The following is a 112,545-nucleotide window of genomic DNA, read 5'->3' on the forward strand; positions in this document are numbered from 1 at the left end:
CTGTCCAATTTATTTTCTCTGAACTTCTATCTGCAGCCATGTGGCAGCTTTGACCCTGATTTACAAAACTTCTGCACCAAGTCAGTGTGGCAGTCCCCAGTCTCTAGCCAGAGCTACTCTAAAAGTTTGCTGGTATTTGTGCACATTTTTGGAAGAAAAAAAAATCCTTGGCATTGGCCTGTGTTTGCTGAATTTGCTGAAATTAAATTTTCTATCCTTTATGATACAGTCCATTAATCTACTACGTGGTATATTTCGATGCTGAAAGACTGTTTAGATTTCTTTTTTGTTTGTTTGTTTTCATCAAACTGCTAAGAAGAAGGGAACGCTTTCAAACAGTGCAGCATGAAATGGAATTGCTAGGTATGAGAATGACAATGAACATTCCCAGCACGTGTGCCACATCGCATTACCAGCCAAAGGGTCTCTCTTAGATTTATAATGCCATGGATTTTAAAGACATTCAATCCTTTAATATTTACATTACCTTATTTGATTAATAATTTTATGTGTAATTCTGCATAATAAAAAAGCAATAGAGTGTGTTTCTGAGCGTGAAATTCAATTGGAAATCATCCCTATTTCCTGAATTACACCTTACTTTCAAAGGGCCGGGATTTTTAGAGTTCCTGTTAGGTTTTCATTCTACTTTTTTGGGCTCTTTTGTAAACAGGTTCCAGCCATCCAAGGCCCACTCTGTGAGAACTACAGGGATAGAGACATTTGTGAGAAAATAGCAGAGGGTAAGCAGTGCAAGGTATGCAACCAGGCTGAAAGCACCACAGGGCTGCTGCTACCAAAAGACAGCCTGTACCAGCTGATCTAAAGCTGGCTACCAAATTTCTCAGATCACACCTTACTCAGTGAGCTTAGCATATGTCAGGCTTATGAAACACTTAATTTAACACACGATGTAGAAACATACTAATGAGATAAGGCCAATGAGCAATGTCTCTGCTGAGGGCATATCTTCCCTACAGACCTATTGCGGGGGCTCAGCAGCAGCACCCCTGCATGCCAGGCAGATTTATCCAAGTGAGAGGGGATAGGCTTCAAAACCTCATTCAAATACTCTATTCTCTGTGGGGTTTTGTATGAATAGTACTTTTGAGAGCACAATACAAATTACACTATAAATGACTATTTTATGATTCTGCCTCAAAGAACTATGAGCTAACTTATCTCTGTCAAGGAGTAAACAAGGACTGTAGGATGACATTGAAAAATTATCAGCACTCAAGTGGTTTCACCCACATCCTCACTGCAAAGCAAAAAGGTCACTAGAGCTCAGTGTGTGTCCTATTATAGTTGGGGACAATTTCTGCACTTGAAGAAAGTTTTGTTGTTTTAGAGTTCTGGTTTTGCTGACTATTATTGATTTTTTTGCAACTACAAGTTGAAAAAAAGTACTCTGATAAAGCTCATGTTCAGTAGATCATCAAGCATTTTTTAGCTCTGAAAGTTAGCAAAAAAAGAGGGGAAAAAGAGAAAATACATGGAGGGTGAGACAAGCTGACCTAAACATACAATTTAGACCCCAAAAACATGATTTTTAGAATAAAGAATATGCAATAACAAGGGGAGGGACTCTCTCTTTCTCTGTGTGTGTATTTAAACTAACCTGGAGAACAACGTTCACTATACATTCACAGTGCTAGTCTAGCACATGCAGCAGCACTTCTCTCTTGTCAAGCACTGCAGCTCTAACCAGCTCTGGGGACAACAGGAGCAGTCAGGATGGCTGCTAATTACTTATGAACAAACATCTGTCATGCCCTGGGCTGAGACACACCACCAACTCATCTACCAAAGGATTGATAGTCACCCGAAAATGTCACCCGGTTTTGAGAGTCATTTGAAAGACACTCCTGAATGTGCTCAGATTTTAAACCTAATAGTCCTCCAGGGCCTCCTCCGAGCCCTGCCATCGACAGCACGTAGCACATCCTACTGCCATGGAAACCATTTCTAGGTCACCTTTACATAACAGTGCAGAGAAAACATCTTATCACCAACTCCACCATTACAGCACACTCCTTTTCAATGAAGATTGCAGTAACCAGCTTAACTTTTGCTGTAATTACACCAATAAAAAGACATACTCTCTCCAGGATAAAGATGGGAAGATACATACCATGCAGGAGGTCTTGGCTCAGAGTCTGCTGGTACACTCCTAGTCTTTTAGGGAAGGAAGCAAAATGACTGCCTGATCCTATGCATCCATTTTGTAACTCAAGCTGTATGACAGCTTGTGTTAAACTAATGCTTTAGAGGAAATCATTAACGCTGAGAGAACCTACCAAGAAGGAAAACACAGCTGGAGCTGCTTTGATGTATCTAGCTGGAACTACATATAAATAAAACTGACAGAACCAATAATTTGAGTCACAAAATCAGATTTAAGGAGCCATTCAACTGAACAACAATCTACTGAGTAGAGACAGAAAAGAGACGGGAAGCATTTCAAATCCTGAAACACAGAAATATTTCAGGACATGAGAAATAAGAAATAATTACATATCAGATGCTTTTCTGTTCAGGGAATGCCAAAGGCTTACTGATGCAGGAGGAAGAGACTGAATTTTTACAGTGACTGTCAGTGAACACTCTAACCTGATTATTTTAAGTATAGAATCAGGATGTTCGGATCTGGGAAGGAAGTGCCTTTAGCAAGATGGAATTTGGAAATGGAACCTATTAAGAAAGATAAACAAAGTTTTCATATTACATTGACAAATGTAAACATTTTATTTCTATGGTGAATAATTTTAACAATGGGTTGCTCTCAAGAACTTACACTGCAGGATTTCTAGCTTATGTGCAGGGCACAGTCCTCCATCCCAACAGCTGCCAATCCTCATGAAAGACATTAATATAATAGCTATTGCTTGTTTTCTTTTTTTCCAACTTTTTTTTTTTTTGCTTGTTGTTGTTTTTTCCTAAGGAAGAAGCAGAAATGTTTAACTAGCAACCAGTTCATAAATTGAAGTTGTTGCAAGTCATGGTAGACTGACCTGAACTTATCCTATTATTTAATTGAACGTACAAGTCATCCCCAAACTCTTGAAAGTTGAAGCATGACAGAAATAGCAAGCAATTAAAAAATACAAGAAGAGAGGAAAAATAATATGGCTGAGACTCTGAAATAAAACATATTTGACAATGCTGAGACCACAGAAAAGAAAATTCTGCTGACAAGAATTGTACAAGAAAAAGCTCTCAAGAATATGTAGAAGGAAAGGGATAAATCCCTTGTTTCTCGTTTTATGTCCTATACAGACAAAGATGTCAGCAGATGTGGAACCATGTTGACAAGGTGGAACTGCAAAAAGCTGAAGGACAACTTCTCAAACAACTGCAAAGTCCCAGCTACCTCAATATTGCATAGAAATGCAGAACTAATTGTTATCTCTAATATTTTAGAAGGCTAGAATATGAACTTCATGATAGGTTAGGATAAAAACCTGTTTGCTCCTTTCCTGAGGAATGTTTCTGAATGCATGTTGGTAGAACTTGGATCAGTATTAGAAAAAGGCTGTGAAAAATCATTAAGGAGAATATATCTCGGTATAATTAAATACAAATTTAAATATAAATTACTGAACACTAAATCGTATGTGAAATAAGGAAAGAGCATGCATGTTTGTGCTATAAAACCATCCAGAGTCAAGAAATCAAATATTTGAACAATCCATTTAAATATAAATTATAAAATATTCTAAAGCCCATTGAGAGACTGACTTTTCATCAGAGTGGAACAAGTTGAAATGCGGGGTTCTGCCCCAGTGAAGTCCTACACACAAACTGCAACACTGCATCGAGATGCCACCCACCAGTCTGAACAACCAGGCTGAACAACCAGGCTGAACAACACAGCCAGTCTGAACAAGCCAGCAGTCAGGGCAGCCTTCTGGGAATGGTGGAACTGAACTTCAGGTCTGTGCTTTGAATCAAGAAGGACTTCAATCACAATCTCTTGTAACCGCTATGGAGGCCGAGAGCACCCTGGCAGGTGAGGGGGTCTAATTGATGTGCTACTCCCAGTGATACGGCAAGAGGTCACAGGCACTAACTGACGTACAGGAGATTCAATTTAAACATAAGACTTTTTGTTTGTTTTACTGTAAAGGTGGTCAAGCACTGGCCCACACTGCCAGAGAGTTTGTGAAGTCTCCTGCCTCAGAGCTACCCAAAGCCCAGCTGGTGACAGGAGCGATCTGCTCCAGCTGGCCCTGCTCTGAGCACAGCAGTTGCTCTGGGCAATCTCCAGAGGATTCCCAGCCCCGGATTCAACTATTTTGTCATTCTGAGAGTCTCTAGTACGTAGAGATGAAGGTCTCTACAGTTTGTGTATTTCATCAATAACATTGTGATTGTGGAGAATATTATAGAAAATATACAATAAGAGGGCAAAATGGCAGCAGAATAGCCACTGACTGTGCCAACGTGGGAAGTCTGTACCCCTCGCTTAACAGAAATCCCAGCCTTGACAAAATGCCTGTTCAAGTTCACTTACCTGCTACACTTCAATTGAATCTCATTTTGTGATGGCAAGAGCTAATGTTGTGAGGAAACCTAATCTGTTTTTGAATTTAGAGGCCTTTAAAACTTAAAGTTTAGCAATACCGAAACCTGGGTTTACTTTATTCTTTCTTTCATGCGGGAAAACAGCAACTCCAAGTTTATTCTGTTTGTAACTTTTAAGGAAAAGGGAACTTAGGGCTAAAAAGTAATAAGACTTTTAAAAGTGCTTTCAAAGCTTTTAAGACATTTGACATTGCCTTATAGGTAGAAACAGTAACAAAAATCAGCATATAGGCCCATATGCTGCCACTACTAAAAGTGGAAAGAACCTACTCCAGCAATTTGAATGTAATCTTTGGAAATTCCTTGTTACAGACTGCAGATTCAAGTCACTCCTGCACAGATGAATAAACTCTGTAAATAGTTTTAAGGCTGCACCTGAAGTTGCATGATAACATTATGAATACCTGGTCAGAAATTCTGCTGAAAATAAACTGCTGGAGATCTTGGGAGGATAGTGGAACTATAGCTTAGCCTTTGACTGGCTCATAAATTGTCAGACAAACAAACAGCAAATGCAAGTCACATTTTCCCTTTTTATTTTTCCACTATCTCTCCTTGTCCAGCCAATACCACATAAAAAATTTAAAACACAGCACAGCAGCTGTGGGCACAGGAATGCTGACGTCGTTTTATGGCCCTACTACAACTATGCTGCCGTGCAAGTGGGCTAAACAGACCCCCAGCAAGGTCTTTGGAAACATTTTAAATGGTAAGAAAAAATGAACCACAATAGAAAAGTCATTTAGATTCAAGTTTAATTTTCATAGTATTAAGTTATAATAATGGCTCAGACAACATCCCTAGCAATCAGTGTGCTGTGTTTACACACATCTCTGCCATAATTAAACACAAGGTAATTTTGCTATTCAAACAATTTGAGCATTTCATGCTCATATTTGCTCTGTTTAATCACCAATGACAATGTAATAATAAGTTCCTACTCAGTTACATCTAGAGCCACTTGCTGCAATACGCCCTTCCCCAGTTCCAGGTCCTCCAATATTCATTATTTCTTTTGACCTTAGATTTTGTCTTGGAAGAATAAATGATTCTTTATCAAGCAGAAGGCAGACAAGGGATATTTCCCAATAAACAACTTCTGTGTTGTGTGACCATGGACAGCTACCTGTGTCAGTGCTTTATATTCCCTGCTTGGTTCTTCTAATAACTCTCATTTATCTTAGTGCTCAAAAGTGCACATATTATATATTTTGAACCAATCCATTAAATTCCCACAGACTTCACAATAAGTCCATGGAAAATTGTCTCCTCGTGAGTGAAATCGCCATGTTTTATTGTGTTTTACCAGTCGATACTCACATATTTCTCTGAATGAAGCAAATATTGGATATGCAAGAATAAGAGAACATCACTTTTCATACCATGTGCCAAAACAGTGCTTGGTAAGCACGACAGTCAAAGATACTTGCGTTTGAAAAGTCAGTTCAAGAGAAAGTCATCAGGGACATGCCTTTCCTAGCAAGAATAACAGACCAGAAACTTTCCAGTGAAATACTTTGGTCAGGAAAAGTGCATGACCTTAAATGAATCCTATTCTGTTGATAGAAGTTGCGTCAAGGGCTCTGCAGCACAACCAGCAGTCAGGGGATACGGTGCTCACCCAGGAGGCAGAAGATGGAATGTAATTGAGTGGGGACTTAACTTTGGTCTCCCATATCAGCACAAATTCTCCAACCGTTGTGTTATTGACCTGCTGGGTTCTCTCAATCTCTCCTGTTGGAGCTGCCCCACTTTGCATAAATAATTGGATGTCATGCAGAGCAAGGAATTAAACCCAGTTCTCCCACATCCTAGATGAAAGCTCTGAAAAATGGGGTGTCCAGTTCAACTTTACGTGCACCCCTCAGGTTAATCCAGTTTAAACCTGCTTTCTGAGTAAGGGATAAGAGTCGTTAGAGCTGAATTAGCTAAATCTTAAACAAATCTGAAATAAGCAATTTATGTCCAGTCTTCCCTTCCTGTCCCCAGAACAAGAAAAACTATTCACACAGACTTTCACCGTCTGAAATAAGACCTTAGATAAGAACAATAGAGAGTGAGAGCACGGAAAAGACCTAATGTGAAGTGAGCTGTCCCTGTCACAAAACCCACGACCAGTCTCTGCAGTTTCTGTCAGCACTGGAACAGGAAGGCTGGGTATGGCATGGGACAGAGAAGTGCATTACCCTTCCATCTGACAGCATGGGGGGTTGCTCAGGGAGTGTGCATCACATTGTGTAGGACATAAAAAAGCTCTTTAAATCTCTAATACTTGCCAATGTCAAGCATGCATCCTGAAAAAAAAAGATTTATCTTCCATATATTTTCCTTTTTTTTTTTTTTTTTTTTTTCCACAGTGATTCTTGTTTCAAACATTTCAAATTACTTTTCCACTGCTTCAAATATTTTGAATACTTTTACCTATCACTTAATGCCAGTCTGGTTTTACGTTTCCCCTTACCTATGGCTTACCTGGTATGCTTCAGGGTTAAGCCACAGTAAACAGTCCTAAAAATAGCTAGCCACATACAAATGCAATTTAGATAGCAACTGGGTATTTTCCTTCCCATCAAGGACAAGCTACATATAGAAACACAATAAATACTACAATCTTCAAAAAGGCTATTGTTTTTAGTGTTTTCTTTTTACAAGTCATAATAACTTAAATGCAGTCTCCCTTTAAGAACATTCACTGTCACCTATTCAATAAATGTAAAACTTCAGTACTTAAGATCCAAGAAAGTTATACATTTTCTGATGTGCTTCGATACATAAAATTAATAGCAAAAATGCTCTAATATAAAATCAATCTACTGTGTTTTTTTCCCCCACAGGTTTAATTAATAAATAAATAAATAAATAAATAAATAAATAAAACAAAAAAAAACAGATCTTTTTCACCTCAAGCCTGCAAACAATAATGTCAAGAATTTAAAGAGCTGAAGTTGCTTGTGAGTTGCAACATTGGCATCAATGGATTAAGACTGTAAAAGGGATTGAGACCCTGTCACAAAATCTTGGCTGAAGATACCAGTAATGTATTCATGTTGGTTTGTTGTCAGAGGTATTGCCAAGGTCTAGGTGTGAGGGAAATTTTATTTAGTTTGCTTTGCAGACAGATCATCCTATTCCCACCCATATTCTAGGCACTTATTTTAACGTTCTGAGACAACCTACCTGGTGGGTGAAATGTCAAAAGGCAAAAGATTTAGGTCTATTTCAAAAGCCCAGTACAAAACATACTCCTACTCACAGAGCTGTGCTACCTAGCCTCAGTAGTTAATGCCAGGAACTTCACTGAATATTCTACCCCCATCTGACTCTCTTATCTGATTTTATTTTCCTATAACAGAGAGTGCCGTAAGCGCCTAATTTCACCAGTTCTCCGTGGCATTACAGCTATTGGGTCATTCAAATTGCAGCACTGGCAAAGCCAAACACCATTCCCTGTGAGGAAAGAAACTGCACACAGGCTTTAAAACATTACAGCAAAGGTCCTTTTTTTCTGCCTTCTGTCTTTGAAGTAAATCCTAAGCTTTGGGATCTTTATTATCACTGGTACCATTGTCAGCTGAGGGCTAGCACCCATATCTTCTACAGTTGCCTCATGGAGCAGAGCCAGTGCCTTGCTATCCATGGAGCTGTCTTTTGGCCTCTATCTTCCCCCGATTTTGCAAGGTAAACTGCCTCAGTTTAGGCAAGCTAAATTTGGCAAAAATCAGATGATTTCAATTATGGGAGTCAATCCTTGGCTTCTATTCAAAAAGTTCTCTAACACAAATACAGTTCACACTGCCGCAGTTACGTTAGTGAAAGCATGTTGGCTTTGCCCACTTAACTCTAATGTGAAAATAACAGCAGCTGTCTTTTTTGGCTTACAGTCTGGCCAAGCAGAAGTTTTTAAGGAAAGCTACCACATAAAAAGTACCAACTCTCAAGCTGTGATATATTAGGATTCGTGTACAGCAATATGTCGAGTGCATCTCTGTTGATTGTGAGTGAGATATGCTCTGAGAACACAATCCTAGCAACACCATTTTAGCAGGGCTGTAAACCTTGGTTGGTTTTTGGACAGCTATACAGACACACACACACACACACACTGCTTAAAAGAATGAAACCACAAAAGACAAAAGACCTGTTCTAGAAAAAGGAGGACGGAACCTGGTTATGAATCAATACAAACCATGGCTCCTCTCCCCAGCAGGAAAGCAGCTGCAGGATAAATCTGCATATTGCATATGTCTGCACTGAAAATAATGGAGTTGTAATGGCTGGAACAGATGGGAGGATGAAAGAGGAAAAAGTAAGCGGTGAAGAACATACATCTATCTCTAGTAGCAGCAAAGTGCTGAAACAAAGACCTGGAGTAGCCAGAAAGAAATGCTTGTAGAAGAAGAAAAATAAACTGCTTGAGAAATGTAAGCTATTCAACTCTCTTATTCTCCCCGAATAAGCACAGATAGCTTGCTCTGATCTGTAAATTGTAACTACCCCTGTGCGTGGATATTATTTGGAAATAAGATGCCTTTTTCTTCTTCAGCTTTACTGGATGGTTTTGGGTTCATAGAAAGGAAACAGACACTCACTGCAGTGTGTCCACACACAGAATCTGTCAGCTATTTCTCAGCAGGTTCACGAGCAAACAAGACCTGCATGACACATGTCCATCCTGTTTTTTTTAATGAGGAGAAAATTCTTTACTATCAAAATGTTTGCAATACACTCAAGGCTTTTAGTGGAGTTTGAGTGATTCTCTGCCTCTTGGCACGTGTTGAACTCCATGCTATCATGGCATGGCTGTCTTCTGGAGAAGAACGAGGCGGTAGCTATTCATCTGAGGGCCCCCTCTCACATTGCCAGAGCTGACCACGGAAACCTTCGCCACACCCAGAGCATGCCAGCAGTTCTACGCACTCATCTGATTTTCTGCAGTGGTTGTGCGATGACGTTGCTGTTATTTTTATACTGTGTGAAGTAGCACCCAGACTTTTCATTGTATGTTAAGCATCCTGCCCTTGGGGCTTTTCCGTGTAAACAACAAATGCTGTTAGCAGCTCTGTACTCATGAAAATTCACATCATGTTAGCACCCGCATGAGACCTTTAAAACCTCCCAAAGATGAGTCTCCAGAACATTTGTTCAAAGTCACAAGTATTTTCACCCTCTTCTACTTTAGCTACTTTACGTGCTGACTCTGACCAAAAAAGACAGGTACTGAATTTCAGTTTGCAGACTTCCCTAGAAATAATAGAAGCCCCGAAATCAGGTGACACCTGCACTGTTTGTTAGTTATATCCAATATCCTGGAGGCTGAGAAAATCTCAGTCTTCACTGAATTGAGAATTAGTGCCTGTGCTTCTTTCCTCAGATCTTCAATGTATGTCCGCTGGGAACTTTGCCCCAGGTCACATTGCTGACTGCTCTCTGCGTTCTTTTATCCGCACCATTAATCACAGTCAAAGCAAGAAGCTTCCTGAACAAGTATTTTCAAGCACAGGGTTTTGATGGCCTTACTTGACAAGTCAGGAAAAAAATGGAATTCTGGAACTCCGGAAATTAACACATTCACATTTTTCTCAAAGAGATTTTTTTTCATTGAAGATAATACGCCTATTTGCTGAACCACTTTCATGTATAGAAATGGTAAAGTCTTGGCCACTCAAGCCGTAGGTTCTAGCCCTAGCAGTTGGTTTATTTTTCTCTTCCAGAAAGCCCTCTTTCAGCCAGGTGTTGGCACACACCATTAAGCTCAAGAAAATGCCTAGGTTACAGAGCCCTCGCGGGCACTGCTTTCTACAGCCAAGCCTTGGGGTGTGAACTCACTAACCTGAGTACCAATGTCATTGGTTCCTTTTCCATCTACGTATCTAACATTTTTTTATCAAGCACCTGGCTGTGGCGGGGTGGAATTACTGCCTCCCACCTTTTCTTTGACACCAGATGGATGACTAATCTCAGGCAGTGCCTGCAAGCCCCACAGGTGAGGCTCTCTCCATTCTGTCTACCCAGTTAAGCCCTTCAGGCACAGCTTTATTCACAAAAGTGAAATACTCTTTTTCAACCTACTGGTGTTCAGAGCAAGATTAAGAAAGAGTTGATGGAATTTTTATACATTTTTCCCAACTGCTAGAACTGCAAACTGAGCAAGAGCTAAGATTTGTAATAGAGCTGTTGAACCATAGCAATCTAGCAATAGCAACTAAACTGGAGGTAGTACGTAGACATTTAACTTGCCATGCATTTTGGAAAAGGGTTCTCGTTACTGCACATTGTGTCTCATTGATAGGGATTTATCAGAAATGCCACTGAGTTCAGGGAGGAAGAAAAGGAAAAATAATTGGATTCACTAGGAAAAAGAAAGAAAAAAATGAAAGAAAAGGATTTTTTGTAGTCATAAAACCTGAACAACATTCTTTAGCTTGTGTTCTAAAGCTGCTGTGGCCAGGTGTGCAGAAAGCAGCCAGGCAAGGTAGGAGACAAATACTGATGTATTTCAGAGGTGTAATCAGGACGAGCTGTTGACCTGAGAGGAGAGCTTTTCTCTCATTCCAACTTCTGTTTCTTCCTGCTAGGGGCTGAGATCCTGCTGGATGTTCTGTGCCTGTCGGCAGGGAGAGAACGACACCATGAGTGTCATTGCAGGACAACATCAAACCACCAAGATTCATCAAAACTGATGTGAAAATTAATTATAAATAACCTCCAACTAGCTTCATTAAATGTAGGAAGTTTCACTACTGTACCATCACTGATGCTGTGAGCTAGAGGGAGCAAATGAGGGCACAGAAAGAATTAGATTATGTGGGAAGAGAGAGCATCTTTAAATGAATTTACAATCCTCCTCAGAGGAACATTGCTTATTTATCCCCCAGTATATGTGGCTGTATCATTAATTCTTCTGCCAGCTTGATAAAACAGACTTCCAAACTGCCAGTATATTAGAATTCAATGATAAGAAGTAATCGGATTAGCACAGCAGCATTTTCAGCTCTTGTGATTTTATCACAGGTCACACTATAGAAAAGATTTCCTTCCAAAACTAACACTTGGCATAAGGTAATAATAGGCAAATCTCTGATTTTATTACTAATAACTTCAGTGTCAGTGAGCAGAACTTGGGAAGTGTGACATCTAATGGCTCAAAAACAACAAACCCATAAAAAAAAAAAGTTTTAAATAAAGATTCAACATATAATATTGCTTTAAAATGTAAATATCATGCTTTGGGGATACAATGCAAGAACTGGAATCCCGGGATTGACAATAATGTCACCTTGCTTCCTGTTCCTGACAATCCACCTGCTTTGCAGTGGGAATTCAGCCCAAAGTCAGCAAACCCAATGTGACCTGTGGCGACTTTCTGTGGCTCTTGGTGTGATCCAAAGCCTGGGCAGAACTTTCAGCAGCTCACCATGGCACAGAGAACATAACCAGGCAAATGTGCAAATTTGAGCAACACAGTGTGTAAATACAACTTTAGTATGGAAGGAACAACGTGACTCTAGCTGCTCACACCTGGAAAAATAATTCATCATTGAAAATGTATCCAGAATTGACTAACTTATTTAAAAAAACAAACAAACAAACAAACAAAAACTATAAAATCATAGCTTTATAAAGGGCAATACAAAAACTAACCATCTAATCAATTAGGAACTGACTTAAACCTACAGTGAACTACCAGGGGAAAGTCATCACTTGAGCTTTTCCAATACAGCCTTTTGCATCAGACACTAATTAATTTCTAATTGATCTTTCCAAGAACAACTGTTCAGTGTGACCGTAAAGTTCAATGCCCTGCCTTCAACATTTCCAACTCTTCAGGCAGAAAATAGCAGGACCTGAGATACTGGGGCTGAAGACTGATTTTGTTTATTACCAAGCTCCTTAAACAAGGACAGCCCTGCAATGCTCAGTGTGCTGCTTGACCTCATACATCTTACAATCTTGCCATAGCCACTGTCCAATAACCTGGGAAAAACGCTTGATATCTTTAGCAGGCTTCACTGCATTTTTACCAGGGAACTGCCTGGCATTCAAGCAAAGCTCAGTTATGGATAGGCTTTGGCTGTCACGCTGGCCATGTTCATATCAGCAAACAGAAAAATCTAAAGAGCTAGATGAAACACTCTGCAAACTAAGGACACCACACCCAACCACACGTACCTGGAGCGGCGGTGTTATTCTGGGCTGGTCCCCAGTACTGAGCTTCCTGGAACAAATCAGATGTTTCCAGAGTTCATATTGCAATTTGGTTTCATCTAAAAGACATGCCTGGAAAAGGGGGAAGATGGTGAGATTTGCTCTGAAAGCCTAATCCTGATCCTAAATAAATCATTCCATAAATGCAGCCTTGTGTTTTAACAGTTTGACTGAAACACACTATTGCATTTTCAATAACAGTGTCTGTGGATAAAGAGCTAGAAAACTGATTATTTTTAATTGGAGCAAAATATTTAATTCAACAAAGGAAGCAAGGCAGAGAGGGACATTGCTGACTCCATTTTACCAAGCCCAGCACTTCCCATCAATGTGGCTACACTCAGTTAATGAAATACAGGAAAGAAACACTGAATGCACTGACTGCTGTGAGGATTACTGGGTTCCCTGGTGCATGTTCAGAGCTAATTAACTGAACTGGGAGTGCAGGGAACTGCCAAGGCACAATCCTGTTGCAGGAAATACTGCCCTGACAGTGTGTCTTTTAAAAATGATGCTCTTAGAGTCTCTCTAAAAGATTCCCCATGTACACTCTACCATTGTTGCAATTTAGCATAACTGATAGCAACATATTCTTGAGGACAGTTTGAACTCAAATCATCTATGAATATTTATTTTCTTTAACAGGCTCATGGCCCTAGGAGTTCCATAAAACATGAATACGTGATTAGCTACCTGATTTAGACACATTATGGAATTCACACATTTTGTATGCCTGTCTTGTATGTTATGGGAAAAAAAATAGTACTTTAAAAGAGTATTTCAGCCTATCTCATAATTATTTTGAATTGGTAAACTATACACAAAGGCTGATTCAGACAGTGTATGCTCCACATTTAACAAAGGAAATAACTTGAATGACACCTAGTGGAAAGATAAGCAATAGCTGAGGATCACACAGCAAGTTTGTACCGTGTTGCACAGTGAAAACAGCAGGGAGAGAGGCTCTTAATGAGAATGGGCAGGCAGAGGACAAAAATATTTGATAAAATCAGTGGAGTACAATTTAGGAGAATTTTCTAAAAGACAAGAGTTTAGCTGCCCATGTAATAATCTTCTGAGCAAATGGGATATTTGGTTTGACACAGGCAAAATTAAATCAGGTAAAACCACGGTAAGCATGCCATTGGAAACAATACAAGAAGCAGAATATGTACAGGATGAAACTTAGAGTCCTCCTGTGTATAAATACCAGAATGACTTCAACAGCTTAGTCCTCTAGGGTGCAGTAGATGGCAGGAGTACTTTGTCCAAGGGGCTAAAAGTACTCGAGAAGTGAGAGAAGCCACAGAATTTCTTTAATTTCGACAGATGATACTCATTGATGCATGATTGAATTTCGTGATTAATATCCTTTCTTTTGTTCTTTTTAATTATTTGCATAATTCCTGAATTTCCAGTGACTCTCATCAATTTATAAATATTTTGATTAGTGTTGTCAGCAGCCTATTTGAAAGTACAGAAGAACAGATTTAATCACTGTGATGGAACTCAGATGAGAAGCACTTTTGCTCTCTGACAGTGATGGGCAAGTTTTGTCAGCATTGGAAATGGGAGTAGGTCTTGAAAAGGATTTGAGAAGGATTTTTTTATTTCTATGTCAAGAACAGGTCATTCACTACAATGAATGACTATAATTCCTGAAAACCTTTTATAAAAGATAACAGCACATTCTGCCTGAATTTTCTCTTAGTAGATCGGGCGTTTGCTCTGCACATTTAGCTTTAACTTGCAGCTTGTATCTGTAACTGCAAGCAAGCCAGGAATCCCCCCTCTCCAACATTTTTCCTCCCTGTAGCAGCAGTCAGAAGCAGCAGTCACGTAACTGACGGGAAAGTCAAGGCCTCAAAAGAAAGCTACTCCAGAGCAATGTACTTTCAGGAAGCAAGGTAGTGAGGTTTGGTTTGGGAAACAAGAATGATCAGAAATACCTCACCGCTGAGCAGCCTGACAGCCTTTTTCATTCACAGAAAGTTCAAATACATTCACTCTGTGAAAAATATGTTTTCAGATTATAATATATCATAACAAGATTATAGCAGATTATAATTTTGTTTTCCTAATCAGCTCTTAATAAATCCTCTTAAAAGAAGAATTTGTCATTTGGCCTACAAGAAGCTATAGCCCTAAAATGATAAACGCTAATGCCTTGTATTTTGAGCTTTGCTTCTGCCAGACACTCACTGCACGCATTTACATCCCTTTCAGTGGAAGAAAGGCTCTCAGTCCTCATCAGAAGTAAGAGACTCAGCGTGACCAGCTACTTCTCCAACCATGTGTAATGCATCACCCAGAGGAACAGAGACCACCTTCGTAAAAACAGAACCTGCACAGGGGCTCCAAAGGATTCCAGTTATGTTGCATCTGTTTTGATGCTATCAGACACAGCATTTGATTCCACTGTATAGCAGCAGGTTTTGTATTCCGTGGCAGCATTCCTGGATATGTGTCATTGACAGTGTGATACAGGAAACAGGCAGGGATGAAGACAGGCATTTATGAAATCTATGGTCTAGTGGCATGCTTTAGTTTTTTAAAGCTCTCTGTTAAAAAAAGCTCTCTCTCTGTTAAAGAGAGAGAAAAAAAAAATCACAATCTCATGCATAGATCTTTCTGTGAAAGATAACCGTCCGAGCAATACATACATTCACACACAAGATTTACCTTTAAGTCAATAAGCAATTACCTCACTTCAAACACTTGGTCTTTCTCTTTCCTCTCTTTCCTCAACTTGAAACCAAATACCTCAAGAGCAAACCCTTTATTTCCCTTTTATTAGAACATTTTAATCTGACCTCTTGTTAACTGAATGTAAGCATTCACCACGGTAATCAACATTTGTCACCTGAAATCTCTAATCTCTGCTGAACATGTTTCAAAGTCATAAGAATAGACAAATGATAAACTGGATATTCCACGTACATCCCACCCACGCTTGCAGGAAACCATCCCTAAGACAGAAGGATCTTCCCATTATTAGCAGTCCACTCACAGGTCCAATTGTTGAGCATCCGACAGGCAGATGGACTGCTCATTTAATGAGAGAAAAATTACTTTCCTCATCTTATAGGGAAAAAAAATAAAATTCAAAAGGGGTTTTAAGTATTTTTGCCTTCACAGCAGTGCTTAAAATAACTTTTAAAGTGCTAAAGAGCAGAGATACACAGCAAATCATTTTCTTAAGGAAGCTCCTAACAAACTGCAGGCTACTGGTAAATGATTTGGACTTAAGGAAGAAAAACATTTTAATTATAAATAAGAATTAAACAATAGTAATTACTATCCAAATAATCTTAAATGTCAAACACTAGTCTGCCTTCAAGAACAGTGTGTTATAAGGAAACAGCAGTTCAGAAGCAGGGCTGTACAGTGCATCTGCAACATATGAAACTCACCTGGGTTTCATTTCAAAATGCAGAGCACAGCTCAAAGCCTGTCTCCAAAACAACATATTAAACAAGAGCTGTGCTGAATTAAACATCAGATCCACGGCACACTGGGTTTCCAAAAGTCAACTGCAATATTAATTCTAGTGTTCATGTTTGTAGCTAAAGCTAAGGAAAACTGTATTGCAATTCTCTACCAAATTTTCACATATGAAATAATAGAGGTCAAAACTAAATTATAGTTTTGTATCATCCTGAATTACTGGCTTTCACCCAAACGTACGCTGAGTGCCTTACGTTCTGAGATGTCATGCTGCTGATATTCTCCAGCAACAGAGAGCTAAGAAATTTGCAAGGTCTTAGTCCTTTCTTGAGCTAGACACATCTCTCCTAACTGGGGAGAAGGCATACAGGGAGCCAAGGAGCTCCCCATCCTCTAGGCTGTGCTCTGCTAACCATGACGGCAAGTCTGCCCCGTGCACCTTCCCTGACTATTGGGGAATTCATTTCCACACCCCAGACCAAGCTACAACATTGCAAAAATAATCTTCCACAAAGCACCAAAGGAACCAAAATAGGAATTGACCCATTGATCCATGCACATGGATCCTTCATCAGACACAAGTAGCTGTGACTAAAACACAACCAAGAACTCTATTTTATGGGCTATTTTTAGCTCCCTGGTACCTTTGTTAGGCTTGTGTGTTCCCGGAGTTGAATCTGAAGCTAACTCTTAAATCTGTATGGAGATTACTACAGCTGAGGAAGAAATTTGTCAGATTTCAGGTGAGTTATTTTAGGCTTTTAAATTGTCAGGTGTAATAGGAGAAGTATATTAGCAATAAAAACGACAGAAAAGCATTTCCTCTTGTCTGCAGAAAATATAAAAATGCCTCAGGCACTATATTCCCTGACACATGTCAACCACTTGACACATCTTCCACTGGGCACGGTTTCCTATTATGCATAAGAAAAAGATTGTTGTCTTTAAGCCGTTTCCTTACTGACTCCATAAAGTCAGCTCTGTTGCACCGTGTGCTCCAGCACTTCGTGCAGAGGGACGGGAGGCAAGAGGGGAAGAAGAAGGGTAAGTGGCAGTCAAGGGTCAGGCCTGACTCTCACCACCAATTCCATTCTGCCTTTTTGCCACAGCTGCTAATTTTATTTGATTTGAATTTCTTCCCGCCTGTCTGTTAAATCAGAAGTGGTCTTTTTATATATAGATATCGCTAATTTTTCAGTCAGTCCTACAGTCTATCCTTTTAAAAAAGTCTATCCTTTAAAAAGAACAGCCCTAATAGATCTCTTGGAAACTATTATACAAGTACCTAGGTTCAGACCAAAGATCTTCAGACCAACTACTTGCTAACAAAGACATGGGAGGTTGTTAAGATTAATATTTCAGCTACTTTGGGATGAAGTCTGTAATTTTATGTAGCATTATTCCCTTTTAAAATATAGAAATTTAGTGTTTAGAATACGAATCTTAAGATGTCCAACTTCAGGAAGCTAATTATATAATCATTGTAATCAAATTGAAGTAAATTAATTTAAAAGAAAATCAGTCCATTTTTCCCCACACAAATTTAATCTTAATTAAATGAAACTTCCTTGAGAAAAAATAGTCTCAGCTTACTTTTTTATAAGAAAACATTTAAAAAAAAAAATCTAAAATCTCTGTACACTTGAAAACAATCGTTTTATTTTATTTTATTTTATTTTATTTTCAAAATTCCATTCTAAATAAGTAAATTAAACTCTGGATTTACCTTATCACCTTATATATGAAAAAACTCTAATTTTGTTGTTGTTAATAGGCCTGTTATATCTGCCCACTATTTCTAAGGCTTTGTCCTGTCTAATTTTAAATCATATTCAATGTTCTTCTCACGTGTGCCTACAAAAAAATTATACAACTGCAACAACTGCATTCACCTTCTTCAGATAAAAGGAGGCTTCTTTACGGGTGTAGTGATATAAAAACTCAACACATTTTACAGTACCTGCTGAGTAGTACCCAGGACGATATAGCCAGGCACTTTTGCCTTAATATACTTATTCAAATGAATTGAAATAAGTTTTTTTTTGTTTTGTTTTGTTTTTTCATTATGTTATGTATTAAAATCAAAGAAAGATGGTTCCACAATCATGACTTACTCAGTCTGAACAAGGGAGTTTGTATTTAAAATTTCAGTGCAGTCCCAAGGCCTGGTATGCATTTTTAGGTGCAGAGACGTAGTAGGAAATATAGGAGGGGAATAGTTTTAGAGATTTTTAACTGCAAAATGGAAGGCACTACAGTGAAAGCCGAGTGAGAGCCACTCCGTATAACTGGGAATGACATAGCAAAAGGGATAATTACCTTCAATCCCAAAGCATAGTTATTTAATCCCTAAAAGACAAGCAGTAATGGATATGCAAAATTTCCAGTTCTCTATTCATCCAGATCTAACTTGTGCTTTCTCAGAAGTGCATGAGGGTACAAGGCAGGGGATTAAAAAAAAAAAAAAAGAAACAAAGAAACAAAAACCACAACTTTTTACAACATAACAATTCCTACATCCTGTTTAGAATCTTCATCTGCCCAGAAAGATTTTTAGAGGTTTACAATTATTCAGTCTTTTAAACTCAGTTTTGAAATCTCTGACACAGAATTTTAACATTAGACTCATGAAGATACAAAAACTGAATCAAAATCTTTGCCTAAAACTAACCTAGTCATCAGCATCACCTCCTGGTGCCAGTCTGTTCCAGAACGTTGAATAACAATAAATTTTGTACAGTGATGAAGGAAAAGCAATGAACTAGAGGCAAAAGCTGACCTCTGTGCTCTCTCCCAACTGTACTTACAGTACTGAAAATGAAATAGTTGTGTTCTAGTTCTGCACTTAGACACTAGCTAATTAAGGAATCATGCTTATCAGATTATTGTTTTTATTCTCTTGGTAGCTGAAGCATGAACAAGGCAGAATTCATCACTGCTGCAGGATTTGCCATATCTTTGCTGTTCTGCATGACCCAAACTGAAGCATGCCCTCCTTCCTGCAGCTGTAAGGCACTGGGAGAAAGGAAGGGTTTGCAGATAGACTGCAGTTCAAGGAAGCTGAAGGAAGTGCCTGCTTTGCCTGTTAACACCAAGAGGCTTTATCTGCAGAATAACAGCCTGAGCACGGTTCCTCCCGGGGCCTTGGACAGCTTGCTCAGTGTGGAGGAAGTAAAACTGTTTGACAATCCTTGGAACTGTGACTGTCATATCCTGTATCTAAAACTCTGGTTAGAAGATGTCTCTGAAGCCGCTCTTGCAAACATCAGATGTGCAACTCCTGCTCCGGTGAGGATGAAGCCCTTGAAGCAGCTGACTGGGAACGAGCTGGGGACCTGCAAGAGGTCTCTCCCAATCAAATGCCTTGAGTTCTTTTGGAAAGACTTAATTTTAATCGCTATAGCAATAGTTACATTTATTTTAGTAGCATGGGCTCTGAAATTCTCAAAAAAGGTGGTCTACCAAATAAACCTACGTCGGTACACCACCAGGGGCCTTCTGTTGTGGAAGCATGCCTCCAAAAACCACAAGCTACACTGAGCTCTTCACTACCACCAGCTTGAGCAGAAACATCAAAGCAGTCTACCACGGAAAACGTACAGGCACTGGTAACACAAGCTGTAGTGGTAAGCGTGCTACAGATAGATCCCAGGACACATGATCTTGTTCCTCTGATAGGCAAGTTTGGTTTAATTTCCTTTCAGAAATAAGTTTGGTGATTTAGTGGCCTTGGTTGGGTCACACCCGTGTGCAGACAAATTCAGCTCTCTCTTCCTGCAGTTTCCCAGCCGCAGAATCCCTGTGTGTAGGCCAGCCGCTGAGTGTACCCCCACTGAATGTGCCTACAGACAGACAGTAATGAGAAAGCAACCAATAAAAATAATTTTAAATATTGTTGAATTTCCTAGAGTGAAAATTTAAAAAGAAAAAAAGAATCTACATGAAATTAAAATAAAGAATGCGTTTTTGAACATTCACACTCCCTTCTGTCTGATTTCTCTCACAGCTCTACAGATTTCTGACTAAAATAGTAAGAAATTTTCAGAGCTTGTCTTCTGGTTTTACTGGATTTTACACTGGATTTTACGCGACAGCTTTAAAGAGGATCTATTTCTCTTGTCTCTTCTTGTGCCCCCAACCTCATACAAAAACAGTTGCAGTGACTCCAGCATACCACTTTCTCCTCGACGTGATTTTTTACAGGACTCCAGGAGCAACACTTGGTGCTGTACCCCCATCTGGCCTGCTCAAGCTGGGCTGGTGAGATGGGAGATCTCTAAGGCCTCACTGCTGCTGGCAGTTCAGTTCTAGACACACCTTGCTCCACATCTGAACAAGGTATTAGAGGTTATCTGCTGAAGACACTGAAGGCCACCTGGCTCTTTTCCTAGCACCTTGTTCCATATTAAAGCACACAACAGCCCTAGCAAAGCCGTGGCTTTGCAATTACGATGTGCTGTCACTTCTGCAGGGTGAAACTCATCCCTAGCCACAAACACACAAATTAAAGACTGGAAGTGCACAGGGACGTGTCCACGTCCCTCCGGCTCCTGCCAAAGCACTTTAGCAAGACGGCTTCACACCGTCAGTGCTGCCTGGACGTGACATTCCCAGACAGCTTCAGAAAAGACACGTTACTGCCTGCAAGATATCTTCACTGCTGGCCCTCCCTTCCTCCCGCACCAGCAGGGAGAGGCCAGCATGAGACATTGCCACTTGTTAGCCAACACTGGCAGCAGGTTAGGATGAGCCACCTGCCCCTCTGAGCGGGGCGAGGAACCAAGAACTGCTGAGAGAGCTTTGGATGAAGCACAAATAGATGGGGAAAAGGCATGCACCACACACAGAGGGTTACACAAGTTAGTAACAAATTGTAGCAGGGGGCTTTAGGTTAAGAAAAGGAAAGTAACAGTCAGATGCTGCACTGTGAAATCATGAATGACCTGGGAGACAAGGTGCACATTGCAATGCTAATGTCTGCAAACAATACACGGTGGGGAGCAAGAGAGAAGTCATAAATGCAAAGAGCAGTGGGTTACCTGCAGTGCCAACCAAATGCAACATCATGCATTGAGAAAAAAAGGTGAGGTTGAGGACTTGGTTCAAGGCGGCTAACAATTTGGGAACTGTGATCCCTCGTGTACAGCACCACAGCAAAGTGCTAACATGATCTTTGGTTAAAACAGGGAATATCCTTTAAGGACAAAGATTTATTTACTTCCATGTCTAGACGAGCTACAGTACTTCAGTATCAATGTCTACAAATCACAAAGGATCAGCTGCAGAAGAAAAAACAAAAACAAACAAACAAACAGAAACAAAAACAATGCAAATAAGGACAGGATAATGTATCTTAAGAGGAGCTGAATCCATTTAATAAAGAGGAACTCCTTAAGGAATGACAAGATCACAGCTTGTACAAATCTACACAAAGAGAAACTTGTTAACAAAAGGCTGGAAGTAGAAAATAGAACATCAGACTAGAAACAGGGCTCAAAGTGTCGCAGTGAGCTCACCGTGCCATTTGACCTGTCTCAGTGTTTGCTTTGAAAATAACTACAGAACTCCTATTTTCAAACAACACTGAAACAGCTCAAATGGCACGGTGAACCTGACAGCTTAAAACCACCATTGGACTTTTTTTTAAATCAGCAGACACTATCTGAAGTAGAAACTACTTTAATAGAATTACATGTCACATTTACCTAAAAGCTTACAGCTCTTCTGATTCCTCTGGGCATCTGCAAAATGAGCACTGGGACAGCCCTTGACAAGAGAGGCCGGGGTGACAGCACGTCACGGGGCCACCCGCAGGGCGCCCTGGCAGCGCCTTGGAGGAGCTGAGCAGCGCTGCCCCAGCCGTCCTCCTGCAGCAGTAATATTGCACCCTGCTTTCTCCAAATGCAGGTTCATCTTCCTGACCAGGAGTACTCCAGCTGCAGCACCACATTTGCTTTTTACGAAGTTTTGCCACACTGCTTCAGGAAGTGACCAACATAACCTAGAAATGGCAAGGCTCTGGGCTCAACCCACAGTAAAATTGTGTGGGTAGGTTTATGTACACATTTCAATCCGATGGGCACAAGCATTCAGAATTTCTCTAGTTAATGAAGTCCCTAGTTAACTAGTTTCACTAGTTAATGAAGTCCCACATAAAGAACTGCTGCAGAGGAGAATTTCAAAGAAGTATATGTGAACATAATGGTGCTTGCACTTATATAATTTTAGACTATCTTCTCTGCACTGAGCTTTTCAAAGTCTTTAAAAAGCACTTTCGAAGTACCACCATTTTGTCATAACGCAGAACATTACAGAAGAAATACTCTCCACAGTCTCTCATGGAGAGTTTCCTAAATGATATTTTGTGTTTCCCTGAAATAAAATAAATCATTAACACTAAAAGCATGTAACTCTTCTATGCCTACAAACCTAGATAAGTATTCTTATTCCTATCATAAAAACAGGCCATTTGAATGGATGCAGCCCAGGACCTATGGCAAACCAACGTTTAATACACAGGTGAATGGGTGAAGCTGAAGTATGCATTGGAACGCAGGCAACTTGAAGACTTGTTAGTGTAGATAAAATAGTAACCTGCTTTATTGTGTAGCTTTACTTGTACAAACATAGAAAAAGGAGCAATTAGCAAACATCTGTGCTCATACCAACACCACATTAAGCAACAAACACAGGATACAGACAAAATGGTATTTGAGAGAACAGGTTTTCTGGCCTCACTAAAGGAAAGAAGAGGGAATCTCCCCCATGGCAGTATTTCACATTCCTCTACAGCAGAGTTGTGTTTATCACTTGTGAACCATTTGCTTGTATCTGAAAAAAACTCTGAAGAGAGGAAAGCTGGAACTGCTAACTAAAGGCTCGTGAGCAACGTTCATATGTTTATCTGGAGAGGCCACAATGTCATGCTTAAGCCGTACAACTCCAACAAATGGCATAACAATATGCAAAGACAAGAAAATACAATGTCCGCTATCCAAAAAAACAGTAAGAAGTACACTCAAAGGAGTTTGTAAGGATCCCAGAATGTATTCCTACATCATGCTGGAAAAGGGTGTACCAGTAACATGTAGGTGTTCACATCCTCCTAGAACTTGCAGTAAGTGCAATGCTTTAAAAAGCTGGATGCAATCTTTGGTAACTCCGGCACAACTTCTAGGGTTAACTACAAGTAAAGAAGTTCTGAGTTTTTCAATATTTAGCAAGACAAGTAGTCACATGCTGAATTATTCAGCATGAATAAAAAATTTATTTTTAAACAGTTCACTGTAATATGTAGAGCAGATTTGTGTACACTGCAATTCAATTAACACAGCACATATTTGTGGGGTTTGTTTATTAAATAGAATGGTAGGTGGATCACAGTGTTCTTGAAATGCTTAATGTGCAATGGAAATAGCATGGGCATTGGCTTCTCCTAACCTTGGAATATTGGATTGCAGAAAACACAGCCTTACCATATGGCACGTAGCATTCAGTATTTGGTTCTACTAACAGGTATATTTAAAACACTTCCCCGGGTAATATTCCCTCTTAAGATGACTTTTAGTCAAGTGTGATGAAGCTCAACTTTTAAGTGCTGCCTAACAGATGAAAATTTTCATATCCCCTTTTTGCCCTTATTGTTTGCTTGCCATCATCAAAAGCGTGAGTCACAAATAGTCTGGGAAGAGCCGATTATTATCCTTCAGTGCTTGCCCCTACGTCCACTCCAAGAAGAGGAGGCCTGTTTTCACTAGGTACATCATTAAGCTGTTTGCAGTTATTTTTGGCAAAGCTAGGAAGGGAAACCAGTCTGCATTGTAGCTGTGTTTTAAAATTCCTACTGACTCAAAATCTGGCCCAAAAAAAGGCATCTCAGTGGGGAGCTAATTAATTTTTAAATAAAATATGGTTACTATAGTGCATGTTTTTTGCCTAAATATCCTTAATTCAGATTCTGGAAATGGAATACAACATCTTTTTTAATTGCATCACTGCTAGGTGAGACAATTATTTCATTTTTAAACAAATAAATCAAAATGTATCCAGCACTTCTTACCCCACGTTCATTTATTTTCTAATATCTTTGAGCACGGGCTTGAATTGCAGACTACCAGGCAATATCCATTGTGGTAATATCCATTGACACAATGCCTTTCTTGAATGCTGCACTTCTGATTGTGTGATTCCTGTTCACAACACTAAGTCACTAAAGAGCAGATCCTGGCCTGAATATTATGAATGGAATATTTACACAGACTCAGGACTTGGATATAATTATGCTCACTGGTAATGAATATCTTTAAGAGTGAATAAATGAACAGTAAATGGCTGTTGTTTCATACCCAAAAAAAAAAAAAAAAAGTGATTATTTTACTCTATCCCCTTGTAGATTAGTTCTCTCACACAACTCAGAACCACACCCTTGCCTTATGGCACTGACAGGTCCTCAAGAAGGAGCAAATCAAACCTTCCAGTCCGCCACAGGACAAACATTTCACAGCTAGGCTGTGAAAAAGTCTGTTACCCATCTTGTTATTGAGTAGGAAACTACAGTGTCCAAGGCTAGCATTTTAGGTCTTTCTAAACTTCCTTTGGTTTTAGTGTATTAGCAGTTGGAACTTCATAGTCACTTGGGGATCTCCGGCCTGCCTATGAAAATATCCCTCGGACTGAGAGCCCAGTGGCATTACACTGGAGATAAATTCCCTCTGAAGTGCTTACAGGTTTCACCCGGATTGTTGCGCACAACCTTCACGCTAGGGTTACACACACATCACACACTACTATTCTCCATTGTGTGCAATTAACTTAAGGCCATTATCACTAACGTCAGGCCATTATTTTGAGGAATGTGCTAACCATCAGCTTTAGAGCTATATAATGTAAAACACCAAAAAGCTCACTCTGTAAAAATTGCCACATCTCAGCTCAAAGTGGGCTGAAAGGCTGCACTATGTCAAATACAACTGCCTCTGTGCGTTACCAGAGTCAAACTGTGCTGTCATTATGCAGTTATTCAGACTCGGCAGTTTTGTTTTGCGTCACTAATGCCCTTCTTCTGAATGCAGCCTCTCTGGATCTGGATCCTGAAGTTAGCTACAAATAATGTTTTCTTCACCAGAGGTAGATTGGTACTTGAGAATTAAAGCATTTTTGCTCATTTACAAGATTGCAAGCAACAAGGAAAACAAAACAAAACAAAACTCTGAAAGAATGTGAAAACAAAAAACAAAAGCACAATTTTTGCTTGGGCAGCAGGAGGCTCCTCGGGTCACTGCAGCTCCTCAGGAGAAACCCCAGCAAGAGCAGAGGGCAGCAAGTGCACTTACTGGGGAGTAACTGCACAAAGCAAAGAGCACGCTGGGTCTGAAGGCTGGAACTAAGCAGGAAAGCAAGCAAGAAATCTGGCATTTGTGGAATGGGCAGCTGACATGCCACCTTCAAAAAATAAATAAATGATTCAACACCCTTCTGCTGCACTCACAGGACAACTGCCAGCAACAAAGGTAGAAGGCACACCAACAGGAAGGGCTCAGTATCTCTAGGCTCTGCACCATGCTGCTGCACGAAGCTACATGGCCGGTGGAAGGAACCCGCTCGTCTTCCTGCCTTGGCACAAGTGTCTGCTTGCAAAAGAGAAGAGCAAGTGCATGTCTGTGATGTAAGTAATTTTAGAGCTGACGTTATGCTTATTTATGGCAAAATCACATGTTTACTGTACAGAAAAAAAACATTGCACATGCTGCGGCTTTACTGAATTTGCTTGATCTTTTTACTTGTGTTTACTAAGGACACCAGTATTTTGAGACTATAAATTTATTGTGTTTCAAATGCCACATTTCTGCAGGTGAAAGAGTGATTGCAGTTGTCAAATGCTGATGCCATAAGTGAGTCTGCAAAACTGCCCATATACAGCACTAATCTTCCCTCCTCTTCCCCCCTTTTATTTTTTTTTTTACTTTAATGGGAGAAATTGACTATGTTGAAAAATTAACAAGTCCTGTCTAATGATTACTTTAAGCTTATTGTAATATTTTCTCTTCAGAGCACTATGCAAAAAGGTTCTCAAAAGCCCTTAGTCTGTTGCTCCAACCCATGTATATGTTTTGTTATTGAACCCAATTAAATTTAGATTACACTCAATGCGAGCATGACAACAAATCGCTTTAGTTGCATAACGGCCACATGGCTGCTTTGTATTCCCAGCTCCTTCCCCGGGGCAATTTGCTCCCTGACAGACCCTCTCCGAGTGCCTTCCCTGGTGGCACGTTCTCAACTTGTCCAAACGAGTGCCCATGGGCAGCAGCACTGAGGTCAGGTCAGCAGGCTCACAGCTCCTCACTGACATGGCAATTCCTTTTAGACAAGATAAATCCGAGGTACCTGACAGAAGTTCATTCAGATTTCATTCAGTTTTGGTTCTGAGTTTCTTGTTTGACCATCAAGCATCCAGTCCTTTGATCACCTACAGTTATTAAAGTTTAATTGCACACCTATATAACACCTCCCATGCCACCCATTCATGTCAGTAGCAGCACGAAGCAGTGGAAGAATGTGGCAAATACCACATTGTAAGGGGTTGCCTCAAGATGCCAGAGCACTTGGAAGCGAGCATATGTTTGATTTCCCCGAGTTCAGAAGACAACTGCAAAACCTGATAGCTTAATTTTCAGGTACACCTAGGAAAAGATGTGTTATTAGAAAGATTGGAATCAAAACAACAGCAATTTCAGCCTGAAGGAAAAGAGCAACTGCAGTTCATAAAAGATCACAAACTGTGGATAATAGAACCTGAGAAATCCTGAAGTGATTCCTTTAACTTCAGTAACAGCTCTGTCAGACAAGGACAGCTCTGAAACTGGACCAACATTGTCACCTAGTGGCTGCTGAGAGGCGAGACGTTCTCCTTGAAGCTCGTCACCCTTTCATGTCAAGATCTCAGTAATGGGATGTGATGGAGTGATCTTCCAAACCAATTGCAGTTAGCTCCTTCTGGAGTCTTAACGCAGGCTTTCTGTCAGGAGGTGCCAGATGTTACAGAACATGAATGGGTTTCTCTTGACAGCCAGAAACCTGAAGGTACCATACTTTTGGACGTTGGGCAATACAACCTCCACTTATTTTCCTCACTGTGATTAATACTTTTTAGACCTGCCTGAAGTTTTCTGTTACTACAACTCTCAAGACACAGCTCAATCTTCATATTAAAGCCAAACATGTTTTCTTTCTTCTGATCTCCTGAAGTTGTGGAGAACTTTACTGTAAATGATTATTTGAGTGATCACTTTGGCACCGTAACATCATTCTATCAAAGTACAACAAAATAAAGAAGAAAATGTAAATTAAGTAAATAAACCAAAGACACTGAAGCAAACAGCACTTTTTTATCATCATTGCTCCCCTGTTCCTGAAAATCTGCAACAGATCTTAACAAGAGAGATTGTTTCTGAAAGAGGAATCAAAATTCAATAAAATCAATTATAAATAAATAAATAAATATATAAATAAATAAATACAATAAAACCTCTGGCAGTCAATGGGAGCAGCCATAAAGGTGATCTGCCTGCACTGGGGAAAATACTGACAAAAAAGGTCTGCTAAAACACTGGCTCAAGACGGCGCCTGCCAGCATGGGACGAGACCTGTAAACTGGGAGCATCCCCGAGCAGCACCGCTGGCCTCTGAGGTGAGCTGGATACCTGAGAACCTGGCAGATCCTGAAGAGACCATCGGTAAGGGCAAAATATGGAACTGCGACAGTACCTTATTGTCTGGCAAGGTGAACAATACTCTGGAAATGGGGAAATATGCTGAGAAAGTAGGAATCAACAACTGCTACTGGCTGGTTTAGCTACAATAACAGAAAAATAAGCCTGAGAAAAGTAAAATTTTGTCAGAGAGAAGATCATCTAGATCTAGAAGATCATCATCATCTAGTGGCGGTCCCAGGTGAAAAGTAGAAATTAGCAGCACCTATTGGTTAGCCTAAGTGGTGGTGTCCTAAGCCCTCTTAGATATATATATATATTATATAATATACATGTAAAAATTACTTTCTTGCCACCCAAAATGGAGCTTCTCTCTCTGAGAACTCCCTGCGCACATTTTGGTGCAGGGTTTCCTGGCAGGACACCTGGCTGGCTCCAAACTCCGGGACACAGATCGTGCCTGAGGTGAGACAGTCTGCAGTCACTTGGCCCCACATCTGGAATGGGTATGACCAGCATCTTGTACCAGCAATATTTTTATAGTAATTACATAAGTAACTAATCACAAATATATTTCCGACTTCACCAGTGAGAAGTTTGTAGTAACTTGTAATATTGAAATATATATGCTGCCAAGTGATTGCCACTGCCATTGGCAATATGGGTATCCTTGCTTTTCTGCTAATAAGTTTGTAGTAGCTGATACAGATACATGTATTTACTTTATTAATCAGTACACTTGCTAGTGGTTATTTCTAGTAATCTCTAATAAAGTAAAGAAATTTAGGAAATAAAGACTCCATGTCCTTGTATGTTACCGAATTCTTTGAACCTGCTGTCAGGGCAGGTAACCCTTAGGCCATGACGTTAATCTATCAACTATCTTCAATAAAGCAAGAGAAGGTTTTTTAGATTTCAAGTTTAGAAATTATGATCTGTTAATATATTTTGCATAAAAATACAAAGCACAATTTTTCTTGAGCATGTGGGTTTCACATTCTTTACTTCAGCTAGCTTGAGGTCAGCGTATTTTCAAGAACCTCTTCAGGGAAAACAACACCATCTGAATAGGGATGATGACAACGACACATGTTACAGATGGTAGTTTCACATTTACAGCAAATTTCATCAAAGGAACTCAGTGTGTTTTGGAAGCACTAGCTGGCTGCATGTTGCTGCAGAAGCCATGCCAAAAAGCACCAATTTTATGGCCCCCATCTTGCCTCCTGATCAACACAAACAATGCCTTACTGCCAAATAAATTCCCACCAGCTGAACGGGATGGGCTCTGTTTAACAGACAATGAGCTATCAGAGGGAATCCAGCCACAGAATCTCAGGCAAAACAGAGAGCTGGAGAAACAAAGTGAGAGCTCTTTACTCTTCATTTTTCTGCTTGTGTTCAAAATAGTTAGTTTACTTTACTTATTAGTCCCATAGGTGTAAAAAACACCACCTTTTTTGTGTAACCTGAATGAATTTTAGGTTAGTCTGGGAAAATTCTGTTTTCAACACTTGTATGGTTCAAGAATGATTTTCTAAGGGGTTTAACTATAGCAACAGAGCAATAAAGGTGCAGTACAATAGGTACAATAAAGGTGCTGGAAGAGCCCCTTCCTTGAAGCTGTAGGAGTACTTCACCCCCCTTGTCCCCTGTCAAGGGCATTGGTTGAAAAAGGCTTGTAATTTATGAAGCAGAGATTGGTGCAAATGCCACATTATTTTGTTTCCATTTTCTCTGAAGTGATTTTGTTTTGTTTGTTTGTTCCTATTTATGAACAGACTGCAAACGTGTCTTCACAAGATGGATATAAGTACTTTTTTTTTTTCCTGGTTATCAAATTAAAACAAAATGTTTTACTTTGGGGTGTTGTTTGGGTATTTTGTTGTAGTTTTGTTTTGTTTGTTTTGTTTTGTTTTGTTTTTACCACATTTGGCATGACCAAGTGAGCCTCAAATTGTTGTTCTGTTTCATAGATATTTACAATAAAATATCACCAAAAAAATGCAAGCATCTAGGAACCAATCTCCTTGTTGAGCATAGGCTACTCCTTTTCATATCACAATAAAGGACATAGCACTTTCCACGTGCACTTTTTTTCTTTGCACACTTGAGAACCTACTGCTGTAGAGGTAATCTGAAGCTCAAAGATAAATTACTATAAAATAGTAATAAAAAATAATCTATTGAGCAGAGGAGCAAGGTGTATGTTCTTTACATTCTTTACACAGGAGCTGTGAACTTGCCAGTCCCATTAAATTTAACAGAACTGTGTAACGTAGCTGTGTGCATATGAGAGAGGGAGTTAGGAGAACCTTACCAAGTAGCGACAGAGCGCTGACAGCATTGTATTAGGATGTTACTCAGCGTCTTTGCTGACTATGCTGCATTGTGCAAATTCACTAAAGCAAGAAGCCGTGGGCCCCTTACCAAGGGCAGTCTCCTAATAAGAGTGGGAGCCTATCTTAAGAAACTGGTAGAAACTGGTCCTGCGGATGGACAAGAGCCAAGGAGCAACTGAGTCTGCGCAGAGACAAGAGGTCAGCTAGCAGTGACGAGGAAGAGTCGTCAGCCTTCATCCCCACGACCCCCGACGACCACCACCAGAACACACTGTGTAAGCACAGATGGGAGGAGTTTATGGAAATGACTCCTTGGGACTAGTTTTAATATGAAGCATGGACAGGTTATGAATATGTACAGGCGTAGTGTGAAACTTCGTGTATATGTAGCACTGTACTGCATAGAACCAAGGCAAGTTGCCGCGTCAGGTGCACATGACTTTGGTGGGACCACCCCCCGTGCTGCCCAGCGCTGAATAAACGTACCTACTGTGCCAGCTTACTGACTGGGGAGTCCACTTTCTGCAAGGCACATCCATGTGTAAAACTACCTTTGCCAGCCTGACACCACCACTAAGAAATCAGAACCTGCAAAGGCAGTGATAAAGCCACAAGGCTGAAATGCAGCCTCTGTATTGAAAGGGGTCTCAGCTACCAGTGACAGTAAGAAGTCGATGTCGAAAGATTGAGAATGCTGATAAAGGAACCAAGCTTCCAAATTAGCTGTACCTATCACGCAAATTAATGCAATTGAGGAAGACACTTATTAACCTTAACTAATACATGTTTTTGTGTCCTCTTAATTTTAGTGAGGATTTATTTACAACACGGACTAAGTTTGGCAAATAAAGTACTAAAATTTCTATTTTTCAACACAAAGTTACATCATGTAAACAGTTGTAGGAAGTGTTGCATCTCCCTGCATCACAGGCCATCCACTACAAATTAGGAGTTTGGTTTGCCCAAACTTTGCATGCAGAATTCAGCAAAACCTGTAAGGCTGTCCTTAGACAACTCTGATGTGTAATAGCAATGTAATGACACTGGTCAACTTTAGGTTTAATAGTGTAGCCAATGGAAACACACAAGAAGAGTCACTAGGTTCTGGAGCTCAACTAAACCATATACCTGACTAAATCTTAGCTTCAAACATTGAAATTAATTCCATTGACTTTTCCCAGATCAAAACTTTTGAGAAGAGTAGAAACAGTTATCAAATAATACAGAGACTGAGATGAACAAGACGAGCATGCTGTCTAAATCAGCAGGACACCACATCACCATTACAGCTGGGAGGGCAGGCGTGCTCCGGTGCTGAGTTCTCAATACGGAGTGAGAGAACAGCAGAAGACAAACTACTGGAGTTCCGAGGCCAGGTCTCCGGCCTGCGTTACCACAAAGTGCATACTTCTTTTGATACACACAGCTGGCCTTGTGTTGTGCCCTTTTCCAAGTACATTCAGGTATGAAATGAATCCTCCTTCCAATGGTATGCAGAGTACATACGATCATTTCCAAACCCTTATAGCATATACACAAAACAACCAAGAAGCCTTGCGCTCATTTAAGGGAGATTAAATTGTGCCAGTCTGCTGATGATGATAAATTTTAATAAGATACTGAAAAAATGATTAATTTTGGTAAGAATTTCCAAATGATTAAGTGAATATGAAGTGCAGAGCCTTGTATAATACACTCCAAGCAAAGTGACCATTTTGATCTTTCCCATTCTTGGTCTGATAAAAAATATAATGGAAAGGCTCACTGATCTGAGTGGGAAATCAGTTTCACTCCAGAGATGAATCCCATCTAGTATTACCACCTGAAGTTAGACTTCTTTGAATAATGTAGCAGAATTGCCAAATGCTCAGCAGATTCATCATATATTCCAAAACTAGAAATGTTTTTGTACCAGTCATGTGTGGACATGAACTGCTTTTGCACCTCTATTTCAAAGTATTTATACACATCAGTGGTGCGTCAATGACCATCAGTGGGGTCGCATAGCTATCAACAAGTGGTAACACGGGATTGCTCTTCATTCTCATACTTACAGTTTAGTGATTCAAAATTATGCTCAATTTGCAGTCTAAGAAATCAAAACAAAATCAGCATTCTGCACTTGGGGGGGGTGGGGAAAAATTACCAGATTTTCTCCTTTTACGTATGCAAGATCTGCTTGCTCCATATTTGTCTAAATCCTCTAGAGGCAGCATAACTAAGACAACAGATCTTGAATATATTCTGTACTGCAATGCAAAGTTACTTTGCATGTTCTAATCCCCACTGTATCTGCAAGGATAGCAGTTGGCACAAACATAACCGCAGTTTGAATTTAGCCACAGCACCATTGTGCGACGGGGCTAAAGTCATCATGAATCCAGCTTGCTCTCAGACCAAAAAAAAAAAATTGATGAGGCTACTACTCAGGAGAGGTAAAGTATACACATATATTTAATTTAGGCTGAAAAAAAAAACAGTAATGCCCTATTTTCCTAACACCATTTTTACAATCTATAGTTAGAATCAGCAATTAAATTATTAATCCAGCAATTGAATTTCTCTGCCATAGAAATATCACCCTTTCACTTGAAGAGGATAAAAGTTCCAGGGAAATTCAAATGAATTTACAAGGTAATAAACTGAAAATTCACAAGGCAATAAACTACGAGATTGTTTGGGGAGTACTGACAGAATCATGACATCGTGAGAACTGCCAGGCTCATTATTTCCCCCAGTATAACGCAATAATTATGTCAAAAAGGATCTACTTCCTGTAATCTTAAAAACACGTTTGGAATTGTGAAGGACATTCTAAGTATTCCTGTTAAGGCAGAATTTCACTAGCCACTAATTGGTCAATTAGCACATTCTAAAAACTGAAAAGTTGTATCCTTCAGTCCACTTTTTAACAAAGGTGTAATAGAACGTGCAAAAGTTAAACCACATGCACACAATCACAGTTGAATCCCATACAGTATTTTTAATAATTTGTTTTTTTTTTTTTTTTTACTGTTACATGATAAATGATATTGATGAATTAAATGAGAAGGTACTAGAATTAACAGAAAGACAATTTTATTTGTATTTTCCAACATGTTATATTAAAACTCTCATCTACATTTGGGAAAACAGGCAAGCTCACTTGAACTGAGGCTTTGATGACTGTGTTTCAGAGAGAGCAAAAATTGATAATAGAATATATTCTAGATCTTCTCAAGGGTAAAGCCCAAAGCATCAGTTCTCAGGAAATAAGCTATGATATATCAAGATTTAACTTGGAAATGACATTAACATGAGGACATTTCAGATTTCAAATAGGAGGGGTACCAAATGTAGCATAAATACAGGCAGAAAATATGTTGAAGAAGAGAGAAAGCATCACAGCCACTCTTTACACAATTCAGAAGGTAATCGATTAGAGATCGCTAAGTAGAAGGGGAGCAATGACATTCAGTTAACAAATACACAAAATAAGTACAAGGAGGGCAGTTTTCATAAAACTGGTTTCTAAACTGAATGCATCAGTTCTGGAAAGACAACTCAGGAACTGTGAAGATCTTTACCTAAGGGATGTATGGCAGAATCACCCCACCTCACACAGCAACGTGTACCAGGGAAAGGAAAAGCTACCCACTACCAAGAAATCCAGCTCTTGTGATAAATCTCAGACAGATGTACAGATACTGCAAGTAAACTGCTTTTATGATGCTTACAGGTACTATATTAATCTCACTTGAAAGAATAAAAGTCAGCAAACTGTGCAGATTTCCAGGTGGTTCTTAACTGAGTCTTTAGCACTTCAAGCAACGTTTTGTGAGTGTGCAGCCACAGGCCAACTGGTAAAGCCACGCACATGTGCACGCTGCTGCTCTATAGGATTCTGGCTGTGGTCAGAACACAAAAGAGGAATACTAGTTAGAGCACACGCTGTTCAAAGGGATTTCACCTATTCCCCTTACCCTAAATTCCTCAATATACATCTCCAGTCTACAATGGCAAGATGCTACAGGTAAACGAATGACTCAAGGAACCACCCAGAGATAGCAGCAGTTGGGGGACTGCTCTGTGATGATTTGCCAAATGGACCTGACTGAGAGGAACCAAAGTTTTTAGTTTCATCAGCAACTCTTTGGTGGTTGAAACTGTGATTAACAGCTGTGTTTTAAGAAATCTCTTCTATTAATTGGCGTGGTTTCTGAAGTGTCAAGTCTTCTTTTACACTCTGAATACAGACAAGGAAACGGATGGGTGACTAAGATTGATAAAAGCCTTTAGAAAGAAAGAGGAGGAGAATTTGCATTGCATTCGTACAGACGATGAAGCTATGTACATGAATACAGTATTTCAAATGACAATGAATCCACTCTCTACAACTGAGTCACCCAAAAGGAACTGGAAATAGTTTATGGCTTCTAATACTCATAACAAGTAACTTCAAAAACCATGTGAAGGCAATCAAGTGTTGTTATCACTAGCTTGTTCTGAAGCTTGGTTGATTGCAAATTCAACGCTCGCTTTGGGTGCCAAGCGCATCACATATGACAAAGTTGTATGCTCTGCCTAGCAGCTGCATAACAGAAGTTACTTCATCGCTAGGAATCACGCATGGAGACACGGAGCCTGTTCTCAGAGCAAGGTTAGGCTCTGCAGCCTTGCAAGGAGAACATCAAAAAGCCTTGGCTGGAGGAGTTTCAGACCTCAAATTCTTTCCTGTTTGTTGGTTAGCAACTTCCTTACAACTTGGCAGTTTCGCTGCCACTACAGTAAGAGAACACCAGGCAGAAGCAAAATTTCTTCTAGAATAGGCCACATATGAGGCCTATGAGGCATCATTTTTCAAGACTCCAGGAGTCTTCCTGCTGCTGGAGCCACTGCAGTTTTGGGGGACAAATGGTAGTGTGGCAAAAGGACTCTCCAGGAGAAATACATTCTTCAGCTGTGGGGCTTCCCAATTAATCATAAGAGATGTCTATCTCTATGCTGTTCCCTAATTATTTCTCCTACAATACAGGCACAGATTTGGAAAATCAGAGGTTGTCACATACAGCAGGAATATCTGACTAGTGATGGTCCTCGAGATAACCATTTGTCTTGTCCCTCTGCAAATAAATCAAAAGGTCTCCATCCTATTACAGAGAGAACAAAATTTTGCCTCTCTTGCTAACATTAAACAGTCTAAAAACATTCCTATATATTTTTTTTTTTTGGGGGGGGGGAAAGGCTTTAGAACATTAACAAAATAAAGTAAATGAAAGTAAATCTACTGACATTTTAACTGGCAAACACCAGAAACTGCTAAACTTAAGAAAAAATAAAAAATTAAAAATTAAAGAAAAAAAAAGAAGTAGTAGTTCTGGATACAAATATGTTTAATTTAGCATCTCCTTCATTTTAGACTGAATTACTAAATTACTAAACAGTATATTATCACAAAATTCTTCTGGCTAAGATTCAGAACAATCCATTTTTGTATAAGAACACAGCCCATAATACTGAAGGTTCCATTGCTCAGAAGACTCAGAAAACCCTACCTGTAAATCAAAATCTGAGACACCTCCAAGATAACCTGAGACACTGTCTAGAAGTGCATAGCCAGAGCCCACGTGATTATAAACACAAATAAAGTTTGAAAGAATAAAGTTTCATCTCAAGTAATATCAGTAACAAAATTATTACACGAGGGGAAGAGGAAGTTTGGCCTCATAAAGAAAATATACTCAAGAGTAACAAAATATGTATGATTTAATATGAACAATAAAAATGTATGCATCAAAAGTGGGCCATGTCAGGCAATGGTAAGTATGGGAACAGGAGTTTTTGGCTTTAAAAAAGCAACAAGTAGTTTTTATTTCATAAACTATATTTATTATGTCTATTATTATAAAATTAAATATGTCACTATTTAGCAGATAGTGCTTATACCAGAAAGTACAATATTTCATTGCTTCTCATGTCTTCAAGAAACCAATCCATCCGTGCTGACTCAGCTATACAATTGGCAGGGTATAAAGCTGCCAAGAAAAAGAGACGTTCAAACATTCTTTTAACCAAAGCCCGACCAACCAAAGTTGGTACCTCCTAAGGAGTGTTAACACATAAGCAATGTCCTGACATTATAAATGCAAGAAGGAAAGGTTGAACTCCATTGAAAAGTTTATCTTGGAACAAAGTATAAACAACATACCAACCAAAGCTATAATTCTAGTTATCTTGGTTTTCATGAACGATTTTGGCAATTGTTATATATCCCTACTGGAAGGTATTAAGAATGAATGCTTGCTACTTTCTAGAATTACAGGAGTCTGTAAACTCAGTAAGTCATTGCATAGTTACACAACGCTCCTTGAACCCTTCCCTGCTGCTCCTTCAAACTGCGCTGCAGAAGACTGGGTCAGATTTTAGGACTCATCCCTGTTCCCTCTACCCCTACACACTGTTTGATATAAGGTCACCATACAGATTCATTTAGAAGGTCAGAAAATAGTTTGTTTTGTAACTTCAGATCTCAAGCAGCTGCTTTGAAATATTATACGGTCTCACCAACCGAATTCCACTATCAGAAGTGGAAATTGCAAGCAAGCTTACACCTACAGCAAAGGTTTTGCAGACCAACTTCTTTATTAGACCTGAAAAATCGAACTTCTTGTTGAACTGAATTAGCTGAGGGATTAGCTGTGATCAGTACAGGGGTCCTTTTGCCATGTTCTGATGCTGTTTTCTGTCATTGCTCTTGTCTGATGGATGACTCAAGTACAGGCAGATAAAGAGAAATGGACTCACACCCATGTTGGTTTTCCTTAGCTTTCCATGAAACAGGTGGTGATCTCCAGCGGAGTCTGGGAACTAGCCAAAGACCAGCATTTCAACATTCAAACCATCCCATGCAGTTTTCACAACTTGAAGGAATGAAAGATCCCTCACACGTGTAGCAACAGAAAACACAAGTCAGCACATTACATTTGGGGAATTCCTTGTTTTAATTGCTTTAAAAGCTAATGAAGATACGAAGCAACAATGACCATTAATGCAAAGAAGATGTAATGATTTACAGCAAGGATAGCAGAATACCTGGCTGTGTAACTATCTTCATGGAAGTAGTACCTTTATCTTTCCACTAAAATGAGATCATGCAGTTAATTCTAAGTATTAAGACTAACATCTCTAGAACTGTTTTCTCCTAAATAATCTAAGTTCTCTGATGTGCTTGGCTCAGAAACTGAAAACTTTGAAAGTGCTTATTAGCATGACAGCATATGCTCAGCGATCTTGTTTCCTCTTTAACACTTTCTGTCCTGGTTCATCATTCCTTCTAGAATTCAGCAGCCGGCATAATTCACAGTATCAGACTACCAGAAAGCCATTTTCCCAGCCCAAGTACTCATGAGTCTGCTCTTGCTGGAAGGTTACCATGGATCACCAAAAATATAGAGAGAGACATGAATAGGAAACATAACAAACCCACCCCAAAATCCACTGATTCATCATAATTCAAAAACAAGCTGGCCTGGTTGGCCTGTGCTGGCTCAGTCACAAAGCCAGTCCTCCTCCTGCACAGCTACCTATGGGAAAATATAACTCTCGCTCCCAGAAATGCTATTATTCAATTGTTCCATTTCACAGTTTTGTCATTTCATACTGAGGATGGAAATTAGCAAATCACTTTTACAAAGAGCACACTGGCAAGACGTGCTGTGTCAAAGTATTTATTAGTAAAGCCGATTTTTATTAGCATCTTGACTCAGCACGTAATCTGAAAGACTATCTATTAAAGGGCAGCTCGTTCTGCAGATTACGTAGGCAGAGGTTAAAGCACAATCCCGGGCAGCTGATGCATTTCTGCCAGCACACACCCCATGCTGCGGTGCAATGTGTTAGCACACGCACGCTGCCAGATGCAGGACACGTAGCACCATGCCGGCAACGCCGCACAGCACCTCGCCAGGCTGAAAAAACATAGCCCTGAGCCTTGGGCTGCGACTCTGGAAACAAACCACACCCTGCCTCAGACCTAAAAATGAGCAGCCCAGCGACAAGAGCGAGCTGCACCTCCTGGGTGGCCGCACCGTGCCCCTGCACCTGCTCATTGCGGCGTGTCGGCGGGGGAACGCCCCGCGGGCATTGTGCCGCCACCAGCGAGGCCCGGGCCGCGGGGCTGCCGGGGGAGGGCCCGCGGGGGGCGGGCGGAGGCGGGCGGGAGGCGGCGGGAGGCGGGCCCCGGAGCCGGGCCCCGGCTCGGCGCGGCGGGGGGCGGCGGCGCAGAGCGCGGCGGGGCGGGCGGCGGGCGGCAGGGCCGGGGGCGGCGGCGCCATGCCCGGGCCGGCGGCGCCCGCGGGGCCCGGTGGCGGCGGCGGCGGCGGGGCCGACCCGGAGGAGGGCTACGACTTCCTCTTCAAGCTGGTGCTGATCGGGGACGCCAGCGTGGGCAAGACCTGCCTGGTGCAGCGCTTCAAAACCGGGGCCTTCGCCGAGCGCCAGGGCAGCACCATCGGCGTGGACTTCACCATGAAGAGCCTGGAGATCCAGGGCAAGCGGGTGAAGGTGAGCGGCGGCCCCGGCGCCCCCCACGGCTCCTCCCGGCCGCGCAGCCCCCGGGGGCCGGCGAGCAGCCGGGCCCGGCGCAGCCCAGCACGGCCCGGCCCGGCCCCGCTCCTCCCCGGCTGTTTCCCGGCAGGGGCAGAGCCCTGAGGCTCCTCCCGGCCCGCCGGGTCCCGGCACGGAGCCGCTGCTGCCGGGGCTCGGTGCGGGGCCGGAGCCCGGCCGTGTGCCCGGCGGCTCGGAGGGGCCGGGGAGCGCTTGGCAGCGGAGCCACCCCGACAGCTCGCCTTAAGGAGCTGTTTGCGGGGGGTCTTGCAAAGTGCAGCTTCTGCGGCTCTCAGAGCTGAGCAAATCAACCCTAAATCTGGCTTCTGCTTTTCTCAGGCTGGAGGAAATTGTTAGGGTTAGAAAAAGGATTTCATGTATCTGGATACATATGGATGGATGTACATGCAGTGATTTTTATCCCCAGTCTCTGTGGCACAAATTCCACGCAGTGGGCATGGCCTCTGAGCACAGAGGCACCATCGGGCAGTGTGAAGGCAAGGCTGGAGCAGCCGGCAGCTTGTAGGGGGCTGCTGGCAGAGAGCCCTTCGCCAGGCCCCTCCACGGTGAAGCCGTGCAGCTATCTTTACTTACTCCCACTGGGACTAAAAATAACTTAATTCAGCCCCTGCCCAGGAAAGATCATAAAACTGAAACGCTTTTGGAGGAAAGGTGATAACAAAACACGATAATTGCAGCTAAATTTTGGACTGCATTTATCAAAGTAGGGGCCGAAGTCCTCTGTTGTCTTTTCCTTATAAATTAACTTAGGTGAGCAGAATATTAAGCAGAGAAAGTTGCAGAAAATGGAAGAAATAAAGGCTCACCTCTCAGGAGAGGAAGAGGATTACAAGTTCCACACCTAGAAAGGTGTTTGCTTTCTTTGTAGTATCTTACCTTTTCCTTTTGTGTATGGGGTTAGCTGAGGTTAGCCGTTGGAAAGGAATCTCAGCTTGTGCTATTACTTTCTCTTCTGTGTTCTCCAGCAAGACAGCAGTTAGAGGTGGGCTTTCTCCTTTAAGATTGAAACCTGGCGCAATTTAAATGCCAGGCACACACAAAGTGACAAATGTGTCTGATCCTGCTGCCAGGGGGCTCAGCTAGGCACCTCAGGACGAGGGCAGGACTAGCCCAGGGCAGAATCTCCCAGGTGTGCTTTCTCATATCCTCAATACTGAGGCTTGAGTGTAATGAAACCTGTGGATTATTTCCCAGTATTTTACAAATGGCAAACAAGAAGATGCAAGCCTCGTGAGCCTTCCTTTTGTTTTAGATTATCCTGTACTTCCATGTAAAAAATGAGGGATGCCCAGGTTGAAGAAGAGTGCTTTAAACATTAGTTGAAACAAGTTAATCTAATACTGCTGCTGCTGATATACCTTGTAGTTATTTTCGTTAGCTGCTGAGTCAGGACCACAGCTAGAATATAAAAACATTCGCTTGGAGGGTGTTTTTTTGTTTGTTTGGTCTCTTAAGGTGTGCATTGTGTGTGAAGTTTATATTCCAGTCAGGCTTTTCCATTTGGACTGAGATTTTGAGCAGTGCGTTAATCTCAGCAGGTTTGTTCAGCACGTTATAGGGAATAGAAAATCAGGAGGCATTTTATTACACTTTTGTGGGCTCCCTTACAAAGTAGGCAGATCCGTACGATCAGGTGTGTATAGCTGACTCATTGTCCAGGATTTTGGTGTAGCTTATACTGATTCTAGGAAAAGCACTGCAGCCATCTGAACAGATCATACCCTAACCAGTTAGTAAACAAGCCTGTACATGTGCTCTGGAAGCGCTGTTTCTCGCTGTGTCAGTCACGTGAGGCATACTTGCTTAGAAGTGTTTCAGATGAATTGTTAACTGGGCTTCCTCAAATCATGATGCATTCAGGATGTGTCTCAAGTAAAGTTTGTTTTACCGTTAAGATCCTTACAAACACATGCCAGGCAATTTCCCAGCACTGCTCCAGATTCATTATGGATTTATGATAGTCAAGACAAGATTCTTCATAAGGAATGAGAAGGCTTGTTTTGTGCTTAGCAAATGGTGCAAGAATGAGAAGAATCCAGTTTTTGTAACTGGATCATCTTTAAAAGTTCTTTCAGACCAACAGAGTGTACAAAAAAGTCCCAAGGAGCATTTGAACACTACTTGCTCCACATCCCCAGTGGCCTACGCTTCATTTTTAGACAGGGTAAGGATAGCATTACAACATAACTGAGTAAGTATGAATCAGATGCTTATTTTGAGATTCATACAAACTTTTTAAAGTTAATTGTGTTACTGTCTCTATGTAAAACTGTCAATGTTTTCATTACAGTTATATGTTTCTGCAACATTTGGAGCACAAGGATTTTAAGTCTAACTTAATTTTGATGCATTTTTGTTGGAGAGGGGAAAAGAAGCATCTTGGGGGAGTAAAGGTGAAGATTCTGCAAATAACTTGTGGTTTTCTGTTTTTATTTTTAACTCAAGTAAATCTTCCCTTGCATCTTAAAGCTGTAGTCTTCCACATGTCTCAAATGACATCTCATACACAACTGCTGCAGCAGCTACTGAAAGCTGACTAAGCGTCATACGCAAAGGGAGGTTACTGCTGGAGAAAGGAGCTATTCATGGACAGTCCTCATAACAGAAGCTTTCTCTAGAGTAATAAAACATAAAGCACTGGCAGTGCAAGCATGCCCAATATGTGCTAACGCAGATTTGCAGAGATTTACCACTAACAGAGGGGAGGAACAAGTAAACTCTGTGCCATCCAATCTGTTTCTCTTCTTGTTCTTTCTTTCAGATTTCCAACTGCAATTTGAGATTCTGACCGGTAGGATTGCACAAGCCACTGGTCAGGGACAGGCTTCTCTGAGCCACGGGCTCTTGGAGGCAATGGGGCTAAGAGGGAGCCACGCAGGGATGTGGCAGATCTGGCAGGCTGGGTTTTAATGGAACTTGAATGTCAGAGCTACTGGTGATGACCACCTTGATTTTGTCACAAAGGCAGATTCTGACCAGCACGTATCCAGAATTGTTCCCCTTCAGCTCTATGAAATATCTGCAGGTTTTCATCATTAACAAGAAATGCTCTCGTATATGCTGTTTATCAGGTTGCAGTTGTGGTGTTACACTCTTATCTCCTATGTAGCAGACTTAGTCCTACAGGACAGAGACTGCAGTTCCCAAAAGTCGTGGTTGTTGACTTAATGCATAGCGAGTAAAGTCCTATTGATAAAATAATTCCATGTTCTTTGAGCAATAGAAAGAATCTGGCAAACGGAACAAAACAGTTTCCTAACTGTTCTCTCACTGTAGGAAAAGATATTTATAAAACCATGTAACTAAGATTTTACATAATTATAAGCAAGGACATTCCTGAGTCCAAGTCCGTGACTTGTAGCAAGTAATAATAACAAAATTCCTTTTCTTTTCATGAGCATCCTTGTGAACAGATAAATTTATAGGGTATCTCTAATGTCTACGTTATGATGCTATTTTGTATTGTTTTACACACAGTGACTTTTTGTTTATGTTATTGTTTTTCTTTCTCTTACGATATCTTTAAGAAAGTGGCAGGGGAGAACCTTTGAAAACAAACACATTCCTTTTATAACAATTATTTCTTTATGTACCACTGCACTTCTTAATTTACAAGCTTTCTGAGCCCGTATAATATTAAGGTTCTGGGCTTTTATTCAGGCTTCATGGCTGTAAATATATTATTTTCAGAATGTAATGTGTCTTTCATTACCTGGCCAAATCGCAAGTAATATAAAATTATGATTTGTTAGCTGTCATGATTCTGGACTGATTGGAAGGTCAACTCCAAACAAACCCCAAATTTATCATGAATCATATCAGATAAGGTAAAAGGGAGAAAAATGAAAAATACATGTATTTGGGGGAAAAGACCAAAAAAAAAAGACAGGAATAAAAGGAAAACAAAAGGAAGAAAAAGAAAACAAAGTTATGTTTATCAACATTGCTAAGCAAACACAAATAATGCAATTGATTATTACATGGAAGCAGTGATCTTTGATATCTAGAGGAAAGTGTAGCTCTCTTGTCAACTACTTTGACGCTCAGAACAAGAGAGCAAACAAGAATGCTGAATTCTCAGCAAACAGGGATTCCTTATTCCCAGAGAATTTTTAGAGGAAACAATCAAACGGATCAGTTTATCTGAACTGTTCTGTCTGTGAACGTTACTTACACTGCTTTCCAGAGCTTGGCTTTATTGCTTTTGGCAAAGGTTGTATAGATTAAGTTGTAAGATCTTTTCAGTAAGGCTTTTTAGGAGTAAGTGTTGTGGTTTGCCAGTGTGCCGAAATGTATATTATTGTTTGCCGTTTGAGATGACAGGATGGTCAGTTGGTTTGGAATTATTTAGCAGAGTCTTTGCGTCCACCATTTCAATTCAGGGGAGTTCTATCAAAGCTGCTCTAGTTTGAAGAATCCATAGTACAAGAGTGACATTTTTATCTTTATAATGGAAGTGATCAGCTACAGAATATACTTAGTGATTATTAATACTGCTTCACCAACAAAGGTAGACCTGAACTTCCGTGCTTCTCTAGAAGAATCAGGAAAATACTTAATAAATTATGTAGGAAGTGAGGGAGGGGGAGAAATTATTTCAAGTAGCTCGAGGCCACTTGTTAAGCATTAACCTTCGATAAGCTATGTTTATCAATGCAAGATGAGTGAGTCTGCATGAAAACATTTGATAATACTCATTTTCCATGCTCTTTGGTCAGTTTGTCACTCACCATTTTCAACACTGTCAATTTCTGTGGTTGAAACTCTTTCTTTGAGCCTGATCTGACAACCAAGACTGACCTGCCAGAGAACCATCTTACATCTCACCACCTTCTGGTTTAAGGGCGTGTATGATTTGCTGGAGTTTGTAGCTACATGTGGCTTCCCTGTCCTCCCTCCTCACATACTGTGAATGTGTGTGCTTGTTAGTTAAGGCAACACACTTGTGAAGAGTCATCAGACAACCAGGTTGGTGAAGTAATTGCACAGATCTCATGAATGGCTGTCTATGTTCAGTTCCACAGCACCATGCAGACTTGGTTCAGATTTATGAGACCTGTGCACACTGATGGATGAAATAAACAGTTCAGATACTGTAAAATCTGAAAACTATTGGTGTATGCACACAAAATCCAAAGTGCCTACAAAATATTTGGCTTCTTTTACCATTCATGGCCATCCAACAAGCATGGACACATACAAACATATGGAATGCTTACATATATTTTTGCCTAGCGTTTTCTCAGCAGCTGTACAGGGATCCTATGCATGTGCTCTCAGATCATGAGAGTTGACAGTGCCTCTTTGAAGCACGCCTCTTTGAACTTGCTTTCTCAAACATGATAGCCTGCAATTACTTACTTTCATGCAGATATATACATATTTTTAAATATAAAGTCATAGAATCACAGAGTATTTCAGGTTGAAAGGACTTCAGGTCTCTATCCAACCTCCTACTTGAACCAGTCAGCTGGGAGAACAGACCAGGTTGCTTAGGGCGTTATCCAGTCTGGCCTTGAAAACCTCCAGGGATGGAGACTGCAAAACCTCTGGACAACGTGCTCCACTGTCCTCGTGGTGAAAAATCTGTTCCTCACATCAAGTTGAAATATTTCCTGGTTCAATTTTTGTCTGCTGTGTCTCATCCTCCCACCATGTGCCACTGTGAAGAGCCTTGCTCAGGCTTCTTGATGGCCTCCCCATCGGTACTGGGCAGCAGCTAATAGGTGATCTCAGTCCCATTCACATGCCAAATAAGCCTGGTTCCCTCAACCTCTTCTCACAGAGTATGTAGTCCCGTTATCTGACTATCTTGACAGCCTTCCACTCAACTTGCTCTAGTTCTTTATGTGTTTCCTGTGCTGGGGACCCAAAACTGGACACCATATTTTAGTTGAGATGTGCTGAGTAAAGGGGAATAATCACCTTTCTTGATCTACTGGCTTTGCTGCTGTCCATACAGCTCAGGATGCTGCCAGCCTCCTTTGCTGCCTGGGCACGCTGCTGGCGCCAGCTCAGCTTGCTGTCTGCAAAGACCCCCAGGGCCTTTTCAGCACAGCTGCTCCCCAGACAGTCAGTCCCCAGCCCACATCACTGCAAGGAATGAATGACATATATTCTGTGCAAGCTCCTTTCCAACAAGAAAAGAAGAAAAAACAAGTACAAAAAACGTTCAAGACTTTGTCTAATGTACTTATGGAAAGCTTTGATTCCACAGTGATTGTACGATCCTGAAAAATCGTACAGGAGTTAATAGCAGGTTTAGCACTTTGCTATTCAGTACCAGCCAGTGCTAAGAGCTCTGGTGTCCAAAAATTTCAAAGCTAAAAGCAGACCAAAATAACCAGCTTCTGTAGTAAAGTGGGCATTCAATAGTGAAACAACTAGCACAAGAAAGGTAGCTTCTTGTCTTAGTTCACTCAGGGTATTCTGTGCTGGCCTTCTGAACAACGGGTGCTTATCTGTTCTCTGTCCTGTCTTTGTTGGTTACTGGAGATGGTCTCCCTAAAAGCCTCCTACCACTCTCATTACATAGGTATGTTCTCTCAGGGTCCTCAGTTGAATTTAACACAATTCTCCAGCAATCCAACTTCTCGTTGTCTTTCTTACACCAGAGCTGCTGCCAAGGTGATTACAAAACCGGGAATTGCTTAAAAACAGTTAAAGTTGCTAAGTGACATGTGGCGTTTCATCACATTATTTACAAAGCTCAAGCACTTAATTGCAGAGATAAATACTTAAGAACCTCATATCACATATGCAGTATATGACACATTTATATCTATTTTTGCAACCTGTGGCTAGTACAGTTTATTTGGCATTGTTTTGGTATTTACATCTAACTTTACTAAGGAACTTTTAAATGAGAAATACCGAGCCTATATTTTTTTCAAAGAATTTGCAATTGCTGTATCTTGTCAAGAGTTACATGCTTGTAAATAGTTTAGTGGAGAGAGAAGGTTATTGGATTGGTTCACACCCAGCAGCAACAAGTCAAACTGAACAGGTGTATTTGGGATTGGTCCAAGATGGTTTTGCCATTGCTGTAAAGGGTATTTGCCCCAGGAAGGTGCAACCTGCATGCTTTCAGTACCGAATGGCTGTGTAATTAGTGCTAACTCTTCAAACAAAAGAAAAATCCGTATTTTTCAGTTAAATCTGTGAATGAAGGTGTACAGTGAATCAAATTAACAGTTCCTAGTTTCCGTGCAGAGAGAGGACAAGGACATGCAGCTGGGATGGCAAGTTTCTGATGACAGTGTGGCCTTAGTTTTGCTTAAGCAAGTCATTAAACCATGTTCTTATTTGACTGACTTTGCCTGAAAAAGTGATCACTCACCTGGCTCCTGCCAGCAGAAGTGATGGGCGCAGTGGCAAACAGGTGTGTCATTTGGTATCTATGTTTGCAAAGTATCTGCTTGTGGGTTATGTCACACAGCAACATCTAACACATGCTGTTGTCTCAGCATTGAAAGCAAAACCACAACAAACTGAAGATCTTGTAAAAAGCTAAATGATTCTGAGTCCGTACATTTAAAGAGAAGGGACAGTTAGGGAGCATGAACTTTAAACTTCCAAGGGAAAGAGCCTACCTGGAGGATGTTGCCTGGAAGGAAGACTGCTGCCTGAGCTCCTCAGAAGGTGAAGCCTGTCTGTGGTCTGTGCTGTTCCCAGCAGGATGCTCAGGGCTTCAGCAACTTTGTACTTTGAGTCCTGTGAACGCACAGACATAAAAACTTGAGTAAAAAATGTCTGGGAGTGCTGTAAGAACTTCCTGGTGTCACTGTGAGGTTGCTCTATCACTGTTGACAGCCTGTGGAGATTTGGGAGGACCAGAGAAATACAGATACTATACTTATCTTCAGAAAGAGCGAGAAATGCTAGGAACTACAAGCTGGTCAGATTCATTTTGGTCTCTGGGAAAATGATGGAGCAAGTCCTCCTGGAAAAATTAAGATTTTATCTCACTTTGAGCAGGCAGTTGGCTTTGTCACCTACCAAAATCTGTCCCAACTTCAGTGATTCTGTGATTTTATGGAAAGTACATTCATACAGATTTTCAAAATCCAGAGTAAAGCATAAGGCCCAAGACTAGCTTGCTCAGCCACTCTACAGGTAAAACACTTTTTTTTTTATTATTATTATTCCATGAGAAAAGTGTAAGCTAAAATATTTTTTAAATTTAAAAATTATATAAATCTATATGCACAGTAACTCAGACCTGTCTCAGGAGTTGAGTAATCACCATTAGCTTTATTTTGCACTTGACCTAACCAAATGCTGAGATTTAAAACTGCATAAAGGACACGAAGGTCTAGTGGGAGGCTTGAGTGCAGAGAGCATCAAAAGCCTGCTATTAACTTCCTAGTCTCAGTAATTGTTGTCTGTTCTAGATAATTAACTGTTCCATTAATAAGCATTGTTTTGTTGTTTCCCGTTTTCTGAGTCCATTACAGTCCCTTCTCCTTTGCTGAGAAAACTGTTAAGAAGTACTTTTTTCATTGGACTGATTTGTTTTAAGCTGTACATACATTATTTGGGATCTAAATGCTAGTTAGCACAGGAAAGCAATCTGATCTCTACAGCCTTTTTCAAAGTGAAAGTTTCTGCTCAAACATGCAGCAGAGTCAGATCATGGAAACAAAATACTAATGTGCAGAAGAAATAAATGGAAATGGTTCTGTATTATTTGGTATAAAACATCACTGAAGTTAGGTTGTAGTCAGATCTTTATAGGGAAGAGATTCAGAGAGAGGGAAACAAATACGTAGCACATCTACAATATGGAAAGATTAAAACACCAAAGAATGTGTGCTTATGTCCTGTCTCATTTAAGAGGAGATGCAGAATATACTGAATTGTACACACAAATAGTCTCTCATTTATCATTTGGGAAAAGAAGGGAAAAAAAGCGAAGTGAAATAGAAGGACAGAAAATGTAAAATTATAAATAAAAGTCTTTGGCTTCATTATTACTATATATTGAAGCCAAGAGCTGTGAAGGATTCAGAACGGATTAGTGATTTGTATGGAGAATGAGAACATCTGCAGGTACTTTAGATTAGAAGCTCCTGCGACAGAAACCATCGTGTTCCAGGACATCAGACAACCTGCAAAACAACAGGATTTGAAAAGAAATTTTCCCTACTAACAGGATATTGTGTTTGTCCACTCTCAGTTATTTGGCTTCTTCCTCTGGAACATCTGGTCCTGGGAACTCAAAACCTGATACTAAACTCAGAGCTGTTACGCGCCTAGATTCAGGCAGAAGTACATGAGCTGGGCATTTCTTCTTCCTTCCCAGGTGCAGCCTGTTCTTGCACCTAAAAGCTCTCAGGAGACTTAAGAGTCTAAATGTTTGACTGACTGTTGGAACCTAGAGATGTTGGCATTTCTTTTATACATTCTTTTATGCCTTCTTTTACAGATTTTATGTATTCTATATATACAGTTTTATTTGTCTCTCATTTCCTTATCGAACAACCTTGGTGCTCTCGTGATACAACCGCCGCCTACTTCAGTTGTTACTGCCTCTGTAGCAGACCTGGCAAGACTCCCTCAGTACCTCAGCCAGCATGCCAGTGAAAGGCCACCTGTAGTTTCAGTAACACACCAGAAGATGAACTGGAGTGTTTTGGCTCTGGTCTTGTTTTCATAACTCTGCTAGAGAAAGTGACAGGGGTAGGGCTGGGCACAGCAAAGTGCTAACTTCATAATCTGCCACAGAAGGATGCATCAGAGCTTGTCTCCAGCTCGCCAAAACATCTCAATGCAAATAGAAATTTAAGCAGCCAAAAGCAAAAAAAGAGTTCTTCAGTGTACGTTGCTGTCCTTAAATCATGATCAAAGGACTAGAAAAATGTAATGCCACAATGTATTACCTATAAGGGGGATAAGGTTATTCTAACAAGGTTATTAAATCAAGTCCTAGCTTTTGATTCAAGAAAACATAATATATACTGAACCTTTACTGCCAGTATCTCATTGCATGCTTTGTTTTATTTAGTTGCAGATCTGGGACACAGCTGGCCAGGAGAGGTTCCGCACTATCACGCAGAGTTACTACCGCAGCGCCAACGGAGCAATCCTAGCCTATGATATCAGCAAGAGAGGCTCTTTCTTGTCCATTCCTCGCTGGATCGAGGATGTGAGAAAGTATGCTGGCTCCAACATAGTACAGTTACTGATTGGTAAGTTCAAGTCTCGGAATGAAAATATGACTAGCAGCACTACAGGGCACTGTGTGGTGTGCGTAGTTGCAGTACTCATTCAGGTGGTTAAAAGTTTTGGCTTTGTTTGCAGTTAAGATGTATGTAATAGAGCTGATTGAAAATTTTCCAAGTGTTTTATTTTTCAATCAGGAAATGCTGATGCATGAGACAAATGTTTTTAAGATGCCTATCTGCCTGAATGAAGTTCTGTTAAGGATGAGGCAGCTTTGTGTCAGAAGCCAGCTTGGAAGCCACGCTTTGCGCTCACTTAGTGGAGGACTGGGTACCCAGGATTTCCAGGCTTTGAGGCAGAGCTGCTATGGAGCTGTTCTGGTGATCAGAATCGTACGGTTTTAGGGGCAGGAAGCTCCATGGTATCGAGCAGACCTGTTTTAGGGGACTGGGACACCCACAGACTTCATGGACTGGGGATTTTGGAAGGACTTCAGGGCAGCCAGAATTCATCAGTTCTCTTGGAAATTCTGCCTCCCAGCCCCAGTGTTTCTGAGTGGGACGCCGTTCTCAGGGCTCGCAGACCTGCTAGTGCACCTTCAGTGTTCTAGACTTCCCTGGGAGCCAGAAGACTGCTGTTGTTTTTGCATTGTCTTCCTTGTCTTTCCTCACAGAATGGTTTTAGCATTGATATTTCCTCCTTTACAGTCTACAGCTGTTGCTCTCCAGTTGCTCTCTGACTTCTTCTGTTCTCCGTATGAATCACACCGAAATACATGACCTAGTCCAACCTCCTACTCAAGGCAAGGCTGATGTCAGGTTGGTCAGGGCCTTTTCAGTTGGATTTTGAGAATCTCCAAGAATGGAAGTTTCTGGAAAATCTGAGAACCTCGTGCCCTGGCACAAATAGTCGTTATAAATTTCTCTGTTTGTTTTTATTTTTCTTCCAGGAAATAAGTCTGACCTAAGTGACCTTCGAGAGGTTCAGCTGGAAGAAGCTCAGAATCTGGCTGAACGCTACGATAATATCATCTGTGCCATAGAGACCTCTGCAAAAGACTCCAGCAACGTGGAGGAGGCTTTTGTGAAGATGGCCACAGAGCTCATGATGAGGCATGGAGGCCCTATGTTCAGTGAGAAGAATACTGATAGCATCAAGCTTGACAGCAAGGACGTTGTAGAAGGATGGGGGTGTGCTTGCTGATATGAGCTAGGTGAAATCCCTAACTGTACTGGAATTTAGATGGTGCTTCACCCTAATGCTGAGTAGCACAGTAGCCATATTTTCCTCCTTCTGTGAAACCAGCAATTTTGTAGAAGTTAGTTAGACACAATCCTGTTTGCTTTGGTGTCTTTTTTTAAAAGGGGACTTTTGAGAGGTAGTCCTAAAAGTCAAGCCCTCTGAAAAACTTACTCGACATTTGTCCCTACCATTTTCTTTTCTGTGACCTTCATGCCAGTTACAAAAGTGGAGGAAAAAACTTTGAACCAGAGATGTGGGGTAGGGAAACAGATGGCTGGAAAAGAGACTGCCACATACCCAAATTCTGAAGCAATTGTCATGGGATTGTTGGCAAAGACGAATAGGCACGCTTGACAGCGTCTCTTTAAATGCTCAGCACTCCACCAATGACCAGAAGGCCTAGAAGCGACAGAGAGTGTCTGATCAAGGTATTTCTATTGTCAAAATTCCCAGCATTTTGATTACAGGACCAAATAGTCACCTGTCCAAGGGCATATGGATTGCTAGCTAGTACTGGAACAGGCCCAGGTGGGACAGCCTTCTCTCAGGTTTTGTTTTCATTTTCTTAAGTTATCATTTTAATAGATAGCAAAATCACCCTGAGCGGTATCACCACTTGTTGTCAAGCAGGGTTGGACCAGTTTAGTTATTTTAAATACAGTCTTGAGGAGAGGGTAGGTGTATTGCATTTGTTACTGTTTGCACAGGGATAGCTCCCTTTTCTAAGTGGGTATCATTGATTTTTTTGCCCTCAAGTCTATCAGTTTCATTTGAAATTACAGACCTGTGCCACTGGAAACAGCAACTGGAGAAACCTTGAACTGTCTGGTGGCTGTGATCTCTTGCCATGTGCCTAATGGCCGTATACAGGGTTAATTCTGGTCGTACATTTGGTATTACGTTACCCAAGTGTTCACTGCTTAAGTGGCATAAGTAGGATTTGGTTGGTTGGTTGGATTTTAACCGTCTTTTTAAATGCAACATGGGTGTGTATTTGGAAAGAAGACTTCAGAATAGCAGAAAACTGCACACCCTGCAACTTCTTGGTTGTAAGAGTCTAGCATCTGGAGTGATTACCTCCCACCTTTGTACTCATCTGCATCTCTCCCTGTCACAAGTTACTAATTGCTTTTTATTTCTTGAAAACTCAGCAGGGATTTTCTTTAACTGTTGATCAGAAGTCTACATTGTTAAGTAAAATAGATCTCATAATCCAACTACATACAGTTGCCTTTCAGATTCAGCTCTGTACTGCATGTTGTAGATACAGTCCAAGTACTGGTGGCAGCAGCCCTTCCTGGATTTACACTCTCAAGCACCTTACAAACTTGGATTTGCAAAGGGAGCAGAAGCAGGTTTATTTTTAATTCTGCTGTTAAAGCAAAGGTGTTCAGAGGTGCAAGTGATTTCTGCAATCCTCATTCTTTGAAGGAGCTCATTTACAGAAAGCACTCACTTCAACTGAAGTCACTTGTCCCTTTTGAAAATCTTGATCAAAAAGGACCAGGTGGATTGGTTTGCTGCTAGGGCTACACCTGTTCTTAGCCATTCAACATATCCAGTGTCATGAAAATCTGGAAGATTTAAGAAAGGGCTAATGGATCCTAATTTCAATACTATTCATTTTCATACAGAAAATATTAAATCATTCTTTGGACTTTCTGTTTGTGTTTTTTGTTTGTTTTGTTTTTAACTGTGAAGTAGATTATTGAAGAGTTGCATATGTTTTGTGGCCTGTTTGCTCCTAATCTAAGGGAATAGTTTTCAAGTTTTATAGTTGTAAGAGTGAAAGGGCTTTACATTTTTCAATTAGCTTTTAATAATTCTAACATTTTACGTGGAAGGGCAGGTTAAGCTGCAGTATTCAGTAGTATTTTTGGATAGTTTTTCAGGACATTCCCAGCTCTCCTGCATCCAAAGATTACAGGCAGTAAGTGCTCAGCAGTAGTTAAAAACTGAAAATGAGAATTGTCCAAACTCTAGATTTGCTATCACAAATCCTGTACTCCACTCCCAGGAGAACCTGTGAAGACAGTCCAAGCCAAAATTCAGTCCTGATTACTGTTTTTCTTCCTGCTTAGGTGGGCCTTAAGCTACAGAATACTAGCAAACATTTGACATATTATAGTTTACACCTGCAGGTCACAGGCCTGCAGTTCTGCACGCATGAAGGTGGACCCTCAGATAAGCTCAGCCTCCCAGTATTTGCAGGAGTAGTGCCAAATTATTGAAGCCATGCTGATAAAATTCGATGTGCATTTAAGAACAGTATGGCTACTACTCAGATTGAAATCAGGAGTTTACACAGTAACTCATCTTAAAGCTGGAGCAAGATGTAAAAGGAACAGATCTTACTTCCAGTGAAGTCAGTGAATGATTGTGTTTTTACAGTAGATGGAGAAATGAGGAAGCACTGATCCATTCCCTTAATTTTGGGTTTCATTTAGTACATTAGCAGAATTATACCAAGCACTAGACTTTTCCTTATGATTTGCCCCTATTTCAAAATAAGATAGTGCTGAAGGTTGAGATTCTGCCTGCAGGTTCCTCTGTTTCAGTCAGAACACATGAAGTACAGAGTCAGTGATTTGTTCGCTGCCTTATCAAATGATGGCACCCAGCAGTTGAGGTTAGTTTTCATTTTGCTGCAAAAAGACTTAGACTATGGATGGCTTCAGCTCAGCATTGTTTACTGACTCCTGAGTCTTCCACATTATAACAAGTGTAATGCAAGTTGCCGTGTTGTACCTAACTGAACAAAGAAGAACAAAGAAACAGATGGAAGACTTGTGATTTTTTTTCAGGTTAGCAGCAGAGTGACACAACCTGACAGCTTGAGCTGTCAGTAGTAAGAGGCTATTTCAGTTACAGTTTCTTGTTCTATTGGTAATAGCACAGTACTCACTAGATTGATAGCTTCTTAACCAGAAATATATTAGACAGTAAACAGAACCTCCCTTTCTGAAGGCTTTTGTTAGATCCATCACTTGCACACGCAGCTATGTAATTCAGGTAGTAGGAAGCCCCTCGTGTTGGTTCAATTCCATTAGTCCTGTTGGAACCAAAAGGCTGCCTGGATGAAGAGAGTGAGTAGCCATAAACCTGAGATTTACAGGTAAAAAAACTATTTCACCTCTCAGGTTGTAAATGTGCACTGATGTACATCCAGTGAATAATTCAGCAGCACATGACCAGAGTTCATAGCGTAAACATTTGCCAAGAATCCTGTTTACTGGCAGTTGAACATTAACAAGAGTACGGTGCAGTAATAGCTTTTAAGCAGATCTCCTTGGTTGACCATGTATCTGCATTAATATGTATTGTTTGGTTTTGGCAGTACCCAAAGTGTGCAAAATATTACATAAACACAGAAGGGAGCATTGATCCCTGCCCTGTAACAATTCAGAGTGGAATGCAGAGGCAAATACTGAAATGAAATCATCAGCAGAATGTGGTTCCCGGAGTGTGGGCAGTTATCCTTTGTATTGATTTGTGATTTAAGCTAATTTTATCTCCAGTTACTCATCCAGCCTGCCACGAATGGAATTTTTACAAATATTTATTATGTAAATATTGTATGTCAGCCCAGAAACCTACTAATATTTGTTTTGCAAAACAAATTTAAAACAAAAACACTTAAGAACGGAGGAAAAGTCCTAATGATTTTATCCCTCTCCCTGTAGTTGAAAGCAGGTCTCTTTGTGGCAGGAGTAACTACAAACCTGAATGGAGCCCAGCTAACACTGCGTAGATTTCTTAGAGCTTCATGGAAAGTTGGGCTCCTTCTCAGTTTTTTCTTTGACTTCAGAGAAGATCAGATTTATTTGAAAAATAGAGCTGATTGTCATGTGTTGCACATTACCGTAGTAAAGGCATTACATTCTGCAGATACTCAAGCAGTAGTACACTTAAGTAACATTAAAGCCTTTCCTTGATGCTTCCCTGTCATATGTTGTCCCACTGAGATTCACACCTCCATTATTTAGTCTCCTAGCCAGCCAACTTGTGTCCAGTTGATCATTTGAATGTTTTTGGCCATCTCATGCCAATACCGAGGGATCTGGGATGCAATAACATTGTTAGTTTCCCTTCGTGGAATTGTGTTTCATAGTGCTATAATGTGAGTCTCTTTAAATTTTGGATGTATTTATATGTTATTTCATTAGTAGAAATCATTAGCTTTATGCATCCTACTTCCAAAACATTTCTATATTAACAGACCACTGACGTTTACCCTATTGCATCATTTTGTGTAAACACACCAGAAGAAAATGAAAATGAGAACAATAGGTGCTTTGTGAAACTGAAATACAGTTACTCTCCTTTTGATACCTTCCAACCTTGGAGAGTGCTCAGTTTAACCCTGCAGTCATTTTCTGTGGAGACTTCACAGAAACAAACCAGGTTCTGGGTAGAACAAGCCACGAGTAAAGAGCTGGGGAAAATCCAAGGAAAGGGGAGCAAGTACGTGTACTGTTGTGAAGCGGTAGTTTTCCCGTGACTCGCTTCACCACAGGAGTTTATGCTCACCACGCAGCTTGTATTCCCACTCTTGTGGTTCACGTACTAAGGCAATTAGAAACCAGAGCAACAGATCAATGCCGTGGGTAGTTCATAGTGGAACTGAAAGGAGACAAATCCCAGAGTTTAGGCTAATCACCCTAAACACTTCGTATCATTTGAGAAAGGGTAACTTTTTTTTTGATCAACTGAAAGGCATTTTAGATTTACAAATTGGCAATAAAATATGCCATATCGTTAACCCCTACAGCCTAATCATCTCATTTTACTGCAGTTCCATGAATTATGGTGACTTCAAGAGTCACAGAACAGAGCCCTTCGTCTGTTTTGGTCTGTTCTCAGATTTGACATTTCTTTTCCTCCAGAGAAGATGACATTCATAGATTTGGGAAATACTGTCTCAGATTTAATTTTGTAGTATCTTTTGGTGCTGACCATCCTACTGAGGTTTTGGTCTGAGGAAAGATTCCTGGGTGTGTTAGTTTTTGCTGACCAGGTCATGTCAGATTTCTTTCAACTCTACTAAATTAAGTTTTAGAGCTATTCAGAGCAGCAAAAATCTCAGATGTAAGCACTTAAATGCAGTCCCCACTGTGTACTTTAGGGAAAAGCAAACAAACAAACTATCCCATAACTAGGTGTTCTGATTTCCAGCACAAGTTTAGCCATCTGTATCCCTTTTATCATTTCATTTTAGTTTACTCAGAAAAGAGCAAGGTTACAAAATTAAAACAGACCAAGGCAAAGGGATATTTGCCATTTGTGGAACTGTTGCCAGAGGTTAGATGAAAAGAGACAGCACACATCCTATCCCAATTTTAGATATCAGTCATATTAAAGAAACACTAAATGCTAAAAGTGCATTTCAAAATAATTATTCAAAGGAAAAAGGGTTGTGATTTTTTTTTTAACTGTGTCTTTTAAACAAAGATTTCGCCATGAACACTGATACAGGCAGTTACCCATCTCACATTTGTAACTTCAGGTGTGACTGAAGGCAGACTGTCAACAACTGCCTACAGTCAACAGCCAGTAGAAAACCAGCGAACAGAGTAAGTTCACAAGAATGAGAAAAGTGAAGGCTTGAGTTAGTGAAAAAGGATTTTATGTTTTGTCTTGTTAAATCTGATAGCTTTAGTCAATGTTTACTCAGTTCAGAGAACTAATTTCCTTCCCAAAGGTAAAATAAACTATACAAGTAGCTACATTTTTTTCTGCTTTTGCTTTTGTTTTTAAATAAATTTGGCAGCTGTCTATACTGAACAAGAGGGGACTGATAAACCAGCTAAGCATATGGTAACAGACACTGTCCTCCAGGGACATCCTCTGAGAATCTTTAGGAGATCAGATTCAATGTCACCGGGATCACAAACTGATAACAAAACTATTGAGGCTCTTTATCTTTAAAAGGTCATTTTCCATGTTTGCTTTGCAAGACATTTTTAGACTTCGGTTGAGTTACTTTCAGTTTGATTATTGAATTGAACTGAACTGCTGACACTGATTTCTACTTTTTTTCTGCCTCAAATTCACCAGAAAAATGAGGAACAGATCTTATCACAAATCTCTAAAGGGCCACCAGATAAACTGTAACCAACAAGGGTTTTGTACACACGTAACTACCAGTCTCCTGGCCCTGTGATAGTGACTTAAGATCTTTAACTTGTATATCTGATACTGTACTCTCAAAAACGTCAATTGTCTAGCTCTGCCATCATTCACCTGATGAGGTAGTGCAAGTAGGTAGGTAGAGCAGCTTCCCAAAGCTGCTTCTATCTAAGCCACTTCTATCTAAAGCTCACTTAACCCATTCAGAAATTGATATTACAGCTAAATTACTACAAATGTACTATTTTCTTTGAATTTAGTCATAAAAATAACAAAATATTTTCCTACATTTATATTTTTAAATCGTAAAGTCTAGATGAAGATACTAAAAACAGCAGTCCCCTATTTTAAGCTTGCATACTTAAAATGTAGCTGACTACACTGTAGGAGTTTAAATCCTAAGTCCCCACAAACTCACTAACACATCTTAAAGTACACCCTATGTGAATGTAATAGCTAGCTAAAAGGATCCAAGTTTCTGTAAATGTTAGCTTAGAAAAAGTACCTGACATATGACCAGGATCGGGGCAAGCTAGCAATCAATTAAAAAAAAAAAAAAAAGACACTTCTCCAGACAAAAGCATGGGAAAACATTAAATGGAAGACTATTTCCTTAGAAATTGTCTTTTAAAGCATCTGACCAACACCAGCAGTATACTTCCAAAAGGCAGTCTCTTTCCAGTAACCACCAACAGCCAGTTACCCTGCAGCGTTCTCTAGAGCAGGTGATGAACAACACCCATTGCTTCTGCACTAAGTTCTGTAAGCAGTGCAGATGTAAGGAGGTGATTTTGGGTATCAAAACTATTGCATGTGAAAACAAGGGTATGAAAGATTGTCCTTTGAATATGGCATGCAAACTTATCTTGACTACTTGAAGCTACTTTTAAGGAGTGAATTAAGAGCTGCAGTTTTCACGAGATTAAAGCTTCAGACAGATGCCTACCAATGTCTTCAAAAGTATCTAATTCCCACTGGGAGAAGGAAAAAAAAAAAAAAAAAAAAAAAAAAAACACAAAACTTGTGTGGAACTGGGTTTGCATTAGGGGGAAATCAAGGGGCTATCAGAAAAAACACTTTCATGCAAAGGGCAGAGCCATCCTCATTATTCTGTAATTGTCATGTTCATTCCCTATTTCCGTGCTGTGCATAGATAAACATTTTTCCCTTTGCAAGCAGTATTAAAATAGATCATTCTAGGTATGAAAAGTAGTTTGACACTTGGCAAAAGAAAATGCTATGTATGTTTTCTTAAGGAAGTGACATATTGATGAGGAGAGTAAATTTACTAATACAGCTTGGTGGTGTAATGTACTCACCACGTGGAGTTGTGTTTGAATGGTGCTACATAAACTTACCGCTTCGGGACCTGGGAAGCCAATGCATGAGATCAGACACCGTTCTGCTTCCCAGGCATAATATCCTGAGCAGAAGGTGAATTTACTTATTTGTAACTGTTTAAAGATTTGTCTTATTTTGTCTGTGTGGAGAAATGCTAAGATTTTTGATAGTCTGATACACTCAGTGTTGTCAACAATCTTTTCCCTCTTTTGTGCCTCACTCACTGGTATCTGATAATTTATATAAAACCCAGTCTCCAGAGGATGCACGACCCTAGAGACTAGATAGCATTCAAGTGAGTCTGGCTCACACACCTGTTGGGGAGAAAATACAAATCTCTAATTCATATTGAATTCATTCAATGCATTCCAAAATGATTTGAGGGGTTGAGAGGATAACAGTGTTACAATTATTCTGCATTTTCTAGGACAAATTTGTTGCTGTTTTTCAAGGTTTCTTCAAGAGATGCAGGCTATACATTTATAATCATCAGTAACTACTTTGCTTACCACAATATTGACTAGATCATTTGGAATATGAGGAGACAAGGGAGCAAGCTTGCATACTACAGTATTTTTTTTATACTTTACTTTCATCTATTTATGAATTCGTTATGAAAAATATTTTTAAACAGATATGAAACCTGCTTTTTGTTGTGAATTGTAGTGTAGTGGATACATTGTACTGTGTATCATTAAAAAGGTTTAATTAAAGTAAACATCTGGCAATTAGTATCTTTTGTTATTTTATACATGTACCTTGCTTTAGTTTATCAGAGACAAAAATCAAGATTTTAAGAAATTCTCTATCCTATTCGATAGTGCTGTGATGTTCTTCTAATTTAACACAAGGTAGTTCAACGTACTCCATTAAACAAGCAGTACTTAATTCTTCCTCTAATACCTACAACTGCTCATCCCTTACAGAAATGAATGCACATAGAATTGATTCAAAGTCTTCCATGTGCAAATGGAAGACTAGAGGTGTAACTAGGGGTGCAAGTAACTTTTTTCAGTGTTTACAGTCAAGTATAAACAATGTGATTAAAACTGCCTTCCCTAGCGGACATTTAGATCCTGGATTGTTTTTGATTGCTGTAAATTAAACAAAACAACACCCCTTTCTTTTTACATGTTCCTTTAATTCTAGCATCAGTAGATGAACTAAACAGACTGTTAACACCAGCCAAAATCTCCCCTTGCGCACCCTTAAAACTGTGAACAGGCAAACCTAGTCAGAAAATGTTATGCTGAGAAACAAACAAACACAACAAGAAAAAACAACCCCCTGCTCTGATCTGTGCGGCCCTTACAAATTCAGTAAGTGCATGCAACTTACAAATTAAAAGCATTAGCAGGTCTCCTTCCGTTTCTTGTGGAAAAAATCCAGGACAATTGCTTAGATGGTTTATTACAGATGCATATAACAAACATTTCAAAGGCACTTCCTACATTTCTAGAAACCTTTCCTTGAATTATCTAGGACTGTGGAATAGTTTGGATATAGGAGGATATTTATAGCACAACCATTTTTTTTATTGTTAGTAAGGCAAGCTGGATTTTATTATGTAGCTTTAATCTGCAAAAAAATAGAGTTTTTAGAGTGTAAATTCACAAAGTATTCCCCCCCCCCCCCTCCCCCCCCCCATCTACGGTCAGGATCTCAGCTGTTAAACTAGCAAAAACACGTCCATAGATATATTTCCATAAAAAAGCGATGAGACTCAAGTCCTGGTGAAAACCCATTTCTTACCCTGAGAAATATTCTTACCTATTCAACAGGTACTGCTTCTGCTACAAGAGGTTAATCTCTAGTAAACCCATGTGGGTACTTAACTCTACATGGTTAGCACAATCAAGGATTCAGAGCCTGACATTCAAGATCAAAGAGGAGGGATAACTTTTAATTAAGATCAGTAAAAGATTCTGGCTCAGCTGATTTTCAGATTTTTGGGTTTACTGTGTGTGTACCACCTGAGACATTTGGAATACCTACTGATCTGTTTTATTCACAAAATCGACCACAGAAATACTCTTTTGAAACTTTCAACATGCAGGCTATTTCAATGTTGAACACAGGATATATTTCATCACCCAAAAATCCAACCTTGTATATACAAAAGATCTGAACACAGACTCAGTCAACTATCAGAACCAAAGGTCTGGGCAAGTTCACATACCTTCAGCTGTCTGTGCAATTAGGATAATTTAAACCAATATTTATGTGCATCAATTTCAAATGTATTTGCACATCAGGGTACAAAACCCTATTCAGATAGTATGAAGCTGCACTGTGTTGTCTCCATATCACTACGTGCTGATACTGTGCTTGGAGCTTGATAAACTGCACTCTGAAAATAATTGCTTCTAACAATTAATTTACCCAGTTGAGATTCAGTTGTAGCTGCAGGGAACAAATTTACTTACATTGGCAAAATCCAAGTTTAGCAACATGTTTCTGTGAATCATTCTGCTAGTTTTCTATGCATCACTTCAAAATATTTTTTGAGCCAAGAGACGACAAATTGAAGTTCTGAAAATACAGTGCAAAGAAAACAGGACTGTGGTATGATACCAGCCTCTGCAAATCCATCCACTGATGAAACAAAAACCAAATGTTCCAGAGCCTTTCAACTGCATGACCTTCCCACATTTTACATGAAAAGACAGCACTGTCACTTCCATGCCCCAGCTGCTTATTTTCTTGTTGAACAAAGTCCAAACAATTTTGAAAAACACACAAACCCTAAACATAGCTAAAAGCATAGCTCATGCCAAAACTGAACACTTCTGATTCATTTGAAATTATCTATAGCAAGATGTGTCTTTCTCAGCAGCTGGGAGAGGTTTTAAGAGCACCAAACTCTGAGCTCATCTCTCAAATGAGCTCAGAGCATCTCTCGGTTCCTGACAGGAAAAACTTACTAAGGAGGGATCAAATGCTTAGTACTTGTTTGGAATCAAAAGAGGAAGGGAATTAGAAGATGCTAGAATTTTAAGTGAACACTGTCTCTTACTATTTTTAAGCATTTTGTCTTTTTCAAGGTCTGCCCAGCTTATATTAACCCTTACCGAGCTGGAGTTCTGTCCAGGAGGATGGAGAACTGAAATATAGCAGGCCTTGGGGAACTGTGTGGGGGCAATGGTTTCTCATTTTACTACTTATAAAGCATATATTCATAAATAAATAAATAAATAATCCACAGAGACGGAAGAGGTTTGCAGTGCTCTGACTTGCCCTGCTTTGCCTGCCCGGCGCGGTGCCTGGGCTGAGGTAAAGCCAAGATGGCGGACAGCGCCTCCCGCCGGCTGCCCTCAGAGCAAACCTGACCGGGGTTTCGTACCCCTGGAGAATGTGGTACAAAAACTTGCGCAGATTCTGCTTCTCAGGAGGTATCCCCTCGTTTCACAAATAAATTCACTTCTTAATGAACTGCCCCATACTTTTGGGTTCAATCTTCTTCAGTTTTGGTGAAAAACAAAAACCCGACTACAGTTACAAAGGCAGTTGTGTGTCTGCAAGGGGCAGGGATTTTTCCAAGGGCAAAACAAGTCCCTCAGCAGGAGCTGCTTGCAGCTAGGTATGGGCTGCACTGGGTCCATTTGAGAAAAAAATTCCTTTGAGAAATACTTGTGAGCTGTATTCACGCAGCTTTTCATAGAATCAGAGAATATCCCAAGTTGGAAGGGACCCACAAAGTCCCAGCTCCTGACTCCATGCAGGACTACCCCAAAATTCAGACCATATTACTAATGAACATAGTACAAACACTTGTGAAACACTGAAAGGCTTGGTGCTGTAACTACATCCTTGGGGAGCCCATTCCAGTGAGCAACCACCCTCTCAGTGAAGAACCTTTTCCTGACATCCAACCTGGAATGTTGAGGACCATGCACCACTTTGTTCATGTGAAAAACAAAGATATTAATTACCAATTAATATCTGTTCATATTTATGGCAGATAAGCCTGGACCGTTGCATTTTTTTAGCTTTTAGAAAGCATGCCACATGCATCCTCTCACAGGACCAAGGCAGAAGTACTCTAGGAAAGCACCTCATCCACTTCTGCAGCTCACAGGTATTCAGTCCACAGAAGCATCCCAAATTCATACCATTTTTTTTTCCCTGAAAGTACTGTTTCTGTGCCTGCCCAGGACTCCCCCATTAGTACAGTAAACTGCTTTGCGACCACCTCATCCACATCAAGGCAATGTTAGCTATTGCAATAGTAACTCTACTGCAATGTTTTGACACTTCTTTTTTGCAGTTCTCATCTGTACCACTTCCTGAGTGAACAGGAGGCAAAATTCAAATAAGAAGTGTCAGTGTAGTATCTTCGTTTGTAAGACATCAAACAGTATAATGAACAATAATGCCTGCTTTTTCAGCAGTCATATTAATAAAAAGGTAAAGATGACAAGTCTTTTGCTGGAATTCAGGAAAGTAGACTGGTATGGAAGCATTTTGGCACAAACATTTTCTCTAGAATTTTAAATTAAAGTGTAAACTAGACTGGGACTCACTGAGGGAGGAACACATGCTTTTCTACTCACCTTGCAAAGTGTGAGAACCTCTGGCAAAGAGATGCTATACCACTAACATCAGTAGTATTTCAAATTCTGCAGTGAAAGTGTTCAGTATGCATTAACACTGGAACATGGCAATGAGGAAAGAGTTTGCTTTCAGGCTCCATTGCTAGCTCTATGTCAGTTGTGGTTGCTGTAATAATTAGAGAATACAATTTAATTCCAGCGCACTTAGTTCAGCAACACCATAATGAAGTTGTAGGAGCATCTAGCAAGCGGGTGCTGTGAGGTCTTCCACATTCAGCAAGAGCTCCAGATAAACATTCTCAAAGGTAACTCACTATATCCCTTCAAATCTTTAATTTTTTTTTTCATATTTCACCAAGACACCTGCCCAACTCACTAGTATACCATGACCTGTGCCTACTATGCTAACATTTCTCTTAAGTTTTGTAGTAGTTCCAATATATATGTCACCATGCACGGTAACAACTACCTGTTTTTTTTTGTTTTGCGCTGGTACAGCTCCAAATCTAGTAGCACCCTAGAACACTACTGGGACTCAGTCATACATTCATCTGAAGAATCACATTAAAGATAACTCAAGCAGACTTATCATTGCAAATGATCTGAGGACTACAGACTGAAAACCATCCTCCTTTTAGTGTAGTGAAAAAACAGTAGCCTGATTAGTAGCCAAACATAAGCATTTTAAGTTACTGTTTTCATGAGGAATGAAGTTTAAAAGTATATACACAGTTCTTTCATGAACCTTTTGAAATGTTCATGCATATTTTGGGGGAAAAAGAATAAAATGGAACAACATGTTCTTCATCAACTTCCACATTTTTATTTCTTGCTTTACTGATGGTCTAAAACTGTTTCCAATAATAAAGAGCTCTGCAACATGCTTCAGTATTGAAACAACACATCTTCAGTTATCTTGTCATCTTACAAAACCATAACTACACTCTGTACTTAGAAGGATTTGGCATACTTTGCAAATAGTTGGCATATTACAGAAATGTGCTTTAAGAAGTAGATAAATATTCACTTGCTGTAACAATAAGAAAGGCAAGAATATGCAGCTACAATATTTCCCCAGTGAAGAAAAAGGAGATACAGTTTGGAACACTTTCCTTAAACTTAGAAGCCTGGATCATGCAAGGTATGTTGAAAGTTACTTATGAAATATTACCAGTACATGAATCAACAATCTTGATTGTTGAGAGAGGGACTAGAGTGATTTGCACATGGAAAAAACACAAGATAAACCTGACTGCATTGTAACAATTTTGATCTCTTCATGACATGAAGAGTTTTCAGATTTTGAATTCACGATAATAAACAGTGAAGAAGTTGGCCAGGAAGTCATTTCTCTTCATGCCACCACCTGTCTAAAATGGAAGACCCACAGATTTCACAGATTTCTGTGTAAGTTGACTTTGTTTTTAAATACACTTAATTGATTTATGTTTGCCAATCAATAAAGGACAGACATAACTCGTCTCACAAATACACTGTTACAACCAATAGAACTATTTTCAAAGATATCTTTTGGATTAAAATGTTTAAAAGTATTTTACAAAAATAAGGTAAAATAAATTACTTTTTTTTAATGAACAGATATAAAATCCGTGAACCAAACACATGACATTGACACAAAGAAAATATATTAATCTAAAGGCCAGTTAACTACCACAGTGGTATGAAGCTTCAAGTATATTACTAGGCACTTTTTGCCCAAATAACAGTCACACATTCAGTGGAGAAGTCCAGCTGAGAGAAATGCCTGAAAATTTCTAAAACTTTCTAAAATTCTAAATTCCCCATAGAAGTGCAAATAAAAAGGTAACAACAAAAAGGCCAGCTATTACGCCATGCAGAACAGCCATGGTTAGCTGCCTTTCTTCTGTTCAGCTTTGCAGGAATTCTAAAAATGGTGTTTAACAACTCAGCCTTCATCAGCTGATATGGGCATTTCTTTTACAGATTTACATGTCAAAGTAGAGAGGCAATGCAGCCACAGACATACTGCAAAAACAGATAAGAAGAAAGGCTGTGGGGTTACATGTGAGTACAAAGAAGCAGAACATACTTGAATTTAGCATTTATTTGAAGCAACATATTTGAAAAAGTGCACAGTACTTGCAGAATACTGAGAAGTCTGCATTACTGTGCTCATTACCAACCAATTTCTAATCGTGTGAACAACCCCAGCATCACAAAGACCCCCAAAAGTTAGAAGCTAAATCTTTCAGCAAACAAAAAAATGAACTGTCACGTGGCAATTTAAGTACCAGTAACACACACAAGCTATTACGATAAAATAGCTTAAAAAAAAAAAAAAAAAACACAAATAGGATGAAAATAAAGGGCAACCAAAGCAAGAAATTACATATTTTCAATACTTTAAAAGTATTATTTATACTTAAGTAATTTTATATTAAGTATATTAAGCACAGATTTTTAATGTATATAATTTTATATTAGGTACATTTAGCACATTAACCTGTGCTCATATATACTTATATGTATATAAATTTATAGAAGTTTATATAAATGAAAAAGTAAAAAAAAAAAAAAAATTAGAAAGTTTGTGGCATGATTTTAAAGCACGCTGTTGGATTTGGGAGGTGGGAAGGAGCATAGCACTGAGTAGACCTTAAGAAATCTTGTCGTATCAATTAGGAGCAAAGTTCTCCAGATGGAAGATCAGGTCTACAGCAGCATCAACATCTGGTACAATATGATCTGGTTCTACTAAACCGGGATCAAACCTAAAATCTCTGTGGCCATGGAACACTGTTTCAGTTATGCTCTCCTTGGTATCCAAGGGTGCCTCTGTGTGAGGATTATAAACCCCAGTACAAACAAGAACAGACCTACAGTGGGTAGCAGCAGCAGATGCTAATTCATTCTCCCAACTGTTGTCTATTTCATCATCCTGAGAGAGAGCAGCAGACCCTCTGCCTCCAGCAACTTTTGCCTGAATCTGTGTTTTTGAACCTTTTCTGGAGTTCTTCTCTTCAAGATAGCGATTGTAAAGGTTAGCACCATAGACATCAGTCATGAGATTATCTCTGGAAATGTAAGAAGTTCAGTCAGCAACACAATTTTAGTTCTCTGATTTCAATTCATAAGAGAAGACATTTTTAAGGGTTTGATTTAACAGTTTAATTTGCGCTTTACGTAACTTCATGTGGATGTAGACAGGAAGAAATCCAAACATATAGCTATTTTATTATGCCATTGTATCAACTATGACATTTAACAGGAGTAATTCTCCATACTGAAAATTGCAGACGTGGGTAAGCAGGAAAGGAAATCAAGAATAAATTTCACCAGTCCATGAATGAACTTACTTTATTTCCAAACATCTTGAAGATTCTGGAACAGTCCCTAATATAACAGAGCTTTATCTCAGTCTATGGAAAGGATTCTATGATGCCACTACATGCACAGTAGTGCATGACCAAGCTTAATGACACCACAAATCAATTCTAGCTCTACATTCCTTAAAATTCTATTTTCTACTCAAAGCTTGTTAGGGTTATACCAGTAACTAACAAAACAGTCCTCCCACTGCCTTTTTGTTAAAGGCTTACAGAGTATATAAGAGAAATTTTAAGAAATGGACATATAAACCAATTTTTGCACTTCTACAGAAATTACACATAGAAAGAGCTAAGTATTAAGTTTCAAGATTAGAAACAATGAGGTTTGAAATCATAAAAAAGTACAACATGGTGCCAAGAATGTTAGGAAGTCCCAATGGTGGCATAATGATCCCAACTAACCAAGTAAGAGCTGGGTATTTTAGTTTGCTGGTATTATCTCACAAGTAATTACCTCACTAGACTTATAACATCTTACCCAACAGCATAGAGAGTTTGAATAGGTTGCTTCCATTGTCTTTCTGCTGCTTGAGTCCTGATAAGGTATTCTGCGTACTGATAGGTCAGTTCACTAGGCTTGCCCATTAAGGCCTCATATTTCAGATCTTTGCCAGTGATCTTCTTGTAAATGTTTTCCAAACAAACCATGAATGTTCCATGCCCAAACCTAAAAAGATAAAAAGGCCTTGTGACAAATCAAATTTTATAAAGTATACAGCAAAAAATTAGATTCTTTTTTTAAGGAATAAATCATATCCTGTTACCATGAATTTTCCCTCAATTTGCATGCAACATTTCCACAGCTGTTTCAGTAATAACTAGGTGCTGATTAGCTGAACAATGAAGACCTTAATAAAAAAAGTAATTGGGACAGCACAGACTTATCAGTTTTAAAAATGCAGCAATGATTTGCAATACTGTTGTTTGTATTTAAGCAGGTGCTTCAGTTACAAAAGGGAATTTTTGAAATAACACCTCGCCTGTGATCTGCTCTTTGCAGTGACCAAACAGAATCAGCTGAATTACTAAAGGGGAGATGAAAAGGAAAGTTGGAAATGAACAGAAGGAAAATTAACCTCTTTAACCACAGGAGTATACCAAAATCCACTCTACAGAGAGAGATTACAATCTAAAAACTTCATGGGTTTCTCTCAAGAATAGAAGCAACGGAGAATCATGGAACAAACTATAATTTCACAACAAGCTTTTGAAAACTCAATTATTTTACTCAAGCAAGCTGGTAACAGTGACAATGGCTCATCAATCAAGCCAAACCAAGCCAAGCCAATTAATTTAAAAGATGTAATTTCGTGCTTTAAAAAAGCAGTTTTACTTCATTACTGAAATCAGGATATGGGATTAGGGATGGATTAATACGTATCACTTGAGAAACAAGGAAGCATCAAAAACACTAAGAATAAAAAGTTGCTATACAGCAATCCTATTTTCTGGAGTATACAGAGTACTTTAGAAGAACTGTTAGGTACTCATCTATGTTAGGCACATAGCTGAGTATAGCTGTTCAAACCAAGTATCTACAGCCTAAAAAAAACGTGTAACACTGATTTAATGAGCACCAGAAGCCATCTGAGACATTGTGCTAATAAATTCAGTCTCTAGTGGCCTAGAAATTAAAATAATCTTTAAGAAAAAAGCTAAAAAGTTGGAAACAGTTGTAGCACTTAAGTATGGTAAAGAATTAGTTTTGCCAAATTAACTGTTCATTTCCTTTCTCTACCCTGTTTGTTTAGAAACATGAATAAATCAGGATGCAATTATTTCCAGTATTTATTAGCAACAGCTTAAAACCACATTTTCCAGTAGGGAAGGTAACAGCACTGACATACAAATCTGTCATACTGTCAAGCTCAAATGAAAAAAGAAGATTTCAGTTTTAACACTGGATCTTTCCCAAAGAACACAACTGAAACTATGCGTCTTTTTTTCTGTAGATATATTCATTACCTTACTCTAGTTGAAACTATTACATACACATGGTCTGCTAATGTGCTAATTAGAGATGGTCTTTGCAACCAAGTAGGAATACTTGACAAGATCTTCTACCCAAGACCAAGCCCATTATCAAGTCACAATAACAACAATATCTGTTTTGGTGTATGTTCAGTTTTTACTATTTCTTTTTTCTTATGTTCCTTAAACAGTTCACTACGTTGTCTTCAGCTCAAAACCACTGCTTTCAACTAGCAGGGCAATTTCTTCACTCTACCAGAAACTGCAGGGTAGAAAACAGGAATACCAAAAAAGGACCTAATCAAAATGAAAAGAAAAAAAAAAAAAAAAAAAAAAAAGGGTATTGTTTCCATTTTTTTTTTTCCTTTGGACAAACTCTAAGGCTCTCAAGCAAAAATTTCTCTATTTTGCAAGTGGGGAAACAAAAAAGGGTTAGGTCTTAGAAGCACTTTATCTCAGGTAACATATTTCCTGGATGCAATACTGTAAGCAGTAATAAGGCAGCACTTGCTGAAAGTACACTACTTTTGAAATGTTGTATTCAAAGCTGAGACCTACTGTGAAGCTACATCAAACATTTGTATGAAAACATCGATCATGGATTCTATTGAAAAAGTGAGGAAAAACCTAAGACACAACATGGCATACACACATTGTAATCGCACTTACCTTGGAGACTGTGCTTCAGCTACCCACATCAGATCCATATTACAAGCCAGTACAGGTATATGAGGGTAATTTTCATGGTGATACGGATTTCCAGGATAGCCACTTGTCAGCAAAACATCTATGATCAACTGAAGGTTGGTTTCCCACCTGACTGGCTCCCCAAACAAGACAACAGCTGTAAGAACAAGAATTACAAAACAGAGTTAACAGGGCACCAAAACTCCGACACAACTTGGTCTAAAGAGACTGAGCAATTAATTTGATTTAACCATGGACTGATCAAATAGTCGCATTAGCTTTATGTTTTAACATTACATAACCATTCATTCATAGACAAATCTTGGAAGTAACAAGACCCCAGTGCAAAATCAACGTGTTTAAGAAATTGTTTGATTTTTTTTTTGTATTGGCTAAGTTGCTCCACAGCACTAAGTCTTATGTACCTTTGTGAATTCTGTATGTTTATATACAGTATTAAAATAATCCATCAGTAATGTTATTTTGTTCATCTTAAAAACAAAATTGCAATAGTGTTTCTAGACAACTTTCAGATCTCCAGCAATCATGACCTGGATTTTTTTTTTTAATCCTGAAGTCCAGTTTTTACCTTACCTTCCTGTTTTGCAGACAAAATGGGGATGTGAATATGGCCTACTGAAATAGGATGCTTCTCATACTACAACTCTGAAGTAACCCTCCTGACAACTGCAAGACCAAGACCTGTTATTTCTGAACTCTTCAATTCATTCTTAATATTTAAAAGGAATGCAACAATAGCCTGGTAAAGGAAGACAGAAAAGGAAAGCAGACCTCACCTTCCTTCTGAAGCTTTAAAAATACATGGTTGAAAATTACACATATAAAACAGTTTTCTCATGCTTTATACATTCCATATTAATGGCCAGTGTCACTAATGAGGAAATTTTGGAATTGTCTCAACCAACTTTCTAATGAGGCCAGCAATTCTAATTATACTGAAAAGTACAATAAAGGTATTTCATCTATTAATGGACAGTTGCAAGTTAAGTAAAGATAACTGACCCTCAATCTTGGGAAGCTCCACAGCAGAGGGGTACTGAAATAAGAAAAAAATAAAAGTTTTCTACAAGATTAAACAGCTACTACTATTTTTAACAGAATAAATTCAAGTATAGCTCCCACACTTGCCTTCCACAACACTGACAGGAAACACACACTCTATTTTGGTGCAGCTACTGCTCCAGTACCTGATGTCAGTTTACTTACAAATTTGCATTTCAAGTTCTAACTGAAATCTCGTGGTAAATGGACAGCAGACAAGTTATTGTATTCTACGTATGGAAGCCTTCTACAATCTATTCAACCACCTCTGGGAACATACAAAGCTTCAGCTGCTTATTTCACTTCTGTGTGTTAAGTAAAGTATGGATGTTTATTTTTCTGCAGGAGTAACACAGGCCTCTGTCATTAACACCACATTTGAAACATATTTCTTTAACACTGCTAAGAGAAAATATCATAAAACATCATACAACATTTATTTGCCAAACAGTAGTTTCATGATTTACTTGTCATAGTGACAAACACATGAACATTTTCTTGAACTCTAAAATGTGCATGGTTGAGAAGCAAGACAAACACTGATATAATTAAGAATTGTATGACCCACAAAGAATTTCTTGACTATCCATTGAAAAAAATCTTCATTTACTGACCCTGCATATATTTAATATATGCATGCATTTGATGTGTATGCATACATTCACTTCATATTGAAATTCTGCAAAATTCAGTTGAAACCATGCTGCTTATGTAAACTAACAGTATGTACTGTTAATACTTAACTATACTAACATAATGGTATAAACAAGACAAGCAGTCCTTTGGAGAAAAGTTAGTTATCTGCAAATCATTCTTTACAATCAGATCAACCTCAGAGCCTAAAAGAGCAAAGACCATCCCATACTGGAAGAAAAAGCTAATTTCATCTTCCATACATTCACAGAAACCAGTAAGCTTTCCAAAACAGATTTTTAATTAGGTATCTGTAACAAGGTATAAGTTGTCTCACAGCCGTAAGTTACAAAATGTAAAGATTTGTTATAAAGTTAACATGAACAGAAAAGAAGTCTACAGTTGTTAAAAATGTTGCAATAAAACAAAAAGGGAAACAGAAAAAAAAAAAAGCTAAGTCAAAATGCAGCATAAAACAACAGCATTAGCTCTGTAGTTTAAATATGGACTTCTACTGTAGGATGTCACGTAATGATCAAACAAAAAGAATTTAAAACAAAACACAGACTCACCGAAATATCAGGTGTTCTGTCATGGTCAACTACATCCAGCAAAGGGTATTTCTCCCGCAATGTTTCAATGGTGATGGGTTGACTGAAACCAAGGCTGGGAAAACACCAGTTAAGGATACAGAATTGTTTGCGTTCAAAGACTTTTTAAAATCTCAAATTCAATTTTAACATAAGCAGTTTATCATCTAGTAAAGCAAATTATTTAGGAATAAAAGCAACATATTAAAGACTTTTCTTGCATGAGATAAAAAGACGATCATCCCATTCTTTATATACAGAAGATCTGTATGCCTGAAATCTTAAGACAGAAATTATGTAGAGAGCTTGCTCAAAATACAAGATTAGAAGGAAGAATGATTCTAAGAGGGTACAAACCCTTTGCGCCAAAGGATCATTTACAAATATATGCCAAAGAAATAATTCTTTCTTCCTTTCACAGTAAAAAGGCATGTAACAATACAGTGAAAAGTGCAGAATAAAGGAAAGCAACAATCAACAAAGCAACCGTTTTCAAAACATACATTTGACGTTAGAGTAGGAACTACCATAGCTTAACAATGAATTCTTAATACTGAATTTGTAGTGTTTAATTATTTGGTCTTCTGAACTCGATTAAGGAAAATACTTAAGCAGAAAGTTGTCATATGTGTTTTTTTTTTTTTAAAGATACTCTTGAGCAATATCCAGAAGCGGTCCTTGTCCAGATACAAGGACACATTTTTCATGATAACGTTTGAACATCCGCAGAGGACTGTGTGACATCATCACTTGGTCTTGGGAAATCTGTTTGAAATTTAAGAACAAAAGGAGTTTATTGGCTTTCAGGTAAGTGATCTATATGTAGATTTAATTAACAGGTGTGACAAATTCTATGAATTACAAAACAATCATACATATTTGTATAAAACCCTACCATATCATTTTTTACTAAATTTCACAGTTGAAGTATTGATAACATCTCCCTGTCAAAAAAAACAAACATACATTGCTAATTGATATACACATTCCTTTCTGCTTCCATAATTCTTCTATTCCACATCAACACAAGTTTTTCTCTCCTAGTTTTACAGAGTTATCAAATTAATTTAGAAAACAAACAAGGAAGATGAACCAGCACTGCTCTAGTTCTAATTGCGGTAGATTTGCTAGACTGCAGCATTGATTTTGTTGTATTAGAAGACCTTCTTCTCCTAGTTTACATATCCCATTCCTTTAATAGCTATGAAAACAGTAAAATGATTATCCTAGAAGATAGAAGACAGATAGAAGGCTCCAGTCTTCACATTATCACTGAAGACATTCAGCTTGCTAGAGCAGCATTTCACGTTACTGGCACACATTTATTTTTATTCAGAAAGAGAAGGCAAGTTTATTCCCACAGTAATAATTTTGCAAAGAAATTCCATTGCTATTTGAAATATCACTACTTTTACCAACGGAAATACCATTGCCATTAGCTTCATAGAGTATTTTTTACTTTTATAATACTTCCAGCAAAGCATTTCAGAGGGCTTAAGGGAAAAGCAAAATTCACTGAGCAGCATTTAATGGAATATAATACATTTGACAATCACTGAAAGTAAATAACTAAAGAAACAGGATTTAAGCTACTCACAGGAACTCCCAGTATATGAGACAATTGATCAGCTTTTTTCTGGCGAAGGCAATTCCCTGCATTGGTGACAAATACCACAGGCACCAAGAACTGTCCCTGAGAATTAACTAGCTTTTGAAAGGCCGTTTTTGCAGCAGGTATTGGAGTCTTTCCTCGTACCAGTACACCATCAATGTCAAAAAGAAACCCAAAGGACGGCAGAACGTTGAGCTGCAAGAAGAAATTTAAAAGAAAGAGTGGATTAGTTATGTCCACATGTATACGTATTTGATAAAATATGTGATATCTACACTGCAGTTAACAGACACACTTGCAGAGGGGAGGAAAGGATCTTGCATTTTGCCCTTTCTAATACGCCCTATAGGCACACTTATGTGATACAATACTATTGGAAGGGACGTACTGACAGAAATCCAGCCCGCTGTGCACTGAGAAGGGCATTTTGCCCATCAAAGCAGCACTTTGTCCCTCATCAATTATTCACTGGGTACATCTTTCCAGCAGCTGGGTACAGCAGAAACGGACACTGCCGTCACCGTGAGAGACAGGAGAGGCAGCTACACTCTCCTTGACAAGATCTCGCTGCTGTCTCCTCTAGATGCCACAAACTGCATTTTCAAAACCCGTGAGTGAGAGTATATTCCAGTGCAAAGCCCAGCTTAATAAGGTCAATATTTTAAAGGCATGGCAGTGTCAAGTTTCTCTCTCCGAACACCGAGGGAGAGGAGCCGAGCAGCGGGTTCCCAGCGGGTTCCCTGCGGGCAGCAGCGGCACCCGCGCGCCTCACGCCCCGCTCCGACCGGGCGGGCGCCGCCTCCCTCAGGCCCAGCCCCGCGGGACCCCCCCGGGCCCGGCTGCGGCCGCTTCCCGGTCCCACCCGGCCCCGGCCCCTCTCACCTGGCCGCCCCCGCTGCCCTCAGCCGGCGGCTGGGGCCCGCTGGGCGCCGGGAGCCGGAGCGGCCGCCCCGCGGAGCCGCCCCCGAGGAGGCCGCGGAGCGCGGGCAGCCCCCGGCGCATGGCGGCAGCCCCCGGGCACGGCCCCGAGCCGCCGGCCCCCGATCCCCGCCCCACGCCGGCTTCTCCGCCCCGGGCGGGCGGTGCCGAGACCCGGGGAGCCCCGCCCCGGTAAAGGGCCCGGGATCAGCCGGCGGGAGGCGAAGGAGCGGAGCCCGGCGATCCCCGGCCCGTGCGAGGTGCACAGCTCCCCGTCGGGAGCTGGAGCGGCATCGCAGCAGCACTCTCCAGCTCGTGAGGCGAGGAACCAAACGCAACATACCATCAGTTAACGGGCACCCCACAAAGCTCTCCTTATCTTCCTCATCTGCTAATACGGATTAAGTAAATCCACTGATTTCCTCATTCCCCCCCCAGCACCCCAGGGAGATCCCGATCCTCCAGGGACTGCGCTGCACTTACCACGACAGAGTAGGGACGGTGTCTTCCGTCTGCACTACTCACGGGGTTGGCATTAAATGAAACAAAGCTGCGTGCGTTTCCAGATCAGAAAAGCACACAGAAAATGATGCAGAGAACAGAACTGTTAAAACGTTGAGGAAGTTATTCCCTCAAATCCCAAGCCAAGACCATGCAGAGCACAGAACTCTGAAGCGGAAAAGAACAGAAGCATTGTAAAATGATTATCGTCACCTGGACACGTTCAACACTGAGGTATTATACCAATGGTGGAGTTACAGGCCTGATAAAATCCACATCTCTACAGCTGCACACCCAAACTAAGAGTTAATGCAGGCATATGACACTGTTGCATTCTCTAGGACAAATACAAGTTCAGTTTCATGGCTTTGGCTACAGAAGTGTCCCAGCCCTAACTTCACCAGCCCTGTAACAGCCTGTAAAGAAAACAAAATAAAGGTATTTTGCTGTAGGTCACTGCCAAGAAACAATTATTCTGCAATTTGTTGGCTCAGACGTGGCTGAAGAGAACATTCCACTTAAAAACACTTGGCATTCAGAGCTGCACCATGCTCAGCACAGAGGGTTCAACCAGCTGCCATTGTGCATTGCACAGTTCCAGGCTGCATTTTCATACGTATATTCACTTTGTCTTGGTCAGTGGAGATCAGCATTTGCCTTCAAGACTTCTCTATTTATTATATTGGTCTTACTCAGGACTGTTACAAACTCTCTTGAACACGAATGCAATTACTATCTTGTCCTGATTTTTTCATCATTCTTCCTGTTTATTCATTTGTATGCCTTTTCTCATCATCACATTGCCCTGATCTGTCCATTTTTGTCTTTCATGCTATAGATGTATATGGTGACAGAAAGGACCAACCATAGCTACTATCAATCTCCCAAACGGAATCAGGCCATAATAATTAGTATTTTTTTTTTCTCCTCTAAATCTAGTTCGGTTATCTGCAGTGTATAGCTTAGCAAATCAGCCGCAAGACATGCATTTTTCTTACAAGTACTCTTCCACTAGAAAAAAAACACTAAACAAAGAAACTAAAAAAGGACAGTCTCATAGAAGCATGGTTGGCATGGGGCTGTTTACAACTAAACTTTAAATGCCTTTTTGGCAAGGCCATTTGGCAGCTCTAGTTCACTTATTTTTGTTTGCCTTTTCACCATACTATGGTTTGGTGACTAACACTCCTGAAGCTTGATAAGGACTTAACAGCCAGACTTCCAATTTATTAAGCTCCAGGAACTCTGTGGCTGAGTGCCAGGCAACAAAGCCCTTAGCTTTCCCATACCAATCTCTTCCGTAGGTGAAATACACTGCTCTGATCCAGTCCTGCCTGTCCATAAACCTCCAACATGAAAGGAGCCTGTTCTTCCATTCTTGGTGGTCAGGCATTTCAGGGAAGGAACTCCAGGAAAGTGTTATCTTTTACAGCAATACAAATAACCTGTGGATAAAGTACATTAGCTTTTCTAAAAGCAAGACTAGAAAACACTTATGAGACAGCAGCAAAAAGTAAAAACAGCTTCAGAAAGATGCTTGCAACTCAGAGAACACAAAATTGAGTCAGAAACAGACTAGTATGCTTTTACATTACAATATAGAGCTGAATATTAAAAGCATCTAGAAACTCTGTAGTCTCTGATGTGGTTAGTTGTTTATAGTGTATTCCTTAGATAGCACTTCTACCCCATGGCTACAGAAGTCCAATTTAAAGTTTCACTCAGACTTGTGTAACAGCGTTACTCACTCAGACCCTAAACAAGCCCTCTGCTGTGATCTGCCTCTTTTCACATAAGCCGTGAGCAGGAGGGGATGCCCAACTTCAAATCCTTGTGTGGATGATTGTTTATGACCCTATTCTTTGACTTGGATTAGCGTAAAGAGCACAATCCTTTGAACTAGAATGAAACAAGACATTAGTGTGTATAAAATTTAATAAAAATATTTGAACAAGGTATTGCAAAAATGAAAGTATTTACAATAGCTGCTAGAATATCCAGCATTTGAACAGTTCATACACACGGCTCCAAACCATAAAAACAGTAACAGCTTTTGGACAATACTGCATGTGTTATATAAAGAAGTAAATCAACTTCAATATCATTCAGGATCTGCCATCAAGCTCTCTCTAAGCAGGTTCTGAGCTATTCTGTGAAACTAACCAGGCACAACACAATAAGTTACTTCTGGACTCAGGTCAGATAAACTTAACATGAGAAATATGTTCACATACAGCATGGATACAGGAAACAGACCGGCAGTAACATCAGTTAGATTTCTCTAGCAATGTAAGGTGTCACCTGGTTTGCTGGTTTACCTGTAAGATGTGCTGCTGCACAGTGTTTCACACAGTGAAATGACTGAAGACTGTTACTGGAGATGTAGAAACCATGCTAATCTAGGCTTGATCTTTCACAGCACCGAAGTGCAAGTCATCTTAGCAGATTGACCAAAAAAGTGTTTTTCCTTTTGTAGAGCACACTAACGTGATCACAACTTACTCTCAACATTCACAGGGACTTTTAGAGCTAAAAGTGACTGCTGTCAGAATACATCCAACTGGTGCTTTAGGATGGATTATATAAAACCAGGACGTACTCATGCAGCATTATAATCCTAAAAGTCTTTTTGCTTCTTCACTCTGTGCCATGAGAGTTTCACTAGCATACTTCTGAAGAAGCTCCATCTTCTTTCGCCGTACAAGAGCTTCCTCAATCTGGAAGTATAAAAGTAAGACATTCAGCTTAGTTGAGATGCTGAAACTCAGAATAGCCAGCTAGCAAAACAGGAGGAAGCACAAGAAATTAACAGTAAAAGTTAAGAGGCTTACACTGGTATAAAATGAGTGGAATAGAGGGAAGGGATACCACCAAGGGCCCTTGACAGGCTTGAGAGGCGGGCGCATACAAACGTCATGAAATTCAACAAGGCCAAGCACAAGGTCCTGCACCTGGGTTGGGGCAATCCTAAGCACAAATATGGACTGGGCGGAGAATGGGTTGAGTAGCCCTGTGGGGAAGGACTTGGGGGTACTGGTGGACAAAAAAATGAACAGAATCTGGAAAACTGTGCTTGTATCCCAGAAGGCCAGCCATATCCTGGCCTGCATCAGAAGAAAGGTAGCTGGCAGGTCAAGGGAAGTGATTCTCCCTCCTCTTCAGCTCTCATGAGACCCACCTGGAGCACTGCATCCAGATCTGGGGCCCCCAGAATTCTGTGATTCTGTGGTAACACCACAACATATTCCAAGTTATGCAATACTTATCAAGGTTTAGGAAATTCTCAGATGAAGAGGGGTATAGCAATGGTACCATAGTTGCGGGCAGTTCCACAGCATTTGCAAGAGGATCAAACAGTCACAGGATAAAATCACTGAAGGAACAAATTATGTATCTTGCAATAGCAAGAGCACGTGTCTGCAATTCAGTTTCCTGATGTCTTACCTCCTGCTGAGTTGGCACTGGGACATGTGCAATAAATTTCTGTTGGCCTTCTTCACCATCTTTTTCCTTGCCACCTTCCTCATCAGACTAAAAAAAACAAACAAAAATAAAATGACATCAAGTTTACTTTCTGAAGGAGTCAAACACAAATCTGCCAGAAGGAACCAGTGAGAAAATAAATGAGGATACAAAAATGCAGGAAGTAGGTGAAAAGGACCAAACAACAACAGAATATGACAAGCATTACATTCAGATCCTACGGTCTTTGACATTTTCGGAATTGTTGCTTTTCTTCTTCACATGGCTTTTCCTCTGTTGTGGAAATAATATGAACATAAGGCCGCAACCTCTACTTTCCTATGGAACTCTGGCTGCAATAGCAAAGCTATAAACAAAAGAGGAGCTAGCCAATCAAAAAGAAAGCAAGTGCCTTAAAAAATATAAAATATACGCACCATTTCCCTGTATAGCTCTATGCTGCCTCTTTCTCATGCCTAAGAAATGGGCTTATGAATCACAAAATAACACAAAGATACAGAAGCAGTAACCAGTTTTAACTTACGGACTACCTCCTTTTCATTCTAGTAATAAACCCTCTTAGGTATGGACTGAGAAATAAGAAGTGGCTTTCAGTATCCCTTTTACAGATCTCAGAGCACACTGGGAATATCCTTCATTTCCCTTACTGCCTCTGGGTGCAGGAAGAAGAAAGCAGAAAGTAACAGCGATGACTGCAGCATCAGCAAAACCTTGTATCAAAATTCACTTGTGAACAAACCCCTGAACATTAAATGGCTTTGCTACAAATTGATGGCCTGAAATTTACTATACAAAAAAAATCATATTTGTATTATTACAAATTGTGCCAGGGGAGGTTCAGGGTGGATATTAGGAAAACTTGCTTCACTGACAGAGCCAAGGCACTGGAACAGGCTGCCCAGGGAAGTGGCTGAGTCACCAGCCCTGGAGGTATTTGAAAGATGTGTAGATGTGGTGCTCAGAGACATGGTTTTGTGGTAGCCTTGGCAGTGCTAGGTTAAGGGCTGGCCTTATCTCAGAGGTCTTTTCCAACCTAAATGATTCTACGATTCTATTACTGAAGTAAGATCATACTTAGAAGTGTGACTCAGCAGTGCTGGTAACGCACAACTGTACAGTACCAGCAGTCCAGGCAATGACAGTTAATCACAAGGTCTCAGCCAACCGTTAGTTGTTTCTCTCTAGCAAAATGCCTTTCCTATCTGCCAGCTTTCATCATTTTGTAAACTCAGACCAAACATACTTATCTACTAATTTATTTTTTTTTAAAAACTAAACAGAGACAACTGAATAGGAATTTAGGCAGAAAGAAGGGCAGAACTCAGCAGCAGAGAGGTTCTCAGCAAAATCTCTCTTCTTCCATAAGGCAGCACAGAAGACACATGAAATGTAACATCACCTTAACCATCACATACCTCATCTTCATTAACAGCATAGATATTTTCTTCCTCCTCCTCCTCCTCATCACCTCTTGCAAGTCGTGCCTCTCTCTCCATTTTCCATTTTTCCACTGCTTCTGCTATAACTGTTCAGCAAAGGAAAAGAGCAAGTGTATGTGAGAGCATTTAAAGCAGCACGGTCCAGCAGTAGCCCCAATTTCCTCAACAGCAGTCCTGCAACAATGGAAGCTAGAGTTCCTTCAATTTGTCTCCAATTTCCAAAGCTTTTTTTTCAAAGACTTAAACTTCTCAGTTAAATCCTCTACATCTGTAATATGCACTTACTGTAGAACTTTGATGTCAATGCTGTCTGTGCAAAATCCCATGTTAGTAAGTAGCACACTGTCACTGTACTCACTGGGGTACATTTTAGATTCTGAGTGTCATGAATAAACACCAAGTGACCCTGTTAACGCAGAAACAAGGAGCCACATGACCAGGATAGGTGACTTCAGCTTTCTAGCATGTCAGCAGCTACAGGAATCCTGGTCGCCATGTACATGTAGTTCGTTAAATGTGACTACACTCCACGGAATGACCACCCACACAAGTACTTTTCATCTCAGGGTGCATTTCTTGCTTATTTTGTAGCATGCTCCCAATTCTGTAACTGCCTGCTAGCCAGGACCGTTTAGGCTGTCCTATCTTCATTATGCAACTGAGAGCGACTACGAGCTCTGACACAAGTTTTAAGAAGCTTCGTCAGTGACAACTTAAGTGCCTAAAAATTGCAGCAAAGTGCAAAACTAATGCAACTAAGCAGTAGAAATGCCTACAACTATACAATTCAACAGTCATTCCCCTTGGCTCCCAAAGTGAACATTAAAATGGTCTCCCTAAGAAAGCAAGATCTAACCAGCAGCACATGACTGTGTTTTGTGTGGTTTCTTAACGTAAAAGCTACACAAATTACATTTTTTTTCAATACTTTGTTTTACAACAATTTAACTCTTCTGATCACATGGTGAAAGTCACAAGAACCTAGATAACAAGTGACCCAAAGGGAACACTAGATATCTTGTACTAACGATACTGGGGGAAAAAAAAAAAAAAAAAAAAAGACACTCCTTGCAATGCACACTGAAAGACAAATTCAGGGTTACGCTGGCCACATTAACTCGAACCAAAGCTCTTTTATGCATTTCCCCCTGACCCATTTGCTTCATTTCCACGTATTGGTTCTGCTAGCATCTCTACCTCTACCCTTATTATTTGAAGTAGCACAATCACCAAAGATGGTAATCTCCTTCAGCAACCAGATGAGTGCAAACAGGCTACCTCTCCTGCCTGCAGTTAGCAGGATGTGTGAGACAAACACTGAGTGAGACACCTTTCTGGCAATGCACACAACTTCCCTTCCTATGGTAGCGACTGTCTGTCCGCCAGCTACTGCTCACCTGGGTTAAAGCTCCAAGCTACACTGCAGGACACAGGTAAGTGCAGTATGTCCTTTTTTTCCTCCTTCCTCCCTGTCCTGTAACCTAGCCAGTAAGTCACAAGGCTCTAAGACGCCACAATAGTGTGAAGATCTCATCATTGAGGAGGGGTAAATGTAACAAGCAGATGACCATTATCAAGAGCCACTAGGTATTAAAAACAGTTACAAACTCAACCTACTTAACTCCAGTCTTATTTAAACTTTTTTTCCTAATTCTGAAGAGATAGTCATATACAAAAAGGAGCACTAGGAAATGGCAAAACTATTCAAGAAAAAAAAAAATGATCTCATCTGCTGTGTTCTGTGGAGGAACCTGCCAGGACTGTTTTGTATGGAGCAATGAGGATCTGCCTCCAGCTGAAGCATCAATAGAAGGTATTATAAAACAAACATACAAAGCAAATAGTAACGAATTCCCAGGATCAATGAGTGTTCACCAGAAATGCTAAAACAACTATTTACAGAACAGCTAAGCTCTCGAAGGTGTATGGTTTCTTGCTTAAAACTACACAAATACCAGATGGCAGAAACGGTGCTGGATTTTGAAGAGGGTTCAAAGAACTCAACTCATAATTCTGATGTCTTCTCTGGGCAAGTCAGTAGGAACAAAGCTGGAGAATAAGGTGACAGATATAAAAAAGTATCACCTACTGCGAAAGTGTTCGTTTCAAAGGGGAATTTTACTTATCAACAATATGAAACCACTAACAGTTGTAAAGATGAAAGACAACTCTGAAGTGCCTCTCACTCCACCCTCCAGAAATGCTTTACACAAATGTGATTTAAGTACCTATGTGCCAGCTATGCACAAGTTATCCAGGGGAAAAAATAATAATTTCAGAGTTCATTATCTCTCCTGCTTGATCTAATTTAATGTTCAGAAAGACACTGAATCACCTACAAAACCTAATTCAACACGCAGCCAAATCCAGACAGACTGTTAGGAACTACTTAGAGTGGACAGTGACAATCACTGATAAAATGTAATTGTCACCATAAAGAAAGAATTCGTGGTGGACTTGAATCTTAAATGCTATGTGTAGCTCTGGTCACCTCCACTCCATGTTTCAAGGAACAGCATAATTGGAAAAGGTTTATGAGAAGAGTGACAAAGATGATCAAAAATATGAAACCATTTCCATACAGAGAAAAGGATGTGTACTTTGGAGTAGAACTTTTCATGCCTGCACAAGAAACTGGGGTATGAGATATTAAAATTAATTTTAGTAGCCTGAAGAGGAACTCTGTTTTCTCTTCAGAGTATCAAGGGAGCATCAGTTCACCTTAACTTGAGATTTAAACCAAATCAAAGGCAGCTACGCTTCAGAAGGCCATTCATCTGACAAGCTCCTAGCAGCCATTGTATCTAGGGGAAAGGATTACAGACAAACGCCACCAGGGAAAAAAAACACACCTGCAATTAAATACAAAATAACTACTCTGGTAATAACTACTCTCTTCTCTCTCAAGGCAGAGAAGCTCATCCACTAATATTTCCAGATGCTATCATATGTGCTGGGTCTGGGCAAAAGTGGAGTATTTCAAAGAAAAGACAGGAATGTGTGCAAGCTGGAAGTTGGAGAAATGACTTCCTTGGTCCTTCTGTCTTCCCCAGTAAGACCAGGCAAGACTGTTGCTTTGTTACAGAACACTATAGTGGGGAAAAAAGTGCATGTTATTCAAAAGGTGGTTGGGTCTTGACTGACAGTATGGGACATGAGAAGTGTCTTTTTTTTTTTTTTTTTTAAATAAAAAGTAAGAACTCTGAACTTTTTTTTTTTACTGCCTATTCTGGAACTGTGGGTCTCCAATTTCTCTCCAAGAAAGAGGGTGCTAGATACAGAATGAGATTTTCTAGAAAACACAGCCATGAAGTAGTACACACATAAAAGCAAACATTTTTGTTATTACTTCAAAAAGAGGTAGAGTGGCTTCTCTCTACATTAAAGGTTACCAGAACATTCTGATGTCTACATATCTAAGAAAAACTAGATAACTACTCACAGAGGTTTTTGAATCTTGCATACCTTTCTTTTCGTGTTCTTGTTCCAGTGGCTCCAGAATACCGTCATCTTCATCTCTGTAGCCATAGTATTCAGCATCAATGGATTTCATAAGCTCAGCTCGAGTTTTTCGGGGTGGCGGAAGGGCTTGAAAAATACATGTCTGTCATTCAAAAAGTCAACCTTGATAGCTTGCAGTGTATTCCTGACCCCCACCAACTTTGCAGCAACTATAACTACCACAATAATCTAACTATCACTGGATGATCTGAACTGTTGCCAGTATCAGTACTGGTATTTTACTCTGGCCTGCACAATCCTGATGCTTCCTGTCACGTAGCTGCCACCATCTAGCAACTCTACGTTCTGTCATGCATTTTTCTCTGTACTGGGGTCCCAGTATTGAGCAAGACTATATGAAAGAAACTAGAGAACTGGCCCAGGCTCCTGCAGATCAGGTAGTACCTCCCATAATTCCTGAGACAGCAAACAAGACAGAGCTGATTCAGCAGGCTTGCCTCATTTTCAAGTTCAAGTAATTCTCATTCTATGAGAAGTCAATACACAGTTTTATCTACTTACAGCTAGATTTTCCTATTATGACAGCTGATTCCTGCATCTAAAATTATGTTCAATTTTTTATTTATTTATTTTTTAAATTCTGAACTCAGAGTATTAATTCCTATAGTTTACCATTAAAATCAACCTGCTATGCTGGAAGGTTTCTACAGATTATTAATACTTACTATTTTGAACTCAGTAGAAAACAGTTCAGTCTTTTCTACACCTCTTTTATTAAGTTGTAAAGAGTCAAAGGTGCTCTTTGTCCAAAGAAATAGCATTTAATTAATTTCTTGAGTTCAGTGCTTCATGTAGCTGATCTAAGACACAGGCCAGGATATGTAGTTACTAGGATTCCCTACGTACTATAGTAAAGAGTCTAGTAAAATTTACTGTCTAACATGAGTGGTATCTCAATACTACTACGCAGATTTGTATCTAGGAAGAGTTGTTATTTACTTACGCTCCTTTTCAAAAAGCTCTCTAACTCCTGGTAAATCCTTTGCAGCTCCAAAGTATTTGTAACCTCTGTTTCCTGGAACTTCTTTCCCTTCATGATCTAACATTTTTGGTCCAATCCTCTGAAAAATAAACAGACAGTTGCTTTATGTTTTATTCCTTAATAAAAAGAGGCATCTTAATAGGTTAAAAGATTAAGAAAGGAGATAAGCTGTACCAGTTCAAACAACCGTACAAATAAAATGCCCTCATAGCTCATCTTTATACACTCTCTACTTTACTAGAAATCACAGTTAAAACAACAATGAAAACAATGAAGTACCCACACCTGATTCACTTTGACAGAATATGTAAAGCCTTCTTATTGTCTGTACTATCATGTTCAGGTATCCTGTAAATAAGCACTACTACATCTGACAATAAACACACTTCTGATATTTTGGCAAACGAGAACTAGTCTCCTTTCATTTTCAGCAGTAACTAGGTGACCCATGTAGAAACTTTTCTACAGGCTGATACGGTATGGAATCAAATAAAAGCTTACCAGTGGATAAAACCAGAACACTAACATACACTTTTAACAGGAAGGTAAGACCCCTCAAGCCAGCACTCCAAATGAAAAGTCAAATTTGCTCATCATGGAAACAAATGTTAGATCACAATGGAAGAAATATTTAGGGATTAAATTAAATTAATTAATAAATTATAAATATAAATTAAATAGGGATTTTCCTCATTATTCACTCCAGTTGTGAGCAGAACCACCATGTAGCACAAAACAATCTGTACTTACAGCATAGTCAGGACCTCCTAGCTCCCTTATTCTGACTTCCCAGTGTCCTTTTTCCCTCAGAAGTTTGTTTATTTCATCGTTCAGGTCCCGAATTCTGAACTCGCCCAATCCAGCTGTTAAAGGGAAAAGAAACAAGAAATTAAGCAATTTAACAGAGGTGTATTGCTCACGTGGAATACTGTGATCTCCTGGTTAGGACCAGAGATTCAAACAGATAAAATTTAATTAGAAAAATCTTACCGTTTTGAATCTGTGCCACTTTCTTGGAAATTTCGCCAATGATCTAGTTAAATAAGAAAACAGAAGTGAACATCTCCACAAAAAAAAAACACCCACCCACAACCAACTAGAAAGCCCAGAAAGGTCCTTCTTGAAGTTGTCTTTTTGATCCAGAAAGTGGATCTGAGACTACCAAATTCAAGTATCAACATAGATTTTATTTGGACTAATATAGTACCTCAGAGGCTTAAAATACATGCAATTATTTTACATCAGTTATCATAAACAAATTCCTAATAAGTATACCCAATAGCTTCACCTCTGACTTTTCAGGCAAAGAAGGGAAGAGAGGAACGTCCGACAGGCCAGCCCTATGATGTGCTGGCAGGCTCAGTGAACGCTGTTTACCTTTGCTTTAGCAAGCCTTTCAGTGCCATTTCAATACCAACACCGGCTGGACAAGCCAGAGTCAAAAGGTTGTGACACACAGGACGAACTTCAGCTAGCAGATAACTACTAGCGACACCCCTCCAGGGTCAGCATCATTTAAAGTTTCTAACAGCCTGGATGCACTCTTGGAAAGGTCACAATGAGACCAGATGGAGGGAGCAAAGGCTGCTGAGGGACTTGGATAGGTTAGAGAATGGGTCTACAGAGTTCCACAAAGTCCCTCAAAGAAAAAGGCCGAGCCTGCATCTGGGCAAGAATAAGCCCATTTAACAGTCCAGGCCAGCTGCTGAATGACCTGAAAGCAGCTTCTGAAGAATAAGCTGAACAAAAAGCTCAACAGGAGTCAATGGTACAACACTGCAGCACCAGCTAACCTCACACTGCACTGGGTTAGCAAGAACATGGCCAGCACGTGAAGTGATTCTTCCCCTCTATTTGCCACTTGTGAGATCACACCTGGAGCACAACATCCACACAGTGAGGGCTGGAGCACAAAACACGCAAGGAAAGGCTGAGAGAGAGATGGGTTTGGTCAACCCTAAAAAGAGAAGAAGGGGGGAACACCCTACTACTGTCTTCTGGAGGGTATAGGGAAAACAAAGGCAGGCTGTTGGAGAGGTGCATGACAATAGGACAAGCAGTGACAAATTCATATCGGACCAGGGAAATTCTGAGTACATCCACAGAAAAAAAAAAAAGTTCATTAAAAGGGCTGTCAAACACTGGTACCCATACCTATGGTACCTATGGTGCCCACAGAAATGGAATCCCAATCCCATGAGATACTCAAAACCCAACTGGACACAGCCCTGGGCATTACAATGTGGTTGTACCTCCACTGAACACGTGTGGTGAACTGTATGATATTCCTGTCTAAATTAAACCACAGTCAACTGTCAGTATACTGAAGTCTGAAAAATTTAGCGTGCCTGTTTTAGACAGCCTGCTTACAGAAGTTCAACCTGCTACAGAGTTATAAAGATCTATTCACATTACCTGTCGCCTCCATTTCTCAGCTTTAGGCAATTCATTACACTCTGATGCAAGGAAAGGTCTTCGCTCCTGTTGGACAAAAAAAAACAAAACACACAATCTAGCATCAATATGGTCACAGCATTTCACGCAAACTTTGTTGCTTGACTAATCCTAAACTACGCTACCAGCCTCCAGTACCTTCTGCTCCCACCAATTTTTAATGAGTGGATAAAAAATGACTACTTACAGACCTGCCAAATTAAACTACCACAGAATACTCTAAACTACAGAATCCCACTTTATTCAAAACAAAACTTGTTACCTAATCCTTCATATCACTACACAGATGAATAATGTTTCATCTAGGACACCTGCATTCATACAATTTTCCATATACTAGTATCTAAATAAAATCCACTGTTTTCCAAGCAGCTGTTAAGCTCGGGCCTTTCTTTCTGTTACAACTACCTAAACTCCATAACTTTTCTTCAGGATGTTTTTATTTTGTACTCTCCCAACTACTGTTAATTAAAAACACTTTTTTCCCCAACCTTCACAATTTCATCTTACCTCTAGCACCGCGTGCAATTATTTTGCCCCTTTCCCTATAGCACTTCCACAGGTCAACCCTTTTATATATACAGATATATATTTCTGTTTATATATATATAAATTTATATATATATATATATTTATATTTATATATAAATATATATGTCTTCCTTCACATAGCATACCAGAAACTGTCCCATCTTATGCGTAAAACATGACTCCCTACAGTGCGAACACCAGACACTTGAACTTCCAGAATTTCTTTGCCAGTTACCAAAGTTAAAAATTATAAGCCTGTCTAAAAGAAAATTGAGAACACTCTCATCCCTACATAAATATTCTTGCAATTTGAGTTGATTCAGTGAAAAACATACAGAAACATCCAGAGAGTTGAAAATCATTCACTAAGGTTCTATGTGGGTTTAGGGCTGCTACTTCTTGCAATACAATATGCTTATATTTTTTAACGTCTAAAATGGGCTTACCAACTTTGTAAATCTGATGCCATTTCCAGCCCCCAGCCCTCCCCCCCCCAAAGGCCCTGTAACAGCCAAGAGAACTACGATCAGATGCAGACATCATGTGTTGGTTTAACAACACACCACTGCAGTTATGTGCAAGCCTCGAGTTCAGAAGGATCCTGAAGACCCTCTGTTCCACGGTTATTACTTTGTTAGAACACTACCATAAGCAATTATTATTTACCAGTATTTTAAGCAGTTATTTAAGAAAATTCTATTTATGATTTCTCTTTTGTGTCATTGTGAAACACAGTCCCTGCTTTAACTGCTTTCTGGATGACTAATGCCAAGCTCCCATACGATTCCTCAATGCAGTGCATGGTCTTTCTGGAAACCGTTACATGGGTCCGTACATGGCTTGCACTCCACCCTTCATCAGAGCTAACAAAGCTTTAGTTTTTTACATCATACCTTAACTTTTCCTTCCTCAAGCTGAGCTTGACGAAATCTTGCCAAGGCCGTCCTAAAAAAAAAAAAAAAAAAGAAATGTATCCACACCTCAACAGCCATAAGTGTGGTGGTGTTTTTTTTTTTGTTTTGTTTGTTTGTTTGTTTGTTTTTAATATTATAGACCTAATGAATGTTAAGAAAAGTTAATGTTTTCTCCATTCTGTAGAAAACGAAACGCATTCATTGACCAGCTCTTCTACCAACTCCTCAGCGGTTAATTTCTTAGACAAACCCTGGCAAGCAGCTAATTAATTTTTCTATTTAACATATTCCAATGTGTTAGATATTAACAGCAAAAGGACTAGTTACAAACACAAGCATAAGATGTACTTATCTTAGCATCAAAAAGCAAAAAAAAAAAAAATTGAGGGCAGCAGTTTGCAATCAAGCTTATTAAAATGCCTAAAATAAGTCTCTTACAACTAAGCTGAGACTATACAGACCCCATTTTTTCATGCATGGTTTTATTTATTTACAAGACATTCAATAGTTATGTTAAAAAGCACAAAACAACTGAGAGAGCACTTAACACCTTCTCCTTAGCTACATATCTGTGCTCTGCATGTAAGACAATTATCGAGGGCTCCATCTGCTGTTAAGGAGCAGAGAGGCATTTCCAGAACGAAATGCTGCACCGTCCAATTCAGCAGGCACTGGGTTGTATCACTGTGCGAGAGCACCTCAGCAGGTACTACACAGCTGTAGTCCATTCAGTCTCTCTTTGAACTCCTATTAAAACTCAACAAATATTTTAGTAAAATGAATGCAAAGCGAATACATTAATGAGCTTCTAATTCAGTAGTTTTAAATGCACAGTCTGAAAACCTTCTTGAAAAGGTACTTTGGAAACACAATAGGAGAATTAAGATTTAAAGACTGATTTTGCTCAAGGCTCTCCCATGCAAAAGTTATACCAAACCCCACGCTGCCAGACGCCTGTCTGGCCTGTCACCTCTGTCCCAAGAATGGAAACTGCCCCAAACCAGTGAACTGTCAGAACAAACTCCACGTTCATTATCCAGCCCCTGCTGCAGCTTCTGCACTGGACCCTCTTTGGGTTTCAGAGCGTCTCCCTTCGTCCTGTCACTGCACCCCCCGGCACGCAGCCCCTCCCCAGCCCCGCAGCCCCCTTCAGGCCGTCCCCTCAGCGAGCGGCCCGGCCCTGCGCAGGGCGGGGGCTTCGGAGCGGCGCGCTGCACTCACATGGCCTTCTCCGCGTTGCGAGCCTGAAAGAGAGAAAAAAAAAAAAGAGAAAAGAGGCGAGTGAGAGGCGGCGGCGCCCCGGGGAGCGGGGAGGGGAAGGGGCCGGGGCCCCGCGCTCACCATGGCGCCGCCGCTGCTCTCCCGCCGCCCGCTCCGCTCCGCTCCGCTCCGGAAGCAGCCGCTGCCCGCCCGGAAGCGGAATCGCGCCTCAGCGGGCCGGGCGGGGCCACGCGGCCCCGGGCTCTGCCGCGCTGCGCCTGCGCTCCACGGGCTGCGCCCCCCCTCCTCGCCCAACCCAGTGTGAGGCGCTGAGGGAGCGCGGCGCTGCAGGCCCCGAGCCTCCCGGCGCCACATTGCGCGTTTCAAAACAGCGCGATTGCCGTACTGCTTTGTTCCCCCTGAAAACTGGGACCACGTTAAGGCTTAGTTAAACCGAGATTTAAGCAGCTGAGTGCTAAAGAAGCCGTAGCTGCGAGACCTTCACAAGTCACTGAATTGCACAGGAAGCACTGGCAGCCCTCACACACACACAGACACACCTGTGTTTATGTACATACGCATACAAAGCTACAGGCTAAGTCCCAGAGGCTTTCAGGCCTTTGTAATAATAAAACCCCAAAGCTCTGTGGCTGTAGGTGTGTGATGCTGTCACAGGACAAGCACTGTGCACAGCTCAGGCGACCCCAAGGCAGCCTGCCTGCTCCAACCACGGAATTTATAAGGGTTTGGGCAGGCTGAGGCTCAAAGTGCACTCATGTTCTTTATAGCAGCAATTAGAAGTAAAATGAAAACAGTCAGGCCAGAACACCTTCCCCACGCCTCAGTTTCACAAGAGGACAGGCTTTGCTCAGCACACAGCATGGCTGAGGGCAGCCCGCCAAGGCATGAGCAGCCTGCAGCAGCTCTCACCACATCATTTGGGCTTTGCACTCTCCAGAAATGCCCTCTGCATTTGTCAGACAGAAGCAAGTACTTGGATTTTGTACTGCTCCAAGTAGCAAGAGGATTCATTTTACATGCTTCCAAGTAGCTTTCACCAGCTTCCTTCCATCCCTCTCAGCAGTATTATCAGCGCAGACTTTCTAAAATCCCACTCAGGATGTCAGTCAAGTGATCCGGGCTGTTTACATAGTGCTTAGTACTTTTATTAAAAATGTTTTCTCCCCGCTCTCCCTTTCTCCCCGAAACGCAGCTCAGACTTCTACAGGCTTTCAAATTTTCAGCCTGAGTTTGCTACTCAGGTGCCAGGTCCTGCACTTTGGCCACAACCACCCCATGCAGCACTACAGGCTCAGGGCAGTGGTTTGAAATCTGCACAGAGGAAAAGGACCTGGGGTTGCTGATTGATGCTCGCCTGAACATGAGCCAGCAGTATGCCCAGGTGGCCAAGGCCAACGGCATCCTGGCTTGTGTCAGTAGTGCAGCCAGCAGGAACAGGGAGGTGATTGCCCCCCCGTGCTCTGCCCTGTTGAGGCCTGCTCATAGGTGGAGCATCGTTTTCAGTTTTGGGCCCCTCACTACAAGAAGGGCATCAAGGCCCACAGTGGTGAAGGCTGAAATACTGCTAGCACATTAATAAACTACTCCAGGTTGTATTTGAAATGTGCTGTACATCCAACAAGTGATGTGCCTTTGACAACTTCAAAGTGGAAGAAGTGCTTTATCAGCATCAGATAAGATATGTAGCAAGCCCCCCATGAGAACAAACCATTCACATACACCAGAGGCAGATCAGCAATAGTCTAGAAGGCCTACATACTCAGTGTATGGACGGTCTGATGCTAGAGGATGGAAACTTAACGTAAGATAGAACAAAAGAGAAGTCCAAACTGAACTTTTTACACCTCCACATACCCCTTTTTAATATGTTATTTTGCACTGTGTACATGAAAACCAAAAATAAACAAAAGGAACTTTAGCCAAACTCCCCTTCCTCCTCCAGCTTTATTGATAGTTTAAAATTACATTTTCTATGTTCTAGGACTTCAATTGCTTTTACCATCTTACTTTAAAAACTGATTACAAGCAAATGAAACTCAGTTGTCTAAGTGATATAGTATACAAAAATAACATCTTGATTTCTGTGAAAATGCATTTATTTGCAACTCCTGAATAGCTCCAAATTGTATATGCTATGAGCACTGATGTCTGGGTTTCAGATTTACTTTGAAGTATTTATTCAAAAGCTTCCCATTACGTTCTGTATCTCCAACATGAACATTCATTGACTGAATTACTGTTATTTTAAGTTTATTCCTGATTTCTCTCTCTCTCTCATGGCCATTAACAGGCATGTGCATCTTGTTTATTTACTCCCACTCAGCTATATGCTCTAGGTAGGGCCTGATACAGATATTACTTGGTGTTAACAGCTACTGAGGTCAGACAATCCAAGGCCATTGTAATAAAATTAAAGTTATGAGGAAGTTTAAGACACTTCCAGAATTTCTTTCTTCCTGCATAGAATCGCTTCCATGTAACCCAGAGAGGGTTTGCTGGTCTGACTCAACTCTTCCCACTCATCAATCCCTATTCACCAGTGGCACGGAAAGGGGGTTCTTTAACAAAGCATTATACATAACACCTCTACCAAACTAAACATAAACATTTTTGTAGTTAAATGCAGAAAGTTGATTTTTCCACCCCTTTCCTCCTTTTACACGGCAAGTAAAGCTCACTGGCCTGGGAGTAGCCTCTATCTGCCAACCTTTGGCCAGTGAAGAGGATTCAGAGAAAAATAATACAACCATCAATCAGAAAAAGGAGGGGCGACAAAGGAAAATAATTAGGCTGTAGCTTCAATTGTGCATTCCCGTGCAAGGTGCCCTGACTCGCCGCAGCGATAGCAGTTGACTTCACTGGTCTTGCTGCAGTTGATGGCTACATGGCCAGTTTCACCACACCTGCAGACAAAAAAAAAAGAATCAAAAGATTAAGATTTGATTCCAAACCACCCAGAGAAGTTACTGTTCTGCCAACCGTGCTGGCTACTTTGATTTCATGCAAGACTTGTTCTGTACTCAATTCTTCTGCTTCAGCGTTCTCATGTTCTTCCACGAGGTATGAACCAGGAACTGATCAACTTACACTGATCACTGTGTACGCCAAAACCACAGGGCAAACACAGATTTTACTTATTTTTAATTGCCAGACTTTCCTCATTCTAATGATTCTCCTGTTTAGCCTTGTATGAAGATAACTGGCTTTAACTCAGATACAACGTGTTTTCCCTTCCTCCACAGAAGGGAATCTTGGAGGGGGTGAAAAATACTGCACTCATGAGCACACTGTAGCAGGTACAGGCACAAGCAACAGTTTGAAGCCAGCTTTTCAGACAGATTTAACAGCTGCTTCTCAACTTTTGAGTATTAGTAGATGCTCTTACCTATAGCATTTCACTTTGGTGCAGTCTTTTTGAATGTGTCCAAACTCTCCGCAAGAGTAGCACTTCTGCTCATCTGCATGGTCACAGTCGCGAGCGAGATGGCCAGGTTTGCCACAGTTGTAGCAGCACTGCTCTCTCTCCCTCTTCGGCTCCTTGCAGTCCTTCGCAATGTGGCCACCTCTACCGCAGTTATAGCAGGCTTCCACAATAAGAAAAACATACCAAACAAGACTATAAAACCTTGGTAGACTGAGGTGTAGCATGCTTCTAATGAAGGACATTTACTCTGCTTCCAGCGAATTATGCAAGCAGTGAACAATAGCATTCTCTTCAACCACAGACCTCTGTCCATGTAATTGAAGAGATAGAATATTTAGTGATACTTACCATCCTCCTGAAGATCACAGTCCTTGGCAAGATGGCCAGACTCACCACAGCGGTAACAGATGTCCGGCAGAGATGAAGACATGAACTGGAAGCCTGCTTGAAATGGGTAACAGGAGAAAAAAAGGCTTAAGAATATTCTTAACTTAATCCCTAAGAGTTCATCAAGGACACTGGCAGCTGAACTGACACATCCAGTTTAGTCTCAGGAGCCCTTGCATAATTCTTATGCAGACTTAAGAACCAGGGAAGTTTATCACCAATTTACGTCTCAGCTTTTGCTCACCTGAAGTCAGTTTGACATAGCACTGACAACAGACAGCTGGAGACATCTTACTGTATATTTAAGCAGAAAACCATGGCAATCACTTACCTCTGCCACGGCTTCTCATCCCACGGCCACGGCCAATCCCAGTTGGGCACTCCCGAGCCCAGTGGCCAGTACGCCCACACTTGAAGCACTCGTTGCTGCTCATGGCTGCAGATCACCTGCCTGAGGGCAAAAAAAATAAAATACATTTTTAGAACACTTTCCCTCCCCAGGCTCAGGTAAGAGACATACCCATGATCGTAACAGCCTTACTGTCACGCTCTCCTCCAGTAATACCTTCTTCTCATCACTCAGTTAAACTCAAAAGCCAGCTACTTATCTCCGTTTCTTCCTAGTCATTTCTTTCTGTTGGAGTACCTGGCATCTACTTTTCTTCACTAACCAAACTACATTCTAAAAGCTCCTTTTAAAAGCTAAAGAGTAGGCAATACTACAGCTAAGGCCCTGAAGAGTGAGTTAGCTTAGTATCTGTTAGTTCTTTTATGATATAAAGAGCAGTTATCTGACCTAAAGAATAGTCATTTCTCAGAGTTCACTTCAATATATTAACTTACATTTCAGGATACGTATTTCACTCCTCAGTTTACATGGAAGAAAATGCTCAAGACATTTGGCTTCCCTAAAAGACATCAGAGACTTGCCAGATATCTAGAAGGCTAACTTGGAAAACATTCTTAGAATGCTAGGGAAACATCGGATAGGCATGCCTGTCCATGACAGTACAAACCACTTTTGCCCATATTGGGGAATGGAGGAAGGCGTCTCATTGATCGGGGAAGCCGGTCTGCCACAGACCACTGAAGCAGTGGCAAGGATGGGATAGGTTAAAGAGACTGCAGACACAGTACCTTAGCTTGCCTAAGGTATAAAGCAATTAGGCATGGCTTCTGGAACTGTAAACAGCAGAGCAAGTTAAATATTTAAAGTGGATATTGTTTAAAGTCTGCCTGAAGACAAGTTTAAAATGCCCTCGTTTATAAATACATATATTAAGCTGAATACTTCATATGCTCTCTCCCAATTCATTACACTTAACTCAACGGAAGCAGAATCATTAGCCCTATGTTTTGTTAGTGTACCTGATCCCCGGGCTGTTCTTCCTATAACCCTACAACATCATGGTATAGAATGCTTAAAAAAAAAAACAAAAAAAACACACAACTTTTAAAAGTTGCATACCAAAATAGTAAAGACTATTCTGTATGTTCCCATAGGGACACCTTCAAATAAAAATATGAAACAATGGTAACAACCAGAACTGCTAGCCTATTCAAACAGAACATCTGTCAAACATCTCAAATTACCAAGAATATGGATGAGTAGCATCTTGAAGGGAGTCAAAAAAGAAGCAGTAATAACACCACAACCTCAAGAAGAACCAGAGTTAGCATCCTGACATTAAGAACTTAAATGGATATAGTATAAGCTTTAAAAAAGCTTTGTCACTTTTCCCTCAGAAGAGTTCCTTTCTCTCCAGCTGCCTTCTGCAGAGACCATCCATCCTCCCCACCACAATAAAAGCAGGAAAGTTTAAAGTACATGAGACGTGAAGCTTAATAGGCTACTTCTGTAATCCCACATCTACATTCCAACTGGATCAGATAATATTTGCTCTTAAAATGAAATTCTGCAATGAAAGGATGCGAGCAGATCTTCAACAGACATCAAGAACAAAACAACTTTCTATGAGCTCTTGATTTTATACATAACTCAGACTTTTCACATGCTAGCAGGTATTTACTACTTCCTCTGTGCTCAAAGTCTCTAACTTATTAGGACACCCAAGGGTGAAGAGCTGCCTACTATGGTAGCAGCAGCTGGTATCCGTGTGCTCTTGTTTCGGCCTGTTTTCATAGCAACCATGTTGACACAGCAGAAGAAAAACACTGGCAAAGCTGACTGCAGGAGCTGGTCTTGACACAATAGTTGATGCTGCTTTAAGTTTCCATGAGACAAGATGGGGTCTCCGGTTTACGTGTTGGGACATAGTCCCCACTCAACCTGCAACTCTTACAGGTCAGCACATTAAGGTGTTATTGAAGAGGCCTTGCACTGCTGTCCCAAGAGTGGAACAGTACAGCACCAGTTTCAGCTGCACTGAATACGTCTCTACAGATGTAAGTAACAACTCCAGCATCACTGGAACCACGCACTAGGTAATCCTGCCACATCATGCTGTAATAAGTATCACCAGCAGTTACCTGTGTGCCTAACATAACCACCCAGGTTAACCTATGGTAAAAGACAAATGGTTTATTGGTGAACTAAACCTCCTTTAGATATGCACTGGAGAAGCTTTTATGCCTAGATGTACCAGCCAGCTACATCTGTCTGCCAGTCACTACCTGCACAAGGGACAAAGAGCACAACACTCACTGCCCCAGAGGAATTTGAAAACAAGTTTTACATCTGATCCAAAACTGTCTCCTATTTAAAGCCACTCCTTCAAGAAACAAAAAACTCAAGTTTCTCTTCCCCTAGTATTTCTCAAATTGGCCAAGTAGGATTATGCAAACTGAGTAAGAAATCTAGAGGACAATAAGCAACAGTTTCTGCACAACTTGAACAGAAGATTCACTTTGCAACCTTTATCTTCAGAGGCCCGCTTTTTCCCTGCACACAGACCTTTGAAGGCTACAGCTGTTATTAGCATAGGATCACAAAGCACAGCACTCCATCTCCAGGTATTTTAGGCATACGAAAGTACCAAACCGTTTGTCTGGACTTCTATTCACCAGTATTTTTACGTCTAGTATCTGCGTTCTTTGTGTAGAAGATCTGAAACTGAACGCAAGTTCACCAGCTGGAGGTGCAGTCAGCTGACACTAGTTTTATTTACCCTCCCATTCTAAGAAGCCTTATACAGGACAAAGTTCCTCAACAATGTAAACTGTTTAAAAAAAAAAAAAAAGTAAGAGTTTAGTTTTCAGATTAAGCCAACACTTTTAATGAACAATATCCAGAAGAGGTTGGTTCCATACAGCGAGTCCTTAAATGGACACCTTCCAAGCAGTTTGGACACCACTTTTTAGTTACTTAAAAGAAAAAAGACTAGTTTTAAATCCACTGAAGTTCAAGTTAGTCACTACTTCTTCACACTGGCATTACAGACAAGTTCTCAACAGTCCCTTTTATCTATCAAGGCCACCTTAAATAGGCCTTCTACGATAAGGCTGCTTGTTGAGGTTGTTTTCTCTCAGTCACATCTATCAATGATTTCCATAGCTCAAATGCATTACACAAACTAACTCCTCCCCTGCTGACATTCCAGAATTATTCTGCAAGACAGACCAGATGAGGCCGTGGCTCAGCATAAGATTCCAAAACTCTGAGAGAAACACAAATCTAGCTGCCTCAAATCACACCTTTCTGTGAAGGAGCGAAGGCAGACATTCACCAGAACTCCTTGTACAGGCCTCCTTAACCGGAGTTTGAAGCCGAAATAAATCACTTTACAACTATTTACTAAATCATGTCTTCACACACATTCAGAAATACCCCAGTCTGTTTTAGTAGCCGATCCAGACCAGGCGACGGAAAGAACTACCACTAATCTCCACTGCAATGCTGTTTTATTGCTTTTGCTTTAGGTGCCATCTAAAAAAAGAAGCCTGCTCTAACAGACAAAAGCAGAACTAACTTGGGCTCCTCACAGGAGGAACCTAAGCTATCCTCCAGAGTTTTAAAGAGAGGACAAATGAGTTCTTGGCAATTCACCAGCGCACAACGCTCACTCCAGCTATCTGAAAGAAATCTGACTGCAACCTACAGAAGCAGGTAACGTGTCGAAGCTAGAATTTACTGAGCAACCCTGATCAATGCAACAGGTAGCAGAAGTTTCATCACAGGCAGCAGTTAAGTGTTTTTGCCAGAACCTGTGCTGCTCCCTGCTATGTCAATGGAGTTCTCATATATGGGAAACTGCTAGGTAGAAAGGATCAGAACCATAAAACTGATGTCTCCCACTCTAAACACGTTCTCTTTTGTCTTATTTAGGGAACCATCACTAATTTTATTTTAGATACATTTACTAAAAAAAACTGTCATCTTTACATGCACTTACGGTCACATTTTACAACCAGAAAGTCATGGACACCCAAGATCACAATACTGAGCAGGAGTTACTGTCTCCTGGAGACAAGCGAATGAGTGGTCCTGTCAGTACAAGCAGTGGATTATGTAGGGGACAGACTAAACCAGAGAGAAGAGGACAACTTTGGGAGCAACAGAAAATAGTTGCAAGGACATACCGCAGACACCTCTAGATACAAGCAGTTCTCTAGAATTTGACAGCTTGCTAATAGTTCAAGTCCAATGGAACAGTGGCAATTATATTTATTATACTTACCAAATGCTTCCTTTGATCTACAAGTATCACATCCAGTTGGTATTAATAGAACTTCACTCCTTCAAAGGAGGGACTAAAGAGAACCCACTGCTAAAACCAGCATGCTTATTTAAGAGCTCTTTGGCAAATCAGCTGCATCAAGGAGGCAAAGACTGAGAAGTCAGCCATTTCTATCCAGGCTGTTGGTGACCAACAAACAATACCAAGCCTGAATGTGACAAGTCAGCCCACAGCCAGGCTGAAGACAGCAAAAAACACACGCAAGAGCAGGCAGAGCTCTGCTTTTCCAAGAGATTAAGAAACAGAAAGAAGTACTGTCAGAAGTGTCAGCATTTTGTTTCAAAGGAGCAATCAAAATATTACTCATTTAAAAATAAATGCTACCCATAAAGAAGTTTATTTCCCAACAAGAATGTTTGGGAAGTCCAGAACTCAAGACACGTGACCGTGACTGTGTACACAGAATTAGTGATGCTTCAGCCTCCAGCTTTTCTTCTCACAAGGAAAACATACATAATTAAGTATTTTGACCACCAGGTAAAAATACTTCAATTCCAGAAGAAAGCAGTTTGAGAAAGAAAACCTCCAGCAATTGAGAGCTGAGCCATCAAATCCAGATCTCCTCACTACATTCCACAGGCAAACTTGACTGCCTGATTTGAGAATTCTGGATATTAACTAAAATTCAAGAACTTGGACCCCTATTGTGAGGTCAGAAGCCAGGTCAGAAAGACATTAAGATTGAGGTATCTGAATCAACTTGTAGTTCTTGGATAGCTTTGTTGACTACAAATTGACAACAGAGTTACAAAACACTTCTTTTGATTAACTTTTGTTCTTTCTGCCTACCCATACTCACTAGCACGCAGGCTGTGACAATCTACAGGCTATTTACCAAATGGGCACATTCCATTCTTCCCCTTTACATTCTTACTGCTATCTGGGCTGTTTTCAAGTTCTGAACTTCAGAATGCAGTATCAGCAACGTGCAAACTTCATGTAAAAGCTAGTCCAGACGTTAACTAAGTCATTTAAGGAAAAAGAAAAGGTAGATCAGCCCCATAACTGGCAAGGTTCTCCTCCAACTCTAGAGAACTCGTTTAACTCTTTCCACTTTGGATGGGCACAGGATTGCTTCTCTAGGCCAGTCTGCGCTGAGGAAGAAAACACGGAGCAGGCAACCCTAAGGCTTCAGCCACGGGCTCTAATTAAGCGCTGCAACAGAAATAAAACGCGCTCTTAAAGTTAATAATTCGTCGTGACGACTCTGCGTGCTGAATGAGTAACAGCGGTTACTCGAGAACTACGCCTGACGAGCACTCAAATCGAACGCAGCTCCACTACTCCGCGCCGCGGAGCTGCCGCGGGCTCTTTTTCCTATCCATTTATAGGCCCCGCTCGGGCTCGGGGCCGTGCCGGGGGGAGGCCAGCAGCCGCCGCGGCTCCTCGCCCCGAGCCGCCGCCGGGGCCCAGCACGTGGGCGGCCACGTGGTGCGCCCGGGCCCAGGCCCCGCCGACACCGCGCCGCCGGGGGCCCGCTGCCCCGGCCGGGCTCAGCTCGGGAGGGCGAGAAAAAAATAAGGAGAAAAGTTGAGAAAAAAGAGGGAAAGAGAGAGAGCTTTGAGTGCAGCCGCTTCCCAGCACCCCCCCCCCCCCCCCCAACTCTCCCCGCACCGTTCCTCTCCCCCCTCCCCTCCCCCCCCCGGGGTGAGGTCTCCCCGCGGCCCGTTCCCCCCGCTCCCGCTCCCTTCCCTCCCGTCCCCCCCCTCCCCTCCGCTCCCCTCCTTTCTTCCCCCGGCCCTCCCCGCGCCCCCCCTGCCCCCGTTCTCCCTGCGGCCCGGCCGGGGCACACGGCTGCCGTAGGACCTCGGCCCAGAGGTGCGGCCCAGGCCGCCCCGCGCCCAGCCCTTGGCCCGGCCCCGTTCCCCGAGCGGCCCCGACCCGCACAGACCCGCACCAGCCCCCACAGACCCCCCCCTTTACCCCCTTCCCTTCCCTTCCCCCCCCGCCCCGCCGCCCAGGCCCGGCCCGGCCCCGCTTTCCCGCGCTAGGCCCGAGTGCGCCAGCGCCGCCATCCCCTCGCCCTCCGCCGCCATCCCCCGCTCCCGGGGCCTCCCCCCCCGGCCCGGCCGTTACCCGCGGGCTGCCGGGCGCGCTGCGGCGGCGGCTGGCGGCGGACGGAGGGCGCCGAGGGAAGGCGCCGAGGAGAGGCCGCGCTGCTCTGCCCGCCCGCTCCGCTCCCTTCTGGCTGCGCCACACGCGGCTTGCACACGGCCCCGCGCGCTCCCCCCGCCCCTCCCTACTACTCTGCGCACGGCCCGGCGGAGCCCCCCCTCTCCGCCAATGGGCGCGGCCCGCTTCCCCCCCCCAGCGGCCAATCGGCGTCGCGAGCGCGGGCGCCCAATCGGCGCGGGCGGAAGGGGGGAGGGGCCCGCCTCCCGTGACGCGCTCCGGGGGGGGGGGGAGGGGGGCAGGCGGCCCCTGGCGGGGCGCTGCGGCACAGCGGGGCCCGCCCCGCCTCGCACCCCGCGGCCCCGCGCCCCTCAGCGCCCCGCGGCCGCGGAGCTGACCGTCCCCGCCGCGTCCTCCTCAGCCCCGCTCTTCCCGGCCCCTTTGGAGCTTCCCCGCGCCCCCCGGCGGCCTCCCCGCCGCTCCCCGCACGGTTTCCGTCCCTGCCCGGGCAGCCCCGAGCGCCGGGCGCGAGGCGGGAGGCGCCGCCCGGCAGAGGCGGCCATCTTGGCGGGGCTGCGGGGCTGGCGGCAGCGCGAGGAAATGGAGGACGCGGCGCCCGGACACGGCGGGCTCGGGGGGGGGCGGCCTGTACGGGGAGCCTCCAGCCCCGTCAGTTAACAGCCGCTGTTGTTTTCTAACGCATTACAACAACAACAAAAGTTTTTGTTTTGTTTTGGATGAATCATCGAATCAATAAACTATTTAAAATCTCTCACAAAAATCTCATAAGTGATACTACTATTCAGTATTCACCTAAGATTCTTTTTCCACAAATGCTCTCCCTTTGCCCTACGAACTAGGAACCAAATATACCAGAACCACTTGTGAACGTTTTGGGGAGTGTAACACGGGCAGTATCATAATCAAGCCATCTATTTGTTCATCATAAATTCGTTGAAAATTCCCCAACTGTAAGCTTCTGCTGAAATGTCCTCCCCACCTACGGGTCCGCTGCAGGATCTCCCACCACGCGTTAGAGCTTAAAGTGTGGGTGTGGGGCTGAACGTGGCAACAAAACTTTGGACTGACCTTTCCTCAAGCTGCCTATCTTTGTATCACCGTGGTTAGGATTGTTTTATTAGAATATGAGTAGCGATGTATGTGTTCCCTTCCATGCAGTTACGTGTGGTTCACTTCAGATGGGCTTTTACATCACTAGGTTGTATTTGTGTTTCCTGTGCTGTATTTTTACATCACAGCATCAGCATTCCGGTCTGATAAGAGGGTGAGCCTTTCGGGCCTACTTCTGTTCCAGAATTCCTGTACATTACACTACTGTTTTACTGTAACTTTTGCCAACTCTCATTGTGGCATTTGTTTTACAACACTGTAAAAACTTCTGCACTATCAGCAAGCTTTGAAATCACAATAATGTTTCTTTCCACTAAAGAGTTTTAAAAATCTTTACCATCATATTTAAGTTTAATTTTCATGGCCTTTGGTTTCCTCACAAATAGATGTTACTTTTAATTTTAATTCCTACAGGTGATAAATGGAAGAAAAAATATGTTTGTTATTAAGGAAGTGCTTACAGTTTCTGAAACAAGGGTGTGCCTACACCGCATTAAAAAAAATACATTGCACAAAGAGAAGAAATAAAGAAGGAAAATCATACATCCTCAAATCTTTATTGACTTTTTTTTTTTTTCTTTTTTTTTTTCTTAGAACCTGGCTTCTGTATGAGTCTTTATGACTCAGGAATTTTAGACTGACAAAACAATTGTAGTAACTTTGCTAACTTTTTCCTGTGTTTTGCTGGTTTTACTTCTGGTGCTGTCCATGAGGCTAGGAAATCTCAAACTTAATCTTAGCAGTAATCCATAGGCTTACTGCCATACGAAGTTTTGTGACTGATACAGTAAGTAAAATCCCCTGAAGAAATCAAAACTGTTTTATTTATTTCAAATCGTATAATGGACTCTCCCTAAGCTGAAATGGGAATAGGGTGCAACTATGAGTGGAAATGCATTACTCACAAAGAGTTATTGCTGGTGACAAATCACTTGATCATCCTCTGTAAGTCTACTGCCTCAAATACAGTTCCAATTTTCTTATGATAAAGGATATTTTAAGCTATTTTTTGTTATAGTGGATGAAATCTTCCCCCAGCAGATAATAAGTCTCTTTTAACAGCATTTGTTTTTTGTACTTACCTCAAGAATTAATTTGGCTCATTATATCTTAATGAAGCTTGCAATTCTTGTTTTGCAGGTTTCTCTGATATTTGGGCAAAGGATAGTCTTGCAGTTAAAGAACAAAAGTGAGAGGCTTGACAGCTGTTTCTGGCTCAGGCAGTATTTCCTCTAGAAAACAAGGTATTCATAAAGCAAGGTAGAAGTACAAAGTATTTACTTTTCTTATGTGCAAGAAAAGTTTATCTAAGTTCCAGACTTCTCCACTGTATTAGTTCTGTCCAAAAAATTCCAATCCTCAACAACAACTTCTGAGTAACAATATTAAAAGGAGCTCAAGTACAGTAATTGTTGAAGGTAAATCCACCGTTTCAGCAATGAATAAACTGACCTAATGCGGGCAGTTCTTAGAAGTGTTGGATGCAGAAACCAATCATTTTAAGACCAAATAAAACAACAAATCACACCTTGCAAGCGATATTCGTGCATTGTTTTCTTCCAAATAGTTGGGTATGTTGGCAGAAAACTGTTTTCATTGCCAAGCAACTGCCATTGCTTCTCAACCATGTATTTTTATTTTTAAAGGAAATCTTGTTTCATTTTGCATGAGGAATTTTTCAAAACCAAAGATACCCAAAATAATCACTGGATTATAAGTATTCAAAAGAGAAACAGCTCCTGGAGTACAGCTTAGCTGAAAACAACTTGACCTCAACAGATTCAGAACAAGTGGTAGCTGCTGCCTGTTTCTTTCCCCCCATCCCAACCATTTTGCCTGACTGGAGGATAATATAGCAGAGCAGGAATAAACAGCTATCTTTACACACACAGTTCTACCTTTGGATATTATACTTTTTTTTTGTCCTAGCCTCTGCAGTAAATTTAATTCTGATGGTTCCAACGGTAAAAGAAAAACAAAGGCAGAAAATATTTGTTTTTAAAGATTGGCAAGCAACATTATCTTGCTAAGATCAATAGATTCTTTAAAATGTTCTGTACTACAGTGTCACATAAGAGAAGCATATTTTATGTCGTATAAGCCCAGTGGGTCAGCAACATCCACAAAATACTTCTGTAAAAAGATAATCATCTGTTACTGGAAAAAAAAAAAAGTCTTTAGTTCAGCTATATATATATATATTTATTTATTTAAAACAAACAAACAAACAAAACCTAACACACAGTTAATTGGTCTTTGAAAGGGGTTTGATAAAACACCCAGTGAAATCAGTTGTTGCATAGGGAAAAGGAAGGCTTGATTCTGGTTAATACTTACCCATGTAAATGACAGTTCAGTAAGAATCAGTGGTCATCTTATTAGCCTTCTGAAATCTAGAACGCATCATCTCCTGGGCGATGCAACAGATAAAAGCAAAGATCTACTTGCTTCTTTTATAAAATATTCGTATTTGTATTCAGGCTACATGGCCAAATTATTTCCTAGGCTCATATATCCATTTTCTTGAACAGTGTGTCTGTTCTAAATTAGCTATATGCAGTCTTCTAGGGTAAAATTATTCTAGTTGAAGAGAAGTAATCCTACTGAGTGATTCCTGAGGCTTACTTTGATTTATTATAGTTAGCTGATGAGATTTCAAAGAAATACTTATTTAACGTATATAATAATATAAGAATGAGTAGTTAGCTCATGACTATTGCACAGATATCCCCATTTAGAGTCAGGCAGAAAGAACTTCCTTTGTAAACTATGGAGTCCAGCTACACAATCATCTTCCTATTTCTCCAAAGAAAATAAAACCCTTAAATATGTCTGGAAAACTACTGAAAAACACTCTGTAAATATTTTTAGAGATGTATAAACATAAGTGCAGCAATGCATGTATTATTTGTCAGGGACCCGGGGGGGACAGCTTGTGGTGTGGGGAGCCAGGAGCCAAGCGTGATTACCAGGTGGTGAGGCAGGGCCCAGCCCCACAGCACACAAACAGGGGAGGCCAGGGATGGCAGCTGGGGTCAGCCAGGAGTCCACATGATGGACACGCTCATAACGAGCAGGCAGGTCTGAGATGATGCCAGGAAATCAATTTGCAGATCAGGGTCAGTGGCAGCAGAGTGAGATGCAGGCTGGTGATTGCCCCTGGCAAAGGCAGGGCTGGGATCAAGCCAAGAAGATAGTCAGGGCTCGGGTCAAGGAGGTCCATCCGTGGCCAGGCATGGGTACAGCTGCACTACGGCTGAACGTGGGGCTGAACCAGCATGCCCACCGCACAGCTCAGGCAGGGGTTGAAGGCCCAGGGCTGAGCTTAAGTGGGGCACCAGGGCCCATCAGCAGAGGTGGGGGTGGAGGCATCACGAAAAGCTGGTCAAAGCAATTAAACTCTATTAGTACACTCATGGCCCTGACATTATTACATGTACTCAATGATTCTGTTGCATCTTTAGAGTTTAAAATACTTCAAGTGAGTGACTAAATTGATTTTTCACTGGTGACGCAGATGGCTTCATTATCCAGACAGGTAATTTAAGCGTGCAACAATTTTTTTAAATTACATTAAATTGGTTATTCAGAATGATCTGTGGAATACAAAAGTTAGCGTTTACGAGGTATGAAGGAGGTCAGAAGTCTTGAGGACTCAATTAAGGCAAATGCCTGAAGCAGAAGATCAATGTCATATGAGAACAGGAAGATAAAACCTACATATAAAGACACCATGAGGTTGTGTCCCACACACCAAGCAGCCAGGGTGGCAGTCTGAGATACAGTGGGAAGATGCCTCAGAGTATTCTCTGACGTGTGCTCTTTGACATGAGAAAACAAACAAATCTACCCAAACCAAACCAAAAATCCCACTTAAATCCCACTTTTTTTTTTTTTTCTGTTCTTTTATTTTTAAATCAGTCTATAGAATAAACTATTGGCTCCAAACTGCTCTGAATATTTTAATGTCTAGTGCTATTTCCTTTTATCACCGAGGCAATTGTACCATTGAGACAATTGTTACATCTGTTGACTGGTGTGAAAGGTGTTGAAATGCACTAATATATGGTGGTCTGTACAACACTTAAAAGAACTATTTAGTGCATGATGGAGCAATCCTCACTGAAATACGTCTGTGAGACCACACATGTAAAAACAGTAGAAGAATAACCTATATAACCTGGAATGTAAAGTAGCTTAGGCACTATACAGTGATAATAATAGCAGGCATTTACATGTATGCAGTTTTGATTGAGTTCTGGTATCCCTCTAAAACAGGATATTCAACTAAAAGGTCAGGATTTGTAGTGCTGCTGCTTCTATTTTTGTGCAGTGCTCTAAGGTTAAAACATTACATTGTAAAATCAAGGTCAAGAGGTACCCTTGATTGTACCAGTGAATGCACTGAAGCACAGTAAAGTATATTATCAGCTGTCCGATCCTCAGGCATCTGCTGCAGTCAATCTGTAGCCCTGGATACTTGCTTGCTTTCAAATGCTTCTCTCGCTTCGCTCAGTCATTAATGCAAGCGATTCCAAAACTTTAGGTTTGCTGATTAGGAACCAGTGACAGAAGATCTGTAGACAGTGTTTTATTCAAAATACAATTAAAAATATTAATTATTAATGTAATGTGTTTGGACTATATGAGCCCAAGCCTTCCATGACTTAGATATCAGTTGAATGCTTATGCAATTCCATTTATGCTGTAATTCCTGATCCGTGACTCCAGAAGAGTATCAGATCCAGCAGCTAAAACTTTTGCTTTGCTGCACAATCATACTGAACTGTGCAGAATGGATTTTAAAGCCTACGTTTGGGATTCATAATCAACCCGTGCTGTATTATTGTATGTTTTCAGGCAAGCAATTGCATGTACACCAGGGACTCTACCTTGTTTATAGGGCATCCTCACGTAGCTATTCCAGTTAACTCTGTGGAAGAAGATTGTTGGGAATCCTGTGACACTTAGGAATCTTAGGAATCTTGTGTCAAGAGTGCAGCTGCAGCCCAGATACACCCAGATTCTAGAGCAGCCTCTCTAAGTTACCAAGAGGCAACTGTAGGTAAATACAGACTGTTCTAACTTGACTTGATTACAAGAGGAGAGAGCCTAGAAAAGTACAAAAGCAAAGCTTCTCTGTCCTTTCACACTCCCACCTCTCCACACTGCCAGGTTCCTAACTTAGTTTGGATGTACTAATACTCAGCTTGGATCCAAAAATGAAATGAGCTCTTTATCTGCACTTGACTGGATTCCAAATGACTTCAGTAAGAGAAGGCTGAGTAAGGACTTGGCTGTAGGTGGATCAGAGACTTTGCAGTGTTTATTTATTAAATACATCCCATTTGGTGTTCTGTTTGCAGCTTGTCAAAGCAAAAAAGGATTAAAACTTCTTTTCCCCCTAGATCTCATTACTGAAATAATGAGTGGTTTTTTTTTTTCTTTTTTTTTTTTTTCTTTTTTCCCCTCTACATTATTATTGGAACAATCTGTCAAGAAAGCAATTGAGTTGCTTTACCGTATCATAATCTTTGCCAAGAAAGGTTTAGCAGCAGGATAGGTTAATGGAAAATATTATAGCTGCATTCCTTTCAGACATAAATTCCGTGTAGAAAGATAGACATCTAATGGGAAAAAAAGGTTTTGTTCATATTACAGAGATTTATCAGCTTTATTGTGCTGTTTTTCCAATGTGCCGTTTTACCTGAAATAGTGCTGAGCACACGTGAGAGAGAGCTAAGTGAAGTTATCCGCCTCTTACTGAAGTGTGGATATAAAAATGACAGCACCTTTCAGCTTTATTACACATTAAGTAGAAGTACAATCATAATGATTACAACTACTCTTTTGTAACCAAAAGGTAATTAAAAAAGATGTCCACTTATTGCTGTGCAAAGCAAGGTCAGGGGGTATGCCTGTTGGGAAGCAGCAGCGTGAAGTCGAGGCAGAAATTATCTAAAAAATGTAAACCTTATCAACAACAAAAAGATAACTGAATTCCATGTTATTTTCAACTAACTAACAAATGAAAACTATCAGGCTCTACCAATAGAGATGACAAACAGTTTTGTAGTTCCTAGAATATTTTTAAGTGCTAAATATAGGCATGTCTCACTTCAATTGCATGAGAAACTACAAGCTGAGGATGAGTAAAAGGTCATAAAAAGGTGCATGGCATGAAGGTGAAAAAAAGCATCAGAGCAGTATGAAAAGTTATGATTAGGATGTGTATGTTAAATATTCTGCAGACCTGAATTAAGAGCTGCTTTAATTGTGTCATGAGAAGTCAGAGCAGTGTTACAAGAGCCCAGATAGGGTGGGGTTCCCCAGCAGTGCAAGTGTATTGCGTTTGGAATTGTTAAAAGTGAAGACTTCCATGTAAAAATGCCTATAATTAGTCCTGACTTCCACTCTTTTCATGGCAATTCCATATGAATTAGATAGAAATTAAACAATATTCTTCTTGTGACTGTATAGTAATACAATTTAATCTTCCTTTTTTGGTAACAACAACACTAAATTTATTGATCTAATTGTCTGCTTCAACCAAAAAGAAAAACTTCGGCTTCAATACAAGCTATTCTTCTACTGGGATATTCTCAAATTGTTTTAGTGGCTTCAGAGGCCTATTTCTTCCTAGAATAAATGGCCCTGGAAATGCAAAAGGACATTGTGAAATATTCAGAGGTTCTGGGTTTGGCTGGCTGTTAGAGCACAAACAGCCTGAATCCCTAGACTCCGTGTGTTAAGGGTAACTTAAAGCCACCTTCACAAACCAGGCCCTTGGAAGCCACTTGTAAAGGCTCAGCTTAGGACATGCTTTGCATTTCGGCACAGTGCTCAGTGCTGTTTTCACTTCTTCTGAGGTTATTTCACTGTTTTAAGCAAGACTTCTACTCAGGAAGGAAATACCTTGATTTCCTAGGCTTCTTCTGATTAACATGTGAAATTTAACTTGGTGGGTAGCTGTCTAAGTCTTGGGTTTCAGGAAGAGGATTCACTTGTGAGTGTGTATGGTCTGTGCTGTAAATTCATAGTTCATAATTCACACTAGGTGTGGATGTACTGGTGTATAGTAAATAAAGCCTTGGAAAGAGTCATATATTGCACAATAAACATTTTTTTTTTTTTTTTTTTATATATTGCTTTGGAAGAAGCAGGGGTCCTGTGGGATAAAATGAAAGAAGATGCTTCAGTTAACAACTTCAGTTCCAGTCCTGTGATACACACAGGTTGAAAGTGAGTTAAGAACACACATTGCCATCATCTGGACCTTGCCTAATCTTGGGGTGTTTTGACATCTCTTAAACGTGTATCTGCATGTGTGAATAGGTAGGAGAATCAACACAGCTCAGTGTTGTTAGCATGCCATTTTCTAGACAGTAACTGCACATGTTCTTTTGAGAAGGACAGTGCTGGATTTTCTTAGGTTAGGTTAATCTCATCAACCTCTGTTATATGCACACCTAATGCTGGTATTCCTTAAATGTGCATTCACTGGAAACGGTGTTTCCAACATCTGACCCATAGAGAAGCTGATTATTTCTGGTTATTTCTATTTTGTAATTTTATATGGGGTGACATTTTGTTTCCCTTGCGTTTTTTCTTCCCTTGTGGTTTCTCTGCAGTGGCAGGAAAATCCGCATACACATTCTGCGTGACTTTGGCATTGCACGTACTGCACACGTAGTGCACACAGGTGGTGTGCTATGTAACTAAATTCCCAGCTCACTTTTGTCAATGCCACAACAGGACAATATATCATTCGTCCTTTACTAAAAAAAAGTGGCTTACATGGCTCATAACAGAAAAACAAACAAACAAACAAATAAACAAACACCACCAACCCCCCCACCACCAGATACTATTATGAAAATGATAGGATTAAGAACTGCTATATCAAAAACAGCACAATTATAAAACATTAAAGAGAAAGATGTTCATTCTTCCATCTTCCGTAGCTTGACTAAGCTGCGTGGAAAGGAATAAAGTGAAGAGTCACTCTCTGCTCTGCTGTTTACTGCTCACTCGTAATGAGGGAAAGAAAACAGTGCCCAGTTAAAAAGGGACACCCATTTGGAAGAGGTCTGCCTAAAGTATGCATTAAATACTTGCTGACTTCTTAAGGCAAAATAATAAGTGATTTTTTTTGAAGCTTTAGTCTTAAGAATGAAGGATGCATCAGAATAAACCCAAGTCTTTCTGAATGCTTGGAAATGCTGCTTGAATTTCTTAGCCATGACATGAACAATGAGACCTCACAGTTCTAAGGCATTTTTTTCCCCAATGGTTCACGACTATTAGGCAAACTTTACAACACCTTGGGAAAGGAAGAAGAGAAACAGGATCGTTGCTGAAATACGGTCTCTTGGGTAGAAAACAGGATCTGCTTAAAAGCGCCGTTGATTCAATTTGGCCAGCGTTTTAGGTTATAGCTCTTTCAGGAAGTGTTTACAAGAATAGCAAAAAGCAGGAGTACAATAATTATAAAGTATTTTTCAAAAGAGCTGTCAGCAAAATTTCTTTGTCAATGTAAGGTACAGATGGGCAGAATAAAGTGTTTATTTATACTCCAAAAGGGGATTCCAAATGAACTACTTGAGTGATTTAATTGTCCTGGTCTATTTGGCAAATTATATCAAATGGTGCACATGGATTTCAGAACTGCAGATACTCAGTTTTCAAGGCATCTCTACTCCCAGGTTGGCAGTACAATATATAATATATGAAAACCGTTTCTTATATAAACTCTATAAAAGCAGATAGAGAAGAGTCACCTAAATGGATGATGCAGAAATGGTATTTCTTTACAGCATTCATTACTCAAATAAAATGGAGATAAAGCCTCTCTTTACTCAAAGGTATGGATTGTTTTTTTGTCACTGACTTCCTACTTCATATTATAGTAATTAAATATGTGAGAACTCATCTTAGCCTCACATTATTTGTATTATCACCAGCTTTAATAGGAACACTTCATATTAAGGTCTTTAAAAATTATTCCTTTAAGATTCAGGCAACTGAAAGCCTAGGCATAACTGTATCATAAACAACTATCTCTAGGGTTGGTCGTACTAATAAAATAAGTCATCCAGAATGATGTTTTATCCATATGAGTTTGAAAATGATAAAATACTGATTTATAGGGAAGGATAAGAAAAATGAGGTTGTATGTAAAATTACAAAAAAAGAAAAAAAAAAGAGAGAGAGAGAGAGAGAGAAATGGGATACCCCTGAAAACTGAAAAATAAGTAGAATTGTTTTCTGCATTTAATTTTCAAAAATTAGCATGTGTCTTTGTCTTTGGTGTATACCAGGATAAAACACATCATCTGCGAGGATCCTGATTATTTTCCTGGAAGCAGCTCTCACTCAGCTTCAAATTGGGAAGAGTGAGAAAAGTGACAGCAAGTGGAAAGCACACTAAGAATGTATTTTCATCTGTTAAGTTTGGAGTGACCTTGGGTGTTGCCTGGTCCCACTATTGTTACAAATGCTCATAGGGTGACTAACGTTGACACTGGAACACTCAGAAACAAATACATTAATTAGTCAACTTGATAAACAGGTTCATGGGCATGGCACTCCTGCCAGCCTAGATGAGTAATTAAAAGCTCCGTGCTCTTGATGTGAAATAGAGGCCTGAAGTCCTTGGCCTCCGTTCTATTGCTGCCTGTCACTTACTCTTTGTACAACTGCAAGTTGTGTTGTAAATGGTCCTGATGACTAAAATCCACCTAGCAATACCATGATCAATAGCCAAACTCTTTCTGCATGGAGCTGAGACTCTTCCTCCCCTAAAGGTGCTGATTGCAGCAAGCCTGGACAAGTTTCCAGTCTGAATGAAGAAGAGGGAGGCATGTTAACCAAACTGTGCCACTGTCCTCCTCTGGTGGACACAGGAGTCGCTTCCCCTTGTGCGTGCATCAAGGGAAGGCCTGATGGGGCTCTCCCGTTAAATTTTCATTTGATGAGAGGAAACCTACCTCTGCTAACATGGGAAGTGCCTTTTGGCAAGTCCATTTACTGCAGAACAGTAACTGCAGCATGTTGATGATGCCTATGAATTTCTAGACAAAATTAATCCAGAAAACCATACCAGTTATTAGAAGACATACAAAAGGTTGCAGACCAAGCACTCAGAGATTGCGGCATACTAGAGATAAGGTCCCTTATATTTTTTAATTTAGGAACCTTGTGGACAGAAGTGGAATAGCCTTTAAAGAAATAATTCAATGCCATTTTTTCCCTAGCCTCCTTGGAAGTGAATCAGGGCGGCATGCTAATGGCATGTGTACCGTGTTGCAAAAGCTGGGAGATGCACAATGGGACAGGAGACTGCAGGAAAGGGAAAGGACAACATGATGGCTCAGAGCACTGATCGTTCTCCCCTTTAACTGAATTCTGTCCATGTTTGTGTCACCTAAATATGTGTGATAACAGACAGGTCACAAAAACAAAACTTTTCACAGGTGGTGTCTAAGTCTATATGCTTCATTTTCAAAGGTTCTGTATTTGAGACACTTTCGGAAGGGAGGTATGACCACAGCTGTAGGCAAATTCATACCTTGAAGCATGGGGACGCCTGAGTTACTCAGAAGAGGTCCCAGTAAAAAAAAAAAAAAAATGCAGGAAAATTATTAGAATTTGTTACAGTCATGAGCAATCCATCAGAGTCTTCCAAAGGTAAACCCTGGGAAATAAAACACGTGATGCTCTAGCCTTCTCTGAACTACCTCCAGATAAGTGGGGGAGCCAGTGGGAGAGATGACCAAGTGAGGAAGACACAGAATTTTCTGCCTTTCCAGTTTTAAAAAGTGTCATTGTTACAGAACAGCCTGAAAAACATGATTTTTAAAAGCATAACAAACTGCTCGTGCAAGTTCCTTCACACCGGTCATTCCTTTAAAACTGAGGTTGCTCAAGTACACTTTCTACTAATAAAGATACTAAAAACCAAAGCTCCTGCATCTAAATGCAATGTTAAGCTTCACGTGCTTCCTCATACTACCATTATATCCAAGTCTCCTGACTCTGAAATTCTGAAGTCTCCTCTCTGAAGCATACCCCACCCAGTGACTTAGAGGAGTTGAGCAAACCAATCAGCACGTATCCAGCTCTATGGTTATTAAACCATCGCAGTCAGCCTTTCTGAGTCTTGGGTGTGATGCTGACCTCAGCAAGATCATGGTGCTTTGTTAATGCCAGACATACTAGTTGACATTATTCTTACTCCTCCACCCCTCCACCTCGCCAAAAATATTCTTGATCTTAGTGCAGTCTGAGCTGGCATCAGCTGCTACTTTCAGTCGCATTGGTAAGGCGATGCAGATGAGGAACCTCAGCTGAGGCGGAGATCGGTGTCCTGTATAAGAGTCCTGTATAACTTCGTAATTTCCCACTGTGCTGCGCAGGTCTCATTTGGAACTCACAGGTTTTGATGACAGCTTGCAAGACTTTGCATTGTTTCACTTTCTTTTTAGAGAATAACTGAATAGAAATATATTTCCCAAGTAAATTACTCTGGAGTACTTGGAGACTGATCAAATGCAATGTAAGTCAATGACTTTCAGTCTCTTTAACACAGGACAACTGGAAACATAGACTCTTACATAAATTGTCAAAATATAATCTGAAACTCCTGTTCATCTGTGTGTTATTTTTATTTATTTTATTTTATTTTATTTTATTTTATTTTATTTTATTTTATTTTATTTTATTTTATTTTATTTTATTTTATTATTTTTGATGCCTCTCTTTGTGTGCTTTAAGCTGAAATTCAGGAGTTCAGTACTTGTGGAAAACAGGAAAGTGAAGTCTGCTAGGAAAAGTTGAGCAGAGCCAGGGGAATCCCTCTGTACAGCCCAGCCTACGTTATGACTGAGAATAAAATCATTATTCATGTCATACCCTTACTCTTGTGCTGTGTCTGAAAATAAGCAATTTAATTATGGAAAACCGGAAAAGAAGATACTGAGAAAAAGGCTATCTCCAGCTAGTCACTAGCTTCCCCATCTAGACTGAGTTTAAACAAACCAGCTAAAACCACACCCAGTCAAAGAAGTCACTTTAAAATATTCTAATATACAACCCAGCTTACTTTTATTACTGTATCCTAGAAAGCCACTGGTTTAACCAGGTCAACATTTTGCTCTTGCACTTGGAAGCGTGACTGGATCTGCGAAGTAATTCTATACCTGAATAATGACAAGGCAGGAGCCACACAGTACGGGACGTGACGTGACCGTGGTCCATGCAGGATGAAATTCAGAAACTGCAAGGAACATGTCACCCTATTCATACTGTGTAGAATAGGATGTGTGAATTCCAACAGATCTAATTTCAAGTTAACTCCATATTTATATTTCTTGTGCTCATCTGTTGCACCAAGAAAAGATCATCAGAAAAATGTGATCCCTGTTAACAGTTAACAGATCCCTGTTAGAAAACTCATTCAGCTCACCGAGAAAAGCAAGCAAAACGATTACTGGCAGAAACAACAGATGTGTGCTTGACCTTTACCCATTCTTTCTTTTCTAGCTTCACATTCAGGACCAGCTCAATGCATTCTTAGG

At 40.6% G+C, this 112,545-nt stretch overlaps 5 protein-coding genes across 8 annotated transcripts; 2 read left to right on the forward strand and 3 right to left on the reverse strand.

Annotated features, from left to right (window-relative positions):
- Nucleotides 1-17,251: 17,251 nt before the first annotated feature.
- GP9 (glycoprotein IX platelet) lies at nt 17,252-20,155 on the forward strand. The gene is made up of 2 exons (XM_084292615.1): nt 17,252-17,283; nt 19,146-20,155. Exon 2 carries the CDS (start codon nt 19,153-19,155, stop codon nt 19,777-19,779), a length of 627 nt encoding a protein of 208 aa, XP_084148741.1. The 5' UTR covers nt 17,252-17,283; nt 19,146-19,152; the 3' UTR covers nt 19,780-20,155.
- An 18,425-nt stretch (nt 20,156-38,580) lies between these two features.
- RAB43 (RAB43, member RAS oncogene family) lies at nt 38,581-52,668 on the forward strand. Its single transcript, XM_084292546.1, has 3 exons — nt 38,581-38,833; nt 48,903-49,086; nt 50,010-52,668. Exons 1-3 carry the CDS (start codon nt 38,603-38,605, stop codon nt 50,261-50,263), a joined length of 669 nt encoding a protein of 222 aa, XP_084148672.1. The 5' UTR covers nt 38,581-38,602; the 3' UTR covers nt 50,264-52,668.
- An 11,939-nt stretch (nt 52,669-64,607) lies between these two features.
- On the reverse strand, nt 64,608-73,264 carry LOC311212818 (haloacid dehalogenase-like hydrolase domain-containing 5). Its single transcript, XM_084292450.1, has 8 exons — nt 73,134-73,264; nt 72,237-72,446; nt 71,292-71,404; nt 70,622-70,715; nt 69,378-69,411; nt 68,337-68,511; nt 66,175-66,363; nt 64,608-65,381 (listed from the first exon to the last, which is right to left on the reverse strand). Exons 1-8 carry the CDS (start codon nt 73,251-73,253, stop codon nt 64,982-64,984), a joined length of 1,335 nt encoding a protein of 444 aa, XP_084148576.1. The 5' UTR covers nt 73,254-73,264; the 3' UTR covers nt 64,608-64,981.
- Nucleotides 73,265-75,662: 2,398 nt separating this feature from the next.
- ISY1 (ISY1 splicing factor homolog) lies at nt 75,663-88,397 on the reverse strand. The gene is made up of 11 exons (XM_084293051.1): nt 88,337-88,397; nt 88,217-88,239; nt 86,975-87,026; nt 85,512-85,577; nt 84,087-84,129; nt 83,847-83,959; nt 83,058-83,175; nt 82,058-82,180; nt 78,569-78,678; nt 77,115-77,201; nt 75,663-76,387 (listed from the first exon to the last, which is right to left on the reverse strand). Exons 1-11 carry the CDS (start codon nt 88,337-88,339, stop codon nt 76,280-76,282), a joined length of 846 nt encoding a protein of 281 aa, XP_084149177.1. The 5' UTR covers nt 88,340-88,397; the 3' UTR covers nt 75,663-76,279.
- A 1,744-nt stretch (nt 88,398-90,141) lies between these two features.
- On the reverse strand, nt 90,142-98,968 carry CNBP (CCHC-type zinc finger nucleic acid binding protein). 4 transcript variants are annotated; one of them, XM_084292648.1, is made up of 5 exons: nt 98,801-98,968; nt 92,359-92,478; nt 91,989-92,084; nt 91,602-91,803; nt 90,142-91,119 (listed from the first exon to the last, which is right to left on the reverse strand). In XM_084292648.1, the coding sequence occupies exons 2-5, from the start codon at nt 92,459-92,461 to the stop codon at nt 91,002-91,004; spliced, it is 519 nt and encodes a 172-aa protein (XP_084148774.1). In that variant the 5' UTR covers nt 92,462-92,478; nt 98,801-98,968; the 3' UTR covers nt 90,142-91,001. The 4 variants fall into 4 exon arrangements, with proteins under 4 accessions (XP_084148774.1, XP_084148776.1, XP_084148775.1 ...); XM_084292650.1 differs by having other exon boundaries at nt 91,989-92,081; nt 98,801-98,967; XM_084292649.1 differs by having other exon boundaries at nt 91,602-91,800; nt 98,801-98,966.
- Between the last annotated feature and the right edge of the window lie 13,577 nt (nt 98,969-112,545).

This window comes from Netta rufina, assembly GCF_964035555.1.
Source record: "Netta rufina genome assembly, chromosome: 10".
Classification (NCBI taxonomy): domain Eukaryota; kingdom Metazoa; phylum Chordata; class Aves; order Anseriformes; family Anatidae; genus Netta; species Netta rufina.

Coding starts and splice junctions, on each gene's coding strand:
- CNBP (XM_084292648.1), bottom strand. CDS start 92,461: ATGAGCAGCAACGAGTGCTTCAAGTGTGGGCGTACTGGCCACTGGGCT. Junction 91,804..91,988: donor CTGTGATCTTCAGGAGGATG/GTAAGTATCACT, acceptor TTCTTATTGTGG/AAGCCTGCTATAACTGCGGT. Junction 91,120..91,601: donor ACCAAAGTGAAATGCTATAG/GTAAGAGCATCT, acceptor TTTTGTCTGCAG/GTGTGGTGAAACTGGCCATG.
- ISY1 (XM_084293051.1), bottom strand. Junction 87,027..88,216: donor CGCAACGCGGAGAAGGCCAT/GTGAGTGCAGCG, acceptor TTTTTTTTTTAG/GACGGCCTTGGCAAGATTTC. Junction 85,578..86,974: donor TTGAGGAAGGAAAAGTTAAG/GTATGATGTAAA, acceptor TTTGTCCAACAG/GAGCGAAGACCTTTCCTTGC.
- GP9 (XM_084292615.1), top strand. CDS start 19,153: ATGAACAAGGCAGAATTCATCACTGCTGCAGGATTTGCCATATCTTTG.
- LOC311212818 (XM_084292450.1), bottom strand. CDS start 73,253: ATGCGCCGGGGGCTGCCCGCGCTCCGCGGCCTCCTCGGGGGCGGCTCC. Junction 71,405..72,236: donor CTCATATACTGGGAGTTCCT/GTGAGTAGCTTA, acceptor AATTTCAAACAG/ATTTCCCAAGACCAAGTGAT. Junction 69,412..70,621: donor ACAGAACACCTGATATTTCG/GTGAGTCTGTGT, acceptor TTCTTATTTCAG/TACCCCTCTGCTGTGGAGCT.
- RAB43 (XM_084292546.1), top strand. CDS start 38,603: ATGCCCGGGCCGGCGGCGCCCGCGGGGCCCGGTGGCGGCGGCGGCGGC. Junction 38,834..48,902: donor TCCAGGGCAAGCGGGTGAAG/GTGAGCGGCGGC, acceptor TGTTTTATTTAG/TTGCAGATCTGGGACACAGC. Junction 49,087..50,009: donor CATAGTACAGTTACTGATTG/GTAAGTTCAAGT, acceptor TTTTTCTTCCAG/GAAATAAGTCTGACCTAAGT.